Here is a 144,179-nt window from a genome sequence, read left to right on the forward strand (position 1 = left end):
ATAGGGTGAGGAGCTTGGTCACACGGGAGGAGCTCGGAGTAGAGCCGCTGCTCCTACATGTTGAGAGGAGCCAGCTGAGGTGGCTCGGGCATCTGCTCAGAATTCCTCCTGGATGCCTCCCTAGGGAGGTGTTCTGGGCATGTCCCACTGGGATAGGTCTGAAAATCTGTGTGAAATACTTTACTTTGTACTCTTTAAACTTTTACTTTGTACTCTTTAAACTTTAATACTTGCTCTGATATCTGTACTTTTACTTAAGTAACAAAGCTGAGTACTTCTTCCACCACTGCTTTTCACATCTATAACTTCAAAGAAAATGTTACCATCAACCTTTCTCTTCACTATATTTTCACTTATTTAAATTTCACTTTTTTTGCTGCTTTTCCCTGCTTTCAAATATTTAACTATAACTTTTCACAACCTTCAGTTGAAACAGGCTGTTTACTCACAGGTGACATAGATGATTGCATGAGCTCATATATGAAGTGTAATTGTGAAGGAAGAGATTGCATACCAGGTAGAGAGTTGAAAGAAGTTTATCTGATCAGATGAATGAAGTTACAGACAGCAGGCACGTGCATTGTGTTTTAAAGGAGTTTTTGCAGTACTTATAGCCTGATAAGGTACTGTCTATTGAAGGCTGGTCTTATAAGGACTTTACTAATTTTACATACTGTCCGTACAAGGTCATAAATAGATACATGAGTACACCTCAATGCTTAAGACACACAGTATTCAACACAAGGTTTAAGAGTAAAGTAATAAAACAAAAATCATGCTTTCATAAAGTGTAGAGCTGCTGAACTCCCAAAAACTATGATTTCTCATGTCATTATTGGATATCACTGCTGTGGTAACATTCTCCCCATCTATCTCTTTGCGTCTGCATATCTTTACACAGGCAAAAACACATTCTTGAGTTGACAACCCCAATGTAACCTCTCATTTATTTGACTTATATTATTTTATGTATTAATATTAATTTGGGGCATTTGTATTTAGTTTATCACGTTACTTTACTTTGTAATATTTATTTATTATATTATATTTGGGTAAACTACATTTACTTTAATACTTAAAGTAAATATTTTGTTAACGCAAGACAGCGGCTGCCTAAAGAACCATTAGAAGTTTATGCTGCTGAAATCACAAGGTTAATGCTTTAAGCTTTTCCAAACTATGGAGAGCCAGCGATTGCCATGGAACGCTTCAGAAGATTTGTCGCCGGATTAGACCCTGTTCTCCAATCAAAATGCCACGAGCATGGTGCGGCTACATTGGAAGAAGCGCTGACGGTTGCATGTAAATGGGAACATGCACAAGAGGCTTTAAGGCCACTTCCTCCTCCACTTCCACCTAACACATCCTATGTAACAATGCGTGCGTCCAGAGATGAGCCACTTTCTGCCTTGGTCTCTACCAAACGTGAAAAGAACCAGGTAGATCGCTCTGATGAACTGCTTGATGCCATTAAGCAACTTTCCAGAGATGTTCGCTCTCTGAAGCTACAAGGACATGAGATGAGCCATGCCAGACATAGTCATTCCCCCCACAATGATTTTTACAAACATGACTTCCGAGGTAACCTCAGCAGAGAGATACATTGACGCACTCCATCTGTGTCTCCGGTCTGAGATGCCCGCACATCTTCACCCACATACCACCGGTCCAGCAGGTCCTTCAGTGACTACAGCATTTCCAGATGCTCACCGGACCAGGATGACCGTTGGCTCTCACCGGGCCATCGTGATCGTCGATGGTCTGCAGGACCTTCTTCACCTCCTCCTCCCCCTCCTCCTCCTCACTGAGACCATCACTCCAGCTACGAGAGGCACTCCAGACCTTGCAGCCCAGAAAGATGGCATCCTCATTACCATGGTGACAGGTACTTCCCTTACCATGACTATGACCGTGACTCTACTTTCGATAAAAGTAGACCAAGATCCCCTTCAGCACACTCAGGCAGGGATAGGCAGAGACAATATGATAGAGACCATCATGTGGCCTTTAGTGAAGACCACTACAGTCAGGGAAACGAGTGGCAGTAGACACTGGGGACCAAGTGTCTACTTCTAGTGATGAGGCCCACATCAGATCAATACAACAACCCAAACGTAAGACATTCACCCGAAATATACTGGCTATTATTGAAAATGTTCAAATTCATTTAATTCTTTTTATTTTTGTAACGCCCAAAATCACAACAACAGTTGTCTCGAAGGGAGTTCATGTTTTGGTTGATGGGGGAAACCGGAGTACCCGGAGGAAACCCATCCAGACACGGGGAGAAACATGTAAAACTCCACATAGAAAGGCCTGGGCGACCCGGGGATCGAACCAAACCTTCTTGCTGTGAGGCATGAGTGTTGCCACTCAGCCACCGTGCTGCCTACATACAAAAACAAACAGAAAGAGTTACACTCCACAGGGGGAGTGGGACAGGGGACAACATGTGAATAGCATTGCTGATGAAAAAAATAGGAGGAAGCAGAGGATAGTGCTCAGGTTGCCATACTTCCCCCAGCTTGTTATCTCCTACGGCAGCCTATCTTATCCCGGGTTTTAATGTCACTCCCAGCCAATCTGGTCATAGTTAGTTCGGAGTGACATTAAACATGGTCATAAGCTATACCGAAGAGGAAGGTTTTAAGCCTGGTCTTAAATACAGAGACTGTGGGGGCCTGTTTAACATCAGCATGGAGTTGATTCTATAGCACAGGAGCTTGGTAACTGAATGCTGTCCCTCCCACTGTACTTTTGGACACTCTAGGAACCATTAATAGTCCTGCATTCTGAGAGCGGAGTGCTCTGTTTGGCTGGTATGGGACAATAGCATCTTGCAGATAGGATGGGGCCATACCAATGAAGACACTGGAGAGACTGGTCCATGGCCACCTCAGCTCCACCGTGAGCTCGGCGATGGACCCGCTGCAGTTTGCGTACCGGCCTGGCATCGGAGTGGAGGACGCCGTCATGTACCTGCTGCACCGCTCACTGTCTCACCTGGAGAACCCCGGCAGCACTGTGAGGATTAATAACTTCTCTTTCATTGCAGCCCTGCTGCATTCTCTAACTCACAAAGATGCTATTTTTAGATGGACAGTTGAATGTGAGGATGCATTTCAATCACTTAAGCATGCTTTTACTAACCCTCCGGTTGTGGCACATCCTGTCTTTTCCCAGCCTTTTCTGCTATACACTGTGCATCACTAGAGGGCATTGGGTCAGTGTTAGCCCAGAGACAGGACAATAAAGAACATGTTATTGCCTATGCAAGCCACACTTTAACCCCCTCAGAAAGGAAATGGTCCACTTTTGATCGTGAAATGTTTGCAGTTGTTTGGTCTGTGAGACATTTTAAACACTTTCTTTCAGACAGCTCCTTTATGGTGATCACAGACCATAAGCCAATGCAGATGCCTTGTCCAGGTTCCCCGGCCCTGAAAGACATAACCATGTAGTGCGGTGTGTTATTGTAGATGTCACTGACACAAATGCTCCTGTGGACACAGACACAAGTGACTGTTGTAATCCAGACATTGGCAACACCTTATCTTTTGACTCAGAACAGTTGAAACAACAGCAACAGAATGATGAATGTCTTAGTACAGTGATTTCATGGGTAAAAGACAGTACATGCAGGCCCCCTATTGGTAAACTGAGGTACTCCTCCCCTTCATTGAGGAAACTGTGGTATGAGTTCCCCAACCTTACGATTAGACATGGGATCCTCTGTAGAAAGTCAAAACAGAGTTCTCACTCACCTGTAAACTTTCAAGTGGTTTTACCAAACACAATTCTTCCTACAGCCTTAGCTGCTCTACATGGTAATCAGTTAAGTGGACATTTGAATGCAGAACGCATACTTCAAAGAGCTAGACGTATCTGCTATTGGCCTTACATGGCTCGTGATGTGCATACTTTTTGTTCCGAGTGCCTTCCTTGTCAGAAACGAGGTTCTCCTGTACCACACAGAGCGTGCCCCACTTCAGTGTGTTGAAGCTGACAGATCTTTTCAAAAAGTAGCTGCTCATATCACAAAGTTACCTATTACATCTCAAGGCAATAGGTATGCACTGGTTATTACTGACTATTTCACACACTATGCCAATCTGTTTCCACTGAAAGACCAACGTGCTATTACAGTTGAAAAGTGTATTTTTGAGGACTGTTGGACAACATGGGTTGCCCGAGTCGATTCATACAGACCAGGGTAGACAATTTGAATCGGACCATGTGAAACACTTGTGCAGGTTACTGAGGTAATCCTCAGTCTTGAAAACATGCACTACCCCACACCATGCACAGTCAGAGGGTATGGTAGAAAGACTGAACAGAACTCTGAAACACCAACTAGCTAAGTATATTGTGCAGACTGGGGGTAAATGGGATTAGTTTCTTCCACAAGTGGAACTTGCTTACAACTCCAGTGTACATTCTAGCACAGGCTTTTTCCCATTCTTCCTTGTACACCGCAGGGAACCAAACTTGCCATTGGATGTTATAACCCGCCATACCCACAGCCTCAAGAGACTGATGAGACCAATATATTAGGGTTACACCAACAAGACGAAAAATAAACGAGACGTTTTCCTATCTTTACAACACTCAAAATGTTTTTTAAATCATCGACCCTCACAGCAGGACACTTTAAAGGACTCCAGGCCACCTGGGTCTTCTGCCTTGTGAGGAACAGAGGACTTAACTTTGATTTCACTCATAACATTGTTATTTTTGACATTAACTTCTGGTTTCATGTATCATATGTAAATTTGTGATTTAAATGTTACCACCATGTACCAGCCCATACAGATATTAAAAATCATGATGTGCAGTTTGGTGGAAACTGCCTTATATTTATGTGAAGGGAGAAGCTACACCAGAACAACACCTTTCACAGTTTCTGTTTGTTAGCTAAAAGATTTCATGCTAACTGAAAATCCTCTGAAGTTTTTCAGACACACCAGCTGTGTGTTAAAAAAACAGACAATACCTAGGAGAAAGGGTGTAATGATTCCTTACAGAGCTGGTGTGCCTGAAAAGCTTCAGAGGAATGGCAGGAATGGTGGGGATGGATGGAGTCAAAGCTCCAGGTTCATTATGAGATTTACAAAGATGCACATATACAACCACTTTATGTAGAACAAGGCAAAGGTATTTTTCTGACATTATTGGAAGTTGCAGTAACAACTCTGGTGTCCTGTTTTCAACAGTAAACAGAATAAGAAACCCCCCAGCTCCGCTCCCATAAGAACTAATTTACACATCTAAGTGCAATGAGTTTGGAGTGTTCTTTAATGACAAGGTTCAGGGCATTAAAAATGCCATAAATTACACAATGCAAATAACACCCCTGCAGCCACCTACACAGTTAGAGCTGACACACTTTGCACCTATAACTGACAAAACTGTCCAAGAGATTGTCCCCAGTCTGAGTTCATCTACATGCTGCCTCAATGTGTTACTCACTAAACATCTAAAATCTGTACTCAACAGTTTGCTGTCACCACTCGCTTGCATAGTTAATATGTCACTTCAATCTGGAACATTCCCAAGAGCTTTGAAAACTGCGGTTATCAAGCCTCTCCTAATGAAGAGCAGTCTTGATGCCACGATATTGAACAATTACCAACCAATCTCAAATCTGCTGTTTCTAGGCAAAGTCCTAGAAAAAGTTGCTTATCAACAGCTTATTAACCTTCTCCAAATGAACAACTTCTTTGATGTTTTCCAGTCAGGTTTTAGAACCCACCACAGCGCTAAGATTGCTCTTATCAAGGTGACAAATAACATCCGCTTGAACATTGATGCAGGCAAAGTCTCAATCTTGATTGTGTTAGATCTGAGTGCTGCTTTTGACACTGTGGATCATGGGATCCTCTTACAGAGACTAGAGGACTGGGTGGGGATTTCTGGTATGGAACTAAACTGGTTCAAGTCCTATCTAGAAAACAAGGAGTACTTTGTTGAAATTGGAAAATATGTCTCAGATAAAATGTCCCTGACCTGTAGGGTCCCCCAGGGCTCAATCCTGGGACCCCTGTTGTTCAATCTCTACATGCTGCCTTTAGACCAGTTAATGTGCAGCAATGACTATGCAGATGACACTCAGATCTATGCCTATCATTGGCAGCAGGTGAATATGGACCAGTTGATTCACTCTGCCACTGCATCCAACAGATCAGTGTGTGGATGCAAAACAACTTTCTTCTTCTAAACTCAGACAAGACTGAAGTCATAGTGTTTGGCCCACAGAAACATAGAGAAAGTGTCAGCAGTCACCTCCAGTCTCTCTCTCTAAAACCTTCAAATTAGACTAGAAATCTAGGGGTAATAATAGACTCAGACTTGAACTTTAACAGCCACATCAAATCAATAACATCTGCAGCTTTTTACCATCTAAAAAACATTGCAAAAATCAAAGGTATACTGTCAAAGTGTGACTTAGAGAGACTTATCCATTTAATAATAATAATAATGCATTTTATTTATAAGCAAAACACCCAAGGACACTGAACAAGATAAAAAATTAGATAAATACATACAAATCCAATAAAACATGACAAAAAACTGATTGATAAAAGATGTGTGATTGGTTACAAGAGGTAGGACAATCTGAATAGGTGAGTTTTGAGTCTGGATTTGAAGAGTGGAAGAGAGTCTAAGGTGCGGAGATCAGGAGGAGAGAGTTCCAGAGCTAGGGGGCAGAGCGGCTGAAAGCCCTGTTCCCCATGGTCACAAGTCGGGCAGAGGGTACAGTGAACTAGAGAGAGGAGGAGGAGCGGGGAGTGCGGGCAGGAGCAGCAATGTGGAGGAGGTCAGATATGTATGAAGGGGCTAGGTTGTGTATTGCTTTGAAGGTGGTAATTAGTATGTTGAAGTTAATTCTCTGTTTTATGGGGAGCCAGTGGAGTTGTTGTAGAATGGAGGTGATGTGGTGAATAGTGGGGGTCCATGTTATGACCCGGGCTGCAGAGTTCTGAAGGAGCTGCAGTTTCTGGAGGGATTTATTGGGGAGACCACAGAGAAGAGAATTACAGTAATCAATGCGGGAAGTTACAAGGCTGTGGACTAGAATGGCAGTGGGGTGAGGAGTCAGGGAAGGGCGAAGACGAGAGATATTGCGTAAGTGGAAATATGCAGACCGGGTGTCATGATGCCCGTTTGTTCCTGTCCTCCTGTGCTCTCTACCCCTCCCTGACCTGTCTGCCTGAACTGGGCGGAGTTCAAGACTCCCCCCGCACGCACCAGGAGCGCATCAGCGTAATCACCGTCACCTGCTGCTGAGCATATGAGGGCTCGGCAGACTACACTCGGAGCCAGACCGTCCGCGTGTAAACATCCCTGTCCTCGCTCATCTCTGCTCCTGCCTCTGCGCTCCGGCTCCGGTAAAGTCATCCCTCCGTCTTGCTACCTGTCCTGTCTTGGTCTCCGGCTTGCTGCTTACCTCCGGCCTTGGACTCCGGCTGGAGGGGGCGGAGCAGCCGTTCGTAGTTTGGACAGACCATAAGAACTTGGAATATATCGAGTCTGCCAAGTGACTCAACTCCTGTCAGGCTCGTTGGTCCCTCTTTTTCAGTCGCTTTAATTTCCTCCTGACCTACCGTCCCGGATCACGGAACGTCAAACCAGACGCGCTTTCCCGCCAGTTCACCCTGGAGGACAGCCCGGGTTCCGCAGAGACGATCATTCCTCCCTCATGCGTTGTCGCTGCGGTCCACTGGGAGATCGAGGACACCGTCCGTGAGGCCCAGACCAACGACCCTGACCCAGGTAACGGCCCACCTGGTAAATTGTTTGTCCCTGACTCTGTTCCATCCCAGGTGCTCCAGTGGGTCCACGCATCTAGGTTCGTCCCGCTCTTGTCTTCACTCCGGTCCTGGTTTCCCCGTCCCCGACCTGCACTCCGCCTGCCTGGTCTGCCTCCCGCTCCGTGATTCCTCATGTATATTTGAATGAACTGATAAAGACTATATTTCACCAATTGTACAATAAACACTGTAAACTTGCCCCGAGTCTGCATCTATTGGTCCTACCCGCACCATTACGACAGAACGGTCTGGCCACGATGGATCAGGCGGACTCGGGTCCGGATCAGGCGCTCCAGCAAGCGCGCTCCCACCATGAGGCGGTATTGGGACAACATGAACAATCAATCCGGACTCTGTTGGATATAAACCAGTCTTTGACCCAACAAGTGGCGCAGCTCAACCACCAAGTGGCCGCGCTCCTTGTTGCCCCGCCTGCGGCCGCTGGGGTGCCGCCGCGTCCTCCGGAGCCGAGAGGCACGGACCCGGAGCCATATTCTGGCCAGCCTCACCTCTGTCGGGGATTCCTGTTTCAATGCGAGTACATGTTTCAGCAGTGTCCTACGCGCTTTAACTCTGGAGCCACGAAGATTCACTACGTATGTGGATTACTTCGGGGAAGGGCTCTCCAGTGGGCTGAGACACGGCTAACCCACATATCTGTAGAGACATTGGATTTTAACGAGTTCATCTTGAACTTTAAATTGGTGTTTGACCACCCATACTACCAGGACAATGCGGCGTCCCGCCTACTGACTCTCAACCAGGGCTCCAGGATGGTAGTGGACTACACTATCGACTTCTGGATGCACGCGGCTGAGGTGGACTGGACGGACAGCACGCTGCGGGCCGTTTTCGTGCGGGGTCTGAATGAGCACCTGAAGGATGAGCTGGTGTCTCGTGATGAACCCTCCTACGGTCGCTCATCACCCTCACCAACCGGATCGACAATCAGCTATGGGCGCGTCGGAGAGAGAGATGCCACTCACCAGTCCCGCCGGAGCTACGCGCCGCCTCCGGAGGAGCCCATGCAGGTCGACCGGACCCTCGTTTCGGCCGAGGAGTATCAGCGGAGGCGTTGCCTGGCCGGAGCCTGCCTCTACTGCGGCGAGCGCGGGCACTTTGTAGCCACTTGTCCAGCTCGGCCAAAAGGGGGCACCCACCAGTAGTGCTGGGAGTACTGGTGGGTGAGTCTCACATCCCGGATACCAATAATAGACTGCGGCTCAGTGCCAACCTGTGCGTACGCCAACCTGTGCATACGCTCAGAGACTACCTGTTTCCGCTCTTGTTGATTCCGGGGCCGAGAAGGATTTTATCGACGCCCAAGTCGCGGAGCAGCTCAGCGTACGTCTGGAACCCCTCGAACGCCCCCTAAATGGCCAGGAACTTAATGGACGTTTCCTGGGTCGTGTGACCCACGTCACGGAACCCGTCACCGTGGTTTTGTCCGGCAACCACCGTGAGACCTGGCAGTTTCATGTTCTGTCTTCCTCTGCTTCCCCGCTAGTTTTAGGCTACCCCTGGTTACGAACTCATAATCCCGTCTTTGATTGGGCCCGGGGTGGAGTTTTGGGGTGGAGTCCCGAGTGCCATGCCCAGTCTCTCCAGTCTGCCCTACTTCCCGCCGGGGGGTCCGGTCCCGCCATCAGCCCCTCCCAGGACGTTCCCAATCTGTCTTCGGTTCCGGCGGAGTATCACGACCTCAAGGAAGTTTTTAGTAAAAGTAGGGCGCTCTCCTTACCTCCGCACCGCCCGTATGACTGTGCCATAGACCTCCTTCCGGGTGCCCAGTTACCTTCCAGTCGGCTGTATAACCTGTCGGGACCTGAACGAGAGTCTATGGAGGAATATATCCCGCTCCCCCTTCTGGACTCCACTTTCACGCCCCTCCACGGAGCCACCGTCTTTTCTAAGTTGGATCTGCGAAACGCTTACCACCTTGTGCACATAAGGGAGGGGGACGAGTGGAAGACGGCGTTTAAGACCCCCCTTGGCCACTTCGAATATCTGGTTATGCCCTTTGGCCTTACCAACGCCCCTGCGGTGTTCCAAGCCCTGATTAACAATGTTCTCCATGATTTTTTGAACCGTTTCGTCTTCCTATACCTGGATGACATCCTGATTTTCTCCCAGTCCCTTCAGGAGCATCGCCGTCATGTCTGCCTGGTTCTTCAGCGCCTCCTAGAAAACAAACTGTTCGTTAAGGCAGAGATATGCGAATTCCATGCAGAGGAGGTCAGTTTTTTGGGCTTCATTGTGGGGCGGGGCCAAGTGAAAGCCGATCCCGAGAAGATCCAGGCCGTCGCGGATTGGCCCGTCCCGACCGACCGCAAGCAGCTCCAGCGATTCATCGGCTTTGCCAACTTTTATAGATGGTTTATACGGGATTTTAGTAGGGTTATCTCACCCCTTACTAAACTCACCTCTCCTTCGTTGCAGTTTTCCTGGTCCCCCGAGGCGCAATCAGCCTTCGAGAAGCTCTTCACCTCTGCTCCCATCTTGCTCCAGCCCGACCCCCGGCGCCAATTCGTCGTGGAAGTAGACGCCTCTGACTCGGGAGTGGGGGCCGTGCTGCCGCAGAGGTTTGAACCCCACAATCGTCTCTGCCCCTGCGCCGCCTTCTCCTGCTGATTGTCCTCGGCTGAGGCCAACTATGACGTGGGGGACCGGGAGCTCCTGGCCATCAAACTCGCCCTAGAGGAGTGGCGCCACTGGCTGGAGGGGGCGGAGCAGCCGTTCGTAGTTTGGACAGACCATAAGAACTTGGAATATATCGAGTCTGCCAAGTGACTCAACTCCTGTCAGGCTCGTTGGTCCCTCTTTTTCAGTCGCTTTAATTTCCTCCTGACCTACCGTCCCGGATCACGGAACGTCAAACCAGACGCGCTTTCCCGCCAGTTCACCCTGGAGGACAGCCCGGGTTCCGCAGAGACGATCATTCCTCCCTCATGCGTTGTCGCTGCGGTCCACTGGGAGATCGAGGACACCGTCCGTGAGGCCCAGACCAACGACCCTGACCCAGGTAACGGCCCACCTGGTAAATTGTTTGTCCCTGACTCTGTTCCATCCCAGGTGCTCCAGTGGGTCCACGCATCTAGGTTCGCCTGCCATCCTGGTGCGAGTCGCTCTCTCTCCCTGCTCAAGAGACACTTCTGGTGGCCCACCATGGACACGGACACCTGGGCCTTTGTCTCAGCTTGCCAGGTATGTGCTTGGGCCAAGGCCTCCCATTCACCCCCTTCTTTCCGACAGGGGGACTCAATTCACGTCCCAGGTGTGGCGGGCCTTTTGCGACGGGTTAGGGGCCACGGTGAGTCTGACGTCCGGCTTTCACCAGCAGTCAAATGGGCAGACGGAGCGGGCTAACCAGGACCTAGAATCAGCACTGCGATGCATTGTCTCCACTAATCCCGCAACCTGGAGTTCTCACCTGCCCTGGATAGAATACGCCCACAACTCCCTTGTAAGCTCGGCCACCGGGATGTCTCCGTTCCAAGCATCCCTGGGATACCAGCCTCCGCTCTTCCCCATGGAGGAGAAGGACCTTGCCGTTCCATCCGTCCAGCATCACCTCCAGCGATGCCGCCGGGTCTGGAGCAAAACCAGGGTGGCCCTCCTTCGGTCCGGGGCGCGCACCAAGGCAGCGGCCAATCGCCACCGCATCCCGGCGCCCACATACCAGCCTGGCCAAATGGTTTGGCTCGCGTCCAGGACCATCCTGCTGAAGACTTACTCCCGCAAGTTGTCTCCCCGCTTCCTGGGGCCATTTAAGATTGTAAAAATCATAAATCCGTCTGCTGTACGACTCCAGTTGCCCCCGTCCCTCCGGATCCACCCAACCTTCCACGTTTCTCAGATCAAACCAGTCCGGACCAGCGAACTCCTGGTCCTGGTTTCCCCGTCCCCGACCTGCACTCCGCCCGCCTGGTCCCGCTCCGTGATTCCTCGTGTATATTTGAATGAACTGATAAAGACTATATTTCCCCAATTGTACAATAAACACTGTAAACTTGCCCCGAGTCTGCATTTCTTGGTCCTACCCGCACCGTTACGACACCGGGTGACATTATTGATGTGTGAGTGAAAGGAAAGTGTACTTTCGAGGATGACACCCAGACTCTTGACCTGAGGGGAAGGATGGACAGTTGAGTTGTTGATGTTGATTGAGAAGCTGTTAGATTTGGAGAGAGTGGATGGGGTGCCTACTAGGAGGACTTCTGTTTTGGAACTGTTTAGCATGAGGAAGTTAGTCGAGAACCATGTGTTGATTTCCTGTAGGCAGAGGATAAGGGAGGATGGTGGGAGTGATGACGAGGGCCTGGAGGAAAGGTAGAGCTGGGTATCATCCGCGTAACAGTGAAAGTGAATGTTGTGCTTATGGAAGATGAAACCAAGAGGGAGGATATAGATGATAAAAAGGAGGGGCACCAGGACAGAGCCCTGGGGGACCCCAGCGAATAGAGGGAAGGTGTTGGATGTGTGTGATTTTAAATGAATGTACTGTGTGCGGTTGGTGAGGTATGAGGTGAACCAAGTGAGTGGGATGTCAGTGATACCGATGAAGGATAGTCTATGGAGGAGAAGGCTGTGGGAGATGGTGTCGAAGGCTGCGGTTAGATCAAGGAGGATAAGGATGGAGAGTAAACCGGTATCAGCTGCCATGAGAAGGTCGTTTGTGATTTTTATGAGTGCGGTTCCTTTTGCTTTAAGTTGTCTATGTGCGGGGGTGAACCAGGGTGCAGAGAAGGAGAAAGAAACGGATCTGGTTTTCAGGGGAGCATGGGTGTTCAGGAGGGTATGGAGGTTATTGTTGTAGTGGGAAACTAAGTCTTCTGGAGATGTAATAGTGGTTGTACTGGGGAAATTGTTAATGTCAGATGAAAAAATTTCAGTGTTAATATCCTTGATGTTACGGAATGAAATGCAGCGGGGGAGGGTGACTTTAGAAAGTGAGAGGTTAACATTGAAGGTGATTAACATATGGTCAGTGAATGGCATTGTGTGTGAATTGCAGTCCAAAGGGGTGACACCAGAACAGCAAACCAAGTCCAAAATATGCCCTTTACTGTGGGTTGGGAAATGAATATATTGCTGTAAACCAAAACTATCCAGGCAAGATGAAAAATCTTTGGAAAGTGCATTGTTACTATTGTCCATATGTATATTGAAGTCACCCATGAGAAAGTCCTTATTATGTTTTGGAGGGCGGTAAACAGTGGCGATAATAGTAGGTGTATGTCCAGGAAGTAATGAGGCGGAGCACTCGAATGAGGAGAAGGCAGGAGCAGACATCGGCTGGACCTTCCAAGTCTCACGGTGAAGCATCGCAAGACCTCCGCCCTGGCCAGCTGTGCGGAGCTGACAGGTGTAAAGAAACCCCGGCAGTGTGGAGTCGTTGAGGGGACTGAAGTCATTGGGCCGTAGCCACGTTTCCGTGAGGCAGAGAAAGTCTAGCCGCCGGTCTGTGATGAGGTCCTGGATCAGCGGGCCCTTGGTGCTGAGTGAGCGGGTGTTCAGGAGACAGACGCTGACAGTGGAGGAGCTGTGCTTAGCCGAGGAGTTAGCCGTCCTGACTAGGCTGGCTAACACACTGTGGTCAACTTTCCAACCGCAGTTACGAGGGGGACGTCGTGTTGTAGACCAGATGGATTTTATTGAATGTGAGTTGTTGGATTGGAACGTGCGGCAAGATCCACAGTGAATATGCTTCCTGCGAGGCTGGTAGGCTATGTCTTAGCCCAGGTAGGGGCCATGGAGCGGTGACGTGATGCCGGAGTTTTAGAAGTTCACCAGCAGAATACTGGAGAACTGCTTTTGTTTGGACCAGGGACACTAGGAGCCAGCTGGCAGCAATCCAACGGACTATTTTATTAATCCACATAGTTACCCAGATGAGTGAGTCAGAGAGACAGGAGCCAGATGTGATTGAGAAGCAAGTCCCAGGTAAGCCAAAGCCCAAAATTACTCACATATGCAGCAGACAGCAGAAGTCTCATGCAGATATAGGACATTAGCAGATTGCCCTATATTCACAGGTCAATCACAATCTAATTAAGTAAAAAATGTTTTATCTCCCCAGCGAGCAGCGGCAGCAAAAATGCGCCAGCGTTCACTCAACAGGAAGCTCCACCCGAGTGGGTGGATCTGTCTCCAGTAGGTTAGACTACTGTAACGGCCTGCTCACGGGCCTCTCCAAACGAGCCTTAACACAGCTGCAGTACATCTAGAACACTGCTGCTCAGGTCCTGATTAGAACCAGGAAGTATGAGCACATAAGACATGTGCTCAGGTCTCTGCACTGGCTTCCTGTAGCACAAAGAATAGACTTTAAAGTAGCTATGAGCTATGCTTGTGTACAAGTCTCTCCATGACCTAGGTCCAAAGTACATCTCTGACATGTTAGTGTCAGTCAGGACTAAACATGGGGAATCAGCATTTCAGTTTTATGCAGATAAAATTTGGAACAGTCTTCCTGAAGATGTGACACAGGCCTCTACTTTGACAATGTTTAAATCCAGGCTCAAAACAGTTCTGTTTAGCTGTGCATATGACCCAAAGGTTTTTATTTTACACTCTTCTGTTTCTTCTGTTTTAATGGTAATTTTATGATGATTATTTGTGATTATTTATGTTTTGATTTGTATGATTTTAAAGTCTTTCTTATTCTGTAAAGCACTTTGAATTACCTTGTGTGTGAATTATGCTATACAAATAAACTTGCCTTGCCAGAGGATTTTCAGACAGCATAAAATCCCGGTCTATTTCAAACCTACAAACACTTAAAGACAGAAACTGGTTCACTCAGAGGACAAAACATCAAGCCACAAACAGCATTACATTGGAGAAATGCTGTACCAAATCATCTCGGGGCCGCAGTCTGCCGTACATTTCCATCACAAAGTCACTAACCACTCCTTTGAACATAGAAAGTAAATGGTTTGAGAGGGGTGTTAAAGAGGTAATATTTGTTAGGAAAGACTTTGAACAGGAATGGGGAGCTTAGACATAATTTATCTCCTATATTTAACTCCATCCTCAGGCCTAAATCAAGACAAGGAAAACAATAGTGATAGCCACTATGTTAATAGGTGTGAGAGCACCCCTGAACAATTATGCAAAACATGACTCAGTTCACACTTGTTGTGTAGTTCAATAGGCTAACAAACAGAAACTGTAGACAATTTACTTGATTTCAGTGTAGCTCCTCCCTTCAGATAGATATAAGGCAGTGTCCACCCACAATCTGACCAGAACTGAAAAAGTGGTTTGGATGAGCAATGAAACATCCTTGCTCTAATACTTTTGTTCAGTTGACGGAATAGAATTTTTCTTTTGCTATGGATCACACCTAGACGACTGAGGCTTTACACAGACATCTCATATTGTGTTTTACTTCAGATGGAAACATTGGATGAATGACATATTATGCCATGTTACTATGATCCCACTACTGCCATCTTACACTAGCATAACATGCACATTGTGTATGTATTCATGCACATTCACCAGAAAGCGCATATGACAGGTTAGACTATTAATTTCAGTAAGGCACATTAACTTATTTATAATTATCATTTGGCAAGTGGTTCTAATTTTACTTTCTGATTGAAATTTATTGCATTATACTATAGGTAATTCCTAGCAATCATATTGCACTGGGGCCTGTTTAATTTACTGTTGTAACAACTGACAGAAGGACCAAAGATTCAGAACTCTGGTGAAAAGTTTAACAATGTTTATTTACAGATAAAGTTAAGCAAATGAAAGTTGATGGAGCAGACAGTTGAGAGCGGGGTCGTGTGCAGTAGTCTTCAAAAATGTGCTCCAGGTAGAGGGATTGGAGGAAACAACACAGCGTAGCGCAGTCTCTGGGTCTTGGTTGGCCTGCTCAGTTTGTCCATTGGTCTGGGGGTGAAAGTCACAAGTAAGGCTCACTGATGCGCCCAAGCCCTCACAGAAAAAAAAAGCCAAACTTGAGCTGTGAATTGCGTTAGACACATTATCCACTGTCATTCCATGGAGTTGGATCATATGGTTGGTTATATGGTCTGTGGTCTCCTTGGCAGTTTCGATAGGGTTATGAAATGGGCTGATTTGGAGAACTGGTCAACAATTGTGAAAATGACTGTGTTAACTTGAGACGGGGGAAGACCGGTCACAAAGTCCACTGCCTTGTGAGACCAAAGGCATTTTAAAACTGGTAGCGGTTGGAGCGGACTGTAGGGTGTCGAGTTGGAGGCTTTGCCCCTGGCACACACCTGGCATGCCAACACATAAGCCCTTGTGTCCTTCTCGACCATGGGCTACCAGAAGTGATGTTTCAAAAAGGAGACTGTACAATTGACCCCCTGATGGCAGGCGAACCATGAGCAGTGGACCCATTCAAGTACCTTGGAGTGGACAGGACCTGGAACAAAGAGAGTACCACGTGGGCCATTACCTGGATCGGGCTAGGTGCGTTGAGCCTGCTGGACCAAATCCTCAATCTCCCCAGGTAGGGGATATGATAGGCTCTGGAGGGGTAGTAGTGTCCTCCTGGGAGAACTGGTGCGAGAGTGCATCCAGCTTGACATTGCAAGATCCCGGATGATACATGAGTATGAAGTTGAATCTACTGAAAAATAGTGACCAGTGGGCTTGGTGGGAATTTGAACATTTAGATGACAGAATGTAGGCTAGTTTTTTGTGATCAGACTGGGATCTTGACATTTACATAATGATAGATGCTCAGTCTCCATGGATACAGGAAAAACAAACAACTAATTTCACATATTCCAACAGTATAACTTTGGTCCTTTGTTTTTTGCACCGTGTTGCCATGGTGATGCGCCAAACTGCCAATGTTATTTTAATAGGAATCCGCCCAAATTTTCCCATTCATCAGAAAAATACTAGTTTCGTGGAATAATGTCAAATTTGGCACCATGACTCTTCATGTAATCCCAATCAAAAAAAGTTAACTGGACCCATGTCATATCTTTCACTGGGTTGCCTTAATGACGCGCCAAACAGCCCATCTTATCCTAATGGGAAAATTTCCAAATTTTCGTACATTTCAAAGTCTTATAACCACTTCTTAGCCTCATTGAGGAACGTGAAATTTGGCACAGTGACTTTTCACTTCACAAAAGTCCAAGGGGCCAAGTTTGTATTTTGCACAGTGTTGCCATGGCGATACCTGGGAAAAGCCATGTTTTGTATTTTGTGCATCAGCGCTTCCAAAGTCTTTTGACTTTGGTGACAAGTACAGCCCAAAGCCGCAATAAAACAGAGGCAAGTGGCATGTTAGCGCCACTCACAGGGAGCCCCGGGTCAGCCAACTGTGAAGCATGGCCCGCGAGAGTCATTTGATGCAGCTTGTGGCTTTAATTATTTTGTTGATTTCCTTTTTTGCAGGTGCTTTTGGTATTGGTTGTGTTAGTAAAGTTGCTTTGAAAGACAGGTACTGTGTAGAGATTTAGAATACATAGATCTATGGCAAAAAAATTAGAATAAACTGTAGTCACAATACTACAACTACCTAGCTTTACACCATGCCCACAAAGCACATCTTCATTTATATTAGTGAGTAATACAAAACCTGAAGGACAGGTATCAGTCTCCTTGATACACTTTCTATTGCAAATTGACTTTTGCAAAACTGCTCACACAGAATCCCAAACAAGCTTATGTTTTTCTAAACAAAATTTGATCTCAGCAAAATGCTGTTTTTCTGATATAGTCTCAAAAAACAAATGTTACCACCAAAACCCTCAGACTGTGAAATGTTTTCTGTGCATATTACTGATTTGCACACTTTACAGTATTGTAATACTTCACAGTATTTTTTCCACATTATTTTACTGAAGAAAACTGAGAGATGTCAGATTATATCAACCTTTTGATATACATAATGTATTTGTTCTGGAAAATCAAACAAGACCTTTACATCATCAGTGCAGTGGTTATATGGTCCATACAGGATGTCTCTGTTCCCATAGTCTCTACTCATGTGTCAAAGTCTTTGTTGATAGTTTTTGGGTGCTCACAAATAGTTGTTTTTGTTCTATTATGTTTGAATTTCTATATTAGAAATGACAGTGTTGGAGTTTTTTTTTAGCACATTTTTTAAACTTGGGTTGGTCTGATTGTTTGCATGTAAAAACATGTATCTGAACAGGGACTCAGGTGGTTAAATCATTTGGAACATTTCTCATCAATTCACACACTTCTCAGGCTCTTTCTCAGAATACGTGACACAGCTCCCGTTCACATACATACATGGTCATTGAATTCACCTTGTTGTTTTTTTAATACTACAGGTTTGTTTTCACGCGGTTAAGGACATTGGCCCAAGCTCTTTCACTTTCAATATCGAAACGCAAACATAATAGCAAAAAACTAAAATCTAACAAAGTGTGAAAACACACAAGTCAAACAGGGAGAAGCACCTCAGCACAGACTGTGTCATTAGAGACTTCATACAGTATACTGTATATCCAGTGACATGCTGTATTCTTGAAAATCAGATGAGACATTTACACATCCCCTCCCTGAACTGCCACCTTAATGTGGTGGAGGGGTTTGAGTGCCCGAATGATCCTGGGAGCTATGTTGTCGGGGGCTTCATGCCCCTGGTAGGGTCACCCATGGCAAACAGGTCCAGGGAGACGGGACTGACTAAGAGCGGTTCAAAAGCCCCTCATGAAAAGAGTACAATTAAGGCAAGCTACATCGCCCGGACCAGCGTTACCGGGGCCCCACCCTGAAGCCAGGCCTGGGGTGGGTGCTTGACAGCGAGCGCCTGGTGGCCGGGCCTTTCCCCACGGGGCCCGGCCGGGCTCAGCCCGAAGGAGTGACGTGGGGCCGTACTCATGTGGATCCGTAAGGGGCCGGTGCATGAAGATCTGGGCGGCAGTCGAAGGCGGGGGCCTCGACGACTGGATCTCTGGATATGGAGACTGGCTCTGGAGGGAAGGAGCTGGAGCTTGTGCGGGAGGTTGAGCGTTACCGACTAGATATAGTCAGCCTTGCCTCCACGCACAGTTTTGGCTCTGGAACCCAACTTCTTGAGAGGGGCTGGACTCTCCATTTCTCTGGTGTTGCCCGCGGGGAGAGGCAGCGAGCTGGTGTGGGCTTGCTCATTGCCCCACAGCTCAGCCGCTTCGTGTTGGGGTTCTATCCGGTGAACGAGAGGATCGCGTCCCTGCGTCGGGGACAGGTCTCTCACTGTTGTGTCGGCCTATGGGCCAAACAGCAGTGCAGAGTACCCGGCCTTCTTGTAGTCCCTGGGAGGGGTACTAGACAGTGCACCGACTGGGCACTCCATTGTTCTCCTGGGGGACTTCAACGCCCATGTGGGTAACGACTGACACCTGGAGGGGCGTGATTGGGAAGAACGGCCGCCCTGATCTGAACCTGAGTGGTGTTTTTTTATTGGACTTCTGTGCTAGTCACAATTTTCCATAACAAACACCATGTTCGAGCACAAGGGTGTCCATCGGTGCACATGGCACCAGGACACTCTAGGTCAGAGGTCGATGATCGACTTTGTTGTCGTGTCATCTGATCTCCGACCGCGTGTCCCGAGAGGGGGCTGAGCTGGCAACCGATCACCACCTGGTGGTGAATTGGATCCACTGGCGGAAGAGGAAGCCGGACAGACCTGGCAGACCCAAGCGTATGGTAAGGGTCTGTTGGGAACGCCTGGCAGAGCCTTCTTTCAGAGGGGTCTTCAACTCACACCTCCGGGAGAACTTCTCCCTGATCCCGGGGGAGGTTGGAGACATGGACTCCGAGTGGGCCATGTTCTCCACCTCTATTGTCGCTGCGGCCGCTCATAGCTGTGGTCGTAAGGTCTGCGGTGCTTGTCGTGGCGGCAATCCCCGAACCCTGTGGTGGATACCGGAAGTAAGGGATGCCGTCAAGCTGAAAAAGAGTCCTATCGAGCCTTGTTGGCTTGTGGGACTCCTGAGGCAGCCGATGAGTACACGCGGGCCAAGCATGCCGCGGCTCGTTCGGTTGCAGAGGCAAAAACTCAGGGTTGGGAGGAGTTCGGGGAGGCCTATCTGGACTATCGGACGGCCTCAAAGAAATTCTGGCAAACTGTCAGACGCCTCAGGAGGGGGAAGCAGTGCTTCACCAACACTGTTTACAGTGCGGGTGGAGAGCTGCTGACCTCGACTGGGGATGTTGTCCGGCGGTGGAAGGAATACTTTGACGATCTCCTCAATCCCCCCGTCATGTCTTCCGAGGAGGAAGCAGAGACTGGGGACTCGGAGGCGGACTCGTGCATTACCCTGGCTGAAGTCACCGAGATGGTTAGCAAGCTCCTCAGTGGCAAGGCTCCAGGGGTGGATGAGATCCGTCCTGAGTACCTCAAGTCTCTGGATGTTGTGGGGCTGTCTTGGCTGACACGTCTCTGCAACATCGCGTGGCGGTCGGGGACAGTACCTGTGGCAAACCGGGGTGGTGGTCCCTCTGTATAAGAAGGGGGACCGGAGGGTGTGCTCCAATTACAGAGGAATCACACTCCTCAGCCATCCCGGTAAGGTCTACTCCAGGGTACTGGAGAGGAGAATCTGACCGATAGTCGAACCTCAGATTCAGGAGGAGCAGTGTGGTTTTCGTCCCGGTCGTGGAACACTGGACCAGCTCTATACTCTCCATCGGGTCCTCGAGGGCTCATGGGAGTATGCTCAACCAGTCCACATGTGTTTTGTGGATCTGGAAAAGGCATTCGACCGTGTCCCTCGTGGTGTCCTTTGGGGGGTGCTCTGGGAGTATGGGGTCCGGGGCTCTTTGCTAAGGGCTGTCCGGTCCCTGTGTGACCGGAGCAGGAGCTGTGTTCGCATTGCCGGCAGTAAGTCAGACCTGTTCCCGGTGCATGTTGGACTCTGCCAGGGCTGCCCGTTGTCACCGGTTCTGTTCATTATATTTATGGACAGAATTTCTAGACGCAGCCAGGGGCCGGAGGGGTCTGGTTCGGGAACCACAGGATCTCATCTCTGCTGTTTGCGGATGATGTTGTCCTGATGGCTTCTTCGAGCCAGGACCTGCAGCAGGCACTGGGGCAGTTTGCAGCCGAGTGTGAAGTGGCTGGGATAAGAATCAGCTCCTCCAAATCCGAGGCCATGGTTCTCGACCGGAAAAAGGTGGTTTGCCCTCTCCGGGTGGGTGGTGAGTTTCTGCCCCAAGTGGAGGAGTTCAAGTATCTCGGGGTCTTGTTCACAAGTGAGGGAAGGATGGAGCGTGAGATTGACAGGCGGATCGGTGCAGCGTCTGCAGTGATGCGGTCGCTGTATCGGTCCGTTGTGGTGAAGAAGGAGCTGAGCCAGAAGACGAAGCTCTCGATTTACCGGTCAATCTACGTTCCTACCCTCACCTATGGTCATGAGCTCTGGGTAATGACCGAAAGGACAAGGTCGCGGATACTAGCGGCCAAAATGGGTTTCCGCCGCAGAGTGGCTGGGATAGGGTGAGGAGCTCAGTCACACGGGAGGAGCTCGGAGTCGAGCCGCTGCTCCTACACGTCGAGAGGAGCCAGCTGAAGTGGCTCGGGCATCTGCTCAGGATGCCTCCTGGATGCCTCCCTAGGGAGGTGTTCTGGGCATGTCCCACCGGGAGGAGACCCCGGGGAAGACCCAGGACACGCTGGAGGGACTATGTCTCTCGGCTGGCCTGGGAACGCCTTGGGATCCCACCGGAGGAGCTGGAGGACGTGTCTGGGGTGAGGGAAGTTTGGGAGTCCCTGCTTAGACTGCTGCCCCCACGACCCGGCCCCGGATAAGCGGAAGAAAATTGATGGATGGACATTTACACATTCCATATTGTAAAAATGGTTTTGATATATTTGCTATTTTGACATCTTTGTTTTCTTCAGCATAGGCATTTGGATATGATAAATAGTAGTAAATCCAAAAACTCCTATTGCAGAATGTCAGTTTTGACTGTAAGATTGCATTTTGTTCAGCAAAAGTTTTATTTAGGTAAACTGTAACCCTGTTTGGGATTCTGTATGAGATGTTTTGCAAATGTCAATTTTCATTAGAGAAGTGTGTCCAAGTGACTGGAAAAAACTGTAGGTCCAAAGTCCTTTACCACATGAGAATAGACCTGTATTATTGAAGAACAGTGTGAACTGATGAGAAATGTGTCCCTGTTCAGATGCATGCTTGAATCAAACCAACCCAAGTTTCAAAACATGTGCCAAAATGATTGAAAGAGCTGTCAGAATGGAGATATAAGCATTAGAAACGCAAAAAAGACTTCTGTAGTAAAAATCAGTATGAACCAGATTTTCAGAGACTTTGAAATCCAAGTCAAACACAGTTCAGATAGCACCTGGTAAAAAGCACAGATCTGAAATGTGTGCTTTTTCTTTCCTATATTATTGTGTAATATTTTACATACATTTACAAGCATATGCCTCACTGTCTGTAGTAACGGTGGGTGTAGCGGAACAAAGAGTGGAGATTCGGGGCAGATTTACAGTGTTTATTTACAGTTTGTGATACAAAATACAGAACCGAGGGTTGATCTGGTGGAGAGCAGGAAGCCAGGTGCGGGCCAGGATCCAGAAGCGGAGCATAGAGTGCAGCGGAGACAACAATGTGGGTCGCACCAGGGCAGGGAGCAGACTGCTAATCAGGGTCCAGTAACGTGGAGTGCAGATATAAGCCAAGACAGTATCAGGGCTGGGAAGCAGGGTAGGAGCAGGGTCGGAGCAGGGTCGGAGCAGGGTCGGAGCAGGGACGGTCCAGCAAGCACGGTGAAGACACGCGTAGGATCGGCACCGAAACAGGATGTGTGGGCCGGCTAGATTTGGGGTATGAAGAAGACTGTCCAGTGAAGCAACAACAGTCCAGGGGAATGGCGGGAGACAGGACAGCAAGTGGGGAACAGGCCCGTGAACAGGAGACAGACAGGTAAGCAGGGTGGGCAGGTTGTATGGTCCAATGAATTCTCCGTGGTGGGAGAATGCCGGGCGGTGTGTCTGATCTGGCCCCGGATCCGCTTGATCCATTGTGGCGAGATCGTTCTGTCGTAACGGTGGGTGTAGTGTAACAAAGAGTGCAGACTCGGGGCAGATTTACAGTGTTTATTTACAGTTTGTGACACAAAATACAGAACAGAGGGTTGATCTGGTGGAGAGCAGGAAGCCAGGTGCAGGCCAGGACCCAGGAGCGGAGCATAGAGTACAGCGGAGATAACGATGCGGGTCGCACCAGGGCAGGGAGCAGAGTGCAAACCAGGGTCCAGTAACGTGGAGTGCAGAGATAAGCCAAGTAGATAGTAGCAGGGCTGGGAAGCAGGGTAGAAGCAGGGTCAGAGCAAGGTCAGAGCAGGGTCGGAGCAGGGTCAGAGCAGGGATGGTCCAGCAAGCAGGGTGAAGACACACGTAGGATCCGGCACCGAAACAGGATGTAGAAACGCAGGAACGACAACGATCTCGCGCCGAGTGTCTAGTCCTAGCTCCATTTATACTCCGCAGCAGGTGGGAGTAATTGCGCTGATGCGCTCCAGGTGCACGCGGGAGGAGCCAGAAACTCCGCCCAGCTCCAGGCTCAAACAGGTGAGGGAGGGGAAAGCACACAGGGAGACAGAAAATGCAGGATCATGACACTGTCGAACCACCCGAAACAGTTTGACGCTGATCTTTCAGGTCTCTGACCTCTGATCTCAGTGCACACCTAAAAGTGTCGTAGCATTCTCCAGCCAGTGTCTGGATAATGGTTAGCTAAGTTTATAAATCTCTTTGTGATTGTGTTTATATTTTAACCACAAAGTGTTTTACATTTTGTTCACAAAGTTTACTTTTTCAGATGTGTTGAATTGTTTTGAGTCTTGTGTGAATAATAATGCAAAATGTGCAAAAGTTTCATAAAATGTGCCAAAGCGATTGAAAAAAACCTGTAAAATGTCATTAGCTATAGAATGAACAGTTTTGAGTTGAAAGCTTTGAATTATGTTAAGAGAGCAAACAATATGCATATCCAATTCCCTGACTCATATTATGGCCTCTCCTGCAGGTTCTGCTGGAGGACATTGCATCTTGGCAGCTTGGCATTGCTGTGGAGACAGCAAACAGAAAAGGCCAAATCCACCCACACCTCAGCACGGGCTTTGCTGTGCTCACTTTTCTGGATGGCACCCTGACCGCCGGAGACTGTACCCCTGTCTAAGTTGGCCAACCCCTCACCCCCCAAAAGATCGGGGTTTGTCAACATCAAACAGGTCGAGGTGATCTTCTATGACGTCATCCACAGTGCACACATTTACTCCTTTAATGGGTGTAGATTTCCTCGGGTCAAACTCCACCCCTACCTCAACCCTTCCCCCCACCAGAGGGTAAGCATAGGCAGGCTGGTGCACACTCCGGTCACATGTGCATCCCACAGCCAAGCAGTAGCCAGTCCCATCTCGGGCTCAAACTCAGATTCACTGCTGGACTTGGATTTAACTGTACTCATGAACTCATGAGGGGAGGCTCTCAAAGCACCAAAATATACATGTCTCAGCTTTATCTCAGGTATGGCTAGGCAATTTTTTTTTTCTCAAAAATCTTATTTGTTTTGCCCTCCCCACCAAAAATCTTCTGCAAATTACAGAAAATTGTCAAAACAAAAATGATGCATAATTGTTTCAATTAAAGTTGTAGTGCAGTAAATAGCAAGCTCCTTTTTAGTTAAAATGTTTGTTATTAAAGAAACTAGAAGCAACTAAAGCCCACCACATATTACAAGATAATTTGCCCAATTTAGACTCAGATTTGCTTCTCCCTGACTTTTGAGAGGTGTGACTTACCTTTGGATCTTAGTATGCGACTTTGAATCCGCTTAACTCCTTATGTGTGTGGTGTCTGTGTGATTCTGAGCTGCTCCGTCATACTGCAACCACAAAATATCACCCCTACTGCACCAGCAATAAAACATTGTCAGGGTCAGATGGTGTGACAGACACAGAGGCTCAAGATACAAATTCAGAAAATGGCGAAAAGAACAATAACTACTTTATTACTCACCGTAATGCTTAAGTTCAACTGTAGCGTTCATCCATGTCCTTATGTCCAAAAGGCTAGTATTTTCTCAATAAAACCTCTGCTTAAATCATCTGATGTTACTTAAACATTGTACAGAGAAGGGATCCCCAATGGTCATTAGGGGAAATGTAACTCAATTTTATGAATGAGATAAAACAAAGTAGTCTCAACAGTGTTTGGACTGCATTAAATATGGAGCTGATGTGATTTATACTTTCACCACATTTACTTGACATCACAAATTTCAGAAAAGTCAGCTCTGGCCCTGTGCGATGTGGTTTGCAGCCTTTCTTGCATTTACAATACAATTTGAAGTGCAAAAAAGTGGGGAAATAAAATAGATTTTCTTCCAAACAAATTGATTTGAACTTAAAATTTGATTAATCAATTTCACAGATTTTTCTTCCCAGCCCTAATCTCAGGTATATAAATATTAAAGGAGCAGGAGCAACTTTTCTGCTGGAAGGTCTACCACCTGCTTGTCTCAATGAATTTATAGCTTAATTGCTTTGTATTCCACAGTATGGCATAATGTTTTTCAATGTAGTAAAACACACAATTAGATTAATGCAAGATAGATGGGTTGAATGCCATACCATGGTAGCTGACAACTCCCCCTAAAGTTCTCTCCAACTCTGGGGGGAGTTGTATAGAGAAATGTCATTTAGGAGGTTATATGACTTGTACATATACACACATTCCGTACACTTGGACATATACACATTCCATATTATTGTAAATGATTCTAATTGGGGTACCAAAGCTAGCTACAATATATGTGTATATATATATATGTGTGTGTGTGTGTGTATAAGTTTCTTTAGAGAGGTTCTGTTACATGAACATCTATGGATATTTGTGCTTTAGAATGCATTCATGTTTATTCATAATTAATAGCATTAGATTATTGTAGTATACTAAATATTGTAAATTTATCTTTTATATGCGTTTGGAATGATGCCCTTTTTGTACTATACAGTTGAAACATTGCACTTTCCCCATTGTAGGTCCAATAAAGATTTGATTGTCTTCTTAAGGGTCCATTATTCTATAGTAATCCTGAAGTGCAGTCTCCCAGTGTTACTAATACCAATGCAATCTTTAGATGCAATCTAAAGCTGAATTCTGTTTGGTCAAAAACTGAGCAAACGGATTAGAGACCCCAAAATTGCATTTGCAGGAACATTTGAAGAAGGCCACATGCAGACTATTTGAATACATTGACATACCAGGTTAAAGTATGTTTGTCCTCCTGGATTGAAGTGCCAGCAATGACTTAAATACTTTGGCCTCGTTTTAATTGTACTAACAATGGGAAGAGACAGACTCCATATTTGAATCTTTATTATCAAAAGGGTAAAGCATGTGACTCAACATTTGGTGTGAGAGGTCAAAGTGAAAAGGAGGTGAACCCACGGAGCAGCCTTCTCCTCTGCAAACCCACTGCCAGTCTGAGCCCAGTGTGAGACCTGTCTCATACAGGGCTGTTCTAGGACTGATCCAGTACTGCTAAAGTTCTAAAACAGTACAGGTGGTGCACCCAGGGTGACACGCTGCAATGGGATACCAGGCTCTGAGTAGGTGAGTCCAAGGCGTGGGTGCCTGTTGCGGGACAGCTGGTTGCCTCTGGTTTGAAGAAGAGTGCCACATGGAGACAAACACATAGTATTATGGCTTTAACTGTCCTATCCTGCCTTACATAGGCCTACTTCCCCCACAGTGTGTGTAGCTCAAAGATGAGCCCCACCCACAAGCCTTTGGGTGTCTGCTGTGTGCCCACCTACATCATCTGTGAGCCCCAACCACATCATCTCAGTGCCCGCTTATATCTGCCTTACACATTCCCTGTAGGGGCAGGCACATCAGGTCAGTCTTTTTCCCTCCCGAGGGAGAAGTATAAATAGTCTATTCCTGTAGGATCATATGGAGCTCTCCTCACACTTGGCCAATGGAGCTGTGGATTTAAACATGGGCAGGCTGAGATCCAAGTCCAATCCATCTGTGAAACCACCCCCCAGAGAGTCTGTGCAAGCGCCCCCTAAAGCGGGCTCCTCCTCGTTGCCCTCCCTGGCCTTTCTCACACCCCCTTCAGACATTTCGCCCTGGCCCGTCCTTGAGTCCATGAGTTCTGTGGTGGAGAGACTGGAGCCCAGTCTGAGGCGGCTGCTGCTGGAGTTGCAGTTTGCGTATATCCCATTTCCATTACCGTTGTTTATGCAGCTGTTGCCGTGGTGAGTGCCATTGCCATGGTTACTGAGCAGTGTGGTGCTGGTGGTGGATGGGGCGGTGCCGTTGCGTTTCTCTGTCAGGTGGAAGCCCTCAGAGAAGAGGCTGGTGCTGCTGGGGGACTGTGGCGTGGCAGAGGAACCAAGGAGCTCACGGCCCTTCTCCGACAGAGAGGAATCTGGCAGGGGCCCGGCCCGCCTGGGACTGCCTGGCCTTCGAGATGCAAACCACAGTACCACTGCACCACAGACCACGCCCACCACAAAGACCAGGATATAGATGGCCAGCACGTGACGACCGCCCGCCATTGCCACAGTTCCTCCAATGGTAGGGTCTGCCAGTGTCAGCTGATAGGCCACTCTGCGACACGGGGTGGGCTCGGTAACTCCAGGCCCTGCTTCCTGAAGGTAAAGAGGAACAAGTGTAACTACACCGCAACACATATGTGCAGAGCACACAGCTGACAGGAGTACCTGGCAGGTGCAGATGTAGGTGCCCAGGCTCTCCTCGCTCACTGTCACCTCAAGGTCTGAGTGGTGCTGGCGGGTGAGGCGGTGAGGGGGGTGCTCCCAGGAGCAGGGTCGAGGGGACAGCTGCACACAGGGCAGCAACACCTGGAGACCCAGGACCACCCGCTTCTCTGTGAGGGAGGGAGAGCACCGGCCTGGGGAGGGTCAGAGGGTCAGAGGGGCAGGCGATCATAGGGGCAGGCGGTCATAGGGGGTGGGGGTGTGTGGGACTGCGTGGCAGACATTACACAATCAAATCTAATGTAATTCATTCAGAGCATACCTTGATGTGCATCACACCTCCTCAGGGCCTCATCAATCATGTCTCCAACCTCGGGCCTGGAAGACACACTGGTTAGGCAGGTGCAGTGTGACAGAAGACAGGAGCAGGCAGGAGTAGACAAAAGCATACAGGAGAAGACAGGAGCAGAGATAGGAGTAAAGCCAGTAGAACATAGAGAAGCAGACAGCAGCATTGCCAGGGGAAAAGATAGGCGTAGAGAGGAGCAGACAGGGGGAGGCAAGAGCACACATGAGCAGACAGATGCTGGACAGGTGCCATGGGAGCAGACAGGAGTAGAGAGGAGCAGACAGAAGAGAGACAGGAACAAACAGGAGCAGACAGAAGAAGGGAGGAGCAGACAGAAAGAGACACGAGGAGACGACAGCAGGCAGGAGGAGACAGGAGGAGAAGCCAGGAGGAGAAAAGAGCAGTACTCACAGTGAGCTGGAGGGTGCACAGGTGCTCTCGGAGGCACTCCACTCACACCCCAGGCCACGGGCTCGGGCACACTCCTGGCAGTTGTGGTACAGTCCACAGCCCTCCGACCGGAGCAGAGCCACAGAATAAGGACCACCCACGACAACACGGTCCTGTACAACACACGTCAGCTACGGAGCTCAACAGTGACTGCCCACCCGGAAGTAAATTTCTCATAAGTTTGAAAGCTTGCTCAAGGTTAATCTGCTATGTGGTAACTACAGACCATATGACCTGTAATTTTATTTAGAATCTGTTTCTGAAACTTTACAAAGCATACTTTCTAGACCTAAAACAACCATATTATGAGCCCCATACCCCCAACACAACCAAATGCATGCATATTTCACAATAAATTTGGCAACTTAATCAGTTGTTTATTAAATTAAAATAAATACATATTATTTTATAATACACAAATTATATATATATATATATATATATATATATATATATATATATATATATATATATATATATATATATATATATATAAATATAAATCTCCTTCTCACCCTCCGTGGGTGGTCTCATCCCCTATTTTCCACGCTCGGGGGCCTGGAAGCTTGAGGGTTCTGCTTAGCATCTTTGCTGTCCCTAGTACTACACTTTTCTGGACTGAGATGTCTGATGTTTTTCCTGGGATCTGCTGTAGCCACTCCTCCAGATGGGGGGTCACTGCCCCGAGTTTTCAGATGACTATGGGCACCACTGATACCTTCACCTTCCAGGCCATCTCCAGCTCTTTTTTGAGTCTCTGGTATTTCTCTAGTTTCTCATGTTCCTTTTTCCTGATGTTCCCCTCACTTGGTACTGCGATATCCACCACAATGGCTTTGCTCTGTTTATCCACCACCACAATGTCCGGTTGGTTCACTATCACCATTCTGTCAGTCTGTATCTGGAAGTCCCACAGGATCTTGGCTTTCATTCTCTACTACCTTTGGAGGTTTTTCCCACCTTGATCTTGAGGTTTCCAGTCCATACTCTGCACAGATGTTTCTGTACACTATGCCCGCCACTTGGTTATGTCGCTCCATGTATGCTTTCCCTGCCAGCATCTTACACCCTGCAGTTATGTGCTGGATTGTCTCAGGGGCCTCTTTGCACAGCCTACACCTTGGGTCTTGTCTGGTGTGGTAGATCTGGGCCTCTATCGCTCTGGTGCTCAAGGCCTGCTCCTGTGCAGCCAGGATGAGTGCCTCTGTGCTGTCTTTCAGTCCAGTCTTCTCAAGCCATTGGTAGGATTTCTTAATATCAGCCCCTTCATGTTCTGGTGGTACATCCCGTGCAGGGGCTTGTCCTTCCATGACGGTTCCTCCAGCACCTCTTCCTCTGCACTCCACTGTCTGAGACATTCGCTGAGCACGTCATCTGTTGGGGCCTTGTCCTTGATGTACTTATGGATCTTGGATGTTTCACCCTGGACTGTGGCTCTCATACTCACTAGTCCTAGGCCTCCTTCCTTACGACTTGTGTACAGTCTCAGGGTGCTGGATTTGGGATGGAACCTGCCGTGCATGGTCAGGAGTTTTTGGGTCTTAACATCTGTGGTCTGTATCTCCTCCTTTTGCCAGCTTGTGATTTCTGCTGGGTATCTGATTACTGGCAGAGTGCAGCTGTTTATTGCCTGGGTCTTGTTCTTGCCATTGAGATGACTCCTTAGGACTTGCCTTACTCATCTGAGGTATTTGGCCATGGCTGCTTTTCTTGTTTCCTCTTTAAGGTTGCCATTTGCTTGTGAGATACCAAGGTACTTGTAACTGTCCTCAATGTCTGTTAATGTTCCTTCTGGGAGTGAGACCCCTTCTGTGTGGACTACCTTCCCTCTCTTTGTCACCTCTTTGTCGATGTCTAGCTTATTCTTAGCGTACAGCTTGATTTCATCCATGTAGAGGTGATTGATGGTAGCCCCATTCCTAAGTCAGTATCCATAGCCAGTATTGCTGATTTGGCTGAGGGGATTCAGAACTATTCAGAACACCAGTGGGGACAGTGCATCTCCATGGTTTATTTCACATTTGATGGTCACTTGTGCAAGTGGCTTGCCATTGGCCTCAAGGGTGGTTTTCTACAACCTCATCGAGTTTGCAATGAAGGCTCTTAGAGTCCTGTTGATGTTGTACAGCTCCAGGCATTCAGTGGTCCATGTGTGTGGCATTGAGTCATAGGCTTTCTTGTAATCAATGTTGGTCTTACGGGTTCTGCAGTCTCGGGCACCTGTTCGGTCTACAAGGAGCTGGTGTTTGGGTCCCCTGGTATCTTTGCCAATGCCCTTCTGTGCTGTGCTCATGTATTGATCCATGTGCCCACTTATCTTAGCCACGATGATGCCTGACATGAGCTTCCATGTTGTGGAGAGGCAGGTTATTGGCCGATAGTTGGATGGGGCTGTACCCTTTGAGGGATCCTTCTGGATCAGGATTGTACGCCCTTTGGTTAGCCATTTAGGGTGAGTCCCATCCATTAGCAGTTGGTTAATTTGTGATGCCAGGCACTCATGAAGAGCAGTGAGCTTCATTTAATTTCATTTATTAGTTTATTTGGGAGGGACAGTGTGCAAAAAACATTAGAGATGCTTTGCACCAGATTATAGCCTAAGCTAATTTCCATCTGTAGTCCCTGAGCAGGTGAGAAATACAATACAATATAAAATGTGAGCAATATAATACAATACAATATAATACAATATAAAATGTAAGCAATATAATCAATACACACTCACACATTACAAAATAAGACTTTGAGGAACAATATACAAATATACAGTAAAATAAATATTTATAAATTAAGAGTGCAATGTGTAATGTAGTGTAATGTAACACTATAGGTTTGGTAATCTGAGGGCCATCAGGTGGTACCCACAAGGGTAACATCTGATGGCAAAGTACCCGTCAAAGTTAAAAGTTAATAGTGCAATGTGCAATGTAATGTAATGTAACAGTATTGGTCTGGTAATCTGGGGGCCATCAGGTGATACCCACGGTGATGATGACCTGATGGCAAAATATCCATCTGGCATTGTTAGTGTGAGCATGTTTGGTGCTCCAGAATCCAATTTTTGACAGCCCGTGAAAAGATGTAAAAATCAGTCATGTTCTTTAGATTGTCTGGAAGCCCATTCCATTCCTTGGTGGCTTTATAGGAAAAGGCTGATTGAGAGAGGGCAGACTTTCTTTTAGGAACATTGCAGTCGCCTCTAGACGCAGACCTTAACATTCTACTTGTAAGCTGAGAGCGAGGCTGGATGTAGGTCTTAAGAGGAGGTGGGGCGTTGTCATGTAAAACTTTATGGACCAGACGGATATCAGAGTACCTGATCAAGTTGTCAAAACTTAGTATTTTATATTTTTCCAAAACATGGCAATGATGGTAATGCCTTGGCTTTTTATCTAGAATTTTCAGGGGCAGATTAAAGATCTAAGATTTTAGAGCTGCTAGGTTAGCCTGAGACCATGATGATATGCAATACAAAATATAAGATATGATCATGGCATCAAAGTAAGACTTTGCAGCTTCTAGTGATAACGCATTCCTAATATGTAGAAAGTTCGCAATATTAAACTTCAAGATATTACAGGTCTTTTTAATGTGATTTTTAAAGTTAAGTGTAGGGTCCAATATGACACCTAGGTATTTATCCTCTTCAACGTTTTTGATCATGCGACTATCCACATAAATATTTGGGAAGACATTGAGTTTTTTTGTTCGAGAAATACATAGTGACCGTTTTCTGAGTGTTCAACGCAAGGTAGGAATTGTGAAGCCACTCTAGTGCTTTTGTCATTGTGATGGATAACTTAGCGGCAACAGAATTAGCGTCAGAACCATGCACAAAAAATACCGTATCATCAGCATACATTAAGACTTCTATATCACTGCAGATGGAGGGTAGGTCATTAATGTATAGACTGAAGAGCAATAGCCCCAGAATGGACCCTTGGGGCACACCTGTGGTACAGGCGAGGTTTTATCTTTTATTTTTATCTTTTATTTTTATGCACTGGTAACGGTCCGCTAGGTATGATTGAAGCCAATTCATAGTATTTGCAGATAAATGAAAATTTCGCATTTTGGTCAAAAGCACAGAGTGGGTTACAGTTTCAAATGCCTTACGAAGATCCAGGAAAACAACCCCAACCAACCCCCTTTGCCAAGACTGGATTTGATCACCTCAAGGAAATAGCAGCATGCCGTGTCCGTGGAATGTTTTGATCGGAAACCAAATTGCATAGGATGTAATATTTTTCCATTGTCGAGGTGATCAACCAGCTGTTCAGCAACAACTTTTTCAATATCTTTAGAGACAACTGGGAGGATGCTAATCGGTGTGTAGTTCTTAGTATCTTTACCTTTTCCTGCTTTAAAAATAGGCATCACCACAGCAGTTTTAAAAGAGGAGGGAAATATACATTCTTGTAGCAGCACCAATTACTTACATAATCAATCAATCATTACAACATCCTTATATTTCTTTAAAAAGAGTGAATCAAGCCCCCATGAGTCCTTTGCTCTTGAGTTGGAGAGTGACAAAATTACTTTGCTGACTTTGTCTTCATTCACACTATGAAGGTCCAGTGCCTCCACCTGAGTGGAGGATGGGCCTTCTGTGTTGCCACAATCCACGGTCCCAACAGAGGCTGCAAATGATGTAGCAGGCAGCTCTGGGTTTGACACATAGCACAGTTCTGAGATGGAGGAAATAAAATAATTGTTGAACATGGTGGCTACAGTTAGGCTGTCCTTTACAGTGGCTTGTGCTCCAGATGAAAGTGCTTTGTCAGTGCAAGAGTTTGTTAAGTTCAATGGGGCCATTTTACGTCCGCTCTTTTCCTGATAATTTGTCAATATACTTCCATATCATTTTACTGTTACCTTTAGCCTGTTTAATGATGTCTAAGAAAAAATCCGCTTTTGCCTTTCTTAACTGACCTGTGACCTTGTTTCTAAGGTTTTTAAAAATTCATTGATCTGTACTGAGTCTTGTCTTGAGATACTTTTTCAAGGCGGTGTCTTTCTTTCATTAAAAGCCATATTCCTTCCCTAAGACATGGGAGAGATTTTTTACTTTTAAATTTTCGTGGTTGCGTTTTTGAAAATTTAGAAATAATTTGGACAATTGAGTTTTTAAGAGTATTGCACGCTTGCTCAGGATTCTGACCGCTGACTAAATCAATTTGGACAGTGTTTTTTATTTCAGTATCTAATAGCTCCAGGTCATGCTTTGGAATAAATGATATATACCTCTTCTATATTTTAATTTCTATAATGAGATTTGATGAGTTTCCTTGAGACTAAGGTTAGATTATGGTCCGATAAACCTGTTATCAAACTGTAAATTGTATTAACACGATCAATTTTGTTAGTGAGAATCAAGTCTATTAATGTTTTGGTGGAGCTCGTGATTCTAGTTGGGTTCTTTATTACCTGAGTAAAATTAAATTGTTTAGCTAGGTGCCTTAACTTGTTGGGTGATTTTAATCTGAACTGGATGGACAAAATACAATCTATTACTATGGTTTCCTTGTCATTACAAGCTTTGAGCACATCTTTCAACATGTCAAAAAATACATCCTTCTCATTAGGTGGTCTATATATTACAATGACATTAAAAGACATTTCAGCAGACAGACAAATTGTGGCACCTACAAACTCCAGGGCATTTTGAGGAAGATCCATCTGTTTGCATTTTAAGTCATCTTTGATATATAATATTACACCACCTCCTTTTTTGTTAGGTCTATCCCTTCTGAATAATTTATCATTTGGAATAATGTAGGCGCCTGCTGCTGTATTCTTATTTAACCATGTTTCCGAAAGTCCTAAATAATCAAGATTAGAGTCATGCAATATTTTTTCTAGTTATTCAGTTTTTGAAGGCAGGTTTCTGATGTTAATGTGTCCACCTAAAAGCCCCTTAGGTTTAGCTTGGGGGTCCCAAAGGATTTTCGCATGGTTAACTGTAAAAGTCTAGTTTGTCGTTGTTTATTTAGTACCTTAGCGGTTGTGATTTGCCATGGGTTACGTTTGATAAGCTCTGACCCGCCGTCCATTGCTGCTGCTAGCTCCGAGGCTAGCTAGTGGCCCGCTGCTGCTGCTGGTGGCTCCAAGGCTAGCTGGCGGCCCGCTGCTGCTGGTAGTGGTGGCCCGGGTAGCTGCAGAGGTGGTGGCCCGGGCAGCTGCAGAGGTGGTGGCCCGGGTAGTTGCAGAGGTGGTGGCCCGGGCAGCTGCAGAGGTGGTGGCCCGGGCAGCTGCAGAGGTGGTGGCCCGGGTAGCTGCAGAGGTGGTGGCCCGGGTAGCTGCAGAGGTGGTGGCCAAGGTGGTGTCCTGGGTAGCTGTAGAGGAGCTAACCCAGTTAGCTGCAGAGGTGGTAGCACATGTAGCTGCAGAGGTAGTAGCCTGGGTAGCTGTGGATAAGCTAACCCAGGTAGCTGCAGAGGTGATAGCTCAGGTTGCTGTGTTAGCCAGTTTAGTTGTATCCCATCCAGGTTCAGAAAAGGCTCAGGATTTACCTCAATATCACCAGCCAAAAGCAATATCATTGCAAGATTAACCAGCCCCAGGAATGGTCAACAAAAGACAGATTCATTTTTACCTGGGGGTGGCCTAGCATGGCCATAATCCAACAGTCTTGTGAATAGGAGGTGTTGGCTCTGTTTGGCTGGGTAGAGGATTAGATTATTCCTTTTGTGAGGGCGTGTTAAACTCAGGAGAATGTAGAAAGATATAAAAGCGATAAACAATTTGATGGCAAAATCCGAGGTTGTTTGATGGTTTTGAAGAGATTTCTGGGCAAACTCACAGGACCTGCCAAACTGTGTGCATGCACCTCGGCGGCCATCTTGGATATTGTCACAGGAGCTTCTTTAGCCAGTAGCCGTGGATCATGTCAGGGCCTGTTGCAGTCCAGTCTTTCATACCCGAGACTCTTTCCTGGATGTCTGCCACTTTGATTGTGACTGGATTCTGTTCAGGAAGGTTGCTGTGGTCCACCAGCCACTGTGCATCCCTGTTATGTGATGCCTCCTTCTACCATAAGTCTTTGCAGTACTGTTCGGTTTCCAGCCTTGGTGGGTCTCCTCTGGTGTTATTACCCTGTCATTGAGTGTACACTTTCGCCGGTTGTGTTGCGAACAGATGGTTTATTCGTCTGGCTTCATTATCTCATGTGTACTTCTTTAGGCGGCTGGCCAAGGCAGTTTCCAGTGCTTCAGGTATGGGCATCTGGCTGTTCCTCTTGGGTACTTGTTTTTTCATCACACCTCTCTGGGCCTCTGACAGTTGGCTCACTTCTCTTCGCACTGCCTTGATTTTAGCCTCTAACCGTCATTTCCATGGTGGGTATTGTTTCTCATGGCTCCCATGGTTTATAGCCAATCATCTCTAGGATCACTGCTGCTGAAGTGTATATCAGCTCATTGGTCTCTGTGATGGTCAATGCTGCATTCACATCTTCTTGGAGACTTTCAGATGGTATTTCACTTAGTCTCTGCAGGTGGTGTCGGGGTTGCCTTGTGTTCATTCGGGCCATGATCTTCAGGTCAGTCGCTGCCTCGCTCAGCGTGATACTTATTGGGGCTTCGTACCCAATCTCCAGTTGGGGAGTTTATGTTAACTCCCCTCTGACCCGGCATCCTGGCTCCCCTACTTATTGGGGCTTCGTACCCAATCTCCAGTTGGGGAGTTTATGTTAACTCCCCTCTGACCCGGCATCCTGGCTCCCCCTTGCTGTAGCATATTTTGTGTCAATCTCAAGTTGTGATGGCAGTTGCCGTTTGCGGATGTTGGGACACTGAGATACTAATTGCTTAGCTGTAAACTTGGACTGTGGGTTTTGAAGTAACCATTTTTCCCCACATCCTGTTCATGTAACCCCTCTGACTCGGGTCACTGGAGTGGTAGCAATCTAACAGAGCCTTGTTCTCGCATCTCACCCATCTCCATCTTCTTCCATATATATACACACGTACAAACACTTTTTATGTAAAGACTGTCTGGTGGTTACCTTGTGCAGCAGGATGTTATTAAGGGGCTCTGAAGGGTTGAACAGAGGAATCTCTTGGAGTAGAGTGGCATTCTGAGCCACTACTGCCACCCTGTGGAGCTCCCCGCGGTCTGCAGCAGAAACAAGCAATCAGAGTATGCCTTTTTCAAAGTAAAGCAGTGATAAAACTTAAAATACCTATTTTTAAATCAATTATGATTAAAGGTGTAGTGTGCAACTTTTTTTGTGAAGAGTTTGTCTGCTGCTCATCTCCTTATAGATGTTATTGCTTTGCCTGGAATGTTCCACGGTATAGCATTACAACTACTTGTAAATATCTGCTTGAAGAGGATTTAAATGTCATCCATGCATGTTTGAGTTGTTTTTAGTCCCGGGCCCTATTCATTTTTGTATCTTACTTTTGTATTTGTATGGTAAACTCATGTAGGAGCATGGGTGACATAGGCTTGTGGGCTGAGCATTGCACAGAATCTTACAGTTAACCATGACGAGGGTTCTACTGGGTCCAGGAGAGAGTGCTGAAATACTCAAACATGCATGGATGACATTTAAAGCCTCTTCAAACATGTTTTTGATGAGGGAACAATGTTATAACATGGCAGAAAGGAATTGTCTGTTTGGCATAATACCCCCTCTTCAAGGCAATTAAAAAGATTATGAATCTTCACCTGTCCCGATGTGCAGCAGAGCCCTCCTGGTCTGCCCCTGTCTATGTACCAAGCTCACAGCCAGTTTGGTGTATCTTATGCCCTTCCGCACCAGCAGTGGAGCTGCAGTCACGCTGTTCTCCATCAGGGGGTGGTCCCTCACAAATGTCAGCACTTTGTCAGGAAGTTTGAGAGAGGTGTCGAAGCCCGCTGCCCGGAGCTCACTGTCCAGACACTGAGCAGATGAGATAAAATATTATTTGTGACGTTTATATAGGTTGTGTTCACATAACATCAGCGTATTGTAGACTCCATATAGCAAGGGGGTGTCAAACATATTTTCACCGGGAGCCACATTAGCAAAATAGCTACCTTCAAAAGGCCGGATGTAAAATAAATCTAACTACTTTTTTTAACTTGTTAATTAACCGTTTCTGTATTTATTACTTGTTCAAGTTACAAATATTGCATATGCATTAACCTAGATGTAAAAATGTGCCTGTATAACTGCTTATCTCCTGATAAAATTACATTTTAAGACCATCATACGTTTTAGTTTACCCTGTCGAGGGCCACATTTGGCCCCCGGGCCTTCAGTTTGACATATATGATATACACATATGATTTAAAGTGAGCTGGGGGACAGGTCAGAATTCTATGATGGAAGTTGCTGTTTAGGTGTCAGGTTTCAGATTTGTTGACCTGATTTGTGGTTAATATCTCTATGTTCTGTCAGAGAAGGGATAGAGAAAGAGAGGAGCAAGAGAGGAAGGAGAGAGAAGAGAACAAAGAGGAGATAGAGAGAAGGAAAATAGAAAGAGCTGAAAGGGAGATGAGAGGAAGAGGAAGCAAAAAGTCACAGAGAGGCAAAGAAAGAGGAGGAGGGCCACGATACAGGTGTAGTGAAATGGGGCAACGATCGAGACAGCAGAGGGACAGAGGAGGATGTGATGAGAAAAGAAGGGATTGTGGGTAGTGAGGGGGACACTGGAAGTACACAGAAAGGACATTTGAGACATTAGAGGAGCAGAGGCGTGTCTCTGACCTGTCCGGGCCGTGGGGTTGGTACTGGCTGGAGGTTCCAGTTATCACACTTCTTGAGCTCTTTGAAAGGACCGTCCAGGACTTTATTAATATCCAACAGACTGAAGACGCACACGGCCGACACGTCTGCACCCTCCCTGCAGGAGGCGCAAGACGAAAAAAGACATGACCTTGTTTTAAAGGAGACATATTCTGCATAATGAACTTTTCAGAGCTTTTAACCATGTGAAGTTATTTCCTTCTCATTAAAGCCTGTCATGAACTACAAGAATCCTCATATGCGATTTTTAAGCTGCAGCACTCCTTGTGTGTGGTGTCAGTGCGAGTCTGAGCTACTCTCATATCGTAACCACAAAACATCACCACAGCAAAAGCAAATAAAACAAAGCGTAGGGGGCAGAGGGACTGAGGCAGGCTCAAGATACTAACTCAGGAAATAGTGGACATATTTAGGCGAGTTTATTACTCACCTCTCATAAAGTTATACAGCATTCTTATCCATAAGAATTTGTCCTCCACAAATAATGACGTCTAGTCCAGAAAACACTGCTATTATCTAGTTTGAAGTGTTCTTTAAAAGTAAAAAAAAAACGAGAGTAGTTCTTCACGTATATATGTTTGCAGCAGCCTAAGCTTCGCTGTGTCATTCATGTAGATTACCAATAGTGACTCGACTTCCCGTGTAGTTTATTGCCAGCCTGCTGTGCATTAAAAAGCATTTAACTGAATTATTGCACCACAATTCACAAATAATGACACAGTTTGACTTGTATCTAAAGTAGAAGTGTAATGCTGTAATCTTTTGAACACTTTAGTGAGTCGTTATTCTAGACAGGAAACAGCTGATGTGAGGCACGCTCACAACTTTTAGCTTGTAATGTGCTGTCTCTTTACTGCCATATCCCGCTGCAGTCTTTGTGCTCAGGGAATCACTTTTTGTCCCAGTTTAAAAAACGTTTAAGACTGAAAATACTGTAGAGTGTGATGGGCTAATAGATTAGCTTGCAATTTTCATCATAGATACACCTCAACTATGAGACAAACTGAGAAAAAAAAAATCCAGAAAATCACATTGTCTGATTTTTTAAGAATTTGCAAGTTATGGTTGAAAAATAAGTATTTGGTCAATAACAAAAGTTCATCTCAGTACTTTGTCATTGCCAACAAAGGGTATATAACAGGTGAAACGTTTCCTTTAAGTCTCCACATTGTTTTCACACTCCTCCATGCAGATCTCTAGAACAGTGATGTTTTGGGGCTGCTGCTGGGCAACATGGACTTTCAACTCCCTCCAAGGATTTTCTATGGGGATGAGATCTAGAGACTGGTTAGGCCATTCCAGGACCTTGAAATGCTTCTTATGAAGCCACTCATTCGTTTCCCGGGTGGTGAGTTTGAGATCAATGTCATGCTGAAAGACCCAGCCACATTCCATCTTCAATGCTCTTGCTGATGGAAGGAAGTTTTCACTCAAAATCTCACGATACATGGCCCCATTCATTCTTTCCTTTTCACGGATCAGTCGTCCTGGTCCCTTTGCAGAAAAACAGCCCCAAATCATGATGTTTCCACCCCATGCTTCACAGTAGGTGTGGTGTTCTTTGGATGCAACTCAGCATCCTCCAATCACGACAAGTGGAGTTTTTACCCATAAGTTCTATTTTGGTTTCATCTGACCATATGACATTCTCCCAATCCTCTTCTGGATCATCCAAATGCTCTCTAGCAAACTTCAGATGGGCCTGGCCATGGGCATGTGCTGGCTTAAGCAGGGAGACACATCTGGCACTGCAGAATCCCTGGCGGCGTAGTGTGTTACTGATGGTGGCCTTTGTTACTTTGGTCCCTGCTCTCTGCAGGTCATTCACTAGATCCCCCCTGTGGTTCTGGGATTTTTGCTCACCGTTCTTGTGATCATTGGATCCCACGGAGTGAGATCTTGCGTGGAGGCTCAGATCGAGGGAGATCATCAGTGGTCTTGTATGTCTTCCATATAATAATATAATAATATAATATAATACCGTATTTTTATAAGGCGCACCTTCAATGAATGGCCTATTTTAAAACTGTTTTCATATAGAGCGCACTATTATAAGGCGCATAGAATAGAAACTGCTGTAGTAGATGGGGTTGTGTTATGCATCCACTAGATGGAGCTGCGCTAAAGGGAATGTCAACAAAACAGTCAGATAAGTCAGTCAAACTTTATTGATAGAATATTAAAAAAGGTTCTGAAAACTTTGTTCACTCACAAAACAAGTTAATGCATTCACAATATAGTAACTCTTGAAATAGTGCAAAGCAATAACTAACTCAGCGTTGTTCAAACGTTACTGTCCATATTCACAATATCTCCCAGCCTTGTTCAGTTGTAAACACATGAAAAAAACATGCAAAGCTCACTTTTTCAGCTCATTCCTCATTCACGAATCCCTCGAATTCTTCCTCTTCAGTGTCTGAGTTGAACAGTTGGGCGAGTTCGGCATTCAAAGTGCCCGATTCCATCTCGTCAAAATCGCCATTATCCGTGTTGCTGCTGTTGTCTGGCAGTTCAGTGACAATTCCTGCCTTCCTGAAAGCTTGGACCACAGTCGTTATTACCGCTATTACTTCGGCGACGCCTCCTGACTACGGTAGTCATAATTAACCAATATTGATCCATATATAAAGGGGCATCAGATTATAAGGCACACTGTGGGTTTTTTGAAAAAAAATAAGGCTTTTAGGTGTGCCTTATAGTGCAGAAAATACGGTAATTGAGCAGTGTGGTTTTCGTCCTGGTCGTGGAACACTGGACCAGCTCTATACTCTCCATCGGGTCCTCGAGGGCTCATGGGAGTATGCCCAACCAGTCCACATGTGTTTTGTGGATCTGGAGAAGGCATTTGACCGTGTCCCTTGTGGTGTCCTTTGGGGGGTGCTCTGGGAGTATGGGGTCCGGGGCTCTTTGCTAAGGGCTGTCCGGTCCCTGTATGACCGGAGCAGGAGCTGTGTTCGCATTGCCGGCAGTAAGTCAGACCTGTTCCCGGTGCATGTTGGACTCCGCCAGGGCTGCCCTTTGTCACTGGTTCTGTTCATTATATTTATGGACAGAATTTCTAGGCGCAGCTAGGGGCCGGAGGGGGTCTGGTTTGGGAACCACAGGATTTCATCTCTGCTGTTTGCAGATGATGTTGTCCTGATGGCTTCTTCGAGCCAGGACCTGTAGCAGGCACTGGGGCGGTTTGCAGCCGAGTGTGAAGCGGCTGGGATGAGAATCAGCTCCTCCAAATCCGAGGCCATGGTGCTCGACCGGAAAAAGGTGGTTTGCTCTCTCCGGGTGGGTGGTGAGTCTCTGCCCCAAGTGGAGGAGTTCAAGTATCTCGGGGTCTTGTTCACGAGTGAGGGAAGGATGGAGCGGGAGATTGACAGGCGGATCGGTGCAGCGTCTGCAGTGATGCGGTCGCTGTATCGGTCCGTTGTGGTAAAGAAGGAGCTGAGCCGGAAGGCGAAGCTCTCGATTTACCGGTCAATCTACGTTCCTACCCTCACCTATGGTCATGAGCTCTGGGTAATGACCGAAAGGACAAGATCGCGGATACAAGCGGCTGAAATGGGCTTCCTCCGCAGAGTGGCCGGGCGCACCCTTAGGGATAGGGTGAGGAGCTCGGTCACACAGGAGGAGCTCAGAGTAGAGCCACTGCTCCTACACGTTGAGAGGAACCAGCTGAGGTGGCTTGGGCATCTGCTCAGGATGCCTCCTGGACGCCTCCCTAGGGAGGTGTTCTGGGCATGTCCCACCGGGAGGAGGCCCCGGGGAAGACCCAGGACACGCTGGAGGGACTATGTCTCTCGGCTGGCCTGGGAACGCCTTGGGGTCCCACCGGAGGAGCTGGAGGACATGTCCGGGGTGAGGGAAGTCTGGGAGTCCCTGCTGCCCCCGCGACCCGGCCCCGGATAAGCGGAAGAAAATGGATGGATGGATGGATGGATGGAAGGTGCGCCTTATAGTGCAGAAAATACGGTAATTGCTCCCATGGTTCATTTCTTCACACCAAGCTGCTTACCTATTGCAAATTCAGTCTTCCCAGCCTGGTGCAGGTCTACAGTTTTGTTTCTGATGTCCTTTGACAGCTCTTTGCTCTTGGCCATGGTGGAGTTTGGAGTTTGACAGTTTGAGGTTGTGGACAGGTGATAACGATTTCAAACAGGTGCCGTTAATACAGGTAAAGGGTGGAGGACAGAGGAACCTCTTAAAGAAGTTAGAGGTCTGTGAGAGCCAGACATCTTGCTTATTTGTAGGTGACCAAATATTTATTTTACCAAGGAATTTACCTATTATTTCAATCAAAATTCTTCAGTGTGCTTTTCTGGATTCTTTCCGCCCATTCTGTCTCGCATAGCTGAAGTGTACCTATGATGAAAATCACAGGTCTCTCTCATCTTTTTAAGTGGGAGAACTTGCACAATTAGTGGCTGACTAAATACTTTTTTTGCCCCACAATATATATACATACATTGGATTTGGATAAAATGGTTTACCCCCAGTATACTACCTCAGCCACTCCAAGTGTGGCAGCTAGGGTGGCCAATCAGATTTCAGAGGTGACCTGCGCTCCCTTAGGCCACTTCCTAGAAACACCCCTACAGATTAAAGCATGGTCCAGCAGAGCGGGCCCTTACCACTGAGAGGAAAAGAGGCCGTAGAAGTGCGTGCTGCTGGGGTCTCCGGGGACATGCTCTGTGGTGAAGACATCTGTGAGGACATTGTAGCGCTGTCCACTGGGCTTGTCCTCACACACCAGCTGGGCCTTCAGGAAGGTGGTCCAACGTCTCTGCAGGGTCTTCATGCCCCCCACGTCTGACTGGAGACAGTAGGGACAGAAGAGACAGGAGACAGTATGGTGAGAACTAGGTGTGTTCATGTTACTGAATGCTTAAACAAGTAAAATAAATTTGCCCTGTTAACTGGTGCTTTTTCTCTGTAGACTTAATACACACACACACAGAGGAGGGATAGCAGAGCACATTGGTGGGTACCTTGCAGACCCGAGCCACACGGGGCACCTTGACCTTGGTGTAGAGCTCATACTCCTTGGCCACCTCAGTGAAGAAGAAGTAGATCTTGTCATCGTCTCCGCGGGGATTATTGTTGGGTGACTGCTCGATGAATGCTGAGCTTACAAACTCTGGGTCTGTGCATAAATACAGGACATCACTCAATCAATACCACTTTATTTGTCCCCAAGGGGCAGTTTAAGCACATTGGGCAGTAAAATATAATAATAGAAAATTCTTAAAGCAACTCAACAGATAGAATCATTAGATCCAGAGCAGTGTGAGGAGGGGCACAGCCCTCAGGACAAAAGTGTCACCAATCCGTGTCCTCTGAAATGCAGCATCAAGGCAGTCCCTAGGGTGAGCCAGGTGAGCTCTGAACACACAACAGGAAGCTTCTTCCTCTCTCTGCACTCTATTGTTTAAGTCAAAGATAAGAAAGTATTTCCTCTGGGAGGTCTTCTACCATATATGATGTAGAATGTCTGCTGCATTGTCGTAAAAATCCAATAGTCCAATCCAGTAGTCCTTAACTTCTGTCCTTTGAACTGTACATGCTGTACTTGGTCAAAATTCTCAAATATTCAGCAGTTCAAAAACTGCTCAATGTGCCAGCTAGTAAGTCACAAGAACAGCCAACCATGACCATGGCAAACACTGGTGGCTGGCTGCTTTAGACAAATGTTCATCTGTGTCTGTGTCATGTCCAGTGTCAACTATCATGCATATGCTTGTGTGGTTAGAGCAGTCTAACTACAATCATAGCATGATGTTGTGACCATAGGCAAGACAACCATGTATGAATGTGGTCCATCAGTGAGTGCGGATCAGATTAGCAGCCTCGCTATTGCTATTGCCATGTGTGTGCACGTGTGTGCTTGCGTCCATTCTAATGCTGTTCTGCAGTCAAATTGCAGTTCTGTCCCCACTCTGAGTTTGCTACCAATTGCTCCATCCTGATGTCCCTGTGTCTCTGTGACCCCCTCTTATTTGCCCTCATGTCCATACTCATGTCCTGTATGTCCACTGAATGCCCACACTTGTATCTCTCCTCACAGTTACCGTTGAGCCAGTTGATAGACTGCTCCATGCGGATGCGGTTCTCCTCAGGCCCTGTGGCTCTGGAGATGTCAAACAGAGTCCCCAGGAAGTTACTGGTGGCTGCGGTGTACAAGGTGCCTCCTAGACAGAGGGGGAATCAAGTTTTTCAGTACCATTTTAAGCTACATTTTGCTGACAGAAATTAAGCTAGCAGCAGTTACCATGGAGACACAATGCACTCATTAGCAAACATTGCCAAATATTTTTTTAGATAGTCTGAAAACTCAAGAAAAAAAATACAAAAACAGATTTAAACAACACATTTTCAGGAGTGATCAATATGAGCATTCATAGTCCTGTTGTAGTTCCAAGTAAGTCAACTCTTTCTGGTCAGATTGTGCTAAATTAAAAGGTCAGATTAAAGTCTAATAGACATTTTAACAGAGTAGTGTCTTCAGTTAACATCACACCCACAGGGAATGTTGATGACATCAGCTGCAAAGTATCAACAATAACCAAATAAATAAGTTACTATAGCCGGATTTCAGATATCATAACATTCTATAGGCCAGCATTTAATACAGATGGGAGACAGCTAAAATGCAGATTTGTGCTAAAATATTGTGGGTTATAGGGTATTGAAATGATCTGGGTCAACATTTGTGATGTGCTTTTTGTATATTTATTATGAAAATTCAATCTAATCCATAGGAAAATCTGGCTTTTGCCCCCATCTGGAAGTATGTCATCATCTTCTGAAAACCACCAATAGAGGATAAAACTATAACAAAGCTTAACTTAACATAACATAAAATAAATATAACAAATACAAATAAAATAAAAAATGGTTCTCTGTTCATGTGGGAGAAGGTCCTTGTAATAAAAATATTGAAGGATAAATAAATACATTACTGATGAAAGCCATAAAATTTCTGTCTTCCTCTAAACTGAACTTGATCTAAAACAACAAAATCTTACCTAAAACTAAACGGTCTCATAACAAATATTAAAACTTAAAACACTGAACTGAATCGAGTTTCAATCAAGGCCAGGGCAAGGGTGCTCGACAGCGAGCGCCTGGTGGCCAGGCCTTTCCCCACGGGGCCCGGCCGGGCTCAGCCCAAAGGAGTGACGTGGGGCCGTCCTCATGTGGACCCACCACCCGCAAGAGGATCCGTAAGGGGCCGGTGCATGAAGATCTGGGCAGCAGTCGAAGGCGGGGGCCTCGACGACCGGATCTCTGGACATGGAGACTGGCTCTGGGGACATGGAATGTCACCTCGCTGGGGGGGAAAGAGCCGGAGCTTGTGCGGGAGGTTGAGCGTTACCGACTAGATATAGTCGGCCTCGCCTCCACGCACAGTTTGGGCTCTGGAACCCAACTTCTTGAGAGGGGCTGAACTCTCCATTTCTCTGGCGTTGCCCGTGGGGAGAGGCAGCGAGCTGGTGTGGGCTTGCTCATTGCCCCACAGCTCAGCCACTTCGTGTTGGGGTTCACTCCGGTGAACGAGAAGGTCGCGTCCCTGCGCCGTCAGGTCGGGAACAGGTCTCTCACTGTTTGTCGGCCTACGGGCAAAACAGCAGTGCAGAGTACCCGGCCTTCTTGGAGTCCCTGGGAGGGGTACTAGACAGTGCACCGACTGGGGACTCTGTTGTTCTCCTGGGGGACTTCAACGCCCATGTGGGTAACAACAGTAACACCTGGAGGGGCGTGATTGGGAAGAACGGCCTCCCTGATCTGAACCCGAGTGGGGATCCCACCAGAGGAGCTGGAGGACGTGTCTGGGGTGAGGGAAGTTTGGGAGTCCCTGCTTAGACTGCTGCCCCCGCGACCCGGCCCCGGATAAGTGGAAGAAAATGGATGGATGGATGAATCGAGTTGAGATTTGATGCATTGCTTCCTCCCTTGAGAGTAGTTCACATATAGACTATAGACAATGTGAATTCTGACCTGCCATAACAGCCGTGTAGGGCTGGCTGGGGTCAAAGGGACACTTGCCCTTTCCCGTTTCCATGTGGACAGCCCCGTCCTCTGTCCTCTGCAGGCTGAAGGACGACAGCTCCTGCACACAAAAACACAGGGACACACTGGAGACGTCAGTATAGCAATACAACATTCAATAGATACAAACGTGGACAAAATTGTTGGTACCCTTCGGTTAATGAAAGAATAACTCACAATGGTCACAGAAATAACTTGAATCTAACAAAAGTAGTAATAAATTAAAATTCTATGAAATTTAACCAATGCAAGTCAGACTTTGCCTTTCTACCATGCTTCAACAAAATTACTTCAAAAAATTAACTCATGAAACAGGCCTGGACAAAAATGATGGTACCCCTAGAAAAGACTGAAAATAATGTGGCCAAAGGGACATGTTAATCCAAGGTGTGTCCACTAATTTGCATCACAGGTGTCTACAATCTTACAATCAGTCAGTGGGCCTACATATAGAGCTACAGGTCATCACTGTGCTGTTTGGCGACATGGTGTGTACCACACATGGACCAGAGGAAAGAAAGGAAAGAATTGTCTCAAGAGATTAGAAAGAAAACTATAGAAAAACATGTTAAAGGTAAAGGTAGTCATGGTGAGATGAAGCCTCATGAAGCATTGAACCACTTGAGCCAACTGGTTCGAGAAAGGGTTCATTTCGCAAAGCTTCATGTGCTTATGAACCCACCTACTGGCCAAGTGTGCAATCACAGGCGGCTTTATCTGAACCACATAATGTGTGATGCATTAAATGTTTTTGTTATGTATGTTGGGGATCACTATGAATGACAAAGAATGTATGACCAAATCATTTGTGTCCATATATTATCACATGTGTATAATAAGTTTATATGTGTTCTGTGTGTATACATTTTCCCAAATATTGCAGGTAAAGCTGTTTTTCTGAAAATGGCAAGGGGCGTAATCAGAGAGGACAGTGAAAGTGCTTGTGGAACAAGGGAAAGGAGGCATAGATAATGCTTGTGTAACTTGGACAATGATGTACTGGACAGGGGAAATTTTATTCATTTTTATGTTAGTTTTTGGTTTTAAACGATTTCTTGTTTTTGAAACAACCTCTCCTCATGCCGGTGTGCACAAAAATGGAAGTTTGTATAAATTTGGGTAGATCAGTTTTTGCCTTTCTCAGTACTCCAAAGGGTTTTCTAGTCTTCCAATATTGGGCTCTGAAAGGTACCGCTGGGCCTCCACAGTGGCATCTGCAGTCACATTTTGAGACCTCCTTGCCCCCAAGACACTGGTGTCTAGACGATGCCATAGTTTCTACCTAAGAGGAAATCACAGATCATGTTAGTAAGCGTTCTCTTAAGAGTTGAGTTGAGAGTTGAACTGATGTCAAAATGAAAAAGAACACATTACCTGCAGTGACATCATGAGAGGTAGAAGCCTGGGGGATTTCTTCTCCACTTTGTTGTTCCCTTAGAATTGTAGCGCACTCTGAGATCAGTCGTTTTATAGCTTCAGTGGCCTTTGTTGGACTGAAAAATCCAATAACTTTGAATCGAGGGTCCAGGAGTGTTGCAAGGGACACAATGCTCATCGACTGCAAAGTATAAAGCTTCTCGTGATGAGCTGGTCTCCCATTTCCAATACCACTGCAGGTGACGGCTTTCCCATTTCCTCCTGAAGGTTTTGCTCCAGCATTTTCATTAGGGGGACAACTTTCGAGACAGACACATTTTCCTCAGCTGATAGCTCAACAGTGGCATCATAAAAGGGAGACAGCAAAGAAAGGCACCCTCCAACAATGTTGAACTCATCTGAAGTGATCATGGGGATGTCATGTTGCAGCCCAACTAATGCTGCTCCCACGGGCTCTCTTAACTCCAAACATTGCAGCATCAAATATGTGCTGTTCCATCTGGTCTCCACTTCTTGCATCAGCTTCATGTTTACCATTCCCAGATGGAGCTGCACTTGTGTAAGCTTCTTCTTTAAAGATACAGATGAGTAGGACATTAAATCACTGCAGTAGGAGCACAGACAAACTATTAGTGTTATTATAAATTGGAATAAAAGGAATGACCATACTTTAGCAGTGGTGCTGCTTCTAAAGAAGCCAACCAGCTTCGTTGAACAGGTTCTGGTCAAGTGCCTTCTTTACAATCAAGTTTAGCGTGTGTGCTATTGTCGTAACGGCTAGTGCAGGTGCGGACCCGGGGCAAGTTGACAGTGTTTATTTACAAAGTGGTGAATTTCAGGTTTTAATAGTTTTATTTAACACACACAGGGAGCCAGGGAGCGGGAGGCAGACCAGACGGGCATAGTGCAGAGCGGGGAAAGCCAGGACCAGAGCGAAGACAGGATCGAGACGAGAACGGGGCAGGCCGGGCCGGCGTAGTCCAGAGAGCGGGAGCCAGGGCAGGAGACGAGAAGCAGCCAGAGACCGAGACGGAACAGGAGGCAAGACAGAGGGGTGACTGTACCAGAGCTGGAGCGCAGAGGCAGGAGCAGGAACGAGTGAGAGCAGGGATGTTGACACGCGGACGGTCTGGCCTGAGCGTCTGGTCCGAGACGGTCCTGGAAACAGGGTGAAGACAAGCAGGAATACGCAGACGGTCTGGCCTCAAGTGTCTTCTGCCGAGCCCTCAAATACTCGGCAGCAGGTGGAGGTAATTGCGCTGATGCGCTCCAGGTGCGTGCAGGAGGAGTCAGGAACTCTGCCCAGCTCCAAGCAGACAGGTAGGGGAGGGGGAGATCACACAGGGAGACAGATACTACAGGCATCATGACAGCTATGCAAATATGATGCCGAAGCTTCAACTTGCTCACACACGCAACCGTATTGGGAGCACCATCAGTGACCATACATGTCACCTTATTAGTGATTCCCCATTCCTCCATCAGTGAGGCTTTCACACAAGCTATATTTTCAGCAGTGTGTGATTGGGAGAATGCTTGCACTCCCAATAGCACTGAGCTGAGTCCGGTATTCTCACCCACAAAATGGCAGGTTACAGCCAGGTAGGCATCCATGTTGATGGATGTCCACATGTCAGAAGTCAGGCTAACGGCAGCCACCTTTTCTACTTTAGCCTTAGCCTTCTCCTTTGCTGACTCATACTTGGCCTCCACCATGGCCTTCAGAGCCTAAAGAAAAAAATATATAATGCTGAATTTGTCTGAATTGTGAGACATACAATTAAGTACTCATTTATTCCATGCATGCACCCATACATACCTGCCTTGTAGGGAGAACATAATTGGGATCCAGTTTGGACACAATTGCCCTGAATCCAACATCTTCCACAATACTGAAGGGCTGTGTGTCCTTCACTATCATGGAGACAAGGGATTCATCTAGCTCCTGCTTTCTGATGGCTGGTTAAAAGACAATAAATACAGTGTTACTTGTCTTTATTAGCACAACAAACAAAAGTAAACATGGGAAAATTGTGATAGTGTATTTGTATTATTATTATGCCTTACCTTGACAAGATGAAGCTCTAGTTTCCTCCTTATTCTCATGCAAGGCACGGTAATGCCTTAGCATGTATGAGGTGTTGTTATTGTACCCCAACTCCTTCGAACACAATAAACACCTGACCTTTAAATAAAATAAGAAACCGTGAAAAATTGCTCTATATAAGTAAATATAATGCATCTGTAATTATGTTAAATTTTACTTACCTTGTTAGTGATATCAAATCAAAATGTTCCCACACAGGGGAAAACCTTCTCTTCCTCCCTGGCTCCATCCTATCACCTATTCAACTCTCCTCACTCTCCTAAATCTCTCTCCCTAAACTCTCCAAACTATCTGCAAACTATCTGCAAGCTATATACAAACTACATAAACGCTATCCAAAATCAACTTTCCAAATTGTCCAAACTCTATCCAAACTCTCAACTAAACACAACTCTCCTACAAACACCTACATTTTGAATGGAGCCTGAGGGGTCTATATAGCAGTAAAAGCTCGCGGCAAAATCCGAACCATTTCCCGAAGCAATCACGTGGTACTGCCGGGCAACGAGGCTTCGGACGTCATCATTTTCAGCTCTTCCCCCAAATGAAGCAAGCCTCAATACGCACTTTGCGGAAACACCCCCTTCATTACGCAACACACGCTTCGAAGCCTCGGCACGTCTCATAACAGCACTAGGTAAAGGCTATAAGACCATCTCCAAGCAGCTTGATGTTCCTGTGACTACAGGAAGAAAGGAGAAAAAATGATGACAGGTAAAAGAGATGAATAATACAAATGGTAACAAAAGAACACAGAAAAGCTTCTAAAGAGATTAAAGGTGAACTTCAAGCTCAAGGAACATCACTGTCAGATTGCACCATCCGTCGTTGTTTGAGCCAAACTGGACTTAATGGGAGACGACCAAGGAGGACATTGTCGAAAACAAATCATAAAAAAGCCAGATTGGAATTTGCCAAACTACATGTTGACAAGCCACAAAGCTTCTGGGAGAATGTCCTACCGACAGATGAGACAAAAATGGAACTTTTGGCCAAGGCACATCAGCTCCATGTTCACAGGCAGAAAAATGAAGCATATCAAGAAAAAAAACACTACTATACTACTGTGAAACATGGAGGAGGCTCCGTTATGTTCTACGGCTGCTTTGCTGCATCTGGCACAGGGTGTCGTGAATCTGTGCAGGGTACAATGAAATCTCAAGACTATCAAGGGATTCTAGAGAGAAATGTGCTGGCCAGTGTCAGAAAGCTTGGTCTCAGTCCCAGGTCATGGGTCTTGCAACAGGACAATGACCCAAAACATACAGCTAAAAACACTCAAGAATAGCTAAGAGGAAAACATTGGACTATTCTAAAGTGGCCTTCTATGAGCCATGACTTAAATCCTATTGAGCATCTTTGTAAGGAGCTGAAACATGCTTTCTGGAAAAGGCACCCTTCAAACCTGAGAAAACAGGAGCAGTTTGCTCATGAGGAGTGGGCCAAAATACCTGCTGAGAGGTGCAGAAGTCTCATTGACAGTTACAGGAATTGTTTGATTGCAGAGATTGCCTCAAAAGGTTGTGCAACAAAATATTAAGTTAAGGATGCCATCACTTTTGTCCAGGCCTGTTTCATGAGTTTATTTATTTAAATTCTGTTGAAGCATGGTTGAAAATTCAATTCAATTCAATTCATTTTATTTTTGTAACACCCAAAATCACAACAACAGTTGTCTCAAAGGGCGTTCATGTTTTGGTTGATGGGGGAAACCGGAGTACCCGGACGAAATCCATCCAGACACGGGGAGAAACATGCAAAACTCCACACAGAAAGGCCTGGGGGACCCGGGGATCGAACCAAACCTTCTTGCTGTGAGGCATGAGTGTTGCCACTCAGCCACCGTGCTGCCTACACACAGCAATACAAAAGCAATGTCTGACTTTCATTGGTTAAATTTCATAGGATTTTTATTTATTACTTTTGTCAGATTCAGGTTATTTCTGTTACCATTGTCAGTTTTTCTTTCATTAACTGACAGGTGCCAACAATTTTGTCCGTGTGTGTATATACCACCATATGTGTCTACATATATTCTTAGCTTATTGATATAGTCCAATCTTCAGAGGTGGGTAGTGCTCAGTTGCATTTACATGAGTAACCTTTAAATAAATTGTGCATTGCAGAGTAACTCTTCTTTGTGTTTCTTGGACCACTCCTTCTGTCATGATTCCTGTTCTGTTCTCCCTGCGCCCTCGTCTCCCCCCTCCCTCACCTGTCTGTCTCCGGAGCTGGGCGGAATCCGGACTCCTCCCGCGCGCACCTGCTCCCCATCAGCGCAATCAACGCCACCTGCCGCGGATAAGAGGGGTCTGGACGAGTCACTCGGCGCCGGAACGTCCGCTTACTCACGTGAATATGCTCTTGGCTTTACACCGCTTTGGATTTTTGTCTGCTCTGGCTTATTGGAACCTTATCCCTTTTCCTCCAGGAATCCGCCGGGAACCAGCTCCGGACCTCCCCTGCTCGTGCACCTCAACCCTGGTAGGATCCTGTCTCGCTCTGCTCCCCGTACACCTCAGTCCCTCCACGTCCACGACTTCGCACCCACGCTCCCCGGCTTCTATGGTTTTTGGACTCTTGCCTTGTTTTAAGATCACAAACTATACTACGGACTATTACCTTTGTGATCACGATTATTGTGAATAAAGACATTGTTAAACCTTTACGAGTCTGCAACTTTGGTCCCTACGTCACGCTGGTTACGACACCTTCAGATATATGATTTTGTTTCATTTGTGTCTATCCTTTTAAAAATACCAGATTTTGCATATGATTTGATGTTTTGAGCTTTGAGTAATGCTATTGTGAAGTGAGAACTGTGCAATGAGTGGGATGTGCAAATATAGGAACTGTGCAATGAGTGTCGTGTGCAGTTTTTTCTTTTGTCCTTTTGTGACCCCAAGCCCTTTGGGACGGATGGAAATTGGCCTTTGGCTATAATCTCGTGTGTTTACATCATGCTGTATCATGACTGTTCATTGGCATTTATTGTCCCAAATAAATGAATAAAAAAAAATAAAAGTAAAGTTACTTAGTTGAACGATTTTTGGATATTCTGCCCACCTCTGGTTTAGATCTAGGTTCAGATCTAAATGTGGCTTCAATTTAAAATTTTGGTCACAATTGTTTAAGAAAAATGTATTTATGTTTATTTAGTTAATTTGTTATTTAATTAGTTAATAAGTTAGTTAGTGCTTCATATTTTACCTTCAGTTAAGTTAGTAAGTGTCACTTGCACCAATATTATTTGATGTTGAGCTCTTAAAATACAATACCCACATATGGGATTATAACACAATACCTCATTCATGTAAAACCAGGGCATTTGAATAAATAAAATAATACATTTGAAAGAGTTGAAAAGGTGACTAACCACAAAGGTGCACTGCGGGTCGAATGCATAGGTCCCACACATGTAGATACGGCCATCTCCCAGGAACTCCAATAGACGAATGTAGTTGTTGCAATCGGCCTGAAGGGGGAGACACATGCACACAAATGCATGTAACTAAGATCAGCAGAAGCAAAGTATACATGGGTTTCAGAATGAATGACACAAAAAATAAGGACCATTGCCATATTAAGTAACAAAATAGCACAACATTTTTTTTCTTTTAAATGGGATAAAGTCATCAATATGTTTTAAAAAAGACTTGTGCTTGTGTCTGATAGTTACACCTGTGGATCATCATGTAATTTGGATATTTTAAATCGCAATATTGATCTAAAATGACTTAATAAAAGACAAACATCTGCTGACTTTGTTGTTAGAAAACTGCAGACCTTTAATTAAATTCCTCCTTGTTTCCTTCCCTAGCCCCTCCTGCTTGTCTCCTTGCCGCCTTCCCGAGCTCCTCCTGTTAGTCTCCTTGCCTCCTCCCCTAGCCCCTCCTCCTGATCTCTAATGTACAAGGCCATTTAGATCAATCAATAAGTGTTGTAAACAAGTCCTTTCCCGTCCTCACAGAGCACTCACTTGGATAAGAAAACCTGGGCAGAAAAAAAAAAAAAGGCAGGCCAGTGCTGATAGGGCTTCTACTGAGGAACTCTGCTCACTGGGTCATGTATCTAAACTACTACAACATATACTCATATACTTCATCTCAAGTTTACACATCAGATCTGTGGAGAGGTGACGTCCACACATGTATGTATGTATTTTTTATTTTTTTTCTTAAATTAGGGGCAATAAAATAGAGAATATTAACAATACATTAGTAATAAACATGAAAACAAGACACTGATACCTAAAACATAAAACAACAGAGGTCCCAAACTCCTTAACCCAACCCTCCCACGAAACACACAAAAAATATAGACAAGTATTAAAAAGACAACATGAAATAAAGACGTCTATGTGATCCCTCAGTTGTCCAGGTATCATCCATAGCAAAAGAAAAATTCAATTCTGTCTACTGGAGAAAAAGCTTTTAGAGTGAAGATGTTTCACTGCTCATCCATGCAGCCTCTTCAGTTCTGGTCAGATTGCTGTGGGACACTGCAGTATATCTGTCTGAAGGGAGGAGCTACCTATGCTGAAACTAACACACCTGTTTGTTGACAGTATTTATTGGCTACATCTATTGAACTACACAAAGTATGAACTGTGCCTGACTCATATTTGCATAATCGTTCAGGCCCCTAATGGGTGCTCTCACACCTATTAACATATCACTATTGTTGCAATTGTGATATCCAATAATGACAGAAACTCTATACGGATAGGTGTGTTAGTTTCATTGCACTTAGTACCTTCAGATAAATATGAGGCAATGTCCACCAGTAATCTGACCAGAACTGAAAAAAAGCAAAACAAAAAAACAAAACAAAATAAACAACAAACTAAAATGGCCGATATGCAGTTGGGCCACTATTCAATATGATCTTAAAGCATGTCACTAGTATATTTTTTTAATTCAATTTTTCCCATGTTTTCCTTTTTACATTGTGAATTCAGAATTAGATTAGCATACAAATACACAGTACGAATTTTGTCCCAAGCTATTCAGAACTTCCCATCTCTTTTTATAATTTTTCCCTCATTGTCCATTCAACCGTATGCCCTTCCCAGGTTAAATATTGGCAAATAAAAAAAAAAAAAAAAAAAAAAAAAAAGGACCAAGGAAATATTAATGAACAATTAAGTGAAAATCTATTCTTAGCTTTGAAAATTAAGTGTTTCCCCAGAGTAATAATTGAGTTAAGTATTTTTAAAGTCTCTCAGTAAGAGACAGTAGAGACAAAATGAAACTTTAAAAAACAAACCAAGCTCTAAACACTTTTTTCCAAAATAAAGACACAATATGGCAACATCAAAACAAATGTTAAATAAAAAAAAAAAAAAAACAGTAGTAGAATACATGCTCAATAAGTATAATCCCATACTGTGGGACATTTCAGTCAAAGCAATAACATCTCTATGGAGACAACCAGGTCAGGAAAAACACATCAATCTCAATCAGGACTCACCTCAGTCTTGCCTTTGGCCACACAAGATTTTCTCTTCTCTGAGGGGACATCCCATATGATCTGTAAACACAGCTCTGTTAAAGAAACAGTGTGTAGTCTGTGCTCATACTGTTTACAAAAAGGTCTTATAATCATAACTGAACCTGGGATACAGTGCCTTAATCTTCACCTAGAGGACACATGCAAGTTTTTCTCTTTCTCAGTATATGGATAGGCCATGCCTCATGTGAAAGCTCAGAACCTCCAAAGCTGCAGAGGCTGCACTAGCACTGATTCATAATTGGCTGCAGGTGCTGGAGTTTAGGTAGAGACCATTCAGATCAGAGAGAGGCATTTTAAGTTTAACTAGGGATGTAATGATAAGCAATTCCCTCTGTTTGATTTTGTTGCAAAAATTGTGGAGGCTACTTTTTCCTTTTAAAATGCAAATGTTGTTCTCTCTTGTTTTAGCCATTACTGCACCATTACAATGAAATTAAGTAAAGAGACTTGTCATTTGATATACAGTGGTCCCTTGCTATATCATGATTCACCTTTTGCAGTCTCGCTGTTTCGCAGATTTTTTTTTTTTTTGTGTGTGCAATTTTGCATGTTTTTTTCAGTGTATGAATGTGCATTGTGTTCTGCGTCCTGATTAGCAGTGCCGCGTCTCCTGTACAGTACAGAATGCGTTCAGCCAAATTTACATAAATGTTCAATGCTAGCAATGTGACCCTGAAACACCAGGGCATCAAGAACGCGTTTGGACGCCTTTAGTTGGACACCTTTACATTTTAGGGGAGACGCCTCCCACAGTCTGTGAGTGCCCTTGGATGTTTTGTTTTCCTTGTGTCTTTGTGAATGATGCAGCACAGGTTGAGAGAATGGCTTAGTGTATTTATGACATAAAACCCATCAATGGAGCTGATGAGCTCTGCAAAGGTGTGTCTGGGTCAATGACTACCCTTTAAGCCAGCCAGTGTGCACGGTATAATTAAGTTGCCGCAAGTTTGTGGTTGATGTCTTTCTATAATGATGTTGCTTTGTCACTGGAGTGTAGTCTGATTGGTTGATGCTGCGTGTTAAATGGCAAAAAGTTCAGCTTTTTCAGTTTTGGGACGTGAGAACAAAGCATCCGACATCTGGACGCTTCAAATGTGGGGCGGCCAAGACGTGCGACCACCATACACTTTGCATGCAAACTTGATGCCCCTGATGTCCCGGTGTGTTTGCAAGTTTTCTCCTTGACAAAACACACAATGTTGATGAAACGCTCTGCACCGACAAAGACGCCTGAGCCCGTGCCCAAAAGGCTGAGGAAGATGCTAACCATGACTGACAAAGTTGGACTTCGGGACATGCTGAGGAAAGGTAGAAGTTACGTGGCTGTAGGGCACCATTACAGAATGAAAAAATAATGAAAAAGGACAAAAATAATATAAAGATGACAGCAGCAATAAGTCTTAACAAAGTTGCAAAAAGGATTGTAACTGCCTGCAACAAGACCATCGTAAGGATGGAGTCTGCTTTAGCTTTGTGGATCAGTGACTGCAGGAAGAAACATTACGAGACATTACAGCAGAGCGGTGTCAAGACGAAGGGGCGTGGTCGGAGGAACTGTGAAATACACGTGAGTCACTATTAAACATTTCTTATGCGTCCAACCTCGTAGGGTGATCATTAAAATTAAATTTGTTACAGTACTTCTAAAAGCAGTCATTTTTATTTACAGTACATTATAGTATTTGGTTTTGTTCTATAATAATGTGCTTAGATTTTAAAATCTACAAAGGTTTGAACTTTGAGAGTGTTTAAACAAGAGGGAAATGTGAGAAAATGTTAATGCCTGTCTGAGAAAACTGTATGAAGTGTGTGGAAAGGGTTTTTTACAGCCTTAAAACATATATAATAATTATAAAAAATAAAGGTTGCTACTTCGTGGATTTCGCCTGTTGCAGGTAATTTTTGGAACATAAGCCCTGCAATAAATGAAGGGACCACTGTATTGTGATGGCCCACAATATTATTGTGAGACTTTTGACTATACGATATCACAATATTTTGGTTATTGTTACACCAATTTTGGGATTTTAGCGATGAAACTGGCAACCCAAATGAACACATGTGAGACTCATTCTGCTTTTTGATTGGATCATCTTAAGAACCAAAACACCAAATCATAACATAAAGAAATGAGGCGTCATGACCAATCTTTCTGTAACTAAAAATACATCAGCATTATAATTTTTGTGTGTGTATATATATAAGTACCTTGCTTGGGGCCTGGGTGGGTCTGGTTGTGTCCAGGAACAGTAGAGCATCCCGTCCTCCCAGGAAGAGTTGTCCAGAGTCCCGGTCCAGAAGGAAGACACTCAGATTGGACACTCCAGCCAAATCCGCCGGACCCAGGATAATTTCTGCAAAGGGACAACATTTTTTTTTTTTTTTTCCTCATTATTTTGCATGTGAATTTATATGTTTTACTAAGATGGCCTTCTTGTTGCAAACCACAGTAGTTACGCTAACCATGTTATAATGTGGAACATTCCAGGCAAGGCAAGAGGCAGCCACTACAAAAATTACACAGTGCATCATTTAAGAAGGATTATTAGACTTCTAAGGTGTAATCATTGAACATACATAAATTACATATTTAGAACGCCATGCTATCTTTTATTATTTTGAAAATGCCCCTGCCCTCGCTCCTCTGCTTGTTTGCTTGGACAGAGTCGTACTGCTAACCATAAGAAGGGTTTGAAATATTTGTATTATTTCTCTTTGTCCTAGTTTAGATCGGGTTTATGTTACAATTTGGTGTTTTGGTTCTCGACGATTATCCAATCAGAACGTAGAATAAGCTTCACATGAGTCTCTCTGGGCTGGCAGTTTCATTGCTGAAATGACTAAAGCAGGTCTAAACTAGTTCTAAACAAGGACTAAATATGATTTACACCAGGACTAAATCAGGTCTTTGGCAGGGCTAAGCTAAGCCTGACCCAAAGGGGCAGGTGTAGTCGTCCTCAGAGCTCAGAGTGCTTCAGAGTCCTGTCACTGCCCCTGGTCTGCTCTCTTCTTTGCTCATGGTTAATGGATCTTGCAGGATGAATGATTGATGTGGAGGGAGACGCTGAGACAGGGACAGGGAGGGAGAGGGGGGGGGGGGGGGGGGGAGAGCAGTCTGTGAGCAGTCCCAGTAAGAGGAGGTGTGGGGGTGGGACAAGGTTTAGAACTGGTGGTTCTGCCTGGGTTTAATTCAATTCAATTCAATTCATTTATTTTTGTAACGCCCAAAATCACAACAACAGTTGTCTCGAAGGGCGTTCATGTTTTGGTTGATGGGGGAAACCGGAGTACCCGGAGGAAACCCATCCAGACACGGGGAGAAACATGAAAAACTCCACACAGAAAGGCCTGGGCAACCCGGGGATCGAACCAAACCGTCTTGCTGTGAGGCATGAGTGTTGCCACTCAGCCACCGTGCTGCCTACACACAAAAACAAAACAACGGGAAAAATCAGACAAAACAAGAAAAATCGGCCAGGTGAGGAGGAGGAGGAAGACTAGATGAGTAGGAGGAGACCCGGGCGAGGAGGATGAGAGCCAGGTGAGGAGGAGGGCCAGGCGGGGAGGAGGAGAGGGTCCAACGGTTTAGTCCTGGTTTAGACATGTTTTAGTCCTGATTCAGACCTCAGACCTTGTTTAGTCCTTTAGTTCTGCTTTTTACATGGTGTCCTAGTTTAGACTCGCATTAGTTCAGGTTGGTCTTTGTTTGGTCTTGGTTTAGTCCTGGTTTAAATCTGGTTTTGTCTTGCTTTAATCCTGGTTTAGACCTGCTTCTGTCCTTGTTTAGACCTGCTTTAGTCCTGGTTTACATGAGTTTAGTCCTGCTTTACCTGGTTTATTCCTGGTTTAGGCCTGGTTAAGACCTGATTTAGACGTGGTTTAGTCCAGATTTTGTCCAGGTTTAGTCCTTGTTTAAACCTGTTTTAGTCCCGCTTTAGTCCTGATTTAGACCTGGTTTAGTCCTAGTGTAGTCTTGACTTAGTCCTGCTTTAGACCTGGTTAAGTCCTGGTTTAGACCTGGTTCAGTCCTGGTTTAGTCCTGGTTCAGTCCTGGTTTAGTCCTGGTTCTGTCCTGGTTTAGGCCTGGTTTAGTCCTGGTTCTTTCCTGGTTTAGTCCTGGTTTAGTCCTGGTTTAGTCCTGGTTTAGACCTGGTTTAGTCCTGGAGTTGTGACAGCCTGCTGAAGCCCCTCACATGCAGGTGTACTGAGGAATAGACTCATACTTTACACCTGCCACCCCCTTCCCTCTCCCTGTCCATTGCATCTGTCAATTAAAACTGACAGGGCGCAGAGAGGCAGGAGGGAGGCAGGGAGGCGTGCGCTGGAATCCCCTCTACACCTCCTGTCCCTCGCCGGGGCACCCCAAACAGCTGCTGATGCCTCGCCCTCATTCTCACACAGGGAAAAAGACATTTGAGGGTTGGAAATAGTGGAAAATATTAGAAAAAAATAGATTTCATTTAAATACATGATGCCACCCTTTTCCATTTAACTATTTTATGCTGATACAAAGCTAAAAATGAAGTATCCTGATGGCACTCTTGATTTGAGTTCTCCACATTTATCGGGAAAAGAACGTCATGACAAATATCTGAATCTGACTGGAAGCATCTCAACAGCAAGTCAAATCGATAAAAAAAAAAAAACTTTTCTTGCATCTAGTTGAGAGAAAAGCAGACATCTTCCCTGTCCACAAATGCATGAAGCGCTTCCCTCTGCATGTTTTTCACAAACTAAACAGTTGATATTTTTGTTAAATTAAGCTCAAGGACTGGAATGTTTCACAGTGTGGCATTAACATTATCTATCTCTGAGGCGACAAGAAGGTGCCAGGCCAAGTTACAAGTCAGATCTGTGGAGAGAAGCAATGCAGGAATAAATGCAGCTATAACTGTACCAAATACAATATTGTAACTACACTGCACATAACAGCACTTTGGTCTTAAGATTGAACTGAGCTCCAAAAGAAACGACTGAGGCTCACCTCTGGGATCAAAGGTCACGGGCCAACATCTGATGTCAGCCAGCTGTGTCCACGTACTTACACGTCTGCCACAGTCTGACCCTATGTCCACATACTTACACGTCTATGGAATTTACTTTCTTTCTTTAATGTTGGTGACTCTGTTTGCTAAGAATCAGGTCCATACGATCTGGTCCTATTAAAGGCTATGTACACCATGTATTTGACCAAATATGTCTAGTCCCAGTACAGGTATATTGTTATTTATATACTACTTTAGAGATTTGTCTTCTTGTACCATGTAGCAAAGCATGAATATGCAAGACTCATTGTACAAATTGTTTTCCAAATGCATTGATTAAATTAATAATTAATGTATAAATTTTAGTTAAATAAACACAGCAGAAAGACTTTGAACAAGGTTTACCCTTAGCTATTTTAATATAATTTGTTCACATTCAGCGGGTTAATAAGCCCAAACGGCCATGTCATGGCCTTAGTTTGCCCATGTCTGCTCTAGACAGTTAAGCATTTACATAATTAAAGAACAGACTATAGACATCTAGACTAGTTATTATGAGACTAGGACGTTTATAAAATCTATTCTGCTGTTTAATAATTAATCAACTCCAAATAAACCCAGTAACTGAGATTAGTTGAGTTATGATGAAATATTTCTGTAACAAAAGTTCCATGATGTTATCTATCTATCTATCTATCTATCTATCTATATATATATATATATATATATGAGATATATATATGATATATATATATATATATATATATATATATATATATATATATATATATATATATATATATATATATATATATATATATATATATATATATATGAGATATATCTCCAATCCCATACCTCCCATACTCTACTGTTGATGTACTTGTTAAGTACACAAAATATGAAAAACTATTGTAATCATACAATATATATATATATATATATATATATATATATATATATATATATATATATATATATATATATATATATATATTTATTTATTTATTTTGTATTTTTTTTTTTTTATAGTTTATTACAGGTACTACAATCTCAACTGAACGTGGGTTGCAAGTGTCTTAACCTGCAGATACACTCTCTATGGACAGGTCACTCACTGAGCTGCAGAGGCTATACTAGCATTCAATGACTGACTGCCGATGCTGGGGTTTAGGTAGTGACCATTCAGATCAGAGAGATTTCTTTGGGTTTAAACCAACTATATTTCTACATTGGAATTTGCAACCCAAATGAGAGACTCACATAAGGCTTCTGCTTTCTGATTGGATAATTGTCTTGAGAACCAAAACACCAAATTTTTACATAAATAGTTTTACATAAATAATTAAGAATCAATCAGCATTAGAATTGTGTTTACCTCATATTTGCCGACACAGATAGGTGAAGTTTATGAAATATAAAATCAAGTTCCTACATATAGTTCCTTTAAAAGAATGAGTGGCATTTTAAAACATGCTTCTTAGGGCAATGAGTAACTGATTGAGAGAGGGTTAAATATTAAACTCCACTTCCTGTATGAAGGTGCTATAAGAGGGTGAACCAGACTGAACCATGAAGCTGTTCAGAAATAGGCCTGTGTGTTTATTTAGTTTACTCGTGGATTTCAGTATACATTTCTGTCAATAAGTGATAAGTACACATACACAGTAGTAGTAGTAGTGGTGGTGGCGGTGGTGGTAGAAGAGGTAGTAGCGGTAGTGGTAATTGGTAGTAGTGGTGTTATGCTAGTGGTAGTGGTAGTAATAAAAAATACATTCACAAAATCCGCTGATGCAAATATGTAACAATTATTAACATATTCTAAAATATTTAAAAAACATAGATTTTGTTTGGTCAAATGTTTTATAGATTTAATAAGCAAAATTAGCATGCCATTCATGACTAAATTAAACTACTCTATCCACCTCTGGGTTTTAGTGTCATGTATGGTAACTTAAAATAATATTAACTCCCTAAACTCATTGGCAATACCTAAATGGCACAATATTTTGACTTATCACAGCTGCTACATTCATTTGTACACCAATTTCTTTTTTTAGGTGAATAATCTAGGTCACTTAACTTAAAGGCCTGTATCCCATTTTGCCCTCAAAGGTCAGAGTTCATGCTATGAGCAGTGATTGAGCAGAGTCTGGGTCAGGGGAGCAGGAGTTGAACAAGGAGCACGTGGAGAATGTTGATACGCTGTCAATGTTAATTTATGTATGATGTTTTTATAGACTTTGAGAGGACAGCAATGGAGACGCTCTGCCTCTGTGCCTTTGCACAACCCCACCATATTTAGAGTTGATACTAGGGATAGCAGTATCAATATCAATTATCCAAAAGACTCCGGTATTAGTTTCAGTATAAATTAGTATCTGAGTCAATAGCCACACAACCAAGAATGGAACTTTTTCCACCACAGTGACAAGTAGACCACATTAAAGAGAGTGTGTGTGGGGGGGTATGTGTGTGTGTGTGTGTGTGTGTGTGTGTGTGTGTGTGTGTGTGTGTGCGTGCGTGCGTGTGTGTGAGGGAAAGAGAGCCCTCCTCCCCTGCCCCCGTCGTCTGTTCCATCACTGTTCCGTGTCACCTATATTCAGGTAAACCACATATATACATTTTAAGCCATAGGTAAGGTATAAAGTATTGGTATCAAAACAGTTATCCCTACTGATAGAGATTCAAAAATTGTGGCATCGTCTCATTATGTTTCATTATGTTATAATTTGCACATTTTAAATCACAATATTCACCTAAATCTACTTGATAAAAGAAACATGTCCACTGACTTCCACGTTAGAAAACTGTGGTGCCTACTGCAGACACTTCACCCACCTTGCCTCCAATGTTGATTTACACTGGTGAATAAATGGGCGTGTGTTTGTAAGAATGCAGGACAATGGACGGAAATTACCTAAGAAAAAGAAATCTATAATATTTTGAGATGTTGCCATTATTTTGAACCCAATGCACTATAAGCATCTTAACATGATGTGTACCAAAAACACTACAAAACGTCAACAACATCTTTAGAATGTGCATATTACAATGTTGTCATGATACTAAAATTTAAACTTGATTTCGATACAGAGGAATAAACTCAATACTCTGATATCACAATGATAATAACAAAAAAAAAATCTTTCTTTAGGCAATTGAATGTGATTTTCATCATTAAATATTTATTTTTATGTATTATCATGTGTCTTTATATCTGTGTAATCCCTCAGTTGTCCAGGTAGGTTCCATTGGTGTATAATAGTATGTGATCTTATACTTGTTCTGATACAGCTCAAGATTATTCTAAAGCCATTCAGGAAAGGTTGATTTCTGTCCTGTGAATGTGACGTTTTTCTTTTTAGAATTGATAACTGCTCAAATTGGGCATGTGTGAGAGAGACCCCTCCTCCTCTGACCGCACCAGTCTGGTCCATCACTTTTCTTAGTCACCTACAGCATTTAGCTAAACCACTCAGCACATAAACCAAACCTTTGAGCCCCTTCTTTTTAATACTGACAGGAAAATATTTTAAATCACATTTTGAATTATCCATTGAGCTTCTCACAAAGGTTGTTATTATACAGGAGGAACTAAATATCCAATCATAAGTTACATTAGACCAGGGTTATAAAAAAATCAGATATCCCAGTACAAATTACTAATGAAAGTATTTTTCAGTTCTGATACTTTTTCAGTTCTGATGCCGATAACAATACTTTTTCCTTAAAGCACAGTTAAGTTATTGCACTAGAGATCCAATTGTGTTATGTAACTGTTACGTATTCTTCATATAACAATAGAACACACCTTCATGAGTATCAAAGTTAAGTTCAAATGTTTTAGTACTGAAGAAAAGAAAAAAAAGAAAAAAAACTATAAACAGGGCAATTTAAAAAAAAATGCAAATGGTTTAAGCATGGTATTGGTACATGGTAAATTGTAAGTGTTTCTGTTTGTAATCATAAACACCTGCCTCTAATTAAGGCAGAGTTTGACCATTGTAACAGCACAACTTAAAAAGCCCTATATTGTACTGTTTTTCATCTATGTTATAATGTTGTTTCCTCATAACACACAAACCCTGCATATTTAGGGTTTTAAGAGTTATTCTCTCAAAAGGAAAAAACTCTGTCCCACCTTATGATGTCATGTGGCAATACAGGAAGTGCTCCACTGTATTTTTAGACTAAACACACCTCCATTGGAGTAATTTTGATAATGCCAGCCTTGGAATTGCCAAACTTTGAAACTACAGCTATTGTTTTAGCCTGATTTAAACTGCTTCACTCCTTGGTGCATCAGGAGATATTAAAGACTTTCTATTGAAAGTCTCCAGTTTACAAAACGTAAAACTAAAATATTCAAAAATAAAAGCAACAACTTAAGGTTAATCTAGAATACTGAAGAGTAAAGCAGTTCAGCTGAGGCTGAAATTTGCTGTTAACTTGAAATCTACCACTAAATGATATCACAAGGTGGAACAGAGCATTTTGAGTTTTGAAAATGTAAATGGATTAATAATAAGTTACTCAAGTGTGTGAATGAAACAAAACACAACACCAGGTATGTTTTTGAGGAAGTAACAACATTATAACATGACTAAAAGCTCACAAGAGTAATTTTTTGCAATAATATGATTCCTGTATAAATTAGTGTTTATGCAGCCCAAACATCAAGTTTTATGAAAAAAAAATAAATTTAATTCCATTTTCTAATCTGGCTGAAAAAACACAATTACATGAACATTGTTCATGTTGCCTCCAGATAAACGACTCACAAAACTCACTTGATAGATACAGTGAGTAGTTTGATGGAAATCTTTGGCATAGTACTTAGGCATTTACCTTCCAACCAGAAAGTCACCAGTTCAAAACTCAATTTAGTACACTTGTCATTTTACATTCTATAGTCACATGATGATGACTTTCCTTCATCAATTTATAATCCAGAAAAGTACTTTTGCTACATGGACAAGAAATTTTACAGTACGTTAATGACACTGTACCTGATTTTTACTGGCTTAAAAACGTGTCAGCCAGAACTAGTTCATTTTCAGCGGTTACCTTACCTTATGCATTCCAAGCAACCAAATTATTCTCTGCATTAGGTTCAATTAGATGTAGAGTACGCAGCTGACTTATTTTAAGCTGCTTACAGAACATATCTGTACTGGGGCAAGAAGAATATTACTTTTTGAGATCAGACCCCTATAACCATAACCCCCTATAACCAAAGGTCAAAGAGATTCTCTGTCGGACCAGATAATCTCACTCGACAATGTGAGTATAGCTTCTAGCCCTACTGTAAAAAATCTTGGAGTCCTATTTGATCAAAATCTCTCATTCACAGCCCATATAAACCTAGCTTGTAAAACCGCATACTTTCACCTGCGAAATATAACTAAAATTAGAAATATTTTATCTAAAAACGATGCTGAAAAACTCATCCATGCATTTGTTACTTCCAGACTTGATTACTGTAATTCTCTGCTCGCTGCCTGCCCCAAAAGTACTATAAGGAGCCTCCAGTTGGTCCAAAATGCAGCAGCCAGAGTCCTAACAGGAACTAAAAGAAGAGACCACATCAGTCCTGTACTAAAATATCTGCACTGGCTTCCTGTCGAGTTTAGAATCAAATTCAAAGTCCTCCTCCTGACATACAAAGCCCTAAACGGTATGGCCCCATCCTATCTGCAAGATGCTATTGTCCCGTACCAGCCAAACAGAGCACTCCGCTCTCAGAATGCAGGACTATTAGTGGTTCCTAGAGTGTCCAAAAGTACAGTGGGAGGGAGAGCATTTAGTTACCAAGCTCCTGTACTATGGAATCAACTCCCTGCTGATGTTAAACAGGCCCCCACAGTCTCTGTTTTTAAGACCAGGCTTAAAACCTTCCTCTTCGGTATAGCATATGACCAGGTTACATAGTGAGGGAGTTAGGGACATTAAAACCCGGGATAAGATAGGCTGCAGTAGGAGATAACTAGCTGGGGGAAGTATGGCAACCTGAGCACTATCCTCTGCTTTGTCCTATTTTCTCATCAGCAATGCTATTCACATGTTGTCCCCTGTCCCACTCCCCCTGTGGAGTGTATCTCTTTCAGATGCCCCGATGACAGCTGGACCCTCTCCTCCTCCCCGCCTGGCCCTCCTCCTTGCCTGGCCGATTTTTCTTGTTTTGTCTGATTTTTCCTGTTGTTTTGTTTTTGTGTGTTGGCGGCACGGTGGCTGAGTGGCAACACTCATGCCTCACAGCAAGAGGGTTTGGTTCGATCCCCGGGTCGCCAGGCCTTTCTTTGTGGAGTTTTTCATGTTTCTCCCCGTGCCCGGATGGGTTTCCTCCGGGTACTCCGGTTTCCCCCATCAACCAAAACATAAACGCCCTTCGAGACAACTGTTGTTGTGATTTTGGGTGTTACAAAAATAAATGAATTGAATTGAAAAAATTGAATAACAAAAAAAAACAAAAAAAAACACAAATTATAAAACAATTTCCTCCTAGCATAGCACACTCAGAGTGGTGGGAGGTTTCATTCTGAGACCAAACAATAGCTCCGTTGTCCTTCTTTCTCTATCTCTCTTTATCACCTTTCCAACATGATCCTCCTCCTCCTATGTCTACCTCTACCTACACCAGTGTTTCGCAGTCAGGGGAACACAAGTGTGGTGAAATTGAATAGAATTGGGGAAGGTAGTCCTCAGTTTACCCAGTTACATTTACTTAAGTAACTTTTTTAAAGATTGTACTTTTCAGAGAATACTTTTACTCTTACTTGAGTAATATTTTTATTGAAGTAACAGTACTATTACTGAGTAAAAAATCTTGTCCTTCCAATTACGTTTGAATTATAAATCAGATGTCACATCCCGACAGTTACTCTTTACTTACTCTAGTACCGGGGTGGCGAACAAGTTAGGTACAAAGAGCCAAAATTTTCAACCGTAAGAGTCAAAGAGCCACACGACGCACTGACCTACCAAGACAGACAGACACACACAATTACAACCATGTTACTTCCCATAAAACACTCCTCTCCTTACAAAACAACAAGCATTGTACTTCTGTTCATTTCAAGATAAGTGTCCACCCTCAACACACACATCAAATGCAGCTTAGCTAGAGTTAACACAGCACCTACCCCAGAGGTCAGATACCCCCCCACATACACACATAAACACACACAGGCATCTCTTCCTCTCTCACTTTCTCTCGCTCTATCAAACACATACACACACATTTGCTCTTTATCTTCATCTCTGTCTCTCTCTGACACACACTACTGAACACACTTCAGAAACATATGTAGGGCCTGTATAATATAAACTGATTTAATTATTCCAAGCTATTTATATATTATCTTGTTTTTTTGCATGTACCATTTTCCTTCTGTTCTTTAACTGCGGTGCAATATTGGAATTTCCCCACTGTGGGACTAATAGAGGCTTATCTTATCTTATTAAAATATTAACACAAGCATAAGTCAGATGTTATTTCCAAACTACATCACAGATATTCGTACCTTGTTGGAGTGATGGGATGATAATCTCAGTGGGATTTTTTATTATCTGGAGCCAAGGTTTCAATTACATCCACAAAACACTGTTTTAAAAACTCTCCTTCGTTGTACGTTTTTTTAGCACGGGCAATCTTCCACGCCACTTTATAGGATGCAAGTGTCACAGTTTCTCCATGCTTGTTCAATTGAACTGTCTTTTTACCTGGCTTTTCAAGGTGCTCAGTTTGTGCTTGCGTAGTTCAGAACCTTTGGGGAATTCCTTGTCCATATTAGCATCGCGAGTGCTAAAATGACGCTGAAGATTTGAAGCCTTGAAATGTGATATTGTAGTATTGCAGATTAAACAGAGTGATTTGCCATTCTGTTCGATAAAAAAGTAAGCATCTTCCCATTCTTCCAGAAATGTCCTGTGTTCATCCTCATATTTTCGTTTAGTTTTGCATTTTGCCATTTTGACGACAAGGGCAACAGTCTGCACGCGCATGAAATGTTTACTTATTTTCCCGACATTAGACGTAACCCGCGCAGCTGACTAGCGGTCACGTGTCAGACGCAGTGTAAAAAAGCTGATAAATCAGTTTTTATATATTGTTTATTATTTGTTTTAATAAGTCTTGGTGGATTTGAATGTGTTTTAAGAGAGAAAAAATAAGTTAAACATGAAACGATGCAAAGAGCCACAGTGTATAGAAAATATGATAAGAGGCAAAGAGCCGCATTCCTATTGGCAGAGAGCCGCATGTTCGCCACCCCTGCTCTAGTACTTTTCCCAAATAATTGTTTACTCTTACTTCAGTCATTTCTTGGACCACTACTTTGTACTTCTACTTGAGTAATATTATTATGAAGTAAAGTTGCTCTTACTTGACTAAGATTTTTGACTACTCTACCCACCTCTGACGAAACTACAGGGTTAGCAGTTTTTATGCAGAATAAGACCTGATATTTTGTTGTTTGTTCAAGAAATGATGATACCTCAAAAACTGCATCCTTTGTGATTTGCTAATTGCGCCCATTCAAATTGTGATTTTAATTCGATTAATCTTCCAGCTCTAATATTTATCGATACTGGTAAACAAAAATACACACCTCGCCAAGTACTTCCATGAGATACAGTTAAATCTATGACATCGATGGATCATTATGTTTTGATTTGCACACTTTAAATAGCAAAATAAAAGAAATAAGTCTGCTGACTTCTGTGTTAGAAAATGGCGGTGCCCAATTGGGGCTGATGTCGCTGTAAAATTGTAGGACTAAGCACATAGCAGCGTGTGTATGCCGATGGCGGTAAAAATGAGAGTTGGCAAAATGCCATCTTGAAAATAAGTGATTAAATATTGCTCACACATGCACAAATCACCCCAAATACATCTTTGAGAGAGTAAATGAGAAGGGAAAACTATAACGTAGTTAAAAGCTCTGAAAAGGTAATTTTGCAGAATAGGTCTGCTTTAATATGACCAGTCAAATGACCAAAACACCGTGCTGCCTTTGACTCCTGACCTAGTCTCTGCGGTGGATGGGATTTCTCACAGTTGACAGTGTGATATGGCCACAGCATAGTTGGGTACTGTGTAAGAGGACAGGGGCAGTGACCTTGCAGCTGTTCAGAAACACTAAAAACATGGAAATTACAAAACGGTGCAGGAGCAGAGAGCACATTCAGATTCAAGGACAGAGTGAGAGTTTGTGGTATTAAATAGTCTGGCTAAAAAGACTAAACCAGCTAGGCAGTTATCAAGCAAAGACTGGTAGAAATAACAAGATGGTTTTCTGATCATATTAAAGTGAGGGTATTTTACTTTATGAAGTATTAACTGCTAACACATAACATATTCAAATCACCATGTTACCTTTTATTGTTTTGAAAACGCTATATTCATGAGACCTACCTTCCTTGGCTCCCCATATTAAGTCACTTCCCTTTCAGAGCGCTATCACGACACAATCACCGTGCATCCTACTATTGGAACTATTGGACATCACATCAGGTTTGTTGTTGTGTACAGTTTTGTATCATGCTTTGGTATATTTAAGAAGAACTGTTGTCTGAGAGCACGAATGACAGGCTTGTGGGCTAGGCATTGCACAGAATCTTAAAGCTAACTGTAAGAAGGCTTTGAATAGGGCCCAGGAGAGATTGCTAAAATACTGAAACATGCATGGATGACATCTAAAACCTCTTAAGCCATGTTTTTTGATAAGCTATAAATGGTAGAGCTCTAAAAAGCTATTTTTCATAATACTGCGTCTTTAAAGATAATGTTAAGTGTACTTCATTGTCTCTTGAAGAAAATGTGTCCTGTACATTTGACCCACCCAGCAATAGCACTGATAATATCAAAAACATGCTATCAAATATTGAGCCATGCAGGATCTTGCTCAGGAGTACTTAGCTGGAGGTAGGAGTGTGCAATATAGGTCAAAATAAAACATGACATCATCACATTGCAGGGTTAAACCACCAGTAACTGAACAACTTCGGTGTGGGGATAGCTTTCCAAACTGTCATTAGCTCTTTAGTGGAATTATAATATGATTACTTCCTCATCGTCTTGTTCAGTCTTGTTTGGGATATGCAGTGGTTTACCAACACTCACTATGTTTACAAGCGCAAAGATAACCGAATTTGAATTGTCTTTGCACTGAAACATGTCAGACCATCCTTGTCCCGGTCTACAGCAGGTCAAAGAACATGAGTACTAAAACGTTACATTGCTAATAAAAATATCTCATTAACATTGAACATTTTATTTTCAAGCATGAGGAAATGCGTTAACCCCTTAGAATTCTGGGTCATTTTGGTGAAACTGCCTTTGTTAAATAAAAATGATAACCATTGTTGAACCCTTAGTAGTAAATACATACGTTTGGGGTCTTTGTAAAGGTAGCCTCCTAAAGTTTTACCCACAAGTGTCAGAATCACTGTAAGTATGGCTGATAAGCATTTATACACTTTGGAACACATATAAAAAATAATTTTTCTCATCCTTGCCTACATTTTTTTGTTAAAATGAAGGTGTAGAAAGCTGCAGTAGGTAGCTGGGCACAATAATACACTATATGTCAACTGAAAATATTGCTGACCACTCACATTTCAAATTTGAGGACAATATCTATAAAAATTAGATTTTTACACTCCTTTTATTATTAGTAAATCCAGGCGTTTTATGGAGGGACTTTTGATGTATCCAAATTTATCCAAACCTCTCCAAACCTATCCAAATGGAGACATTTGGAGAACATTTGGAAAAAATGCAATAACTTTTGAATGCTTCAACCCACAGACATAAATGAGGGCTCTACTGAAAGCTTACACTTAGAGGAATCTGCATCTTAGTACCTAGCTGCACTATTACTGATGTAAATTTATAGAGCATATCAAAACACAATATCTGTATATAAAATATAGTCACAACAAATGGTATGGGTCAAATTAAATATATATTTACAACCACAAACTGCAAACAGTGAACAAACACACACACTTCAAAATGTAAACCAACACACACTGCAAACTGAAAAAAAACACTGCACATGATTATGGCTGGTCTTCTGTGTGCTGTGTTCTGTGTCATTACAGCAGTCTCTGTGTTACTGGAAGCGCAGGCATATATTGCGGGTTAAATATTTCACAGGAGTTTTGGCACGTCACTTCTTGCACTTCAACCTAACCTGTGTGTCTTGTTACTGCCCGGGTTGACTTACACAAGAAGATTATACTTCTCCGTGCTTCCTTCTTCCTGCTGTGTTCTGATGGCTCCTGCCTCTGCCAGCTCCAAGACAAGAGTTTCTCTAAAGGCCTTTTGGTGCATATAGGGATTTTACCCTTTGATCTACAGTGTCCTTTATAGAGAATGAAGGCATTCACAATGGCAATGTTCACAAAATTGAAAAAAAAAAAAGTCTTGTACAATTTCTTTGTTTTGTGTAAAACATTGTAATAACGCACATCTGATAGGTGAACGCCACCCATGTGCCTAAGGGAAAACACAAATGTGCACAAAAGCCATGCTAATGATTACACATGACATGTTTTACCTACAATTAAGTCAATAGCAGAATAAAAGATGCTTACCAATCAGAAACAGCATCCAATCCATCAAAACTTTAGGTCCTCTACTCCTGAGTCCAAATGCCATCTTCACTCTTTGCCACAAACCGCTCCAGGTCCAAGATGCTTCTAGTATAACTTGTACAAACATCCACAGTGTCCTTGATCATGTATTTCCTTTATTTTGTCCGTTTTGTCATGTTTAGAATGCAAAACTTTTGCAAAAGAATGTTTAGAATGCAAAACTGCTGCAAAACAACAGTGCGCAAAATTACGCCCCCAATACGATCTCTGCATCAACTCTGTTCCTTTTACGCAGGCATTAAGCTCCGTCTTGTTTACCGATAAGTATGGCATGTCATACATCGTCGTATTCCGCTGGTCATTAGCTGTAAGGGGAAAACATCACTAAACGTGTGTAATGTAACTGGTTGATTCTACAAAGGGGAGAGTGAGGCATACATTTTCAGTCATCTGGATCACTGATTTGCTGTCTGGGGCTCCAGTAACCCATAAACCCCACCTTACTGGCCAACCTTGGTGTCAATCACACGCTAACAAGATTGTTTAGCACTGGAACAAAGTTGGTACTGTGAGAAATGTATTATGCCTGAAATCGACAAAAGAATGCAAAAAAGTGACGGAGCAAATTTCATGTTTGGAATACTTTCCTGCAGGAGATTGGACATGGAGGATCTAACTTTTTTTGTGGACATTTTTTGACTGGATTATATTCTCTGGACCTGCACGGAATGAATGAGACCAACTTTGTGGGAATATGTTGATGTTTGACAGAACCAGAGCCCTCAAAGGTAAGTGATGTCCAAATCCACATTTTTGACTTTTCTGTAAAAACGGCTTTCCTGTCAGCCTTTCCTGTTGTTTGTGTGGGTGACGCAGAAATATATGTACATTGCTGTAAAGTTTTAAAGTAAAGGCCCCTGGGCCGTCGGAACAGTAACAGGTTAAAGGTCCTATATTTCACAAAATTGATTCTTCTGAGATTTTAGCCATGTTATAACATTGTTAGCTCCTCAAAAACATAGCTGAAGTGGTGATTTGTTTCATTCACACATGTTTGAGGAAGTCTTTAGAATTAGTCTACATATCCAAAGCTCAAAATGCTCGGTTCCACCTTGTGATCTCATGAAACAGAAGTTTTTAAGTTAACAGTTACAATACCTTTTACCTTTATTTCAGCAGAGAAATAATTCTAGGGCTGAAATAATTCAAATAATTCTGAAGGTGTATAGAGTTTAACACAGTGGAGCACGTCTGGCATTACCACATGACATCGCAAGGTGGAACAGAATGTTTTCCATTTGAGAAAAGAACTCAGTACTTTTGTGTCAAAAGTACACTACTCCAGGTCTGTTTCAGATGAGTAAAACATTATAATATAGATCAAATAGCATAATATGGACCCTTTAAGTTATTTGCTCTCTGCAGCACTACTAAAATACATTGAAGCTTTGGTAAGTAAATTGTTTTGCTTTAACACAGTGGACCAAAACAAAACATGTGGTAGTCCGCAGTGGAGGGACAGTCATTTGTTATCGTTCCTGATCTAAAACAAGTGAGTACATGTAAAAACACATGTCTAATATTTTCCTGGCTTTGCAGTTGAATGCCTCTCCTAGTATGCACCTAATACGGTATAAGTGGATTTAGCTGTTACATGCAATGAGCATCTGAGTATGTATCGGCATCTTCAAATGTGTTATTGGGATATGGGAAATTCAATACATGACTCCTGAATCGTAGTTCCTGGGTTAACATGAATTTTCAGTTTAAATTAGACATGTGAGGTTATCTGGTTTTCCTAGCATACATGTAAATGTAGTAAGTATTGAATGTCATCAACATTCCCTGGAGGTGTGATGCTAACTGTAAGATTTACTGTCTGAAGCTCTGTTACTCAAGTTATCTGTGCTTTATTTCAACACAATCTGATGAGGAAGAGCTGACTTAGTTGGAACTACAACAGGTTAGATGATTTGTATTGTTAAAGTCCCTCACAAATAACACTGCTGTCACAAGCTAGCTAGCATTAGCCAACTATTATTCACCTTTCTGTTGAAAACACTCATATTGATCTCGAGCTCCTGAAAATGTGATGTTTTATTGCTTTTTGTATTTATTTATTTATTTTTTTGAGTTTTCAGACAATCTTAAAACTGTTTGCTAATGTGTCACAATGGTAAATGCTGAACATTCTGCCATAGAGAAGCACGTAGAACGCCCCCAGTGTGATGTCACTGCAAAGTATCATAAGGGACTAATAGTGATAAGGAGCAGGCAGGTGAAGCAGGGCAGCCTTGAACTCTCTGACCCCACAGGGGAGAGGTGGAGCAGGGTAGGGAGCAGAGCTGAGAGGGGCCCATGGAGGACAGTATATGTGACATGTCCAGGGTATGTGTGTGTGTGTGTATGTGTGTTCGTGTGGTTGTGGTGGTGGGGGGGGGGGGGGGGGGCATGGACCACTATGGAACCTACCTAAATGACTGAGGGTCTACGCCGGTATAAAGCCACATGGTAATATAAAAGAATGTACTACAATTCAATGTTGAAAATCACATTCTATTGTCTAAAAGATTTTGTTTTATTATCATCGTGGTATTGAGTATCGAGTCTATTCCTTAGTATTGAAATTGAGTTTGAAATTTTAGTATTGCAACAACGCTATGCCTAATGTGCACTCAAATCACGAGTGACTAAGGTTAGAATCGGTTTCCAGGAAAGTAATGTAAGTCAATGCAGTGTCCCCAAGAAGCATGGAAACCCAATGTGCGTGTACGTGTATGTGGGGAGGGAGGGTGATTTAGAGTAGTGGGCTGAGGGTTAAGTGCTCCGCTCTGCACAAATGCTTCACGGACAGATTGGGAATGTTTCAATCTAACTGCTGACATTTACAGTAAGACTCAGGAGCCTGTGGGATAAATGTAGTTAGGTCTCTGCCCTAGAAACTGGGATAGGACAAGCAAGATAAAATGGACACAAAATTATCTAGGAAATTTGGCTCAGAAATTAAGACATATTGTGCTTATACCTGCTATATAATTAATCTGTGACACAGTATTGAGGTTTTTCCTTAGTCTTGAAATGTACACTAATATATATAATATAAGTGTGTATGCACATGTGTGGGCACGTTTGAAACCTGAAAGCAAAGCATTTCAGACAGGCTCTTCATGGGAAACTTTACACTGGCCTGTTGTGGTGGTGGTGGTGTAGTGACAACAATGATCTAATCTGTGCAGGTAATGTTAGACAGGTGAAAAAGAGAGTGCACCACACCCAAATACAAGCCACGCCCACTCATACCCACAAGGTATGCCTGCTCAAACACAAAAGCCACACCCACAAAAACACATTGAATACACAAAAGCCACAGCAATGGATATGCAGAAATATGATTCCACAAAAACAGATAAGCACAAGCCCCACACACTAATACACATAAACCACACCCACTAATAAACATAATCTATGCCCACAAATGCGCCTAAGCCATGCCATTAATATGCACAAGCCCCACACATATGCACAAATCACGACCACTAATCATATAGCCACACCTACTCACACACAAAAGACACACCCGCAAATATACACAAACCATGCGGACTAATACACAAAAGTCATCCCTGCTAATGCACACATGCAGCTACCACTCATACAGACAAGCCACAGCCACTAATACCCACGAGCCACATCCACCAATGCACACGGTAGGCAGATGCAATAACAGAAAAAAACAGCAGAAGCCACACCCAGCAGTACACAGAACCCCTTCCCTGAATATGAAGAAGCCACGCTTACAAAAGATGCCACACCCACCCATCAAAATACAGAAGTTATGCCAGCAAACAGACAAGTGCTACACCTACAAATGAAAAGACATTTCACACAGGTAGAGAAGCCCCGCCCACAAACATGCAGATTCTCAACCACAAATTTTTGCCACATTCATGAAGCCACCGAGGCTCCACCCGCAAATACACAGAATCCTGCCCACAAACATAACAGGCAAATGCCCTGCCTTCAAATATGCACAAGCCCCACCCTTTCCATTTTCCAGAACACAGGCCCCTCCCTTTTTCTGACCCTTCCTTCTCCAGCACAAAAGGCTCTCCCCACTCCACCATAGCAGCCCCTCCCCTCTCCAGCTCAAAAACTCCTCCCCTCTCGCCACACAAGCCCTCCCTTTCCAGCATGAAGCACCTCCCCATTCCACCACACAAGCCCCTCCCTTTTCGAACTCCTCCTCTACCCAGACAGCATGTGTTAAATAAATGATGCATTTGGTAGCTTGCTGATTCACGACACCCCAAGTGAACCTACCACACACATGGCCTATTCACACGTCATGGAGGATCTGATTAGCTGCAAGGCTCATGTGAGCCTATCAAACATTTACGGAGGCCAGAGGAGGTCTATGACAAATAATGCAGACTCGCAGTGCGTTATCAAATATATGAGTTTGTTTTGGGACAGTAAGGATAGTACTCAGGTGTTCAGATAACACTGATACTGAGAATGAGAAAAACTTGGATGTGTCCTCTATCTGCAAGTTAAGGCGGGTTCAGTTCCTAGGCTGAGTTTCATTACCTTTCAAGAAATACAAATTGATATATGTAATGATAACATCAATAAATCAGTAACTGCTTAGACCAGGAGACAATGCCAAAACAGAGAATGCTTTCAGAAAGAATTCAATGACAAAAGGTCTAAATTATGAAATACATAAAAGTAATAAGCTTGGACTGAAAAGCTGCAGGGCTAACCTCATCGGCGCAGTGGACTCTCTCATTTTGTACAGGTCACTCAAACTGATAAGGCGTTGAGCTAAAATGGCTTCCAGTTGATGACAGGAACCACTATGCTCCTCCTGCCCTCTCCACAGTTAGAGTCAAGCTAACATGCTAGGTGTGCTACTGTCAGATTAATTTGACCAAGAGGTGGTTAAAATTGCTGCATTAATGTGCTAGAATTTGATGATGTCATAATCTCAAATGGTATACAGCTATAAGGAAAATATCAAAAATATCTATAAGCTATAAGGAAAATATCAAAAATAGAATTCCACAAATGTTGAACTTATCATTATGTGTTTGGGATTGGCTCCACAAATTTACCACATCAGTCTTATGATTTAAAGTCCTTTCAACTGACAACAGTCACATCTTTGGGGTTGAGTAATTGGACCACTTCCTGAAGCTATTGCGAACAACAAATTTGACTTTTGCTTATTTATACTGACAGACAAGACACTGAACTTTGTGTCAGTTTTTGTTTCATGTAGATAGGCCCAGTATTTACAGAGATATTAACCATAAACCATACCGTTCTGCAATCTGATAGTTAAACAGCAAATTTCACCATGGAACTCTGCCTTGTCCTTCAGCGGAGGTTAAGCTATAGAGATTCTACAATGTTATGAAGCCATGTAACAGGCTGCAAAATGACCATAATGTAGCTACTATATTATTGTATTGCCCAAATGTGTGTTATTGTAAGAAAGGTTTACAGATTTTAGTAACCTTGCAAAAGTGTCAAATGAAAATTAATTGTGAACTTAAGGTGCCCTTGATTTTCATAATGTGAAATGAGGAAGTAGGTATTTAAATATATGAGATTTGTTCTTAGCTTTAACAACTTTAACTTTAACTTTAACTATGGTACAGCACTAATATTTGCAGCTTTTTCAGACAGCAGCAGACAGCTATTTTGCTATTTGATGGGGCTGTAGGTCCAAAGTACTTCTCTGAAATGTTAGTGCCATATGAACCATCTCGCACTCTGAGGACTTCAGGGACCGGCCTCCTGCTGGTGCCCAGAGTCCGGACTAAACATGGGGAATCTGCGTTTCAGTTTTATGCAGCTAAAACCTGGAACAGTCTTCCTGAAGATGTGAGACAGGCCTCTACTTTGACAATGTTTAAATCCAGGCTCAAAACAGTTCTGTTTAGCGGTGCATATGACTGAAAGGTTTTTATTCTGCACTCTTCTGTTTTAATGTTAATTTTATGATTATTATTTGTGATTATTTATGTTTTTATTTGTGTGATTTTAATGTCCTTCTTATTCTGTAAAGCACTTTGAATTACTTTGTGTATGAATTGTGCTATACAAATAAACTTGCCTTGCCTTGCCTGTAACTAACAATTATTTTAGTAGCCGGATAGTCTGTGATTACAGGAACAGTATGCAAGATTTTGATTTTAAATTCCATGAACATGACCTAACTGTCCCTAGATACAAGGAAAACATGTGTAAATCAAATATACCTTTTACTGATAACAACTGGAATGCTGATTATTTCTTAATTACAAAAAGATTGAATGTGAAATCCCATTTATTTGATGTTTTGGTTCTCAAGACGATTATCCTATCAGAAAGCAGAATGAGCTTCACTCGAGTCTCTCATTTGGCAGCCCTATGTAACTCAAAATAATGTATACAAAAAAACATCCACAAATGAAAGAAAATGAGAACACAAGATTTCAGAAAGTCCTAATTTGGTGTTGGTGTTTGTGCTGTGTTTAGTTTTGAGTGGAAAATAGGAATTTTCATTTTCATTTTAGATTTATTGATTTTGCAGAATAGATTATAGGCATTGCAGAACAAAACAGTAATTGAAAATCCCTGTTTTTCAGTTCACGCAGTCTTAGTTGGAATGCTAAAGTAGAGTAATCATAAAACTCAATAGTACGGCTCCTCCACAGTGTTTTATCTGATTAGTGTCAGGATCAATCTGGCCGCTGTCATCATGTGGAGTGGCTCAGCTTTACTGCCAGAGCTCTGCACATGCTCAGTACAGACACATGTTACACACACAACTGCAACCAGATTGACTGGATTGCATGAAAACACTGACTGAACAGCTGCAAGAGTCAAATGTGTACTATCAGTGTCTTGCCAAAGGATACATCAATGGTATTCACATGTGAGAGATGAGATTAAACAGCCAACCTGTGGGCTGGTGGATCTACCATCTACCAACATTGGCAACAGGTTTCGAACAGCCAACAGCTCAAATATAAAGTCACTGTGTGTCAAAAGTATAATTAAATTGTTACAAATTGTATTGTAAAAGAAACAAACAGCCAACAAATAGCCTTGTTTGTACAAACAGGGTGTCAAATACAGTTCAACATATACAAATATTAATAAACTATGTAGGTCTAGGCTTCTCTAATCTGGCTCAAAAATTACCCGGTATAAATGAATTTAATGTGTCACTAAAAATGAACATACTAATTTCTAATGCAGTTTGTAAATTATTATAAAAAATAAATAAATAATAATAATAGAGTAATTCAATTGTTATCGACCACCCCAAGGCTGCTTACCTAAATAGCATAATATGGGTCCTTTAAGCATCTTGACTGGCATGCAAGTTAGGAAAAGTGAAATGGAGTGATTTCTGGGTGCTCAGAGGGAGAGGACCTGTTAGACTGGATTACTGAAGCATATGAAGCAAAATACAGCTCCAGGTGTGGTTTTGATGAGGGATGAAAAAAGTAAATTTAGCATAAGATGTGATTTTGTGGTTAAAGAACAGCTAAGTACAAAACCTGATCTATAAAAACCTGTATAGTGTTTCCAGATAAAGATATTTTTTCTTTGTGCTATCTTATGATTCATTACATTTATTCAAAGGGTGTTATGCTAAATAGTTTTTCTTGAGCTTTTTACCCTGTTACAACATTGTTCCCTCATCACAAACACGGCTTAAGACGTTTTAAATGTCATCCATGCATGTTTGAGTATTTCAGCGATCTCTCTTGCAAACCCTCCTTACAGCTAATTCTGTGCAATGCTCAGCCCACAACCCTTATCCATGCCCCCACATGGTAATTCTCCATAAGTATACAAAAATCAAAACTGTACACAGAAACTTGACAATCGTGATTGCGATGTGCAGTAGTTTCAATAACGGGATCAGGCTGATTGTGTTGTGATAGCACTCTGAAGGGGTAGTGACTTAACATGGGAAGCAAGGGGAGGGGAGACTCAGAACATCAAAAGTTGTTAATACATTATTTTCTGTGAATACAATATTTTCAAAACGATAAAAACTAACATGGTGATTTAAATATGTTATGTGTTAGCAGTTAATATCCCATAGAAGTAAAATACCCCCTCTTTAATTTAAACAGCCTAACTTTACCTCCCTTTTAAGAACACACATCTGGATTTTTTAAGCTTTATGTCTCAGTTTAAAATATACTCCTATATAAACTAGTATAGATACTCAATTGACCATCAATACTATAAAAAGACAACTGGGCAAAAAATGAACCTTTCCTGAATAGCTTTAGAATGATCGTGAGATGCATGAGACCACTTAGACTAGTATAGACTACTATGGAGCCTACCTGGACGACTGAGGGATTACACATTTAAGGCCACATGGTAATAAGAAAGAAAGTACTATAATTTTACCTTGAAAATAACATTCTATTGTCTAAAAAAAGATTGTTCTTTATTATCATTGTGGTATTGGTATTGGTATCAAGTATCACGTCTATTCCTTAGTATCGAAATCGAGTTTGAAATTTTTGTATTGTGACAAAACTAACTTCCATTTCAATCCTAACATCTAACCATGCCAAAAATCCAGTGTCCCATTCTTTCCATATCCTCTGCAGTCCCACCTTCTATACCCATCAGGCCCCAAATGATAAATAGATAATGGAAATTTCTCCAACAATGCACCTCCTTTTCATTGCAAACTTGAGCCCAGTGTCAATTTATCATGTCTCCCCTCTCAGACAAGCACCCGCCTGGATATAGCTAACAGTGCACTAGCTGTTATTAACATTTGATTAGCACTAAAACAGTATGGATTTTAGCCTTTGGACAAAAAAAAAAAAAAAAGACAAACAGTGTAGCTTGCAGACAGTTAAAAGCACTCTTCCTCCTCCTCATCTTCACAAATCGCCGACATTGTCCTCACTGTCCCTCCAGCCTCAAACCAAGAATCCATCTTTCCCTGGGGTCACCCTTGATGCACCGGGGTCCTGTGTAATAGCCTGTTAGCTATAGCTTTGTCAATGTATTTTATGGAAAAAAGATCTGCTTGATTGGGGTTTCATTTTCAGTAGGAATAACAAAGAATTACTCAAAACTATTGAAAATCAGATACTAATTGATACCTGTCAAAACTAGATATTTGAGCAGGTATGGATAGTAAAAGTTACAATCACAGGACAGAAATGAACCTTTTCTGAATAGCTTTAGAATGATCCTGAGCTGCATCAGAACAAGTATAAGACCACACAGACACATAGTATATACCCATGGACCACTATGGAACCTACCTGGTTGGCTGAGGGATTACACAGATATAAGTCCACATGGGAATATAAAAGAAAGTACTAATGTTGAAAATCACATTGTCATATATTGTCTAAAGGAATTGAGTGTGAAAAGTGAGTGTTTTTGTACTATCATCAAAATAGAACAAAGTGTTAGACCTGTTTGTACATTTGAACACTGTGGTTTACCATAAATACAATGTTATTTCACGCCACTGACATGTGAAGATGGCCTATACAGACGTTATCAGATGCTACACGTACACATTGCAGTGTAGCACTTCCTGTGTTTTTCAGTCAGTCTGTTTCGGTTCTCGATATATAGAAACAACACCGTCCTATTTTCATATCAGGTTTTCAAATGTCTTTTTTCATATCATGTTTTCATAACTCAGAGACAAAGATTAGCTCAAGTATAACATGCAAATAATGTCTTTCCACCCCTAACTTGACCCTGTTGACACTACCTGCTTGTTTCCATGGAGAAAGATAATTTTAAAACTTTAACCAAAGAAAAGTTTCCTAAATATGATTAATAATAATAATAATAATAATAATAATAATAATAATAATAATAATAATAATAATAATAATAATAATAATAATAATTATTATTATTATTATTATTATTATTATTATTATTATTATTGTTAGGCCCGAGCCTGGGACAACGTCATGGTGAGGGACTCATTAAAACCTCGTCCGCAGCATGGAAAATGGCAAAAATCAAGTAGTAAACACGCCCCGACATGGCAGTGATTGGTATCAAAAATTAGAACTCAGTGAGCTCTAATTGTCACAAAAGACCCTGAGAAAAAATAACAAGCGCCAGTAGCGCCAGCTCAAACTTTGATTTTCATGGAGCCAATGGGAGCCCGACTCGGAAAAAAGTCAACGTAAAAATCTGAAACTCACATAAAAAAAATAGAACATGTCAGAACATGACAAAAATTATATTATGGCCCCACCCTAAAATGTACGGGAAGTCGGCCATATTGGATCAAACCAAGGAAAGACAAAAGCGCACACCCTCGCATTTAGGACATCATCTTGGACAGTTTTCATTCCAAACACTTCCAATTTCACCAAAACCCAGTAAACCCATGTGTGATTAAAGATTGTCAATTACATTTTGCATATGACTTTGGGTGTGGTCAGGATGAATTTTCAAAAAAAAAAAAAAAAATCTCTTTCACACAATACAGCTAATACTCTCACATTTGGATTTTTTGTGCTATGGATTTTCATTCAAGAAACATGCAAATTGGTCAAAATGAACTAGACCCATGTGGGATTATAGGTTACTCTCTTGAATTTTTTTAAGTTATAAAATGTGGGTGTGGCCAACCTCTAAAGTAAAAAGCTATTTTTTGAAGTATTAAATTGCGCGTAACTCACACATGCAGTGTCCTATTTCCTGGCATTAATATACAATTTGTTTAAAATTGTGATCTGAACGAAATGATATACAATTTACATAAGTCAAATATTACATTGCTCCACAGCGCCAGCTTGACCTTTTGAATGGTACTCAAAAAAATTATTTTGTCAGAAACATTTGAAATTTGGCATGGACATCCCTATTGCCATACCAAACAAAAAAGCGAAAGAGAATATACCTCTTTTTGCAAAGGTGTTGCCATGGCAACGTCTGACATTTCTCATTGAAATACATGAGTTTTGGTTAACTGGGATGAAAAAATTTAGTTTGTCATAGAACATTGAAATTTGGTACACATATCCCTCTCATCATGCTGAACCAAAAAGCCAATAAAGACATGCCTCTATTTCCAACCGTGCAGGCGTGACAATGTCAGAAATTATCGTAGTATTATTTAGGAGCTGATTTTTGGGGGAGGGGCGATGTATGGGGTGATGTATGGGGCGACCCAGCGGTCACAAGGGCTTTTATCAATGCTTGCAGTTTTAATAATAATAATAATAATAATAATAATAATAATAATAATAATAATAATAATAATTATTATTATATTACTATGTGAGGTCAGTTTACACTAATAAAATCCACAGCCTAGAAATATTAACCTTAATAACAAAAGCAATACATCTTAACAATGGCTTGATCTCATCAGCCTGATCTCATCAGATCTCAGAGGCTAAGCAGGACCGGGCATGGTTAGTACTTGGATGGGAGACCCCTGGGAATATCAGGTGCCATTGTGGGATGCCAATGGCAAAAACGGTTGTTGTGTCCTTTACCCCTTAACGTTCCAATGGCCCGCCCTCGGGCCGTCGCCTTTACTTTACAGTAATGTACGTATATTTCTGCATCACCCACACAAACAATCTACACATCAAATGAAATTATGTCCACAAAAGAAGTTAGAGCCTCCATGTCCAATCTGCTGCAGGAAAGTGAAATCTGCTCCGTTACTTTTTTAAATTTCTTTTGCCGATTTCAGGCCGGAGGGGCAGATGGCACAGAATGCCAACCTTGTTTCCGTCAGTCTGCCCCAGTGCAGCTATGGCTACAATAGAAGCTTACTACCACAGAGTGTGGAGTAAATAAATAATTCACTGTAAAGCATTTTGGATGTTCAAAGGCGCTACATAAATCCAGTGGTTAATCAAATTCATTAACTTTATTTTTTTTAATCTATTGACATATTTTTATTATTTATATTTGTTGCTCTTTGGCAAACTTCAGTAATGCTAAAAACACCTAGCATGCTAACAGTGCACCTTCCTGGTTTGCAGAAGATGAAAACGCTTTGTAATCAGATGCAGACAGCACACACAGGTCTAATTTTGACCCTAAAAGCTGCTTTTGCAATACAGTTGTCCCTCACTATAAACCGGTTCACCTTTCGCTTTTTGTAACAGCATATGAATGTGCATTATGTTCTGCGTCCTGATTGGCCGCAGACTACTGTTGAGAATGTGTAAACAAGACAGAATGTTTAAACAAGAGAGAAATGGGAGAAAATGTTAATGCCTGTATGAGAAAAGTGTATATATAAACAAATATTATATATATATATATATATATATATATATATATATATATATATATATATATATATATATATATATATATATATATATATATATATATATATAAACAAATATAATAATTGTAAAATATAGAATTGACTACTTTGTGGATTTCGCATGTTGCGGGTTATTTTTAGAACGTAACCCCTGCGATAAATGAGAGACCACTGTATATCTGGGGCAAGAGATTATTATTATTATTTTTTTTAATGACACTTATTCAATTTCACAAATGGAATTTTTAAAAATCATCTTTATTTGACTCATATTGATACCTTTGGCTGTTAAATTATCTTCACAACAATGTATATGTAATGTGTCTTAGCATCTTGTTCTTATGCCTTATTTAAACAGCTTTAAACTAGGCTGCCTTTCTTGGAAGTGAGTCCATTTAATATTTTTTTGTAGTAACACTCCCAGATCAACAGGGGAAACGAAGGGGCTTTCCTTCCTGTGCACTTATTGGACAATGGACGGGAGCGCTGAGGCCAGGAAACTTTGGCATGGAAGTGTGTGTAAGGGGGGGGGGGGGGGGGTTAAAGTGTGAGAATCCAGGCACTACTTTACGAGCGGCTGTTGGGGTCTGCAGGGTGTTACCAAAACAAAACAAACATGGAGACGGTCACACACTGTTGGCACACCGTAGTTGAGATAGAGTTTGCCAAAGGGCAACAGATATAAATAATGAATGTGCAAATAGATTCATAAAATAATTTGGCAAAGCCTTCCTGAGGCAGACTGACGGAAGAAAGGCTGCCAATCTGTGTCATCTGCCCCTCTGACCACCACCAACACTCACACACACACACTACATTTCTACTAGGCAATGTGGGTGAAGTGTCTTGCAAAAGGACACAATGACAGTTTTTGCCATTGGCATCTCACTGCGACACCTGATATTTCCAGCAGTCTCCCATCCAAGTACACTGCCTGGCCAAAAAAAAAAAAAAAAAAAGGTTACCACCTGGATTTAACTAAGCAAATAGGTTGGGGTTGCTGCAGTTGGTCAGGTCTAGGTTCAGCAACAGTTTGTGCTCAAAGAATGAGGTCAGCTGACTACCTGAATATACTGAATGACCAGGTTATTCCATCAATTAACATTTTTTTTCTTCCCTGATGACAATGCCAGGATTCATCGGGCTCAAATTGGGAAAGAGTGGTTCAGGGAGCATGAGACATCATTTTCACACATGGATTGACCACCACAGAGTCCAGACCATGACCCCATTGAGGATTTTTGTGGATGTTCTGGAGAAGGCTTTGTGCAGTGGTCAGACTCTACCATCATAAATGCAAGATCTTGGTGGAAAATGTATGCAAAAAATTAATTAAATTAATGCAACACTGCATGGAATGCGTGCCGTAATCAAAGCTAAAGGCGTTCCAACGAAATATTAGGATGTGTGACCTTTATTTTGGTGGCAACTTTTTTTTTGGCCAGGCTGTGTATTAACCAGGCCAAGCCCTGCTTAGCTTCTGAGATCTGACGAGAGCAGGCTTTGACCAGCCTGTATGGCTTAATAATTATATATGCAAGCTATTGTTAAAATGTACTGTTGTAGCCTGGTGTTTCTCATTTGCCTAGGCTGTGGATTTGATTACAGTAAACTGACATCACAGAGTAATATAATGTTAACTAGCTAAACTAAAGGCAATTTTTTAGGAAACTTTTCTTTGGCTAAAGTATTCCACAGTATGGCACTAAAATGATCTTTCTCCATGGAAACAAGCAGGTAGTGTCAACAGGGTCAAGTTAGGGGTGGGTGATATGATAAATGTGCATGTTATACTTGATCTAATCTTTGTCTCTGGTTGAAGCCGAGTGGATACAGAAATCTGTGCATAATGGTGCATTCCACGCACTGTTGTTTTGTATTTTAAACATGACGAAATGGGCAAAACAAAGGAAATATGCGATCAAGGACACTGTGGATGTTTGTACAAGTTAACAAGTTATACTAGAGGCATCTCGGACCCGGAGTGGCTCGTGGCATAGAGTGAAGATCCCACAGTGGACTCAGGAGTAGTGGACCTTATTTTTTGATAGACTGGATGCTGTTCTCCATCGGTAAGCATGGTTTATTCTGCCATTGACGTAATTGTAGGTAAATATATCGTGTGTAATCGTTAGCTTTGCTTCTGTGCACATTTGGACCATGCACTCTGGCACATTTGTGTTTAGCTGTATGAATTAGACTTCATTTGTCTATAGTTTGAAAGGTATTGTTTTATTCTGCAGTTTGCATTATAGTAGGTAAAAATATAAGATGTGCTCACATTATCAAAGCACAATTAGATATTTATTTCCAAATTGTCCAATCCTAACAGCATACACAGTAGATTATAAGATTTGTATTAAAAATATAAAGATCTGCTTATGAGGCAGGGGACTGCAGGCTATGCTAAACTACTGTTTGTAATCTGGGCATGGAATTCCAAGTAATGAAAGACTGTACCAGCACATTTCCATGCACATAAATACCATTGTTGCTATCAGACAACACAAAGACTTGCTCGCAATTCTATTCTATTTTTTTTCTTTTGTTTTTTTGTTAGATGAAAACACCCAAAATGAAAAAGTCATGCTTTTATTTTAGTCTGTTTGTTTAGCTTTAGAGTTATACAGTGGGGCTTTAACATTCACTCAAAGTACTGCACACAAATGGAATCAAAAACAATGACCAAATCAATCAAAAACTAAATAGATCTTCTCAAAGGCCTGAAAATCTGTGTAAATGCTAATGCTAAAGACAGGTGAGCTAGCACTATGGTTCCACATGCTAAGGTGTTGTCACACCCTACAACTGTTCAACCTCCATCCAGTCTACGGAGCTTTCATTTAAGTGTGCAGTGCAGGCTAATGTCCATCTGCAGCTTTGTCACTGACTGTAAAGCATCTGGAGATAGAGGGGGAAGGAGAGAGGGAGAGGAAAAAGAGGGAGAGAGACAGCAGGGAGAGAGGAAGAAGGGGGGAGAGGAATCTCATCAGCTCCTGTAAAGAAGATGAATGTCCCCCTCCCCTGCAGAGTCTGCCGTTGTGGGCTGAGCGATTAGAGTCAGATCCCTGGACGCTCGGAGACCATCTATCTGACCCGTCTCACACACTGTATCCCCTTTGTCATAATCTCACAAGGATACAGGTCTTATACAACATATTTCAACTTTTAGTCATTTTCTTTTTCAAGATAAATTTTCCTGAAAGATATATCGGATCAATGTGTTGGTGCAATATTTGCACTGTTGTGTGTATTTGTTATCTGCCTCCAATCTCCAGTATAGGCTGATATGTTGTTGGGGCTCACTACCTAAACACGTTTGTTCAAAAGGGCACTTCATGTGGATGGATTAGGATGTGATTACGCTGCTACTTAACAGGTTTGTAGTAAAACAAAAAAATGTCCTTATACTATTGTTAAGGAGAGCACTGGACTGTATTGACAGTAACTGAGTTTTTAGCTGTTAGATCATATATTTTGAGAAAAAATCTAAATTGGTCCAAAAACATCAGTGGACCTTACTGGCCATGGAACATTGTTTGATCTGTACTTGAAACCATTTCAAAATATCATAGTTGTGATACCTGAAATTGCCCAGGTACGCCAATCAAACAAAAGTCTCAGTGGAGCTCAACAGGTACACACATCCTGTGTCAGAGAGGTTTGAGGAGTGTAGCAACCCTCAGGACAAAAGTGTCCCACCTCTGTTTTGTAGCATCACAGCAGTGTCCAGGTGGAGCCAGATGAAAACAACAAAAAAGCCTCTTCTAAGTAGGTCTGCCACGATAATTATGATATCAAGTTATTGTTCAATATATGAAAGAAGGAACAATATATTTTGGGGCTCAATATTTATCGTGGGTATTTTTTCTTTATAATAGTGGAGAGATTTTTGCCATTTTTATGTAATACATTAAGCTCTGAGCTGTAGAGAGTGGCTAATTGCTGGTTCATATAGCCATTTAATGGTTGCAGTTAAGGCCTTTTAAAAACTGATTTACTGGGATTATCCTGTTTTGTATCAGTGGATATTGTAGTTTCAATATTATTGTTTATCGCAGTATATCTCTGAAGCAATATATCGTGCTTCAAAATGTGTTATCGTGACAGGCCTACTTCTAATCCTCTCTTTCACTCTGTTCTGTTGTTTCGGTCAGTGATTAGACAAGACATTCAATGTTTCCTATGAAACGTCTTTTGCCGATTTTGATGTAGAGCCCATTGCATTGTTGTAAAATACCGTAAATTTCGGACTACAGAGCGCACCTTGATATAAGCCGCACCAGCTAAATTTGAAGAGAAAATCAATTTTGTACATATATAAGCCGCACCTGAATAAAAGCCGCAGGTTTTCATATTGTAACATGAGATATTTACACAGAAAGACGGTGCACCGACACGCTTTTTTTTAAACTGTGCCTGAAAATTGGCACCAACACGACATCAACACGGGATGAACACATCTGCAGGTTTAGAAAATAAAGCTGCACCAACACGGAAAATCTGCTTTTATTTCCTCTGAAAACTTTTGTCGTCTTTTTACATTGACCAAGTTGGATTCATTGATGTCGAGCTTACGTGCAGTGGCTCTATTTCAGGGGTCGGCAACTCGCGGCTCCGGAGCCGTATGCGCCTCTTTCAGCCTCATACTGCGGCTCTGCGTGGCTTGGGAACTGACAGACACAGCTCACAGTCCTGCGTAAAGAGCCCTGATTTTCAGACGTTGTGCGCACAGGGGTCAGGAGCAACTTTTGCCCGTCCCTAATGACACACTAATAAGCTCGTCCGTAGATGTATCATGAAAATCCTGCTGGAAATCGCCACAGAAATCTATTTGATGTAGTAGCAAGTTTATTATCTGCTCTTGTCTCCGCGGTGACGTATCACGTATAACACATCAGACACGACGCACAAAAGTAGAGCCACAAGCGAGTGAAAATGAGCCAAAACAAAAGTCTTTGGAGATCTTTTTAACAAAGGGGAAAAGGACAACTGAGGAGCCAGAAGAAGAGACTACGACCTCCAAGAAAAAGAAAGATAAATTTAACAGACAATGCCTACTTAAAATCTGGGTTTGTCGCTACAGGTGACTCACGCACAGAGTCCGCTCTGCGTAACATACGGGAAAAGCAAATGAGGCAATGAAACCTTCAAAACTGCTTTGGCACATGGAGAATAAGCACCTGGGATTAAACGATACGCTACGAGTTTTTTTGTTGTTGTTTTTTTAAAGAAACTGCGGAGTAGAGTAGACATAATCACATAATCAGCGCAGGGCTCCCTCTGATGCAGCGGTTTGGTGAGTTGTATTTTTTTAATGCACTTAAGTTGTTTTTGCCATATTTATCTGCCACGTGTAGAAGGCTTGTCCGTGAAAGTAAAACCTACATTATTCCGTTACATTATTGTTATTATACAGTGTTATCTTCATTTTAGATGTCAAAAAGTATTTGCGGCTCCCAGTGTTTTATTTTACGTGGAAAGTGGGTCCAAATGGCTCTTTGCGTGTTAAAGGCCGACCCCTGCTCTGTTTCCTTTCTGTTTCTTTATCTTAAAAACTGCATCATATCCATTTCATGATGCGCAAAATGATCGTTCAAAATCAAAACTAGTGAATTCTTCAGAGCAGAATCTTTCCCCACGTCTGTCTCACTTTTACGTTTACAGCTAGAGAGCGCCCCCCAGGGGCCGTTATCCAGTAAAATTCCATATATAAGCCGCACTGCTGTAAAAGCCGCAGGGTTCAAAGCGTGGAAAAAAAGTAGCGGCTTATAATCCGAAATTTACGGTAAGTAAAATAGTAAATAAAATACATCAAACCTAGTCCAAACTATTCAAAATACTATTATAACTCTAAATTCAATTTAAGTCAGTGAATTCAAGTCAGTTTTGCTGAATGTGAGGTTCTGTGCTCCAGTAACTGCATAGTGGTGCTAAAGGTCGTGCTGGTGCTTGGGACTATAGAAGTTTCCCTCACAGAAGAGACAGAAGAGTCAGCACAAATATGATCAGGAGAGCTGTTTCTCGGGGACAGGAGCTGGAACTGTAGTCATCAGCATACAGTCACCAAACCTGTGCCTCAGCGACCTTCACAAACATAACCAAAATACAAGATATACACCATCTCGCTCTATAGAAAATGCTTAGAAATGGTAGAAATGTACAAATAGGGATCTAACTAAATCCAAATTGAAAAGGACATGTGTAAAATAGACTGTGTGTATTACAGACATGGACAAAATTGTTGGTACCCTTTGGTTAATGGGTAGAGGAAGAGGAAAACATTGGACTATTCTAAAGTGGCCTTCCATGAGCCCTGACCTAAATCCTATTGAGCATCTCTGGAAGGAGCTGAAATATGCCATCTGGAAAAGGCATCCTTCAAACCTGAGATAACTGGAGCAGCTTGCTCATGAGGTGTGGGCCAAAATACCTGCTGAAAGGTGCAAAAGTCTCATTGACAGTTCCAGGAATCATTTGATTTCAGTGATTGCCTCAAAAAGTTGTGTAACAAAACATAACGTTAAAGGTACATGTTTCATGATTTTATTTTTTTTAATAATTCTGTTGAAGGATGGTTGAAAAGCAATGTCTGAGTTTCATTGGCTATATTTCATAGCTTTTTTATTTATTATTGCTTTTGTCAGATTCAAGTTATTTCTGTGATCATTGTGAGTTTTTCTTTCATTAACCGACGGGTACTAACAAGTCCATGTGTGTATACATTTATGGGGTTTTAACTGCAAACCCATAACAAACTTCGATCATCATGTTACCTTTTATTGTTTTCAAAATGCTATATGAAATGAGCCTTTCCTGAATAGCTGCATAATGATCTAAAGCTGTATCAAAACAAGTATAAGACCACATAGACCCTGCCCCCCACCCTACCTTCAGAGCACCACCAAATCCCTGAGCAGCAGCCAAACACCCAGATTATAGACTGAGACAAAACACAGGCCTGACCTCATATTAGCTCTGTCCTACAAGATAAAGCTTTATATAAGTATAGTAAGATGGTGGGGAGAGCATCCAAAAATTCCACAAGTAATAAGTAGTGGTTCAAGAAATTACTCAAAAGTAAAAAAATAAAAAAAAATAAATAAAAAAAGGAATAACCATGGAATATAACATCTGATTTATTATTTGAAGTTAATGTAATTTGAAGGGCAAAACATTAAATAATGCACAAAATCTGGTATTTTCAGAGACAAAAATGACACAAACTACTGTAAATTATATCTGAAAGAAAAGAAAACACAAATGTTCAAATCATTTCATATTGTCAACATTATTTATTTATTTGATTGGGACGCCCCACATGACAAGTAAAAGAACAAGGCCAGTTATGTCGCCCGGACTGGCGTTACCGGGGCCCTACCCTGGAGCCCGGCCTGGGGTGGGTGCTCGGCAGCGAGCGCCTGATGGCCGGGCCTTTCTCTACGGGGCCCAGCCAGGCCCAGCCTGAAGGAGCGACATGGGGCCGTCCTCCCGTGGACCCACCACCTGTGGGAGGAGCCATGAGGGTGAGTGCAAAGAGATCCGGGAGGCAGTTGAAGGCGGGGGCCTTGACGACTGGATCTTCGGACATGGAGACTAGCTCTGGGGACATGGAATGTCACCTCGCTGGGGGGGAAGGAGCCTGAGGTTGTGCGAGAGGTTGTCAGCCTCACCTCCACGCACAGCTTGGGCCCTGGAACGGCGAGCTGGAGTGGGCTTGCTCATTGCCCCACAGCTCAGCCGCCACGTGTTGGAGTTCACCCCGGTGAATGAGAGGGTCGGGGACAGTGCCACTGGATTGGCAGACCGAAGTGGTGGTCCCTCTGTATAAGAAGGGGGACCGGAGGGTGTGTTCCAATTACAGGGGAATCACATTCCTCAGCCTTCCCGGTAAGGTCTATTACAGGGTACTGGAGAGGAGAATCCGACCGATAGTTGAACCTTGGATTCAGGAGGAGCAGTGTGGTTTTCGTCCCGGTTGCGAAACACTAGACCAGCTCTATACTCTCCATTGGGTCCTTGAGGGTTCATGGGACTTTGCCCAACCAGTCCACATGTGTTTTGTGAATCTGGAGAAGTCATTCAACCGTGTCCCTTGTAGTGTCCTTTGGGGGTGCTCCAGGAGTATGGGGTCTGGGGCTCTTTGCTAAGGGCTGTCCGGTCCCTGTATGACCGGAGCAGGAGCTGTGTTTGCATTGCCGGCAGTAAGTCAGACCTGTTCCCGGTGCATGTTGAACTCTGCCAGGCCTGCCCTTTGTCACCAGTTCTGTTCATTATATTTATGGACAGAATTTCTAGGTGCTGCCAGAGGCTGGAGGGGGTCTGGTTTGGGAACCACAGGATCACATCTCTGCTGTTTGCAGAGTTTGCATGGCTTCATCGAGCCAGGACCTGCAGCAGGCACTGGGGCGGTTTGCAGCCGAGTATGAAGCGGCTGGGATGAGAATCAGCTCCTCCAAATCCGCGGCCATGGAAAAAGATGGCTTGCCCTCTCCAGGTGGGTGGTGAGTCTCTGCCCCAAGTGGAGGAGTTCAATTATCTCGGGGTCTTGTTCACCAGTGAGGGAAGGATGGAGCGTGAGATTGACAGGCAAATCGGTGCAGCATCTGCCGTGATGCAGTCGCTGTATCAGTCAGTGAAGAAGGAGCTGAGCCCAAAGGCAAAGCTCTCGATTTACCGGTCAATCTACGTTCCTACCCTCACCTATGGTCATGAATTCTGGGTAATGACCGAAAGGACAAGATCACAGATACAAGCGGGCGAAATGGGTTTCCTCTGTAGGGTGGCCGGGCACAGCTTTGGGATAGGGTGAGCAGCTTGGTCACACTGGAGGAGCACGGAGTAGAGCCGCTGCTCCTACATGTCGAGAGGAACCAGTTGAGGTGGCTCGGGCATCATCTCAGGATGCCTCCTGGACGTCTCCCTAGGGAGGTGTTCCAGGCATGTCCCACAGGGAGGAGGCCCGGGGAAGACCCAGGACACGCTGGAGGGGCTATGTCTCTCGGCTGGCCTGGGAACAACTTAGGGTCCCACCGGAGGAGCTGGAGGGCCTCTGTCCCAAGGGCTGGGGTCACGAAGGGGTCAACATAAAAAATGCACACTAGACACATTGCACAGTTCCCATAGTTGCACATTCCACTCATTGCACATTCCACACATTGCAGTTCCCATTATTGCACCATACAAAATATTGCATTCCATTCATTACACAGTCATCATTATTTCACTCAGTTTAGCCACCCATTCAAGACAATAAGATTTTATACCCACCCCTTTCATATTTTGCCCATACATGCAAATATGTCTCTATAGAAAAGTTAAAATCACACTATAAATTAGTGCATGTTTGGTTTGACCATAAACAGTTTTTCATTTGAGCTTTCAAAGAATTGTTTGTGGGACATTCTCTCAGGGTTACTGGGAGACTATTCCACAGGTTCCATTGAATAGATAATACATTCTGACCAAAGGTGGTCCGCCTGTGGGGGATCAGCAGGTCACCTCTGGCTCCTGTGGTCCTTGCTAAATTGTCTTTAAGTTTAATGTACTCCTTTAAGGTGGTTCGAGGGAGTGTAGGACCTTATAAATTAGGCAAGTTCTTTAAAGGATGACCATATCGTTAAAGTCCAGTAGTCTATGCTTTTTCAGAACGTGATGGTGGTGGTGGGAAATGGGTAGTTTATCAAGTAGTTTGAGGCCTCTTTTATATAGGTTTTCAATGGTTTTGAGTGTTGTAGGGCAGGCAAGAGACCAAGTAGTTAAACAATAGTCTATCAGGAAGATGATCATAGAATAGAAATAGGTTTTAGCAGCATTCACGTTTAAGTTATTCCGGATGTGCCGAAAATTCTGATTATTGAATTGAATTACCTGGGACACTTTTGAAGGACAATATTGGGTCTACGCTAACTGCAAGGTATTTAAATTCTGAGACTAGATCAAGTTCTACTCCATTAAGAAAGACATTTGATTGCTTTAGTTCAGTAGAAGTAAATGCAGACCATTTTTGTGGTGTTTAAAACAGGAGGCATGAGTCCTTAGCACGAGTCCTTAGTTCATCTTGACAACAAACTGGACTGGTCAGCGCACACAACTGCAGCTTACAAAACAGGACAAAGCAGACTCTTCTTTCTTAGGAAGCTTAAATCTTTTGATGTCTGTAATGAGTTTCTGCATATTTTTTACAATTCTGTTGTAGCCAGTGCTGTGTTTTTTGGAGTGGTGTGCTGGGGAAACAGCATTACTGTGCAGGACCGTAACAGGCTTGATAAGCTAATCAGAAAGTGTGTGTCGGTGATGGGTGGGAGGGTGAACTCTGTTGGGGAGCTGGTGGAGAAGAGGATGAGGAGTATGATGCAGACCATCCTCACCAACAGCAGACACCCGCTGCACGAGACTGTCAGCTCAGAGAAGCAGCCACAGTACCAGGCTTCTCTCACTGTGCTGTAGAACTGAGAGGTTCAAGAGATCGGTCATTCCTGCTGCTATAAGACTGTATAACAGCTCTTGTTAATCGGGTGCACTTTATTATCCTTGTACTGTTTGTGATTTTATACCTGTGTGCAATTTATGTTATGTCCCTGTTTTTGCTGCTGGAGAAATTAATTTCCCTGGTCTGGAGATTAATAAAGTATTTATCTATCTTAAGCCAGTTATGCACATATGCGTATATTTCTATAGTATTCCAGGCAAAGCAATAACACCTCCATGGAGACAAGAAGGTGGCAGCCACTACACCAGTAAGCAGTTAATTACATGCATATATCCTTTTTGTTTTTGTTTCATGCAATAATTCAAATGATAATTAATATTCTGTTAATGGGACAACCTTATGCAAGATAAATATATGTTTTACACTGCCTTACATTGCCTGTTAGTGTTGTCACTTTACTAAAAATTCAAACTCGATTTCAATACTAAGGAATCGACTCGACATCAATTCCAACACTCTTATACTACTATATTATACTATACTAGTGGTCTCATACTTCTGATACAGCTCAAGATCATTCTAAAACTGTTCAGGAAAGGTTCATGCCTGTCCTATGAATGTGACTTTTTTAGCATCGATACCTGCTCAAATGAGTATCTAGTTTCAATAATAGTTAGTCCCTCACCCAAACTCCCCACTGCTCCACCCCCTCGGCCCTCACCTGGTCCCTCACCCAAACTCCCACCTGCTCACCCTTCCTTGCCCTCCCCCAGAGCTGTTATCACCAAGAGCTAGGACACACAGGGCCTCTGCTGTCCCAGGACATACAGTCATGGTAAAGATAATATCATGCTGAGGCCTTGTGATGGAGCTGTATCTGCAGTTACACCACGTAGACTGATTAACAGAAGGACAATTAGACTGTCCAATCAGAGAAATTTAGTTCTCATTCCCTGTTAGAAGATAACATCCAGTCCTACTGAAACAAACATGAAACTTGCTGTGCTCAATGTCAGATCTTTATGTAACAAGTCATTTTTAATTAATAATTTTATTTCTTCTTTTAATCTTGACTTTATGTTTTTAACCGAAACATGGCTTTACAGAAACACAGGTAATGCAATTCTAGTGGAATCAACTCCACCCAACTTCAAATTTGAATCTGAAACACGAGTAAACAAAAAGGGTGGAGGTGTGTGTGCATTCTTTAGAGATAATTTAGTTACTCACAGATTGTCATTTGGGGTGTTTTCGTCTTTTGACTGTAAGTTTTATTGATGAGTTTCCTGAGATGCTTTCAGTCGTATGCACAGACTTTGATGGTTTACCAGTCATTACAGGTGATTTTAATGTACATGTGGAACATGTGTTTGACAGATACACTAAAGAGCTCAGTTCTGTCCTTGAAAGCTTTGGTCTGACTCAGCATGTCAGCGAGCCCCTCCACAACAGAGGACACACTCTGGACCTGCTCATTGCAAAAGGAGTAAATATTTCAAATGTCAATGTGGTGGATGTTGCTCTGTCTAATAATTTCTGTCTTTTTTGACCTGTCTGTCATTCCCAAACCAGAGGCTGGTCCTGCAGTTGTTCAAAGGAGACACATAAATGATAACACAGGTGCACTGTTCATGGAAATGATACACTTTGAAAATGCCTCATGTTCTAATGTTGATGATTTATTGAACTCTGTAACTTTGAAATGTTTTGAATGTTCTGGACATCATTGCCACAATTAATGTAAAAATGGTTAAAGATAAGCAGAAAGCGCCATGGGGGAAGGATGACTCGGTCAGGGCGCAGAAAAGGGAGTGCCGGAGGACTGAGAGGGAATGGCGCAAGTCAAAGCTCCAGGATTACAGAGAAGAGATGCACATGTACAGCCACACTTTATGTAGAAAAAGGCAAAGGTATTTTTCTGACATTATTGGAAGTTGCAGTAACAACTCTCATGTCCTGTTTGCAACAGTAAACAGATTAACAAACCATCCAGCTATGCTGCTGTTAGAACTAATTTCCACATCTAAGTGCAATGAGTTTGCAGTATTCTTTAATGACAAGGTTCAGGGCATTAAAAATGCCATCAATTCCACGGCACAAATAACACCCCTGCACCCACGTGCACACTTAGAGATGACTCAGTTTGCACCTGTAACTAACAAAACTGTCCAAGAGATCGTCACCAGTCTGAGTTCATCTACATGCTGCCTAGATGTGTTACCCACTAAACTTCTAAAGTCTGTGCTCAACAATTTGCAATCACCACTCGCTTGAATAGTTAATTTGTCACTTTAATCTGGAACATTCCTCAGAGCTTTGAAACCTGCGGTTGTCAAGCCTCTCTTAAAGAAGGGCAGCCTTGATGCCACAATACTGAACAATTACTGACCAATCTCAAATCTGCCGTTTTTAGGGAAAGTCCTTGAAAAAGTTGTTTACCAACAGCTTATTAACTTCCTCCAAATTAACAACTCCTTTCATGTTTTCCAGTCAGGTTTTAGACCCCACCACAGCACTGAGACTGCTCTTATCAAGGTGACAAATGATATCTGCCTGAACACTGATGCAGGCAAAATCTGAGTCTTGATCCTTTTAAATCTCAGTGATGACACTGTGGATCATGGGATCCTCTTACAGAGACTGGTGGACTGGGTGGGCATCTCTGGTACGGCACTTAACTGGTTCAAGTCCTATCTAGAAAACAGGGAGTACTTTGTTAAAATTGTGTCTCAGATAAAATGTCCCCTGAGCTGTGGCGTGCCCCAGGGGTCAATCCTGGGACCCCTGTTGTTCAATCTCTACATGCTGCCGTTAGGCCAGTTAATAAGCAGCAATAATGTGTCCTATTACAACTATGCAGATGACACTCAGATCTATGTCTCACTGGCAGCAGGTGAATATGGACCAGTGGATTCACTCTGCAACTGCATCCAACAGATCAGTGTGTGGATGCAAAACAACTTTGTTCAGCTAAACTCAGACAAGACTGAAGTCATCATCTTTGACCCACAAAAACATAGAGAATGTGTTAGCAGTCATCTCCAGTTTCTCTCTCTAAAACATTCAAATCAGGCTAGAACTCTGGGGGAAATAATAGACTCAGACCTGAACTTTAAAAGCCACATCAAATCAATAACATCTGTAGCTTTTTACCATCTAAAAAACATTGCAAAAATCAAAGGTATACTGTTCAAGCCAGATTTAGAGAGACTTATCCATGCATTTGTCTCCAGTAGATTAGACTACTGTAACGGCCTGCTCATTGGCCTCTCCAAACGGGCCTTAAGACAGCTGCAGTACATCCAGAACTCTGTTGCTCGGGTCCTAACTAGAACCAGGAAGTACGAGCATGTAAGTCCTGTGCTCAGGTTAGTGCAATATGAACCATCTTGCACTCTGAGGACTTCAGGCACAGGCCTCCTGCTGGTGCCCAGTGTCAGGACTAAACATGGGGAATCAGCATTTCAGTTTTATTCAGCTAAAACCTGGAACAGTCTTCCTAAAGATGTGAGACAGGCCTCTACTTTGACAATGTTTAAATCCAGGCTCAAAACAGTTCTGTTTAGCTGTGCATATGACTGAAAGGTTTTTATTCTACACTCTTCTGATTTAATGGTAATTTTATGATGATTATTTGTGATTATTTATGTTTTGATTTGTGTGATTTTAATGTCTTTCTTATTCTGTAAAGCACTTTGAGTTACCTTGTGTATGAATTGTGCTATACAAATAAACTTGCCTTGCCTTTTAGCTAGAGCTGTTTGTTGACAAACCCATGTGCATATAAATTATTGTTGGCGTCCTGTTCTTTGCAAAGTGCATACAGACTTGGTGTTTGTCCAGGACATGTGTGGTTATTTGCATGGAGGATAGGGCAGTTTGCATGTGATGACAGATCCATAAGAGCACAAACATATCCTCTGAGCTTCAGTCAAATCTATAGTGTGCCTAATATTATGGCCGGGAACTACTCTATATCTCTTCTGTCACACTCTTTATCAGATTCTGATGTTACCCAACCTACCGGCTGTTTGGAGGGCTCAAAAACACCACACAGCTCCCTGGATCACTATGTTGTAATATGCACATTCTGAATCACAATTTTCATCTAAAGCGACTTAATCAAAGAAATTAGTCCACTGACTTCAGAGTTAGAAAATGGCAGTGCCTAATGGAAGCGGATGTCGCCGTAAACGTCACCACAATAAAAAATTCAAATCTGTCAACTCGACAAAACATTGGTTCGCTGCTCATCCAAGCTGCTTCTTCAGTTCTGGTCAGATTACTGGTGGGCACTGCCTTATGGGGAATGTATCAACACCGTCACAAGAGCTCCTCGGGACCCTAGTCTGTCATACATCTCAAAGCCACTAACCACTCCTTTGAAGATAGTGAGGTACAGATCTTAGCCAAAGAAAATACATGGTTTGAGAGAGGAGTCAAAGAAGCAATTTTTGTTAGGAAAGACAATCCTTTCTTGAACAGGAATGAGGGCCTTAGGCATCATCTATCTCCTATTTATAACTCCATCCTCAGACACAAAACAAAGAAAAGAATAGGGCTGGCCTATTGTCAGAGCAACCATTAGGGGCCAGAACCATTATGCGAAATATAACTCAGGTACAATTCACACTTAGTGTAGTTCAATATACCTAGCTAACAAGCAGCTTGAATGAGCAATGAACCTTCTTCACTCCTACAACGTTTTGTCCATTATTTAAATTTTTCTTTTACTATGGATTATACCTGGACGACTGACATCACAACAAAGAGTTGGCACCTCCAATGGGTAGGTCAGATTTTTTTTCATTTGTACCAAAGTGACTACACAATACTGACGTTGTGATCAGTAATTGATCAGCAATATGGTGTCTTGAAAATAAGTGACTAAAGACTGCTTAAACATGCACAAATCACTCCAAATACAACTTTGGGTGAGTAAATGGTGAGAGGAAATAACTATAACATGTTTAAAAGCTCAAAAAAGTTGATTTTGTATAATAGGTCTGCATCAAAACATGTCAATGAATAATTATTACACATTCCACCCTTAAATGAAATAGAAACTATTTTAATTTAAAGGGGCTGTACCAGATTTTCTTAAAAACATGAAAAACAGAACTCGTTCATTTTAAACTGTTTGCAGTGTTCCAAAGTTATTCCTCACTTACCTTATGCATTCTGAGCATCCTAATTATTCAGAGATGAGTTTATAAGAACTTTTCACAACCCACAAAACATACGCAGCATTAAAATCTCTCGACTGTATACTAGAGATTGGCGAATGTGGGTTTTTTTCATAGCTGATACTCATTGTTTCAAGTCCAGCTAAACCAATGGCCAATAAGATATTTTTGGATCAGTAAGGAGGACAGATTTATTTTCTCCAAATTATATCATTTTAATTTACAACAAACTCATCCATATCCCTGTTTTAATGCATGGATACAAGAATCATATTGTCACATTTTGTGCAGTTCACAAAAAAATTCAAATAAAGCTTTATGTGTATTTTTTAAAGAGCTGGTCGACCCAAACATAATATCGGTCTCTGCTGGAGACCAAAGGCCACTAGCTGATGCACTAAGAAGTGCAAATATAGATATATATATCTCAACTGTTTCGTCCAGAAAATGCATTGTTAGCATGCTAGTTGTTGTTAGCTTTACTGTCATAGTAAAACTCTGGTCTCTGAAAGTGTGAGCACTTATCATTGCAGTGAATAATTAGAATGCTTGGAAAATGATAAGGTAAGTGAGGAATAACTTTGGACCACTGCAAAACTTTTAAAACGAAGTGGTTGTGTTCACATTTTAAGAATAAAAATCAGGTACAGCGGCTTTAACTCTGTTAGTTAAAAAATAGGTGCAGTGCCTTTAATTTTCAGAATCCAAATCATTAAATTTCATGTAGATAATAATTTGTGAATAAATACATTAATTATTATATTACAATTCGTATCTAACATGTTCACCTCGTACCTCTAACTCATGAGTGACAGGAAAGGAGGGGGTATAACTTTTTGTTACTATGGTCACCTGAGTCAGCTCTCTTCCTGTTTCCTGTGCTGTGTGGTCTGTGTGCACGCGCACCCCCCCCCCCCCCCCCCCCCCCCCCCCCACCACACACACCCCCCCCCCCCCCCCCACACACACCCACACACACACCCCCACACACACATTGGTGTACATACACCTCACCTGAAGGTGGTACCTCTGCTCCAAAGCTCTGTTTAAGTGGAATAAAGACTGTCATTATAGGCCCGACCACAATAACCACATCCTCTGTCATGTTTAAGAGCCAGGGTCCAATTCAGCTTCACAGGGGCCCCGAAGCAAATGGAAGGTTTAGAAGGGGGATCGTTAAAACAAGAAAAATAGAAGTAGGTTTTCAGTGGTCCAAAGTTATTCCTCACTTACCTTATGCATTCTGAGCATCATAATTTTTCACAGCTATGAGTTTATAAGCACTTTTAACAACACTCAGAGACCAGGATTGAGTTTTGTCATGCCAACAATAACTAACATGCTAACAGCGTACTTCCTGACTATCGAACAAGAAAACACTTTACAATTAGATGCAGACAGAACACACTGAACATATTTTAACCTCAAGAGCTTTTTTCACATACATGGACAAAAATCCGGAACAAGCTCTATAACATGAGCCTTCAATTTGACAACATACAATAGGACCTACAGACTCTTTTTTTTTCTTCACATCTGTTATCGTCAACAATATTTTTGACTGTTTACAGAAGGATTTGCTGAAATATAATTATATATATAATATAATATATCTAAATGTGATATTTTTTCCTATCCGTCTGCAGTGTCTTGCCTCAACCACAACTGAATTAAAGAAACTATTTTCAATTTGTTGGTACTCGTTTGAGGCAACATAGGATCCTAGTGACCTTCAGTTTTTTCTACCTTGGACCACTGCTGGATGAATGAGGCTTTACACTGGCTTATGTACAAGAGGGTCATAGACTGTATAAACAACTGGACTAAGCGTTACGCTTAGCGTTCGTCTCCAGTCAAATTAAGTTCATCGAGGCTGGAGGTTATAGGGGTGAATTTCCATATTTGGAATTCTGAACACGTGCATCATAGCAACCAAAGAGCCAATCCGGAGCAAGGCTGTTGAAGGTAACTCCCCTTCCTGCCTGCACATCTGTCAATCAAACCTGTTGCTAACACTAGCCGGAGCAACGTCAAGAAAAGAAGGTACCACATTGGTCTGTTATTAATGTTCATATTTTGATTTACAGAGAAAACAGTGAAATAAATACATGAGGATCATGTAAAACGGGTTTATACGAACATTTTAAGACTAAAATGACAAGCCTGACAGGAGCAGTTACAGAGAGAGGGGCAACAGTTTATCAATAGACATTGAATTGGACCCATAACGTGTCTGTGCGTACTTCCTATTTCAGTAATGGACTAGTTATGTCTGTCTGTGGACAGAGCATGCTCCTAGGGCTGCAATGGTTAATTGACTAATTAAAAAATATCATAGTTGTATTTAAATAGTCATAATAATTATCTGGACTGTGCATTCTCTAAAACACACACAAAAAGACTTTTATAACAAAGACAGTGTCCTTTCTCTTTTTCTCTCACCTCAACTCCTCTCTCCCACCCTCACTCTCTACTGGTTCACTCTGGCCAGTAGCAGCACTTTTCCCTTCTTGCTCTCTCCCCTTTTTTCTGAGCTGTGGAAGCACTATCCTTGATGAGCTCTACTCTCCCCCTCTCTACCTCCCTACCCACACCTTCTCTCTCTCTCTGAGCTGTAAAAGCACTCTCCCTGATGAGTTCCTCTGGTCACATAACCCTCAAACCTCAGGAGACATACTCGGCCAATCAGAGCTCACGTCCCTCTCCTCTCACACGCTGATAGCTAAAACTATTCCAGAGTGCTACATGCATCATTCTAGATTCTGTATGTTACGCTAATATACACAGGACACATACTGCTCAGGGATATGGTCTCATTAAAGGAGCTGTATGCAGCCTGTTCTCTTACAGTTTTAAAAAAGGCACTGTCACAACTGAACCTGGGTTGCCAGTGCCTTAACCTGCATATAGAGGCATACAGTGGCTTGCAAAAGTATTCATCCCCCTGGGACTTTTTCCAATTTTGTCAAGTCACTACCACAGATTTAAATATTTTTAAATTTGCATTTTATGTGAATAAATAACACAATTGTGAAGTAGAAAGAAAATTTGTCTTTTTGGGTATGTCTCCACCAGCTTTGCACACCTACAGACTGAAATTTTTGCCCACTCTTCCTGGCAAAACAGTTCAAGTTCTGTCAGATTTGATGGAGACCATTTGTGAACTGCAGTTTTCAGATCTTGGCACAGCTTCTCAATTGGATTTAGGTCCGGACATTGACTGGGCCATTCTAATGCATGAATATGTTTTGCTTTAAACCATTCCACTGTCGCTTTGGCTTTATGTTTAGGATCGTTGTCCTGCTGGAAGGTGAACGTCCGCCCCAGTCTCAAGTCTGTTTCAGACTCCAACAGGTTTTCTTCCAAGATTGCCCTGTATTTAGCTCCATCCATCTTCCCATCAACTCTGACCAGCTTCTCTGTTCCAGCTGAAGAAAAGTATCCCTACAGCGTGATGGTGCCACCACCATGCTTGACTGTGAGGAAGGTGTGTTCAGAGTGATGTGCAGTGTTAGTTTTCCGGTTGATTTTAGGTTTAAACCAATGGGATTTCTGGGCTCATTCTGCTTTCTGATTGGATAATCGTCTTTAAACATTATTGTAAAATTTCATCAAGCTAAAAAAACAAAAAACATAAAAACAAAACAATTCAAATCAAACAACAAAATCTGACAATGTGATCTTTGCAGAATACTGCTGACTCATACTTCTGAGTGATCTCCTGTGTTTACCATGCAGTGCCTGTTTGACCACCTCAACTGGTTCTCCAGGTGCACCAGGAGAGCCCGGGGAATGTAACCTCCCTTACTACACCTTTAAACACTCAAAGACTTTTAAAACTTAATTTATAGGTATGCTGGCACACAAATGAGGCTAAAAACAATAGCTGCTAACTTCAAATGGAGGGATGATCTGCTATATAGTTATAACCCTAACCCTAATCCAAAGACATACAACTTAAACATCTAACATAAGGTGATCTCCATGGATTGAAGCATGCTCCTGTCTAGAGCTGTGGCCCACTACAGACTTTCTTGGTTGACTAAGGCCTAATCCCCATTCTCTTTTGACCTCTTAGTCCCAGCCTCCATGTCTTCTCCTTTCCACCGTGGTTCAAAAATCCTTATAATCCCAATAGAAGAATTACTAAAAACTCTAATTTTGAACAACCAAGTCTGTAACTGTAGATACAGTTACAAGCCCTGTTGTCTGTATCAACACTGACTCAGCTACAGGGCTAAACAGGAGTCAGGGGCCAAACAGGAGCCGGGGGCCAGTGCGCATGGTGTCAGGTGCTCCGTGTGAGGGATGTGTGAAACTGAGAGTAAACAACATGTGATTGTACAACAAAGGGGATATTTTGGGAACATGGATCAAAACATATGCTTCTATAACTACTGTGATATTTACCACCCAAAAAAAAGAAGAAAAATACAGATTGTGTTTCACTGCATGAAAATCTGAAAAAACATGGAGTACTTTAATAAAAGTACAAATATCTCTATCTCTATATCTACACCAGTGTAACACTTAATGCTTATTCCTACCTCAGTAAAGCATTCACAATGAACAAAGAGCTTATTAAGAGTGATTCAGGCTTAAGAACTAAGGCTCTACCCAATGTTATTCTGTGTATTTGAGACAAGTCTTTTACCAAAGTACAGATATATGTATAAACAGCTCTTAATGTAGAAATTGCTGCGTGGTGTCTGCATTTATATATAAAGTGTTTTATTGTCAGAGAATCAGGAAGTACACTGTTAGCATGCAAGTTGTTGTTAGGTTTACCTTGAAGGCAAAATTCCACTCTGGCTGACTGAATGTTGTGCTTCGAATGCATAAGATAAGGAACGAGGTGAGGAAAAAGTGTGGGCCACTGCAAAATTTGAAAATAAACCAGTTTTGTTTTTCACATTTTTAAGACAGTAAAAATCTGGTACAGCTCCCTCAATTCATGACCTACATTGCAAAGATTAAGTAGTTCCTAAGTCTGAATCTTCTTAAACTGTTTATTTATCATGATTTAAATCTTTGTTCATGCTTTATTAATGTGTAATTATTATACAGTGGTACCTAAAACTACAGTTTGAGTTTACAATATTGTTTCAAAAACGTACTGCATTAAGGCTCCTTGAGAATGTGCTTGAGAATGCGTAGTGTGTGTGACTTTTGAACCCTGACCTCTGCGGTGTGGGTGGGGCCTGTGTAAACACTGTGGGAGCGTGCTCAGTTATGCACATGAGCCTGGTGCTAATGTCGTGCATGCTAACAACAATGCTAGGTCTGTGTGCTCAGAGGAGACTGTGATCTGTCACTCTCATGAGTATATACTTTAGGAAAATACGTTATAATAGACTGGCTTTACTGACAAGTTTTGTGATTGGGATTCAATTTGCAATACATTTTAACGTTAGATCTATGGAGAGGTGATCCCACTCACAGAATAAGAATGCATGTTTTTTCAACGGTCGTTTAAGCACTAAAACATTTGTAGGCCCTATTGAAAAAAAATGCAACATGGAGTTAGATGACATACTGTGTAACATGCCAGGCAAAGCATCTCTATGGAGACAAGCTCATAGCAAACTCATTACCAGAAAAGTTGCGTAATGCACCTGTGTCCCCAGTTATGTAAACACAGTTAAATCAAATATAGCTTTTACTGGTAACAACTGCATTCAGATGTATTCTTAAAGGGCCCACATTCCCATAAAATTAACACATAAACCCTGCATATTTAGGATTTAGGAGTTCTTCTCTCAAACTGAAAATACATGTAGACAAACTAATAATCAAGGGTTATTTAAACATGTGTGAATGAAACAAAAGATAACTACAGGTATGTTTTGATGAGGTGTCAACATTCTAATACGGCTTAAAGCTCACACAAGTCAATTCTGTGTAAAACAGGACCTTTAATTACAAAACACTGGACATGATGGTCAAGTTGTTCATGTTATAAATTGGTGTTTTGTTTTTCAAATCTAAAAGGACTCTCTCTGATGTGAATGGTCTCTACTTAAACCCCAGTACCTGCAGCCCATCATTAATCAGTGCTAGTGCAGCCTCTGCAGCTCAGTGAGTCAATTCTGAATTTCACATGAAAGCTCAGAACCTCCTATCCATGTACTGATAATGAGAAAAACTTGTAAGTGTATGTGTCTTCTCATTCTTATATGTGTATGTGTCTTCTATCTACAGGTTAACACACTGGCAGCCCAGATTCAGTTGTGATTGTAATAACTTTTTAAAACTGTAAGACGACAGACTACATACGGATCCTTGATTGTAACAGCATCTCCTCCAATCTTGTAAGACAGAGAGAAACCAATCAATCCACAATCTATTTTCAATCATCTGAAGTGGACCCCAGGAGACCACCTCCTCTGGGTCCTCCGCTCACACACATGCGCACACACAAGCACATACCATGTATGATGCACTATTCAGACTCCAGTGCTCCACTTGGCAACAGCCACTCTGCCTTTGTCAGACGCAAATATCATAAGTTATAAATCATACATTTCTCTGCACTGGAAAGTAGTGTCATGATACTAAAATTTCAAATTCGATTTCATTACTAAGGAATACGGATGCACCAATACAGATACTGGTATCAAATATCACCGCCAGTTCGGCCGATATCCTGGTTTGGCCTTTTGATGTCTCATAATGTTTGAACTTGAATTCATACAAAGCCAATAAGCATACAAAGCATACAATTACATAACACAATTGTATAAATTTACTTTTTGGCAAAAATGCCATTCATGTAATGGGTAATATCTGTGCATCCCTACTATTGTGACCACTAACTCTCTTGGTTGAGCATTTTTATAAACACATTGTTTCCTATTACTAATAGTAGTTTTTGCATGAACTCGTGCAGTTATAGTCTTGTGAGTGCAGTTTGGGTCAGAGACACATGTAATAGTTTTGAAAGCTTTTGTCTTGTCCCCTTTTTTAGTTGACTAATTAATCAGCTGCACATGTCTTTAGTTCACCATGAATTCATTTAGAAGACTGCGGCCCTAGCTTCATGTAATTTTTCTGGTGATGTGTTTTAATTTACTTGAATGATCGAGAGATTATGCAATAAGCACTGGATCATTAACTGCATTGCACAGAGGCACAGGATAGGGCTTTGAGATTTATCTTAATCGAGTCAAAATCACAACTGGCAAATCACAAAGGCTACAATTTCTGAAGCACCATCTCTACAAACAACAAAACCTCCAGTCATATTCTATATAAAACCCCATAACCCTGTAGTTTAGATGTTGTGAAATTGAATTCTTGTATTAGTTTGTCAGTTCTTCTGGACATGTTTAAAAAGTGAATATTGAATAGAATCTTATCATTAAAACATAAATTGCAAATCTAATCACAATCCCAATGTTCGTCCGAAAAATTCTTGTATTTTAAGTATTTAAGTATTTTTTCCCAAGTCATTCAGCCCTACTTTATACAATACAGTTCTTTAGTACTGTATCTGGCCTGTGGTTTGCCTCCCACCTTGGCTCCCTCATTAACCATGTGTCATTGGGCCAGACACTTTTATGAGTCTCTACAGCAGCAGTGCAGCAGACACCACAATATTCTGATCAAACCGCCTTTGCACATATGCACCCACCCACCCGGCCTCTCCATCAGGCCCCAGTCCTCCTCCTCCACCTGCTGTCGGGATGTTCTGACCCATGGATCACTGGGAATCCCATCAACAACTCCTTTTCATGCTGAAATACTCGAGCCAGGCCACCCAAGACTACAAACCTTTCCTATATCCAGCTTGAATTCAACAATTGAAACAAGTCTGACTACATGCACAGACCCTGATACCATGATAACACTATAACAGTATAGTTCTATGTTCACTGAGCACCCTTACATAACACAGAGGTCTGCAACCAGCCACATGTGGCTCTTTAAAGCCTCTGGTTCTTTGCACTTCGATTGAGAAAACTCTTATTCATTAACTTACACTTACAGTGTTTGTAGCATACCAAATGGTATTTACTAAAGCCAAAAAACTGTGGAGTTGTGGGGCATTTTTAACAACAAAACAGTGTACAATATTTAAAGTCAATATTAAAGGGGACTGAGTTATAAATATGACACATAAAATACATCAGAATGCAGGAAAGAACATATCACTTGTTTAGAAGTTTCGTGGGGAAAAATCCCCAGACTCCCCTACACAATCTAACAACTTGATAAAAAGAAAATGTTACATTTACTAGCAAACAGCTGACCTTTTTTAATTTTATTTTGTTAATGAGTTGTTGAGGAGTTTTCACAGGTATTCACAACTCCGCCTCTGCAGCCAGGTGTCTGTAATCAGAAACACCTGGCTTTAATCAGGGAAGTCCTTTGCTATGTCACGTAGTACTTAAAATAGTAGTACCCCCCCTCGCTCTCTCTTTCCTCTGTCCCTCTGCCAACCTCTTACCCATGTAGGAGGTTGGCAGAGGGACAGGAGGGACAGAAGGAGGGGAGGAGGGAGCCTTTGGCGGTCAGACTGTAGCCCAGAGCAGAAAGCCGAGGAGCGGGCAGAGCGTTAGCCGTTAGCCATGGAACCAGTCCAGGACATGAACTGTGACGCAACCCACTATTGGTTCCCCCTCGCTGCACCAGGGAGTAAACAGTATCATTCTGCTGCAGAAGAATTAATAGTACACTTACTTCCAAAAAATGTTCTCAAGTAGAAGTACCAACTAGAGTACAAGAAATGACTCAAGTAAGACAAAAAAAAAAAAAAAAAAGGTATTTGAGGAAACTGCAATCCCTCAGTCCACCAGGTAGTATCTATAGCAAAAAGGGAAATTCTGTGAACTGAAGAAAAGTTTTAGAGTGAAGACGTTTCACAGCTCATCCAAGGAGCTTGTTTAGTTCCATGGAAACAAGCAAGTGGTAGACCTTCCAACAGAAAAAAAGTGCACTTTTAAAAAACTAAATCATATCTATAGCTTTTGTCACTTGTAGACTCACTCACAACAGTAAGACTAATCCAGACTTTTCCTAGTATAAGTACTGCAAGAGGGTACTGGTACACTGTAAAATATATTACTGAAGGGCAACCAAAAGTTTTAGTTTTGAAAACTATTCTGTGAAAAGTACAATATTATGAAGTACTTCCCATCTCTGAGTATGCAAAATCTAGTTCCAAATTTGTTCCAAAAAAGGAGCAAACATCTTCACTTCCCAACCCCAAAAAAAGACTATAAACAGCTGGTCTGTTGCACCATTTGACATGAGATACAGAGGAGTTTTGTAAGCGTCACTGTCTTCCATCCTAGTCAAAGACATCCTTGTGTAATCTTGATGTCTCTTCTCTGTTCTCTCTGTCCTCTCTCTCCTCTGTTTCCTTTTTCCCCCTCTCTGTCCTCTCTCTGTCCTGTCGGTGTCCTCTATGTTCTCTCTTTGTCCTCTCTGTCCTCTTTCTATCCTCTCTATGTCCTGTCTGTGTCCTCTCTGCCTTCTCTCTGTCCTATCAGTGTCCTCTGTGTCCTCTCTTTGTCCTCTGTGTCCTCTTTCTGTCCTTTCTCTATCCTGACTGTGTCCTCTGTGTCCTCTCTTTGTCCTCTCTGTCCTCTCTGCCCTGTCTGGGTCTTCTCTGTCCTCTATCTGTTCTCTCTGGTCTCTCTCTGTCTTTTCCCGTCCTCTCTATCTTCTCTCTGTCCTCTCTGATGGATGTCTTCTCTCTCTGATCTGCTCCATGGAACTGTCTGATCCAGAAGTACCCTGAGCAGAAGAGGAGATGACCCAAGGAAAGGGCACAAAGAGGGGGTTTGTTCTGGAGCCAGACCTGCCTCCCACCACCACAACACCAACCACAGCTACCAGGAAAGCGTGGAAGGGCATCTGAAACACTATTCCAATTTCCAAAAACTTGATCTTAACTCATTGTTTATCATTGTTTTTTTTACCAATTTATTTAGTCTTTTCAACGACTTGGTCAAATGTGTTGTGTAACTTAAAGAAAACTTAACCCGTGGATCATTATGTTATTCTCTGAACATTTTAAATCGCAATATTAATTTAAAATTACTTAATAAAAGAAACAAATCCGCTGACTTTTATGTTAGAAAACTGCAGTGCCCAATGGGAGCTGATGTCACCGTAAAGGTCATCACAACAAAGACAGTGTAGCCAAAGCCTCATTTAGTTACTGGCATAGATCTTGTTTTTATATGGTTCCCAGTCAACTATGCTTTTACACTAAACAATTATAGTATCTCTGACAGTTGTTTCTACGTAATTCTTCAATCCAAGTATGCTCTTGATTGGACAATTGTAGTTGTTTCCACATGGTTCTCATCTCACTATGCCCATTATTGGACAATTTCAATTTTTTCTACATGGTTCTCATCCAATTGTGCTTCTGATTGGACAATTACAGTGTACAGGACAGTTGTTGCTATACGGTTGCACCTTATTGGACCTTATTGGACCTTATTGGTTCTCATCCTGCGATCCTCCTGACTGGACAAATGTTGTTGTTTCTACATGGTTTTCATCTGGTTAGTGTGTGTATGTGAGTGTGTGTGTGCCTTTAAACAGAGAAGTGGCTGTAAAGTGTAATGACTGTGTTTATGCCCAGGCAGAGACACAACACGTCTGGCACCTGAGAGAGGGAGAGAGGGGGGGCAGAGGGAGAGAGAGAAAGAGAAGGAGTGAGGGAGAAAGGGAGAGGGGGGGGGGGGTACATCTGGCACTTGCGAGAAGAGCGAGAGGTGGAGTAAAGGAGAGAGGGAGGGAGAAGAGAAAGAGGAAGAAAGAGAGAGGCGGGTACAGAGAAAAACACATTTGCACCTAAGAGAAGAGAACAGGTGGAGTGATGGAGGGAGAGAGGGAAGAATGAGAGGAGAATGGTAGAGGTGAGAGAAGGAGAAAGAAAGATAGAGGGGAGGGTGGTAAAAGTAAGACAGGGAGAAAGAAAGAGAGAGGAGAGTGGTTGAGGTGAGAAAGGGAGAAAGATAAAGAGAGAGAGAGGAGAGTGGTAGAAGTGAGACAGGGAAAAAAGAGGGGCAAGAGAGGGTCAGATGTGAGGACAAAGAAAGAGATGAGAGAACAAAGAAAGAGTGAAATAAAGAGAGGAAAAAGGAAGGGAGAGTGGAAAGAGTGGGTGGGAGAGAGAGGAGAAGAGGAAAGAGGGAGAAAGAAAAAGAGAGAGGAGAGGGAGAGAAAGAGAAATAGAAAGCAAGAGAGAGGGGGAGAGGGATGGGAGACAGAGAGAGGGCAAAGAAAAGAGAGAAGACAGATGGGAGAGAGGAGGGCAGTAAGTAAGCAAGTAAGGGAGTAAGTAAGACAGAGAGGATGAGAGACAGGTATAAAGCGAATAACACTGAATGAGAGAGGAGGAGGACAGAGACAGAAGGGATGCTGACACAGCATTATTTGGGCTAGGCAAAGTTAGGTTAAAATATCTAATTGAAACCTATTTTTACACAATAAAATAAAATACATTACAAAATAAATACATAAATTAAAAAAAATGAAATTAAATAAAATCCCTCCCTTTATTTCTCTCTCTTTCTCTCTCTCCCACACACAGAAGAGTCAATAAGCTTTGAGCACTTGAAAGTCCCGTGCAGCACTGTTAAATCCTCCTGCACCTGAACACACCACTGTTTGGCCAGCTCTGATGATGATGATACCACTGTTCAGACTGAGAGAGGCTTAATGACTACTCTAGAGCACACCTGATAGTTTGACCTGTATGTGCACTGTACCGGAGATAGAAGCCCAAACACTACCAGATATAACCAAAACACTACCATATATAACCAAAATACTACCAGATATGACCAAAACACTACCAGATATACCCAAAACACTAACATATATGGCAAAAGACAAAGTTTAAATCTGTCAACTGGACAAATCGTAAGAGTGAAGACATTTCGCTGCTCATCCAAGCCACTTCTTCAGTTCTGAAGTTCTGAGTTCAGAACTATAATAACAATATGAAAGTCCCATTGTGCAATAGAAATAATGCTTTGACGAGTCCACTGCTAAAAGAATCATCAGTTGCAGTAAAGTCAAAAAGTGAACTCACTGATGTTTCACATGGAAGTTCAGAAATATCCATTTTATTAAATCGGTGAATGATGACACTGTAGAACCTTTTGAAAAAGAATATTCTATGATCATTTCTATTTTATTTTGCAGACAATACTGCCCAGCTTTAGTTCCAGATGAGTTAACCTGGTTCATGGTTAATATCACTGTAATTATTCAGCCTGTTCACATGAAACAAAAACTGCAGAAAGTTCAACTCAGTTTCTCAGTTTTCTGCCCTAGTGACAGAGAAGTGCAAGCATGAAGCATAAAATAATATTACAGTACATAGTAGATGGAAAAATCAAGATTTCATTCTTCTCTCAAATGTTAAAGAAGGGGTGTTTTACTTCTATGGTACATTAACTACTAACACATAACATATTTAGATAGTCATGTTGCTTTTTATTGTTTTGAAAATGCTATATTAGCTCAAAACAACATATGAACATAAAACATAAAAGTTTCACTTATGTCTTTTTGATGCTCTGAGACTTTACTCCCTGCACAAAGTCACTAATGAAACTACGACACGTCGCATCAGGTTTGTCAAGTTGCTGTGTACTGTTTTGTATGATGTTTTTGCATATTTATGCAGAATTGTCATGTCTGGGCATGGATGACGTAGACTTGTGTGCTGAGAATTGCACAGAATCTTACAACCAACCGTAAGGTGGGTTCGATTAGGGCCCTGGAGAGATTACTAAAATACTCAAAAGGCATGACATTATAACATGGCAGAAAGTTCAACAAAATTGATTTTGCATAATACTCCCTCTTTAAATAATATTACAGATATCCAAAATAAAATGCAGCATATAGCTGAGCTCCACAATTAAGCACAATCAAATCAAAATTGCAATTTGATTTGGCACAATTCTCAAACAGCAAGGTGTAGTTATTTAGACAATAGAATGTCTTCAATGTCTACAAAGAACTAAATGCCATATGTGCACTCTGACCAAAATCCTAATTTATAAACATATGTCTCAAATCTAATCACAAAAAAAAATAAAAAAAAATAAAAAATCATTAATAATTAGCTTTTTTCCCAAAATGTTTCAGCCCTAGTATAGTGGAGTTTACAAACAGAGTCTGACCCATACAATTAACTGGTCTCCATCTAAAATTTGAACCAACTCTAGACTCAACATAAGTTCCTACAGTAAACAAAGTAATCCCATGATTTACAGCAATGACAGCTCCTCTACTGTAGAACTTCGCTGGGTCCTGGTCTAATGCTGGTTTGGTCCTGGTGTAGTTCTAATGTAGCACTGATGTAGTCCTTGTGTAGTCCTAATCTAGTCCAGATTTGTTTTGACAGAGCAGTACCACATCACAGTCCTGGTTTAGATCTGGTTTAATCCTGGTTTGTTTATATATAGTTTATACCTGGTTTAGTCCTGGTTTAGACCTGGTTTAGTCTTGATTCATCCCTGGTTTAGACTTGGTTTAGTCCTGGTTTAGATCTGGTTCAGTCCTAGTTTATATCTCATTTATACTTGGTTTAATTCTGGTTTAGTCCTGGCTTAGACCTGCTTTAGAACTGATTTAGTCCTGTCATGGTCGAGAACAGTTTGAACTAGGTCCTGATTTTGACCTAGTTATGAATGATTGCTTCAGTCCTGGTTTAGTCCTGGTTTAACCTTGGTTTAGTACTAGTTTATATCTGGCTTAGTCTAGCATTTAGTCCTTAGTACTTAGTCCCATACCCATCAGACCAGGTTGTACCTTGTTCAGTATTTATTTTGGAATTGTTTAGCCCTGGTTTAGCCCTGTTTTAGTCCTGGTTTAAACCTGGGTTTGTCCTGGTTCAGTCCTGGTTTAGTCCTTACAATCTCCCATACCCAAACCTCTCAAACATGTGCGTAAACAACCACGAGAATAAACAATGCCCACACAGATGACCGATACGTGCGTGCACATGTGGACCCCATCACCGGCACATCACTCACCTTCTTGCCCGCTCCCCACGCTGGCCGCCCGGGAGACTCCACCGCGACCACCACCGCATACAACCAGGAGAAGCGACACCAACGCGGCCACAGGTCCCGTCATCCTCGCCTCTTCTCCGAGGGGTAGAGTTCAGCAATCACCGCGCATCCTGGCTGACCCGTAAACGCCTCAGATCCAAAACAAAACCTCTTTTTGATTTATTTTATAGCAGTCTTTGAACACAAAACCTGATTAGTTCTCGCTTTTCTCGCCGGTTGTCCTTATTGCCTTTACCGGTGGTTAGTGTGCACAAAGCGGTCACAAGTCAGCTCTCACATCCGCTGGGCTCATAGTATCCACAGAGGAGAATGGTCCTAGCGACAAAAGCGTAAATATAACCCGGGTTTAGTCGAAGGTTTTCGGGGTATTTCGCTTCCAAGCCTGCGCGCTATAATAAAGTGCTCGAAAGTGCCTGTACAGCGAAACCGTGCCACATTAGGCTATGCACTTGGAATAAACGCCTGTGTCGGTGGTATCCTGGCTCCGTGCCCCGTGCGTCGCTGCCCCGTGTCCCGCTAGAGAAGACGAATGATCTTCTCCAACATCCAAAATGATGTGTAAAAGCGAAAAACGAATTGCGCGTACATTGTCTACAGTGTTCAGTTGCTTTCTACTCCTTCTCTCTCTCTCTCTCTCTCTCTCTCTCTCTCTCTCTCTCTCTCTCTCTCTTTCTCATGTGAGGGTTGTGACCGGCGGGAGGCTCTGTGGAGACTGACACACACTGGAGCGCGCTCACACACACAGACAGGCACACACGCACGCGCACTCGCAGCCCCGCCCTCCGGGAAACACAGAGTACAACAGGTAGGAGACGTCACGGCGCAGGTGCATGGCTCATTGACTCGGTCTATTGTAAGCGCCCTTATGCGCGGAACAATATGGACAGAAAGAGGCTATTATGAGATTGTATTAGATAGCCTACATCAGAAGGAGACTACAGCCTATTGTCCTGTGTTAGTCCTGGTTTAGACCTTGTTTCCTTCTGGTTTAGTCTTGGTTTAGTCCTGGGTTACACCTAATTTAATTATATTTTAGACCGGATTTAGTCCTGGGTTATACTTGGTTTAGTCTTTGACTTGTTCTAGCTTAAACATGGTTTAGACCTAATGTAGACCTATTTTAGCCTTTGTTCAGTCCTGGTTTAGACCTGGTTTATTTCTGGTTTAGCCCTGGTTTAGACCTGGTTTGGTCTTGGTTTAGTCCTGGTTTAGTCTTGGTTTAGTCCTGGGTTAGACCTGGCTTAAACATGGTTTAGATCTAATTTAAACCTGGTTTAGCCTTTGTTCAGTCATGGTTTAGAGCTGGTTTAGTTATATTTTAGATGTTGTTTAGTCCTGGTTTACATCTGGTTTAGACCTGGTTTAGTGTTTGTTCAGTCCTGGTTCCAACATGGTTTTGGCCTGGTTTAGTTCTGGTTTAGTCCTGGGTTACATTGTACATGGAACAATATGGAAAGAAAGAAACTATTATGGGATGGTATTATAGCCTATTATACACCATGAGCAGAGGGAGAGTACAGCCTATTGTCCTAGTTTAGACCTGGTTTAGACCTGGTTTAACCCTGGTTTAGTCCTGGTTTAATCCTGTTTTAGCCCTGGTTTAGATCTGGTTTAATCCTGGTTTAGTTCTGATTTAGACCTGGTTTAGTCCTGGTTTAGTCCTTCTTCAGACCTAGGGCAGACTGTTTATGGAACAATATGAACAGAATTATTGTCACCTGCTTGTCTACATCGAGATTGATAAATTTATGGCCAAACTCTGGACCATTCAAGACAAAGCATGAAAAATCCTAAAACAATTCAAAAATGAAATTCAAATATCACAATAAAATGCCAAATAAATGTATAAATAGCCCATTTGAATTTAATCTGTACTCCATTCTCTCCCTCTCTCTAGGAGAAGACAAATGAGGTCAGCTCTGTGTCGCCCGCCTGCCTTCCCATAATCCACCTGTGTGTGCGTGTGAGCTGTGACATCACAGCGAGGGGGTGGGGTTTGCTCAGTAAAGATGATTAGCGCGAGCTGTAATCCTCATGTTTGTCTGTTGTGTGGAGACAGAGCTGCATCTAGACCTCTTATAGAGCTGGGAAATTTACAGGGAGCATAATCAGGATCATAATCAGGATCATAAGTGCCAGAAATATCAGTGTATTCTTTGACTACCATCTCACTTTCCAAGTTAAGAAAAACATTCAATCCTGCTTCGTCCACTTCCCGACTATTTCCAAAATCCCTTAATCTACATAAAGTTTTCAATGCACTGATTTTCTCCATACTTGACTACTATAACTCCATCCACTTCGGCATTGATAATAAAACTCTCTCATGCCTCCAACTTAATTACATCATTAATCAATGACAACACATCACCCTTGTTTTAGCTTCCCTTCACTGGCTGCCTGAGTGTTTTAGAATTGAAAAGATTGAAAAAAAAAAAAAAAATACTGATTACTTTGAAAGCTTGTTTATGTCGTGCACCAAGTTACATTTCAGAAATCAACCCCTTACAAGTCCTCTCTTAGATTGTCAGGCAGGTCCCCGTTAGCTGGCCTCTCACAGCCTTAGAACCTCAGGCAGGCTTAAATGAGATAGAGAAAAGGCACAGATTTCTGCAGAATCAACAATCAAAGCACCAAACTCTTATTTATCTCAGGTATGTTGTTTTGGTGCAACATCATAGCATTCTAAAGACAGTACACAAAACAAGTTAAAGTTATCATGGCTTTATTCATTATTATTTATTATTTAAAAAAAAATAAAAATACCTTGAAAACATGCATTTTTACTGTGAGATCCACAGTACCTGTAACTTGGCTTGGAGGCGTCACTTCTTGTCTTCATGGACATAGATCTGATGTGAAGCGCTTTGAGCGCCTCGAGGGTGGAAAAGTCCTATATAAGTGTGACCGTGTCCATTTAAAAAAATATAGTTAAATATCTTTTTTTTTTTTAAAGATATTTTTCTTCCTGATAAACTCAGTGTTGAAATTTTGGGAACTAGTATTATCTGTTTTGATATTGATTTTGTCACTTTGTAAAAAAAAAACAACGACAACAATAACAATACATGATTAGAAGCATCAGTCGTCAAGATGTCAGCTCTCTAAAATGTCATCTCAACATATTTGGGTAAACTGTCAAACAAGTGGCCGTGGTTTGTTTACACTGACCCCGCCCACACTATTATCTCCATTGTCCCGGCTCCTCCTTTTCGACGCGCTCCTTTTGTCCCCGGTCCCTCAGCCACATTGGGGAGGGGTCCAGACATGCTCCTCGGTCCGCACAAAGAAGGGGTCAGCCAGCGGGCTGGAGGACAAGGACGAGCAGCGGTCCAGGAGGGTGTGGGGTCAGAGGTCAGCACTGTGAGAGCCCTGTGAAGTCCACTGAGATGTGTTTAAAGGGTCCAGACAGAAGTGATGTCTTCATGTGGGACAGAGGAGGAGGGGCTGGGGGATATGGAGAAAGGAGAGGGGCAAATCATAATTTAAGTTTAAAGAGGGGTATCATGCAAAATCTTTTTTTTTTCTTTTCTTCTTTTTTTATTTAGTTGTTGTTTTTTTATGTCATCCATGCATGTTTGAGTATTTTAGCAATCTCTCCTGGGCAGTATTCGAACGCCCCTTATGGTTAGCTGTGAGATTTTGTGCAATGCTCTGCTCACAAGCCTACATCATCCATGCTCCCACATCACAAATCTCTATAAATATACTAAAACACGATACGAAACTGCACAGAAACTTAACAAATCTGATGCGATGTGAAAAAGTTTTACTAGCAGGATGTGCGCTGATTGTTATGTTGTCATAGTGGGTATTTAAGAATAAAACTGGTGATTTTACGTATTGTTCATTTTAAATCACAATATTGATCTAAACTGCTTAAAGAGCCTGTACCAGATTTTCCCAATCCAATCCAATCCACTTTATTTATATAGCATATTTCACAAACAAATGCAGTTTCCAAAGTGCTGCACATATAAATAAAAACAACTAATTAAGTAAATCAACATTGAGACTAGAATAAAATAGCAAAATTAAAATAATAAAGCAATGTATGTATATAAAAGCAATAAAACAATTACCAATAAAACAATAAAATCAAATAAAACAAGCAAATAAAATCAAAAGGAACAAATCCATAAAAGACAACAGAGGACCATACAACTTATGCAGAGTTAAAAGCCAGAGAGTAAAAGTGGGTCTTAAGACGAGACTTAAAACACTCCACAGTGGGAGCTGTTTTGACGTGAGGAAGCAGAGCATTCCAGAGCTTTGGACCAGCCACAGAAAAGGCTCTGTCTCCTCTGGTTTTAAGTCTCGTCTTAGGCACCACGAGCTGGAGCTGGCCCTCGGACCTCAGTGCGCGCGCCGGAGTATAAATTTGGATGTGGTCCGAGATGTAATCTGGGGCCAGTCCATTCAAAGCTTTAAAAACAAACAATAAAATCTTAAAATCGATTCTAAAATGAACAGGGAGCAAGTGCAAAGACGTCATGTTACAACATCCCTTCTCAAAAACATGTCTGAAGAGGTTTTAGATGTCATCCGTGCATGTTTGAGTATTTTAGTAATCTCTCCCAGGGCCTATTCGAATCCTCCTTATGGTTAGCTGTAAGATTATGTTCAATGCTCAGCCCACAACTATACATCATGTATGCTTCCACACAACAATTTTTCATAAATATACAAAAACATGATGCAAAACTGTACACATCAACTTGACAAACCTGACAGCAGGATACACGATGATTGAGTGGTGATAGTGCTCTGAAAGGGGGAGGGGGTTAACGCACTGAGCAAATGTTGGAAGACACAGAGTGCAGCCCAAACTGTCAAGGTATGATACAAACAGAGGTCTGTACATCAGAACTGGACCAAGGAGGAGATTGTTTCAGTCTCATTTGTGGATATATGTTTGGAGATTTCTTTCAAAAACAGTGAATTTGACTGTATAAACAACATGTCTATGGTGCAGCTGGCAGCTTGGTGAATGAGCACTCATGCTTCAGGACTGGGTATCATTAAGAAGTTGCTGATACTATACATACCTTGATACATAGGTCATGATACAATATGCATTTCAATACAGTACACTTTCGATTCAATAGAATTCAATACGATACATTTCAAACTGATTCAGTGCGGTTCAGTAAAAAAATAAATGCTTTCAGTCCCTTACTTAATGATCAACTCTACAAAAAAAAAAAAAAAAAAAAAAATCATTAATAATGCATTTGCCTTCCATTTATTGAAGATGAATGGACATAACATTGTGTTGTATTGTATCTTTAGTGCATGTTACTATAGAAGAAAGCATCAAACTATATTGCATTATTTATGTCATTATTTATGTATCCATCCATAGCTCAGCATTTACTTGTACAAAGACACATATGCTGTTTAACTGCTCTAAAGACTAAACAAGTTTCCTTCTTCTAAACAAGCAACAAAATTATAGTACTGTAAAAAATAATGGCCCATGATATCAATACTGTATCATCAAATTAAACAATACAGTATATTTGCATTTCAATATTTTGCACACACCCTAAGCTTCACAGCAAGAATATTCCAGGTTTGATCCCTAAAGCACACTCGGGCCTTTCTGTGTGGACTTTGCATCCACTGACTGCATCTAAGTGGGTTTCCCCCATCAACCCAAGGCACAATAGGACAAATCCCCCAGCTAGGGCAGTCATGACTAAGATTAGTTCAAGATCTGGAAATGGGTCCCACTGCGCTGCGGTGCTCACTGCTCCTGAGGTGATGCCCCAACAGCACTGAAAGATGGGTCAAATGCAGATAATTAACTGTGGAACTGTTAACCGGTATTTGTCATTTATGTTTTAATGACAGAAGAGCTATTTCAAGCCTGGTTATCTGTTGATATTGGCTATCTTGTCTTGAGAGGAAAAAAGTATACTGGAGACGCTTCGCTCAGCAGGCTGGGACAGCTGTCACTCACCTGCAGAGAGTATATGGGATAATGGAGGAAAACCCAAACCTGGCCTGACCTGACAAAACAGCGGGAAAAAAACAAGACCAAGAATCTCAACTCTAGTGTGAAGTGAGTGTATGTATAGTTAATATGGTGAAGCTCATTAGAGGCTTATCGCTGTTTTAAATACAAATAAAATACTTTTTTGAGCTTTCTGCCATGTTATCAAAAACATGCCTGGAGAGGTTTTAGATGTCACCCATGAATGTGTGAATTGTACTGCTAACCTTAAGATTAGCAGTACAATTCTGTGCAATGCTCAGCCTACAAGCCTATGTCACCCATGCTCCCAAGCGACAATTTTCAGTAAATATATAAAAACATGATACAAAACTGTACACTGCAACTTGACAAACCTGATGCAATGTACAGTAGTTTCATTTGTGGGATTCAAGCTCGTTGTTGTGATAGCGGCCTGAAGGTAGAGTGACTTAGCGTGGGGAGCAAGGAGAGTGGGGACCCAGAGTGTCAAAAATTTAACTGAAACTTATTAAACATATTAATTGTTTTTGGTAAAAGCCAAAAGTGATATCTGTCAATTGGACAAAAAGTTGTCAGAGTAAAGATGTTTTGATGCTCATCCAAGCCACTGTACCTGAGACATACTTAACATATTCTTACACCGCTCAATGGTTGGCTATTGGCTACCTGTCTCTAACTTGATTGTTCTCTTTGTTTCCTTTGTTTACATACAACTTTGTTTGCCTACAACTTTTTGTCCAGTTGACAGATTTCACTTTTGGCTTTTACTATGGATCAGACCTGGATGACTGAGGGATTACACAGACATCTTCTCAACCTACACCTTTTTGTCCAGTTGACAAATTTTACTTTTGGCTTATACTGGATGAGACCTGGACAGCTAAGGGATTACAGCTGTCCAGGTTTCATCCATGTTTTTGGTGAATATAGAATTTTCAAAACAATAAAAGGTTACATGGTGATCTAAATATGTTACGTTACATTAGGAGTTAATACCACACAGAAGTAAAATACCCCCTCTTAAAGAACAAAAAGACTATTCAAACAGAATTTTACCTCTCACCTCAAACCTCTATGAAACAGCCTTTACCATATCAGGAGGGAGCAGAGCACACATTCAATCTGTTAACAGATTTGTTAACAATGGTTGTTATTTCTGTGCTGTACTAAGGGCTCTTATTCCCAGCTCAGTTCTTGTCATCTTGACCTGTGTCATCTGAGGTATAATACTCTCTGCAACGGAAGCATAGGCAAACTGTACTGTACAAGACTGAATGGACAACACTATCACAGTGTCTTGAGGGTTCATGTCTCCATGCTATCCTGTCCTATACTGATGTACATAAACTTTTCCTGCGTTCTAGCATCATGCCTCTTCTCTTCAACTCATGGGCTACTACAGTTTACTCTACAACTAGTGTCTTGGAGACATGTCCTCACTGGCAGTACATTTGCATGTGGTACAGTCAGGCAAATCAATAGTAATGCAATAGTCATGTTAGCTAAATCATATTGAAGTCCTCAGGCATTAGACTACTTCTGAACCCCTCATCAGTCTTTATAGAGTTTTATGACACTGATGGATTGTTCTAGTTTGGGACTGGTTTAGAGCTTATACTTGCAATTTTGTTAAATAAAAATCATGCTAATTGGTTAGTCTTGTATTGTTCATTAAAGGCTTCTTAAAGTGCTACAGTAAGCCATTATACATTAACCTACCTCACTTCTGTAGTCACAGCTGCCCTGAGGCTAACTGTGGGAGCAGTGGCTATATTCCCAAGTACAGCCTTTCTTAAAACCACCAATCACTCCATTACACACCACAAGCATACACAGGCCAGATGAGTGAAGTGTCTTGCCCAAGGATACAACTACAAAATGCAGGGATTGGAGCTAGGATTGAACTGCTAACCTTAACACTAGGATGATTACCAGAGCCTCTGACCTCACCCTTTTTAGATCTGAAAAGCAATAGCCTTAGTTTAGTCCAAGTTTAGAGGTGCTCTAGTCTGGGTTTAGACCTTGACCTGTGCCCATTGTCCTAGTCTTGGTTAATTCTTGATTTAGTCCTTTTTATTTTTAAAGTGGCACTAAACAATAAATCAACTTTTTTTTCTCCCTACTAAACTGTGTACATTGTGTTCTTGACTTTGGTGGCCACTGTAATCTCAAGTACTAAGTGACATCACTCAGGACTGCCCTGTTTAGTCCCACTCTAAATATTCAGATCGACTTTACCTTATCTGTTAGCTGTTGTTAGCTTCCTCCCTTATTGCCACTAGCCTGTGCTGGTAGCATGTGCATGCCATGGGGATGTCTGTGTAATGAAGGGTGACATATTGAATGTTATCACTTTTCCATGTGAGCCTGTATCCATCTCCTTCTATTTAAACAGACACACACACACACACACACACACACACACACACACACACACACACAAACAGACACAAGGGTATATATTTAAACAGAAACAAAGACGATTCTGGCAGCTGCTTCTGCTCTGTTACCGTGTGCGGCCTCATCACTCTCCTGTGTAGAACTCCAGAAAGCATATCCAGGTGGTACGGCAAGAGGAAATAGTATTAGTTTGGGTGTTTAAAAAATACACTTTTGGTTCACTATTTTTATCTTTTGGGCATTTTAAATCACTATATAGATTTTATAAGTTTTTATTAAAAAGGGGGTATTTTGCAAAATTGACTTTTTGGAGCTTTCTACCATGTCATAACATTCTTTCATCAAAAACATGCCAGAAGAGGTTTTTATATGTTATCCATGCATGTTTCAGTAATTTAACAATCTCTCCCTGGCCCTGCTCAAACCCTTCTTACAGTTAGCAGTACAATTCTGTCTAGTGCTCCTCCCACAAGCCTAAGTCATCGTATATATAAAAGCAGGATACAAAGCAATAAACTACAACTTCACAAAACTGATGTGATATGCAGTAGTTTCACTAGATCACACATTTTTACTGAGGGCCACATCAGCAAAATGGCTGCGCTCAAAGGGCCAGATGTAAAATAATTGTAACTACTTTTTTTTTACTTTTTAATTAACTGTTTCTGTATTTATTACTTATTCAACTTACAAATGTTGCATATTCATTTGCATAGATGTAAAAATACAGCTCTTTAACGATGTATCGCTTGATAAAATACCATGTTAAGACTGTCATACATTTTAATTTATTCTGTCAAGGGCCACATAAAATGATGTGGAGAGCCACATTTGGCCCACGGGCCTTGAGTTTGACACATGTGCACGAGATAAATGTATCACAATTGCAATATGTTATTAAACAAATATAGCATTTTATAATGATCTAAATATGTTATGTGTTAGCAGTTAATACCCCAAAGAAGTGTAATACCCTTCTCTAAACTGTTGCCTGTTTGTTGATCTTGTGGATGAGGAGAGAAAGTCGACACACTTCTTCACAGGTTTTGTGTGTCATGCTCCTCACAGATGGCCCATCCATAATTGAGCCTGAGAACAGCCCAGCCCCTGCCAAACCAAAGCCACCCAACTGCAGAGGGCCTGGCGTCTTAGATCAATGATCAGCATCTCCCCCTCCTTCTTCTCGAACGTTCTCTGAGGGCCCCTGGGAACCAACGTCTAACGTATGCCATTCCAAATCTGACCTAAATACGCAAATACATCATCTCCCCAGAATACTGCCAGTGTGAAAAGCGTATGCTAATCCTGTTACAGCAAGAAGAGCCCCGGGCAGGGATCGAACCCGCAACCAAGCACCATAGTTGGCCCCACATGGAGAAGTGATTTGTAATTGTCCTCACAGATGTGAGAAAGTAGGAGTCAAGTGGTTGGAGTTGCCTCATAATGAGAAGGTTGCAAGTTCCTGGATTATGTAAGACATGTCTGTATTGACTTGTGCTCTTTATGTATGGGTATCACCAATCTATATGCTCTTGCAGAATGTATCTAGACAGTAAAGATATGCAGTGATCCCTCGCTATATCACGGTTCACCTTTTGCGGTCTCGCTGTTTCTTCTTTTTTTGTTTTTTTGGTTTTTTTGTGCAATTTTGCATGCTTTTTTATTTTTATTTATTTATTTATTTTTTTACAGTGTATAAATGTGCATTGTGTTCTGCATCCTAGTTGGCTAAGGGACTATAGACCATTGTCAATCAATCTCCTCCATGCTGTCTCCTGTACAGTACAGAATGTGTTCAGCCAAATTTACATAAATGTTTGATGTACTTTCTTCATAATAATATTGGTTCCTACTTATTGTTGTGGTACAGCACATTTGAGGAGTGCACCGATAAAAATGTAACAAGAGTGAACATGCACAGGGCACGCACAAGAGTGGGAAGAGAATTGGTGAAGAGATTGGTGAGAACAATATATTAGGGTTACATTTACATAAACGTTCGATGCTACTAGTGTGACTCTGAAGTGCTGTATGTTTGCATGTTTTCTCCCCGACAAAAACAGTGAAACGGACATGCTGAGGGAAGGTAGAAGTTACGTGGCTGCAGGGCGCCATTACAGAATAAATGAATCTTCAGTTCATCACATAAAGAAGGAAGAAAATAACTTAAGGACAACAGTAGCAAAAAGTTTTAACAAGAATGGGAAAAGGGGATGTAACTGTCCATACAAGAGTATCGTAAGGATGGAATCTGCTTTAGCTTTGTGGATCAGTGACTGCAGGAAAAAGAACATTACTGCAGCAGAGCGGTGCCAGGACGAAGAGTCACGGTCAGAAGAACTGTAAAATATGCGTGAGTCACTATTAATTATTTCTTATGTGTCCAAACTCGTAGGTTGATCATCAAAATGAAATTTGTTACAGTATTTCTAAAAGCTATCTTTTTTTTTTTGTTAATTTATAGTACAGTAAAGTATTTGGTTTTGTTCTAAAATACTGTGCTTATTTTTTAAATCTACAAAGGTTTGAACTTTGAGAGTGTTTAAACAAGAGAAATGAGAGAAAATGTTAATCCCTGTCTGAGAAAAATGTATAAAGTGTGTGGAGAGGGGTTTTACAGCCACAAAATATATATAAGAACTGTAAAAATAATTGGTATTGTCTTAACGGTGGGTGTAGCAGACCAAAGAGTGCAGACTCGGGGAATATTTACAGTGTTTATTGTACAGATTGAGACAAGATACAAAACTGAGAGTAGATCTGATGGTGAGGAGGAAGCCAGGTGCGGGCCAGGATCCAGGAACGTGGAGTGCAGGGAAAAAACAAGACAGTACCAGGGCTGAGAAGCAGGGTAGAAGCAGGGTCGGAGCAGGGTCGGAGAAGGGTCAAAGCAGGGTCGAAGCAGGGCTGAATGCACACATAGGATCCGGCACCAAACGCAGATAATCCAGTACGGAACAGGGTGAAGCAACACAGAGCAACGCAGGCATGACAGGAACACAGGAACTCAGGGACACAGGAACACAGGGAACGACAGGAATGAAGGGATGACAGCACAGAACAGGGAGAAGAATGCAGATGATCTCGCCCCGAGTGTCTGGCCCCAGCTCCTCTTATGCTCTGCAGCAGGTGGAGGTAATTGCGCTGATGAGCTGATGAGCTGCAGGTGCGTGCAGGAGGAGCCAGGAGCTCAGCCCAGCTCCGGCAGGTGAGGGAGGGAAGGAGCAGGACAGGAGGTAAAACGTGGAGCAGATGGTGCGGATCATGACAGGTATCTACTCGGATTTCGTCTATTGCAGGTTATTTTTGGAACGTAATCTCCGCAATAAACGAGGGAACACTGTATTGTATAAGCTTCTCTTGAGGTCAAAATAAGTCCACTGTGTAGCGTCTGCATCTATTTAAAAAGTGTTTAATTGTCCAATAATCAGGAAGTGTGCGTTAGCATGCTAGTGGTTGTTAGCTTTACCATCTTTGCAAAAATCATAACTAGATCTGAAAAGTGTTTATGAATTCATCACGGTGAATAATTACAGACCTTTAAAGGCCCATATTACACTATTACCTGATCTGTTATAATGGCCTCATCAAAAACGTGCATAGAGTTGTGTTTTGTTTCTTTCACATAGGCATCATCATAAATTGGTTGACTTTTGATGCCAACTTGTCTAGATGTACAGTAATTTTCAGCCCTGCCGGTGAAGAGGTCAGCGAAGTTGTGCGCTTCGCCCACGCACTCATTGTTGCGGAAGCAATAGGCCCTACGCCCTGTATGGACTCAGGCCTAAAAATAATAATAACATTTTTAGCAAAAACAATATATCCGATAACATTACAATGACATATTATACGTTTTTTGAAAGCTCTCGTCATTCCGCTAATACGTTCGTCATTCGCCATCACATTGGGGTTGCCCATTGACTCCCATTGATTTCCTTTCATTTTAGCAGTAATAAATATGGCCCATACCTGTGGCAGGTATGGGCCATATATATATATATATATATATATATATATATATATATATATATATATATATATATATATATATATATATATATATATATATATATATATATATATATATATATATATATACAAAAACTCCTTCTCCCCCCCTTTTTCTCTCTCACCACCCACTCTTCCTCTCTCCCTCCTTCTCCCTCTCTCTCTGTCCCACTCTCTTTGTCTCTCTCTCACTCTCTCTCTCCTCTCTCCATTTTTCTCTCTTCCTCCCTCTCTCTCTCTACCCCACTCTCTCTTTGTTTCCGTCCCTCTCTCTCTTTTGTTCTCCCAGCATCTTTCTCTCCTCTCCCCCCACCTCTCTTTACCTGCCATGTTTGCTACTGAAACCAAAGCCTTATGGATCCTTCTCTCTATATTTGTCCTGGACTTTTTAATATCAGGACATTTCATATCTGCGTGCCTGCATGTCCTTGAGCAAACACTGCACCAAGGGTGGGAAGGGGATGAGGGTTAAGGATCCCTGTTATGAAAAACAAACTGTGCTGTAATCATGTTATTCAACTCTTTCCATTATCAAAACCATAAAACGCTTTGTTGTCTTATTTTCTCATATTTGTGTAATTTTGCATATAGATTCTTCATTATCAGAGGAGGGGATTCAATCCTCCCTCAAGCAAAACAAAAAGCAAAACAAAAAATAAAATGGTATTTTCAAAGGATAGACACAAAAATGAGACAACATAACTAAAGGAGCAGTGCAAGAAACACAAATGTTCAAATAATTTCATATTGTCAACTGAAAGCTTTTGTTGTAGATTTTCTCACAGTGGGGAGAAGAACCACAACTTTTACTCAAGTAAGAGTACTGTTAGTTGATTAAAAAAACAAAAAAAAAGTCAACTAGGAGTAAAGGTATGCCACTAGAAAAGTATACTGAAAACTACAATTTTTTGAAAAACAGAGAGAAGGGATGGTTTGAAACAGAAAGTAGGATTAATATACAATTTACATTACGTTTACAACAGACTCCTAAAACCACCCAGAGCTCTTTTCTGTTAAACTTAAGGTGTGCGTTTGATCATGGACATGGTGAAAATTATTGCAAGAACTATACTAACACACAAATATTAGACAAAGTGTCTTGCCCAAGGACACAGCTATAACCCAAAACATGTGTTGAGTTAATATGCTACCCAGGAGCTGACTGGTAGCCAATATTTTTTTTTATTTTTATTTTTTTATTTATACAGGGAGAGCCCAATGAGAGCAATCAGACTCTCTTTTTATGGGGGCCCTGCAGGATAAAATACAAACAAAAAACAAACAGAACAAAACATATGTACAATAGTCCATTTAAAACATTAAAAACAGGTGCAGGGGTGAGTATTCATGTTTGTGACCAGATTATTAAATTGATTATAAAAATTTGTGGCACCAAAGTTTCCAATTTTGCTTCCATTTTTTCTGAAGCCAAACAGCCCAAAGCCCTTTTTTTCCATCTCAGTTCTGGTGCAGCTAGTCCTTAGGCTTACAATCATCTGATCTTGTATTAAATGTTACCGTATCAATGATTAACAAGCAAGTGAGATATTCAGACAGTCTTTCAAGTCATCCCTTATAAATAGGTTTTATACTGTGTTGTTATCTTTTGACAGATAGCGATTCCAACCTACTTTTTCAGTGTACAGTGATGGGTTTTAAATTCATCACCTGTTATGAAACAAAGGGCTGAGTGAAAGAGTATATTTAAGTGTTTCAAAGTAGAGGCTGAAGTCTGCATGTATATCATATCTCTATAAGATTGCAATATAGATGATAATGAAGTAGGTAAACTGGGGTTGCTTCCACTTAAAACCACTAAATGAATAGCTCCACCCTCATAGTCAATCAGATTAAGTATTTTTTTTTAGCCTATTTGACCCTGTTGCATGCGTAGGTGTCATGGGATTCGTCCTCGGTCAATCAGAAAGATTTTACAGCTAAAAAAACCACAAGCCCACTCAGTCATTTTATTCACCTAGGCAGTTTATTTATATATTTTCCCAAGACCTTGAAAAATTACCAAATGTTTGTCCACTGATCCGAAGGTTGGCGGTTCGTATCCCGCTTTTAACATAATCACCATTGGTAGACCAGTCAGATTCAATGATGCACACATTGGCGGTGCGATTCCAGCTCCCACAGATGAATGCTGTTGTTGTGTCTTTTGGCAAGACACTTAGCCCACCTTGCCTTCAGTGCCTGCGTACATTGGTGTATGAATGTGTATGTGAATTGGTGAGTGGTTCCTTGATACAAATCGCTTTGAGTACTTTGAAGGTGGAAGCTGGGATTGCTTCCTGTTATAACCACAAAGCATATATGTGTACTTCAAACACAGTTATCACATGTATTAGTGAAATGTGCTTATGATTATGAATGTAAATATAGATTTGATTAAGTCCTTGGCCTAATCCACTTTGATCCACTCTGGTTTACTTTGGTCTGCTTTGGTCTGTTTTGGTCTGCTTTCCCTAGCAACACAGTCCTAATGTCACCACAGTGCTAAAAGCAGACACAGGAGATAATCTTGTGTGTGTAATATTTCATGTGTGCTGAATAGTGCATGAGATTATAGGAGCTGTTACGTAAGTGAGGAACCTGCTGTAACCTCAGGGAACAAACTTCAGAGAACCAGGTTTATGCTTAGTCACTTTTTGACCTTACATTAACTGTTTGGAGAAGTGTCTCTGGGTAGTCCCTGAAGTGAAGTGGTGTATTTAAAGAGACAGCAGTGAACAATGATGAAATAGAGAGGACTTTGTTTCTTGATTTTATGCACTTACATTTACGCATTTACGTTTACTTAATTTTTTTTTTTAAGAATTTGTACTTTTGTAGCAGCATACTTTTACTCCTACTTGAGTGATATTCTTTATCGAAGTAACAGTACTCTTACATGAGTAAACGTTTGGGTTATTCTTCCCACTGTGAGCAAGTCTGCAAGTGACAAAAGCTTTATGTTGACAATATGAAATGATTTGAACAGTTTTAGGTCTATGTTTTGAAAAAACAAACAAAAAAAACAAAAAAAAAAACAAAACAGATTTTGTGTATTGTTTAATGTTTTGTCCTTTAAATTACCTTAACTTTCAACTATAAATCTGATGCTATGGGTAGATACTTTTTAAGTTCCCATATAATTTTTAAATCTTACTTAAGTAATTTCATGCACCACTTTGAACTTCTACTTGAGCAATATTAGTTTGAGGTAAAGTTACTCTGAAAAATGTTTTGGCTACTCTGCCCTCCTCTTGTTTTATGTAACGGAAGGCCTATGTGAAGAGTGGGAAAAATGTAATGCTAAACAAAGAAAGAAAGCATATACTAGGCGTCAGACCTGTGCAAAGTTGTATGCAACTCCAATGCAAATGCCCTAAGAATTCCAAAAGTAACAATAGGACCTCAGAATATTCTTGGCACACATTGGAGCTACCGGCGGTCTGGATTCCTCATCCAACAATGTCCCTGATTGGACAAAAATATTTTTATACTATGTTATTATTATTAGGCCCGAGCCTGGGACTACGTCCCGGCGAGGGACTCATTAAAACCGTGTCCGGAGCATGGAGAATGGCAAAAATCAAGTAGTAAACACACCCCGACATGGCAGTGAATGATGTCAAAAATTAGAACTCGACGAGCTCTAATTGTTACAAAAGACCCCGAGAAAAAATAACGAAAGACGACTCAATAGCTGAAGAAGGAGTCCTATCGAGCCCTGTTGGCTCGTGGGACTCCTGAGGCAGCTGATGAGTACCGGCGGGCCAAGCGTGCCGTGGCTCGGGCAGTCACAGAGGCAAAAACTCGGGGTTGGGAGGAGTTCGGGGAGGCCATGGAGGAGGACTATCGGACGGCCTCAAAGAGATTCTGGCAAACCGTCCGACGCCTCAGGAGGGGGAAGCAGTGCTTCACCAACACTGTTTACAGTGCGGGTGGAGAGCTGCTGACCTCGACTGGGGATGTTGTCGGGCGGTGGAAGGAATACTTTGAGGATCTCCTCAATCCCACTGTCACGTCTTCCAAGGAGGAAGCAGAAACTGGGGACCCAGAGGCGGACTCGTCCATCACCCTGGCTGAAGTCACTGAGGTGGTTGGCAAGCTCCTCGCTGGCAAGGCTCCGGGGGTGGACGAGATCCGTCCTGAGTACCTCAAGTCTCTGGATGTTGTGGGGCTGTCTTGGCTGACACGTCTCTGCAACATCGCGTGGCGGTCGGGGACAGTACCTGTGGAATGGCAGACCGGGGTGGTGGTCCCTCTGTATAAGAAGGGGGACCGGAGGGTGTGTTCCAATTATAGGGGAATCACACTCCTCAGCCTTCCCGGTAAGGTCTATTCCAGGGTACTGGAGAGGAGAATCCGACCGATAGTCGAACCTCGGATTCAGGAGGAGCAGTGTGGTTTTCATCCTGGTCGTGGAACACTGGACCAGCTCTATACTCTCCATCGGGTCCTCGAGGGCTCATGGGACTATGCCCAACCAGTCCACATGTGTTTTGTGGATCTGGAGAAGGCATTCGACCGTATCCCTCGTGGTGTCCTTTGGGGGGTGCTCTGGGAGTATGGGGTCCGGGGCTCTTTGCTAAGGGCTGTCCGGTCCCTGTATGACCGGAGCAGGAGCTGTGTTCGCATTGCCGGCAGTAAGTCAGACCTGTTCCCAGTGCATGTTGGACTCCGCCAGGGCTGCCCTTTGTCACCGGTTCTGTTCATTATATTTATGGACGGAATTTCTAGGCGCAGCCAGGGGCCGGAGGGGGTCTGGTTTGGGAACCACAGGATTTCATCTCTGCTGTTTGCAGACGATGTTGTCCTGATGGCTTCTTCGAGCCAGGACCTACAGCAGGCACTGGGGCGGTTTGCAGCCGAGTGTGAAGTGGCTGGGATGAGAATCAGCTCCTCCAAATCCGAGGCCATGGTTCTCGACCGGAAAAAGGTGGTTTGCCCTCTCCGGGTGGGTGGTGAGTCTCTGCCCCAAGTGGAGGAGTTCAAGTATCTCGGGGTCTTGTTCACGAGTGAGGGAAGGATGGAGCGTGAGATTGACAGGCGGATCGGTGCAGCGTCTGCAGTGATGCGGTTGCTGTATCGGTCCGTTGTGGTAAAGAAGGAGCTGAGCCCAAAGGCAAAGCTCTCGATTTACCGGTCAATCTACGTTCCTACCCTCACCTATGGTCATGAGCTCTGGGTAATGACCGAAAGGACAAGGTTGCGGATACAAGCGGCTGAAATGGGCTTCCTCCGCAGAGTGGCCGGGCGCACCCTTAGGGATAGAGTGAGGAGCTCGGTCACACAGGAGGAGCTCGGAGTAGAGCCACTGCTTCTACACGTTGAGAGGAACCAGTTGAGGTGGCTCGGGCATCTGCTAAGGATGCCTCCTGGACGCCTCCCTAGGGAGGTATTCTGGGCATATCCCACCGGGAGGAGGCCCCGGGGAAGACCCAGGACACGCTGGAGGGACTATGTCTCTCGGCTGGCCTGGGAACGCCTTGGGGTCCCACCGGAGGAGCTGGAGGACGTGTCCGGGGTGAGGGAAGTCTGGGAGTCCCTGCTTAGACTGCTGCCCCCGCGACCCGGCCCCGGATAAGCGGAAGAAAATGGATGGATGGATGGACTCGATAGCGCCCCCTCAAACTTTGATTTTCATGGGGCCAATGGGAGCCTGACTAAAGCCCGAAAAAAGTCTAAACACATGTGTGATTAAAGATTATCAATTACATTTTGATTATGACTTTGGGTGTGGTCAGGGTGAATTTTCAACAAAATCGCAATTTTTGGAAAAATACAATAAAATATTTCTCTTTCACACATTTTTTGTTGAGAAAACGCTAATACAGCATTTATGCACATTTGTGAGCTGAACGCAATGACATGCAATTCAAGGCACTCTCTCACAAAATGGCTCTCTAGCGCCCTCTTCAATTTTCATTTTCAAAAATTTGTAGAAGACAATCGATTTGTCGTGGACTTCAGAAAAAATTCACAGTGGGCTTATTTGTGTTGGGGCACAATGTGAGAAAGTCACATGACTGTAGCTGTTATGGTTTAGGAGCAAAATAATGGGTGGAAAATGCGTTTCCATTATTAGGCCCAAGCCTGGGACTACGTCCCGGCGAGGGACTCATTAAAACCGTGTCCGGAGCATGGAAAATGGCAAAAATCAAGTAGTAAACACGCCCCGACATGGCAGTGAGTGGTGTCAAAAATTAGAACTCGACCAGCTCTAATTGTCACAAAAGACCCCGAGAAAAAATAACGAAAAACGACTCAGTAGTGCCACCTCAAACTTTGATTTTCATGGGGCCAATGGGAGCCCGACTCGGAAAAAAGTCAACGTAAAAATCTGAAACTCACATCAAAAAATAGAACATGTCGGAACATGACAAAAATGATATTATGGCCCCGCCCTAAAATCTACAGGAAGTCGGCCATATTGGATCAAACCCGGGATGGACAAAAGTGCATACCCTCGCATTCAGGACATTTTCTCGCACAGTTTTCATCACAAACACTTCAAATTTGGCCAAATTTCTCTAAACCCATGTGTGATTAAAGATTATCAATTACATTTTGATTACAACTTTGGGTGTGGTCAGGGTGAATTTTCAACCAAATCGCAAATTTTGGAATATTTAAAAAAAATATTTCTCTGTCACATATTTTTTTGTTGGGAAAACGCTAATACAGCATTTATGCACATTTGTGAGCTGAACGCAATGACATGCAATTCAAGGCACTCTCTCACAAAATGGCTCTCTAGCGCCCTCTTCAATTTTCATTTTCAAAAATTTGTAGAAGACAATCGATTTGTCGTAGACAAGCCCACTGTGAAAAAATTCACAGTGGGCTTATTTGTGTTGGGGCACAATGTGAGAAAATCACATGACTGTAGATGTTATGGTTTAGGAGAAAGATAATGGGTGGAAAATGCGTTTCCATTCTTCATCTTCTTCTTCTTATTATTATTATTTTGGTCGCAGGATTGAAGCCACTTTTGACCCCCTGAACGTTAACGAAAAGTCAATTTTATTGGACCCAAAATTCAAGGTTGGTGAAAAATGTATTATTTTGATGTTCTAAAAAATTTATGTTTCAAAATGACTCAATAGCGCCACCTCAAAATTTGAAATACATTGCGGCAATGAGAGACCTTTTTCATCACAGACAAATTAAATTTAGTACAAACATAGAACATGTCAAGACAAGTAAAAATTATATTATGACCCCGCCCTAAACCCTACAGGAAGTCGGCCATTGTGGGTGGCCACAATGGCCAAAATTTTACCTCTCACATTTGAATTTTTTGCGCCCTGGATTTTCATTCAAGAAACTTGCAAATTGGTCAAGATGAACTAGACCCATGTGGGAATATAGGGAACTCTCTTGGATTTTCCTACATCATAAAATGTGGGTGTGGCCAGCCTGCAAAGAAAAAATAAGTTTTTTGAAGTTTTAAATGGCCTGTAACTCAAACTTGCAGTGTCCTAATTCCCGGCATTATTATACGTTTTGTTCAAAATCTTGATCTGAGTGCATAGACATGCAATTCACATATGTCAAATATTACATTGCTCCACAGTGCCCCCTTGAAATTTTAAATGGTACGTAAAAAATATTACTGTCACAAACATATGAAATTTGGCATGGACATCCCTCATGCCATACTGAACAAAAAAGTCAATGACACCATACCTCTATTTTTAAAGGTGTTGCCATGGCAACATCTGACATTTCTCATTGAAATACATGGGTTTTGGTTAAAAATTGAAATTTGGTACACACATTCCTCTCATCATACTGAACAAAAAAGCCAAAGAAGACATACCTCTATTTCCAACTGTGCAGGTGTGACAATGTCATAAATGCTCCCATTGGAATGAATGGAGTAGTATTACTGAGACGCTGATTTTGGGGGGAGGAGCGATGTAAGCGGGAACGAACGCAGGATCTCCGTGGTGGCATGTACCCCGCGGTCGCAAGGGGTGGCGAGGGCCTTTATCACTGCTTGCAGTTTATTATTATTATTATTATTATTATTATTATTATTATTATTATTATTATTAATTTTATAATATTTTATATCACTGGAGTAACTTGCAACCCCAGGACTGCCAAACTTTGATGTTACAGGTATTGTTTTAGCCTTGGTGAAAGATCTTCACTCCTCGATGCACCAGAAGGTATAAACTTTCCGTGGCAATCTCAACTGAACAAAATATAAAGCTTTTTTTTTTTTTTTTTTTTTTTACAAAACTTTTTTTCCAAAACTTATGTTTACTCTTGTGTATTGTAAACTAAAGAAGTTCAATTGAGGCTAAAATAGCTTCTACCACTATGATGATGTCACATGGTGAAACACTGTGGAAGCGTTTTGAGCTTTGGAGATATAGACAGCTTAATAATGCAGGATTACCCAAACATGTGTGAATGAAACAAAACATAACTCTAGGTATGTTTTTGAAGAGGTAACGACATTATAACATGACTAAAACCTATAATATAGGACCTTTAAGTACCTTTAAGACACAGCAAGAACATGCTAACAACACACAAAAAGATATCAGGTTGCGAAGCAGTAGTTTATCCATGTAAAAAACAAACATAAACATAAAAAATGTAAATATTTTGAAGAAAATATGTTGTATCACTTGTTTACAGTACATTTTGACAGGGAATATATCTATACATATTATCTTTATGTATGCAGTATATAGACAGATTTACCCAAAATTTCTATGAACTTTTGACTTTAAGTGAAATGTACTCAGTGACTTCTTCTACTAAGCAGAACACAGGGGAGGGGGGTGCGGGCAATCCAAAGGCCAGGCAGGTAGCTGGTGATGGGGCATGCGAGTGGACAGGGCCTGGGTGAGAAGTGATGTGGTGTGGAGTTCTTGGGTTCATACTGTACCAGATCAGGCAATGCGAGGCAAGCAAAGGCATTCAGGAATCACCCACATGTCAGCACTGATCTATCAAAATGTTCGCTCCGAGACGCCATAGTCCTCCACAAACTCCCATACACAGGCAAATCTGGGTCAGGCTCAAATTTAAAAGTTATAGTCTTTTATTGACTGCTTAGACAATTTGCTTTTTAACTATCAGACTGCAGAGTTGTTGACCTGGTTTATGGTTTATATCACTGCAATTACTGGGCCTATCCACATGAACTGGCACAAAGTTCAATGTCTTCTGTTTTTATTTAATATGTCACGAAAACATATTGTTCTTGTGTCTACTATACAGTTGTGACACTCGTGAATCATCATATTATATTTTGTACATTTTAAGTTGCAAAATTAACCTAAAATTACTTAATAAAACAAACAAGCTGGATTGGATAATTTCAGAGCCCAGTGATGTAGGTAAACGGTGCACCTTTAAAGCCACAAGAACAATTTAGCAAATTTGAGGAACTGAAAATCAGAAATATGATTTGTATTTGTTAATTTCTTTCAAAAACAGTTAATCTCTCTTAGAGCTATATAGGCCCCTGTCCTTTATGTGAAATTAGGACATTGAGTTGTATCACATCTTGAACGCAACCTCTTTTTTTCCTATTCCTTACACTTGCTCTTGTCGCATGATCCCTACTCCATCCTCCTCTGCTGCTCCAAGCACCTCTCCTATGCTGGGGGTGGGGTAAGACATCACGTCCCCCTACCCCCACAGACTTGCTGCACCAGAGAAGTCGCCTGCGTATCCAACCACCTTCGCACATCTGCCCCATAACTGAGCTAATTATATTTGCATATCATCACCAGGCTGCCAACAAGTTTTAATGGGAGGGTAATTGAATAACCGACCCCCGTTTTTTGCCCCAGAGCATCTGTCTGGGCTTGTATCCGTGCACTGGGAGATCTAGGGTCTACGCAGGTAATAAGAACCAATCAAGGATGTGATTATGGCAATATAAGTTCAAATTAAATATACCTGAAGTGCAGGTTGAAATTGAAGCAGGCATTTTTATAATGTTATGTGGAATATCATGAAGAGAAGAGTGAAAGCCTCATGGTGTCTGTGGGGGAAAGAACTGTAATTGGGGCAAACCTTGGCATTTTTTACATGATTATAATAAGGCAATTAGTATGAATTAGTTTACATTTTAAAGCTTAAATTATCATAAGCTGTGGATAATGTGCTTATAATGGACTAGGGAAAGATTAAAGATGAAATATGAAACTTTTCTGACCTGGCACCTGCTTCTCTCCATGGTGAATTTATTGCTTTTCCAAAATGTTCCCTAATATATCATTAAACTTGTGTATCTTGAATGTATTAAAGTATTACTATATTTCAAGTGCTTTAATGCTTAAGCTACCTTCATAAACATGCATTCTCACTGTGAACAGGGTCGTCACTCTACAGATCTGACCTGTAAATCTGACTACACAGCTGCCAACAGGTTTTAATGGGGCTAATTGAGTAGCAATTCCTGCCCCGGAGCATCTATTTGGGCCTGTATCCATACCTTGAAAGATCTAGGGTCCATGCATGCAATGAGGACCAATTAGGGATGTGATGGTGAAGATGATAGATATTAAATTTGTCTGAAGTGCAGGTCGGGATTGAAGTAGACATTTTTATGATGTTATGTGGTGTTGTAATAGGCTCTGTGCAAAATAGTGCCCAGCAACCTCACTGTTAGTGTTGCTACTTCCTATCCAGTTGTATAGCTATGAGGTTTTTGTTAAGTCAAGAATGATTCAAATCAATAAAATTATTATTACAATTAATAAATGTTTAAAGATAAGACAGTGGACAGAGAGCCGCAGGTGGATGTCAGCGACAACATGTTAAACACAACACCAATAAAATTAAAGCCACAAGTGGCGATGATGGCCTTTGCCCCCCACACGACTGCCCAGGGCCAGTCACCGCCCCCACATGCCATTCCTCCCGCCCAGCCGCTATCTGCCCCCCTTCACCCTGTTTCTATATATGCGTGGCCATCGCATTATAATGGAGGTCCACTTCGTTGAACCGGAAAACTCGTGCATAATACAGGTATGGTAAATTAGACTTTTTGGTCAAGGCCTACAATTATCTCCCCAAGTTTCGTGCCAATCAGACAAAATTGCATCTTTTATGTGTACCATAGGGGGCGCTATAGAGGCCACTGGCCACGTGCTCAATATTATTCTCTATTCAAGTTTTATTCTGCATCAGTGGTTACAATTTGAGCTCTTTAGGCTGATCCATGTGTCTGTGAGTGGGAATCAAAGAAACAGGAAATGAAGGCATATTTTGACGCCATGCGACAGATAAAACCGTAATGAATATCCCCAAAACGTGGATGATTATTGACAATCAACAGGTGTAAATGCTGTATGTGGAGTTTGAGGTCATTTGGATGAAAAAACAAGGACTAGATGTGTTTAATTTGCATGTATGTCAAAGTGGCGTGGGAATTTCAATCCAATATGGCTGACTTCCTGTCCATCATAGGGCAGTGCTTCAATTCATTTTTATGCTTGGTTCACTGTGCTCTATAACTGTTCCGATTTTTGTATGTGTATTCCAAAATTTACCAGCCTCCTTTCCCATAGGGGTCAACTTCTAGGTGGTGCCATCGAGTCAGGGGGCATGGGACATCCTATGTGAGAATTTTCATGCATGTTCACGGGGTGAAAAATCCGATCGTTTGGACGGAAAAACAAAGAACAGTGTTAATATGCAGAGTGGCCCTGGGCTGTGTGGCCCTGGCTCCATAAGAAGGGGGTCTGTGGCTTTGCACCAGCAATGTTGTGCATAATACAGGTATGGTGCGGTGCAATAGACTTTTTGTTATGTTTTGAGGCCTAGAATTATCTCCCCAAGTTTCATGCCAATTGGACAAAGTTGTGTCTTTTACGTGTACAGTAGGGAGCACTATAGAGGCCACTGGCCACGTGCTCAATACTGTTCTCTATTCAAAGTTTTATTCTGCATCAGTGGTTACAATTTGAGCTCTTTAGGTTGATCCATGTGTCCTTGAGGGGGAATCAAAGAAACAGGAAGTCATAATTTGAAGGCCTGCTACACATGAACTGTACAGCATATCCCAAAAATGAGAACATTCAATCAAAATTCGAAGGGGGCACTGTGGAGAAATGTCACATCTCAGCTATGTAAATTATATATCTTACATTCAGATCATCATTCTGCACAAAATGCATATTAATAGGACGAGTAATAGGACACTGCATGTTTCAGTTATGCATGATGTAATACTTGAAAAAAAGCCTTTCTTTTGCAGGCTGGCCAAACCCACATTTTATGGCAATGGCAAAAATCAAGAGAGTAGCCTATAATTCCACTTGGCTCTAGATCAGTGGTTCTTAACCTGGGTTCGATCGAACCCTAGGGGTTCGGTGAGTCAGTCTCAGAGGTTTGGTGGAGGTCAAGACACACACCAGACTCATACGATTAGCGGACTGCGAGGGTCTTCAGATGTTGCCCAATTCAACAAATGCACCCTTTGATGTGTCTGTCGAAGTACCTGCCCAACTTAAATGAGCCGTTTGAACGGCATAAAAACAAAACGACATAAAAACGAAGAAAAGGAACAGACTTTGCTGTGAAAATGACACGAGAGTGGCACTTGCCAAGGTGAAGCCATGCATTTCTGAACTGGTCTCTCAAAGGCAACAGCAGAAGTCACACTGATTTGCAGTAAATATTCATGATTATTCTAGTGTGATGGAAATTAGGTGATGGGTGTGTGTTAAAATGTTACACATAATAAATAGCATAAATACAATAAGTTCATTATTGAAATACATAAGGTTAAAAATTTAAATAATTTCAGTGTGGTAGTATTAAAAAAGGTCATATCTTTGTAAAAAGGTATGTATGTAATTTGTTGTGAGTTCACACATTGTATTGTTTTTATTCTTTGAACACAGTGATGTTAATGCACGATTCATTTTGTGCACAAGTAAAACATACATATGTCTTGAATTTGAAAAAAAAAAATATATATATTTTTCAATAAACAAGGGTTCGGTGAATGTGCATATGAAACTGGTGGGGTTCAGTACCTCCAATAAGGTTAAGAACCACTGCTCTTGATCATTTTGAGGAATTTGCTAGATTCTTGAATGAAAATTAAAGTCGTGAAAAAATTCAAATGTAAGAGGTGAAGTTTTGAAAAAATTTTGTTCCGACCACAATGGCTGACTTCCTGTAGGGTTTAGGGTAGGGTCATAATATAATTTTTAACTTGTCTTGACATGTTATATGATCCTACCAAATTTTATTTGTCTATGATGAAAAAGGTCTTTCATTGCTGTAATGTATTTTGATTTTTGAGGTGGCGCTATTGAGTCATTTTGAAACATACATTTTTTTGCACATCAAAATACTACATTTTTTTTGTAATCTTGAAATTTAGGCCATAGTTTGATTAGTGTAGAGCATCTTTTTAGTCTACAACAAAGTCCAGTACTCTGAACCCCATGTATTTCAATGACACATTTATTATGTCACCACGGTAACATAGTTGCAGACAGAGGTATGTTCTATTTGGCTTTTTCAATCAGTATGTCAAGGCAGATGTATGCACCAAATTTCACTTGTCTATGAGAAACTTTGTCCAAAAAAAGGAATGGGGGATGTTAGGGGGCGCTACCGAGTCATTTTTCTATATTTTTAAGTACGGATTAAAAAAAAAAAAAAAATTGTCGCCAATGTTGTATTTTGGGTCCAATAAAATTTAGTTTTCGTTAATATTCAGGGAATCAAAAATGGGTTCAATCCGGCGACCAAAATAATAATAATGGACATTTTTTTGCCACCCATTATTTTTTATCTAAACCATAAAAGCTACAGTTATGTGACTTTCTGACATTATGCCCCATCACAAATAAGGCCCCTGGAAATTTTTTCACAAGTCCACGACAAATAATTTGTCCTCTATGAATTTTTGGAAATGAAATTTGAAGAGGGCGCTAGACAGTCATTTTGTGAGATATTGCCTTGATTTGCATCTCATTGCGTTTATGTCACAAATGTGCATAAACACTGTATTAGCGTTTTCCAACCAAAAAATGTGTGAAAGAGAAATATTTTATTGAAATATTCCAAAAATTGTGATTTTGTTGAAAATTCACCCTGACCACACCCAAAGTCATATTCAAAATGTAATTGATAATCTTTAATCACACATGGGTTTAGTGGGATTTGGCCAAATTTGACGTGTTTGTAATGAAAACTGAGGAGATGAATGCGAGGGTGTGCACTTTTGTCATTCCCGGGTTTGATCCAATATGACCAACTTCCTGCCGACGCTGTCCCAGGCTCGGGCCTAATAATGGAATTGTTTTTCCCACAAATTATTTTTCTCCTAAACCATAACAGCTACAGTCATGTGACTTTGTCACATTGTGCCCCATCGCAAATAAGGTCCACGGAAAACAATTGTCTAATACAAATTTTTGAAAATGAATTTTTAAGAGGGCACTAAAGAGTCATTTGGAAAGATAGAGCCATGATTTGCATATCATTGCATTCAGGTCACAAATGTGCATAAATGCTCTATTAGCTTTTTCTCAACAAAAAAATTATGTGAAAGAGAAATATGTTTCTGAAATATTAAAAAAAAAATATATTTTGTTAAAAATTCATCATGACCACAAACAAGGTCATATTCAAAACGAAAATGATCATCTTTAATCATACATGGGTTTAGTGGGTTTTGACTAAATTTGAGGTGTTTGTGATGAAAACTGTGTTAGGAGATGTCCTAAATGTGAGGGTGTGTGCTTTTGTCATTCCCGAGTTTGATCTAATATGGCCAGCTTCCTGTACATTTTAGGGCAGGGCCATAATATTGTTTTTGTCATGTCCTGGCATGTTCTATTTATTTTTTATGTGAGTTTCAGATTTTTTATTTGACTTTTTTCTGGGTCGGGCTTCCATTCAAGTTTGAGTTTTCTCAAGGTCTTCTGTGGCAATTAGAGCTCTTTGAGTTTTAATTTTTGATACCTGTCACTACCATGTCGGGGGGTGTTTACTACCTTTTTTTGCCTTTTTCCAGGCTCCGGACAGGCTCGGGCCCCTCACCGGGACGTTGTCCCAGGCTTGGGCCTAATAATATAATTACATGAATTAGTTTACATTTTAGAGCTGAAAATATCATTTGAAGTGGTTAACATGTTTATAATGCAGTGTAGAGAAAGATTAAACATGCAGCATGTAGTGTGGCATTAAACATATCTATCTGCATTCAATTACAGGTGTTTTAATAAGCTAATAAGCTATAATTGTATCATGTAGAGAGGAGTGAGAGCCTTGTGTAATACTGTGGAGGAAAGAGCTGTAAAATGAGCAAACCTGACATTTCCTATGTGTTTATAATTCAGATAATTAGCAGGAAATAGTTGACATTTTAGAGCTAGAATTATCATACAAAGTGGCTCATGTGTTTATAAAGGACTATAGAGAAATATTAAAGGTGCACTGCTGTAACGTCTAGTCTGACACCTGTTTTTCTTCATGGAGATTTTATTGTTTTTTTGAAATGTTTCATAGTATGGCATTCAACTTACCTCTTTTGCATTTCTTCATTACAGGTGTTTTAATGCTAATGTGTTACCTTGATAAATATGCATTCTTACCTTGAGCGGGGGATGTATTCAAATTAAATATTTCTGAAGTGCATATTAGGGTTTCAGAAGCCCTACATGAAGAGGAAAAGAACAAGGCCAGTTACGTCGCCCGGACTGGCATTACCGGGGCCCCACCCTGGAGCCAGGCCTGGCGTGGGTGCTCAGCAGCGAGCGCCTGGTGGCCGGGCCTTTCCCTACGGGGCCCGGTCGGGCCCAGCCCGAAGGAATGACGTGGGGCCGTCCTCCCGTGGACCCACCACCTGCGGGAGGAGCCATGCGGGGCGGGTGCAGAGAGATCCGGGAGGCAATCGAAGGCGGGGACCTCGACGACCGGATCTCCGGACATGGAGACTAGCTCTGGGGACATGGAATGTCACCTCGCTGGGGGGGAAGGAGCCTGAGCTTGTGCGGGAGGTTGAGAGTTACCGGCTAGATATAGTCGGCCTCACCTCCATGCAATGCTTGGGCTCTGGAACCCAACTTCTTGAAAGGCGTTGGACTCTCCATTTCTCTGGCGTTGCCCGCGGGGAGCGGCGGCGAGTTGGTGTGGGCTTGCTCATTGCCCCACAGCTCAGCCGCTGCGTGTTGGGGTTCACTCCGGTGAACGAGAGGGTCGCGTCCCTGCGCCTTCGGGTCGAGGACAGGTCTCTCACTGTTGTGTCGGCCTACGGGCCAAGCAGCAATGCAGAGTGTCCAGCCTTCTTGGAGTCCCTGGGAGGGGTACTAGACAGTGCACCAACCGGGGACTCCGTTGTTCTCCTGGGGGACTTCAACGCCCATGTGGGTAACGACAGTGACACTTGGAGGGGCGTGATTGGGAGGAACGGCCTCCCTGATCTGAACCCGACCGGTGTTTTGTTATTGGACTTCTGTGCTAGTCACAGTTTGTCCATAACAAACACCATGTTCGAGCAAAAGGGTGTCCATCGGTGCACGTGGCACCAGGACACTCTAGGTCGGAGGTCGATGATCGACTTTGTTGTCTTGTCATCTGACCTCCGACCGCGTGTCTTGGACACTCGGGTATTGTCGATGCAGCTGCTCGTAGCTGTGGTCGTAAGGTCTGTGGTGCTTGTCGCCGTGGCAATCCCCGAGTAAGGGATGCCGTCAAGGTGAAGAAGGAGTCCTATCGAGCCTTGTTGGCTCGTGGGACTCCTGAGGCAGCTGGTGAGTACCGGCGTGCCAAGCGTGCCATGGCTCGGGCAGTCACAGAGGCAAAAACTCGGGGTTGGGAGGAGTTCGGGGAGGCCATGGAGGAGGACTATCGGACGGCCTCAAAGAGATTCTGGCAAACCGTCCGACGCCTCAGGAGGGGGAAGCAGTGCTTCACCAACACTGTTTACAGTGCGGGTGGAGAGCTGCTGACCCCGACTGGGGATGTTGTCGGGCGGTGGAAGGAATACTTTGAGGATCTCCTCAATCCCACTGTCACGTCTTCCGAGGAGGAAGCAGACACTGGGGACCCAGAGGCGGACTTGTCCATCACCCTGGCTGAAGTCACTGAGGTGGTTGGCAAGCTCCTCGGTGGCAAGGCTCCGGGGGTGGACAAGATCCGTCCTGAGTACCTCAAGTCTCTGGATGTTGTGGGGCTGTCTCGGCTGACACGTCTCTGCAACATCGCGTGGTGGTCGGGGACAGTACCTGTGGAATGGCAGACCGGGGTGGTGGTCCCTCTGTATAAGAAGGGGGACCGGAGGGTGTGTTCCAATTACAGGGGAATCACACTCCTCAGCCTTCCCGGTAAGGTCTATTCCAGGGTACTGGAGAGGAGAATCCGACCGATAGTCAAAGCTTGGATTCAGGAGGAGCAGTGTGGTTTTCGTCCTGGTTGTGGAACACTGGACCAGCTCTATACTCTCCATCGGGTCCTTGAGGGCTCATGGGAGTATGCCCAACCAGTCCACATGTGTTTTGTGGATCTGGAGAAGGCATTCAACCGTGTCCCTCGTGGTGTCCTTTGGGGGGTGCTCTGGGAGTATGGGGTCTGGGGCTCTTTGCTAAGGGCTGTCCGGTCCCTGTATGACCCGAGCAGGAGCTGTGTTCGCATTGCCGACAGTAAGTCAGACCTGTTCCCGGTGCATGTTGGACTCCGCCAGGGCTGCCCTTTGTCACCGGTTCTGTTCATTATATTTATGGACAGAATTTCTAGGCGCAGCCAGGGGCCGGAGGGGGTCTGGTTTGGGAACCACAGGATTTCATCTCTGCTGTTTGCAGATGATGTTGTCCTGATGGCTTCTTCGAGCCAGGACCTGCAACAGGCACTGGGGTGGTTTGCAGCCGAGTGTGAAGCGGCTGGGATGAGAATCAGCTCCTCCAAATTCGAGGCCATGGTTCTCGACCGGAAAAAGGTGGTTTGCCCTCTCCGGGTGGGTGGTGAGTCTCTGCCGCAAGTGGAGGAGTTCAAGTATCTCGGGGTCTTGTTCACGAGTGAGGGAAGGATGGAGCGGGAGATTGACAGGCGGATCGGTGCAGCGTCTGCAGTGATGCGGTCGCTGTATCGGTCCGTTGTGGTGAAGAAGGAGCTGAGCCCAAAGGC

General features: G+C 42.4%; 1 protein-coding gene across 2 annotated transcripts; it reads right to left on the bottom strand.

The window, feature by feature from the left end:
* Positions 1-26,159: 26,159 nt before the first annotated feature.
* sema4f (sema domain, immunoglobulin domain (Ig), transmembrane domain (TM) and short cytoplasmic domain, (semaphorin) 4F) lies at positions 26,160-114,322 on the bottom strand. 2 transcript variants are annotated; one of them, XM_033983560.2, is made up of 15 exons: positions 113,636-114,322; positions 57,309-57,454; positions 55,059-55,118; positions 52,963-53,061; positions 46,052-46,163; positions 44,122-44,241; positions 43,042-43,196; positions 42,685-42,866; positions 38,024-38,159; positions 37,000-37,213; positions 36,332-36,441; positions 28,288-28,439; positions 27,850-27,905; positions 27,531-27,721; positions 26,160-27,458 (listed from the first exon to the last, which is right to left on the bottom strand). In XM_033983560.2, the coding sequence occupies exons 1-15, from the start codon at positions 113,736-113,738 to the stop codon at positions 26,751-26,753; spliced, it is 2,544 nt and encodes an 847-aa protein (XP_033839451.1). In that variant the 5' UTR covers positions 113,739-114,322; the 3' UTR covers positions 26,160-26,750. The 2 variants fall into 2 exon arrangements, with proteins under 2 accessions (XP_033839451.1, XP_055084957.1); XM_055228982.1 differs by lacking the exons at positions 52,963-53,061; positions 55,059-55,118; positions 57,309-57,454; positions 113,636-114,322 and adding exons at positions 47,477-49,207; positions 49,299-49,438; positions 49,547-49,664 and having other exon boundaries at positions 46,052-47,384.
* Between the last annotated feature and the right edge of the window lie 29,857 nt (positions 114,323-144,179).

Source organism: Periophthalmus magnuspinnatus, chromosome 18 (assembly GCF_009829125.3).
Source record: "Periophthalmus magnuspinnatus isolate fPerMag1 chromosome 18, fPerMag1.2.pri, whole genome shotgun sequence".
NCBI classification, from domain to species: domain Eukaryota; kingdom Metazoa; phylum Chordata; class Actinopteri; order Gobiiformes; family Gobiidae; genus Periophthalmus; species Periophthalmus magnuspinnatus.

Excerpts from the sequence above, each read along its gene's own strand:
- sema4f (XM_033983560.2), bottom strand. The coding sequence starts at position 113,738 with ATGACGGGACCTGTGGCCGCGTTGGTGTCGCTTCTCCTGGTTGTATGC. Across the intron at positions 53,062-55,058 it reads TGGCCAAAGGCAAGACTGAG|GCCGATTGCAACAACTACAT; the intron begins GTGAGTCCTGAT and ends CTCCCCCTTCAG. Across the intron at positions 37,214-38,023 it reads CAACCCCACGGCCCGGACAG|TGTCTGGACAGTGAGCTCCG; the intron begins GTCAGAGACACG and ends TCATCTGCTCAG.